A 144,179-nucleotide genomic window follows, 5' to 3' on the forward strand; every position below is an offset into this window, starting at 1 on the left:
TCTCTTTCATTTCTGCTTAAATAAGTAACAAAAGTTAAGTACAGTTTTAGAAATTCTTGTGGAAGTTTGAAATGTTTGCCATAGTCTCTGCAATGTTTTTTCTATAGCTGAAGTAGCAGAGAAATTACTTTTTAAAAAAAGAATACTTAAAAGAATCAATGCTTTATAACCAAGGGTGGGACAGAGCCCAGCACAGGGAGAGAAGATTCTCTCACAGGAACTACTTCTTGTTGTTTAGCAACCTGGAAAAGAATCTTGATCGTTTGTGGGTCTTTTGCACTCAGAGTTTGGAATTTGGATTTCTAAGTTGTTAATGATAATGCTAATTACCTGAAGAGGTGGAATTACATGTAACAGGTGGAATCATAGTTTTCAATGGGTTTTGTTATTACTTTTTCCATAAATTCTTAATGGCTGTGGTGTTATGTGCACCTGGCCTGTATCAGCCATGGTGTAGCAGCAGGACCAGGGCAGTGACTGTGCCCCTCTATTGCCACTGCTGAAGCCACACATCAAATCCTGCGTTCTTTGAGTTTTGGGCTCCTCACTACAAGAAGGACATTGAGGTGTTGCTTACAGGTCCTTGTAGGGAAGGTTTACATCAGGCCTGAGGAAACTTTTCTTCACAGAAACTGTTGTTAAGCATTAAAATAGGCTGCCCAGGGAAGTGTTGGAGTCACCATCCCTGGAGGTATTGAAAAGATGTGTAGATGTGGCACTGAGGGACATAGTTTAATGGCAGCCTTGGCAATGCTGGTTTAATGGCTGGGCTCAAGAATCTTAAAGGTCTTTTCCAACCTTAACAATACCATGATTGTATTTGGGGAAGAATTGACCAGATGGAAGTCAAGCTAGAACCTGTAATAATGCCAGCCACAGATTTATGTACAAAATCACAAGTGGGACTGGACTGCTGTGGAACATGTCTCGAGCTGTTTATTTTCCAGCATCAGTCTCATTACGTGGTTAGGACAATGGGAAGATGCCAGCAGCTCATGTCCTCAGCAGCAGCTGCAGAACTTGGTGTTACAACACACTTTGAAAGTTTTTTGACCAATCACAAGAAGCAGAAACATACTGACAGTAGTTTTATCCAAGTACATGTAATCTTCAGCTAAAACAATGTTTGCTTATTTTGAATACTTGTACTTACTGCTTGTAAGCCTTACCATACAATGTACACAGCTCCATTATTAATTTTAGAACTTCTTAATATCTTGCTAGATATACTTTTCTGCAGCTTAGGGAGTTATTTCTGCCAAGTGTTAATACACATCCCATTGTTTTATTTGTCCTTGTTTTCTACATCTCATATAGCTTTTCTGCCGACAAATCTTATGGCTACCACTTAGCTCTAATTAGTTCTGCTGTTTCTGAGACTGCTTTTTGCAGCTTTCTCAGAACCCTCTAATTTTGAGGATTCCCACACTGTAATATCATTTTTTATCCTGAAGTTATGTACTTACTCCAGACAATTTTAGACACCTGGTTTCAATGCTGAAAACTAGACTTCTAATCTCTCACATTTCCTAATAAAGAGCTCAGTGTTCTGGACTAAAAAGATTGGAGCTCCTGCAGGAGTCCTTCTGTTGTCACTCTGTTGCAGGATCTTCTCTGTCTAATCAGCAGGATCTAGCTGACTAGATACCATTTCTTGTTCACAAGTGATGTACAACCATCTTAAAAACCTTTAAATAACTCCACAATCAAAAACCCCAAGGAGAATGCATTTATAAAAACATCAAAAGTACTGCATTTGATGTATTTTATTCTACACTAAGCTGTATCTTTAAACAAAAAGGTTACAAAAGTAAACACTGTCTGTCTCAATTTTAAGACCATAGCTACAGAGAAACCAGTCAACTTTTGTTCTCTGCCCTCACCCTTTCTAATTTTACAAATGCCTTCATTTTGGAAGAGGGAGGGGACAGAGGCAATAATGAGAAGAGAGAGATGTATCTACAATGTCTGTCTGCTGGGAAATAAATATATCCCATTGATTTCTCCATATGCCATATTTCAGCTGCCTTCTTTCCTGTGTGTTAATTAAAAAGTTGTAGAGGCAGTGAAGGCCCCGCCTTGCTGTTGCCCTTGTGTCCCGGGGTTTATGCAGAGGGCAGCATCAGATGTCTCACATCTTGTCCTGCTCTGAGCTGGAACATCCTCACAACTGAGCACACAGTGGGACCTGTCATTGCCTGACTTGGTCCATGACAAACCTGGAAATATCAGCGTGTCCTGTTCATTCCTCCTTTTTTGGGCTTTCTCTGCAGTCTTCTGTCCCAGCCTTGAATGTTGCCATAGCATTTCAGAAAGCTGCTTCATGTGAAAATGGCCTGGCCTCTCCTAATTACAATAGCTCCTTGTTCTGCTGCCAAGAAAATAACATCATCAGCTACTTGGATTATACAGAATATTATGGAATAAAGACAACAACAGAAATACACTGTTATTTTTCCTTCTTTATATCCTGCCTTGTGACAGGAATCCCTCCCCCTGCTAAGTTCATTGGTTAACAATAAACAAAGATGCTTTTAACAGCTGTCTCACTATAGCCTCTGTCCTCTGTGGACAGTAATATACACTAGAGCCATGATAATATTTAAAACTGGCTTACCATCATAGTTTTGGTTTTTTTAGTAAACTTCATTTGACTTATAACCTCTCCTCAACAGAGATGATACTCTTCTTGCATCTACAGATAATGGAGCATCTACAGCTCAAATATTAAAGAATATCTTAAATAAATTTTTTCAACCGTTTTTTTAACATCAGCAAAAAAATAATTGTTCACTGAAGAGATACAGTGTCACCACAAAACTCCAGAAGTTGTAGTTTAACTTCAGAGTTTGGGCTTTCTTCTGCCTTTCATTCCTATTAATAGAAGGTATTGCTTCTCAATGTTTTTGGAAATTATGTAAATGTATTTGGCTGAATACTGATTTATTAGAAACCTTTTTTAAAAAAAAAAAAAACTTAGAAAATTGTCTGCTTTGCCCATGGGAAATGCTTTGAGGGAAGGACAAGGACTTCACTTTTCCTAGCTGTAGGTCACTAATTTTGATCAACAAATTTAAGATTTTAATTTCCAAGGACTCCTGTAGTCCTCAGAGAGGAAATGTATCTCACGGGGAATTCCTGTGATCAGAGCTCTATCTCAGATATTCTGTGCCACCTTTCAGGGGAATCTTGTGGAGGAGAGGGGAGATAAAATTGTGTCAGACACCCTCAGCAGTGTGTGAGGGGTGGATGTGCCTTGGTGGTCCCAGTTTTTCAGCGCTGGAAGCTGGCTGGGGGCTCTCCTGACAGGCTGCCAGATGCACAGATGGAGAGGGAGATGCCAGTTTCCACCTGCTGCTGTGCCCTGTCTCCTCCAGAGCTGATGCAGAAAGGATGGTGAGTTGGAACATCTTGCAAGCCCAACACCTGAATTGTGGGCCACAAGTTGACAGCCACCTTTTCTTTGGAGTATCAGTCCATCCTTTCTCTTCTGTAACAGTTTGTCTGTTAACACCTGTCTTTTGTTTTTCAAAAATATTGTAGATGAAGTGTCTGCCATTTTGGGGCAAGATCTTCTTGCTCATGCTTAAAGCAAGCAAGTTACAGGGCATACATGACATTAAGATCTGACTAATGCTTTGTTCCAATTATGGTTGTCAGCTGTGGGTGATCACGTCTGCATTCAGCAAGCACTGACTCTGCCTTTGCACATGAAGAATGATCTCAGGAACATGCTCCAGCACTGCAGCCCTGCTGGCCTGCCACCTGCTGTCCCCACAGCTGTGTCAGCTGTGCCCATGAGGAGCCTGGTCACTCGGATCTGTGAGAATGGAGCTGCTCAGCTCTTTGAAGTCGTGGGTGCATATTCACCCCTATCCAGGATTCATTCAAAACATCACAGTTTTAGATCTACTCAAAACTGGACTTCAGGGGAGTGAGTCACCAAGAGATTTTGAGGTGCACTGACAGATTTGAACAATTCTCTAGGTGGGCACTGACCTCCTGCATTGTTGTGATGAAAGCAGTGGAACTTGATCTTTTGCACTGCACTGCTCCATCTTAGTTTTTATTAAACTTTTATTCAAACAGAATGCTTTAAGTATGTGGATCTTGAAATTCATTGTCAGAATCTTTAGTATTCATCATCCTCCTCTGATAAAATTGCTCAGCTCTTCTACAGCAATTGAGACATATAAAACTTCCTTGATTCTGAAACTTGGGTGAGTTCAGAAGTCAGGAGGATGCTGTCTCTTCTGACCATAATGACTGCACTGTTGCTTTTGCTGTCAGCAGTGTTTATTTTTATTAATAGATACTACTTTGTTTTGTTCTCATGTAGCCTAATGTCTAAAGTAGCTGAGAATCAGATTTTACCTAAAGAACATTTCATTTATTGAAGGCTATTTGAAATTACTGGTTTAATGAATGTATTGCAACTTCACCAATAACCAATAACATCACCTTGTTTCTCTGCAACTCCAGTTCTGCATAATAAAGAAAGGGCCATATGTATCCAGGGGAAACTGAATCACTTAAGCAGAAAATAAAGTCTGTCAAAACACTACATAAGTGCTGTAGATGCATCTTTTTTAATTGAGTTGAGTCAGTTGAGAGATTTCCAGAGTATTCTGAATGTCTAATCCCTGGACCAAGTAGAAAAATGATCTGACACTTCTCAAGCTAAAATACAAGTCATGAGTCAAACAATTAGTCCTTTAAAGGAAGAGTGAATATGTGTAAATTGCTGATGGTTTTAGAGCTCCTTGATTCATCTCATTAATTTAGTTTATTGATTAAGAAATGCTGTGTCAGGAGTTTCAGTGCCACCCTCCCCACAAAGATGGAACCTAATGTGCTAAAGTACAGGCTGACATGAAAAGGTTTTGAAGTCTACAGAGCTAAGCAGAGATGTGCCTGTATCTAAGAGTAGCCCTTATGATACATTTGGCTTAGCCCATGCAAAAGATCTCTAATATTTCTGTCTTGTAATGAGAGCTTTAAAAATCTTCTCTCATAAAGAAGATATTTGAAGTGAGGGGAAGAAGCTTCTTAATGATTCCTTTCAGTGGGTCACTGCTCTGCAGTGGCTCTGCAGTAGCTCTCTAACTGCTATGGATTTTAACATTTTCTTGAGCACAGCTGGGCTTTCTTTTTTCCCTGGCATTTTTCATTCAGATATAAATAGCTACTAGAGCAATATTACCAAGAATATCTTTAAAGAAGTGACTGATGAAGCCATAAAAAAAAATCTTGAACTAAAGCTTTCCAGAATGAGTGCTATCATTTTCATGCCTCTGTTCTGAGTGCTTATAAGTCTATCTAGGAACTGTAAATTTAGAGAAAAAAATAGAAAGGTGTATGATGAGTACAGCAGATGGGATATTTAGTGTGTCTTTTTAGAAATCCCTTTTCTTAATGCAGCATTATTTCTGTCAAAATTGAAATGCTTTGAAAAATATGATAAGTTGATGTAAGTATGCTCAAAGGAGAACTGATAAAGCATTAAAAAGTCTAGGAAAGAATTTTTTTAAAATGTGAAATGTGTTATTTAAAAGAATAAAATAAATCTAAATTCTAGGAAATGTATTGCAGCAACAGAACAATAAAAAATATTGGATTTAAATGGGAAAGAATTGAAAATGGAAAAAAAAATCTGTGAAACAGAAAATCCAGCTCGTGGCCAGGTCTGTTTAGTGAAAATTTCCTAAATCTGCAAATACTTTTGATTCATAGAATAATGAGTCATGATTCTGTAAATACTTTTGATTGAAGGTTTTAAAGGGAGAGAAGATTCTTAAATGTCAGCTCTCAAATGCAAGTGGATTAAGATCCCCTGAGCCACCTGCTCGTTCTAATGGGGACGGTTTGATCACTGTGTGGAAACCCTGTTCCACATGTTCCTCAGAATGGTGCCTCAGCACTGAAGCTTAGTTGTGCCCTTCTCTGAAAGCTGGGTGAAGATATTTTCCCAAGCTGTAAATATCAATAGTCTCAGAGGAATTATTCTTTTGCAAAGTATAAGGCTCTCAATTGCCTGAAGTGTAGGTTGCTGTTGTGCAGGAGGAAGAGGGAATGTTCAAAGTGAAGGTGTTTGTCTTCCCAAGTTATGTGTGATGAAGCCCAGCACTCCTGGGGATGGCTAGACACCTGCCCATGGGCAGTGGGGAATTAATTTCTTGTTTTGCTCTGCTTGTGCATATGGCTTTTGCTTTCCCCATTAAACTTTTATCTCAACCCACAAGTGTTCTCACTTTACCCCTCTGATTCTCTCCCCCATTCCACTGAGGGGGAGTGAGCGTGTGCCTGTGAAGTGCTTAGGTGCTGGCTGGGATTAAAATTCTGTATATTTTAAATCAGGTATTACCTTTGAAGCCTAAAGAACATGTCAGATAAGCTCTTACCATCTCACATGTCACCATGGAGCACTGCATGATAGGTCTCACTGGGAGCTGGCCAGCGTTGGCAGCAGAAAGCTGGGAAACTGTTATTGTAAAGATCATCTTCATAACTGGAAGAGGTGTTGGCAGAGGCAGAGGCTTTTAGTGTGAAGGAAGCAGAGTCCATTCATTAGCTCTCCTTGCTATGTGGAAATTCAAACATGAAATAAAAAGGACTAGTTGTACTGTGCAACTCATCGCTGTGCAATGAGCATTGCACCATGCTTTGACTATAACACCCACCAAATGTAATAATCATCTATGGGCCAGATTATCTTTTCCCTCTGAGGATTTTGAACTATTTCCTGTTGAAACAGATTTTTCTTCTGTCACATCCATACATTTCCCATCACTCTGTAAGCTGAAGAAGAAATGTAGTCTGACAAATTAATTAACTGGAGTTCTCCTATGTAGGAGACCATGTAGGAGTGTGTAGACCTTAGAGGGGTATTTGTCACCAAATGAACATGTCTGTGCTAGTTCAAAATGCCCTTCAAGCTATGTGTGAATTATTTCTCTGTTCAAATGAGTTACTCCTTCTTGTGGGTGGACTCAAGAATCTTGTCCTTCATCTTAATTTGTATACAGCAGATTCATGGCAGAGTAACTTAGTCATAGGGTGGAATGCAGATAACACCTCCCTTGTACACCATGCAGAGCTGTTGTAAGCCAAGGAGTTGTACAGGTAACAGACTAGTAAAACCAGGCCTGGGATGTCTACCAAAACAATTGGGTTGAAAACTCTGCATAGTCAAGTTAATCTAATTTAGCTATTTGTATGGGTTCTTAATCATACATGTAATGTGTACAAGTTCACATTAAAGTTAGAATTAATTACATCTTTCAACTCATCCATCTAAATGAACAATGCTTTGTTTAATGCAGCTTTGTTTTTTTTAAATATCCTCCCATTATGCAGCAACTGAATATTCCTGTTTTACCTTGGCTTTTGTGTGTGGGAGAGGCACTCTGGAAACTAAATATATCCAGTATTAATTAAACTATGTATCTCGGAAGGACAGCAGGATAATTCTTCTCTATAGTTTGTCACACCAACACATAGTTTTATAATTAAATTTGTCTGAACATGAAAAAAAGCTCAGCCAATTCAAAATTTTAAGTTCAATTTTAGATCTATCTTTACATCAGTGAGAATGAGCAACAACTGGCTCCTGTATTTTACAATCTAGTACTTAGGAAAAAAAGACCATTTTTGAAACTGAGTTTTGCAAATACTCAGAAAACGGGAAGAAACAATGCACAGGGAAAGGAGAAATGGAGAACAAAGCATGGAGGAAATAACAAACATTTTTGGCATCTAAAGAAATGGGAGGGAGAGAAATACCCATTAAATATGAATGTGAACATGAAAGTCTTGCTGAATTCTAAAAATGACTTGCAGTGTTAGATCTTAATTTTCCTTTTATGTTTCTTGCCCTGTTAATGCCCCACATATCCCACATTTGATGGCCTTTGTGGTTACCTCCTTTCCTCATGTCCCACATGAGCCAGCAAACTTACCCTGGCTCCCCTTGAAGCCCACGAAGCTGGCATATCCCATGTTTTGTGCCATGAGCAGTTTGCAGAGGGTTTCCATCATCCAGGATACAGCTGGTGGCACTGAGTAAGAAATGCTGAACACAAGGGCCAGTTTTTGCTCTCAGCTATCTGCAGTAACCATGGAAAGGTTTCACTTCTACCTTGGATTCAACAGAATCCAAACCTGGAGGTACTGTGAACTGGATGATCTGAACTCAAGGGACTAGAATTTTCCCACTGAATTACTCTACTTACAAATGGGAGAAGTCCCCAGTTTACTTCACCTGTCACACAGGTACCCTGCTATTCAAAACTTGTGTCTATTCCTTGAACAAAGCAGTTTAGCCACTCCTGCAGCCCAGGGACAAGGAGGGGGACAACCTTGCCAATTGTGCTGAGGTTGTTAAGAGGCAGAACCCCTCCAGCTGTTTTGTGTGCCCTGGCCTGCAGGGATGGAGCACCTGCACGTGTCTCAGCACAAAGTCTTCTTTCTTGGGCCAGACCAGCTTTTGTCAGCACTTTACAGAAAATTGCTGGACTTTGCATCTGAGTCATGCACACACAGCCCCAGCAGCTGCTTTTCTGCAGGGATGGTTTTCCCTGGCAAACGTGATAGCAAATTGTGGAGGGCCTAGAAACAGCAGAAGGAAATAATTCATGAGTTTGCAAAGACTTCCAGACTTTTTTCTATGATATTTCAAAAGTCAATTCTTAGCCCCATATAACAGACAACAGATATCTATTACAAACTTTCTCAACCAAATGAAAAAAAAATGTGGCAAGCAAACACCAAAGATTACAAATATCTATTTTCCAAAACTGCCTGTAATTATGCAAAGTAAATTTTATGCAAAAAGTGGCGCCACCTAAATGGCAACATAGCATATGCACACATTCAAAAAAGACAGTCTTTCCAAACAAACTATTGCCACAGTCATGCAATAGCTTGAGTCTTCAATTACAAGTTAATCTATCCTAGTGAAATGAATTCTTTAATGTGGGGATTGGGGTTTTTATGTTTTTCACTACTAAGAGTTTCTACTCTTCCAAGTTGAAACAGTAAAGAGACATTCTAGGAGAAGGCAGAGGTACCTCCATGTGTGGCAACATTGCAGTAGTTTTGCTGCAGCTTTCCAGTTGGCAAGGTAAGAAATCCAGTTTTAGATGGCTCAGAAGTTACCAAAGCAGGCCTATAGCTAAAATCTTTTAATTTCTCACCCTAAACTCAGACACAAACAGTAACTTTTATACTAGCAACAGCCCTGATAGTTATGGTTTTCTCCAAATTACCCTCTTTTCTGTGTTTCCTGGCAAGTAGAGCTGGTCTTGTGGCACTGGGCTGCAGTGCTTTGCTGCATACCCAGAGAAAGCAGGACTGCTCCAGCCATGGCAGTTCATATGTGCTGCCTGCTCTTGTACCATCTTGTACTTGATGCTTTTTCTTCATGCAGCCTCCCCAGGGAGCTGGGCTGAAGTTACAACACTGTGGTTCAGAATGAAGACTGTGGTTCAGTGCCTTAAAGAAGAGGAAGATACAAGTTTTTATAGGTTGCAAACCCAGATATTCATTATCTATTTGGTGCAATCTAGTTGGTGCTTTGTACTGCTTGTGTTTTTAAAGGTTCCAGAAGAGTCCATGGAAGGGGTTTTAGATGTGTTGGTGCAGGTACAATGATAGCTGTGTCAGAACCAGAAGGTGTTGCAACTTCCTAAGTAGTAATAATAGATGGGTTGATGCTATCCACTTCCCTAGTTTGTCTTTTCCTGCTTTGTCATGAGGGTGTCTGTCTGGAAGGGCTAGAAAGCGGAAGACTCCTCTGTTTTGAAATATTTGCAGTGGTAAGCAGCCAAGAAGGAAATGAGTGCCTTGTCAGAGGCAGAGTGCTTCCCTGCAGTCTGAGTGACAAGCTGGGGTCCAAGCTCTACTACACAGAAGGGGGAGTAGTGGTTTTGAAAGTTAAAAGTCTCATTTGGCCTTTATAAATTTTCCTGGTCATCTGTGGCAGTCTTAAGGATGTGACTGTCAATAAAGACACAGCATTAATGAACCTGAGTTTAGGTTACTTTAAAAAGTATAGCAGGCATGAAGAATAGATGAAAATTGAATACATGAGAAGTGACATTGATTCTAAAAAAATAGATTCATTAATCTGGGGCCTTTCAACACTGATTCTGAGGAAATAGATGCCTTCTTCTAGGGTCTTTCTAGATGAGTCCTAAATTCATGACCACTTGAGCCAAACTGACCCTACAGTCCATAACACTTGGTCTTAAAGTAAAGATCCCAGAGCCAAAGTTTTCCTTGCACTGAATTCACCTAGGGAAGATCCAAACTCATGTCATTGTGTGAATTAGTAAATACACCCTTTGAATCACAGAACCTTACACAAAGATGTTGAATTTGTCTATTACCTTGGTCCACGTGTCTCCTCTGTGGTGATCAGAGTTCACTAAAGAAAATTTTGATTTTTTTTTAATAATATAGCTGAAAGAAAACAAACAACAACAAAAAAACCCCCTCCCATATCATAAAGATGTGTTTACCTGAACTTTTCACCTTACTATAGATGTACACTTGGTGGGATGGGTAGTCCTGAGTCGCCTGTCCTGTTTCTCTTGCTCTGTCTTCATGTGTGTAGAACTTGTATTTCCTGTGCAGCATTGTGACTTTTTGACAGGCCATGAAGGTGTGTTTGCAAGGGCTCCCAGTATGGTGGAACACTGTACCCTGACCACTTCCCAAGCTGCATTCTGCACAGCTTCCACACCAGTCACCTGCCTACCTTGGTGCAGAGAGCTGCTTGCCTTCATATTGTGGGGTTTTCCCACAGTTCTCCTTGTGATTGTGTCATTCTACAGTTAATGCTTTGCCATGCCTGAGCTCAGTTTAGCCATTCCATCTCCCAGCCTTCAGAATGAACAGCTTTGCCCACATTTCTATGTGGACAACTAATCTAAGTGTATGAGACATGACCCCCTTGTAATGCTGACCAGCTACTGATGATAAACCTTCTCTGTCTCTGCCTTCACACTTAGCTAATCAGTCTCCATCTTTTCCATGTGATTAAGTATTTTACTGTCTCAATTTTGTCCATTTTTATAACAAACACTTCCCTTTGGTTTTTTGCCTCTGGAGATTTTCTTGTTTCATTGACTCTCTGGAATACTACATTGAGCTTGTTTTAAATTGCAAAGTGTGCCCATGTGTAGAGTGCCTCAATGAAACATGCATGAACTGCTGTTCCGAGCAGCTCCCGCTGTCATCTGTACAGAATGTTTCTGAGGAGGCTGCTGCTCCCAAGTTCCCCAAGAGCTCTGCCTAATGCCACCACTTCAGTTCCTGTCTCCATTTTAAGCCATGGGTTCTCCCTCTCCAAAGTTAACCCTTGCTGTAGCTGTTCAGCACGAAGTCCTAGCTAGTGTAGCACTCCCCCCCTTCTGCATGTTCAGTTCCATGGCAGTAGAGCTGCCCCTGAGGATGATTTTCTTTGGAAACCTGTACCAAATGTGCAATAGTGTAAGAAGCTGAATAGAGTTTTACTAGTGAATACTAAAGATCATCAATGAAAGTCCCCACTGAGAAGCAAGTGCCACTGGAGATCATTTCTCAAACAGTCTGACTAATGCAATTTATGACCCTGTCTCATCTCCTCAGGCTCCTGTTTAGCTAATGTGTCATCCTTTCAATCTTATGTTTCACCCCAGCTGTCCATGTTTTTACATTTAAAGGCTTTGCATGAGCTGTGCCTGATACTGTAGTAGTAAAGGTCACTAAGCTGACTTTACTATTAGGTGGGTTTCATTTTTATATACTAAACGTGATGAGGAAGAGTCAAAGTGAAATCTGTTGACAAGATCAGCTTTAAATGTTGAACATATTAAATGACTTTGCTTTCAGTTGATCTTCTCAGTCAAGGGGGGACTGGAAATCTCATTAGACTATATAAAGTGATGGATTTTGCAGCACCAAGTGTAGTCTTGGAGCTCAATATTGTCCCTCATGTGAATACACAAAGAGTAAAGTTGCATATTTATTTGGAGGTTGGCCTACAGCTGTGTCTATAGCAGCCACAGACAACAGCCACAACCACCCTCAAAGCATCTCTAAGAGGGTTAATAGCCAAAAAGGGGTCTTAAAGTGCTATTATATATTGATACAAAATTAATTTTTTCTTTCCTTCTGGTAGGTAACTTCCCCAGAATTAATTATTAAAATGATAACTTTTAAATCACCCAAATAAACACTGTGCTTTGATAAAACAAGCCATATATGTCAGGTGAAATAGTCTGCAGCTGTCAGCATTCTTCTGTACCATTTAGGCAAAGTAGACTTGCTGGTTAAAACCATGACAAGGAAACAAAACACTTTTTTGTTTTCTCTTATGCCTGACTTACAAAACTGCTATTGTTGCAGTCAGTAAATGTGGTCAGACACCATGGATCGTTGAAGTAACATGGAGAATACACTATTTTCTGCCAAAATATGTTTTAGAAAGCATTTAGTTTCTATATGCAGGTAAAAAAATACAAGATAGTGTGAGCTTGACTATACACATGTCAGTAATATTTTGTATCTACTTCATTTTTACATAGAATCTTACAGTCAGTAATAAGACCAAAATAAACGAAACAGACACTTATTTAAGAAAATGAAGGACATATTGTCCCATAACTGGATATAAAAGAGAGGAAACTACTGAGGGAATGTAAAAATGTAAACATGCAGTTTCTTTTGAGGAAACTTCTACACCTTTTACTCAGTATATTCATGTGATCCAGACTGAGAGCTATTAAGTTTAAAAATATATATTTAAATAGGCTGAGGGCATGTAAAGTTTTTCAGTTATAAAAATCCTACAAGATTCTATTAAAATTCTTTCTTGGGAGAAAAAAAAGAGCTACAGTTAAATCCTACTATGGAAGTCAAAGACGTTTGTGAAGGGCTGCCTGATCTTTCATTACATTTTTTTACAGGATGGATACAATGAAACTTGTGCTAATGCCCACCATGGCCTATAGAAAACTGCCTGTCTACAGCTGAGTCAACTGAAAATCAAGATTTATAAGGGAAAAGAACACACCAAAAAGAGCAAATTCCCAACTAAATTTTTAGACAAACAAATAGTTATTAGAAAAATTTCCTAAGTTCTGAGGAAGCTCTTTCTGTTTGTGAGCTTCAACTCTGCCAGGGCTGAATACCTAAGAACATTCCCTAAATGGGAAGCAGTGGTATTCCCCAGTTCATCTTCCCAGAGAGCACTTGATAGCTGAGCTCTGAGAATGCTGATGGGGTGAATCAATGTGGCATGCAGAGCCTTGAGTTCTGCATTTAAAAATACAGCCACTGAGGGAGGCAGTAATGATCTTTGTTCCTTATTTAAGGTCCTCACATTTAGAGCACTGTCCCAGGAGATGGAAGATTTGAGTGCTGCTCCCTCCTACACTGTCAGGGGTTTGGTGTCCACATTCCCCTCATTCCAGAGCAGTGGCCAAACAAGGAGGCTGCAGACCAAAGCTGTGATAAGGATGTGGGCTGCTTGGACCTGAGCAAGGATCATTAAGCTTTAGTTGTGAAACATGAATCCATATGTAAAGCATCTCCCCACCCATTCAGAAGTATCTTCCCTGTCAGTAGCAGGGGTAGGATATTAGGCACGTGCCTTCCTCAGCAATTTAGAAGGCTGTAGGTTGCTGGATGTTGTACATGCCAGCTTGAAGCATCCAAGGCCATACCTAGGACAGGGAACTTGGGTTACTAGCTGAGGTATTTTAATATCACCCTAAGAACTCAATACCTGAAACCTATGTGAAATCATGCACTACAGTCTGGGGCCTTTAATTTCTTTATCTTTCATTGTGGGTGACTAGAAAGAAGGGCATACAAAATGACAAAAACAAACCATGGGAATTTTGTGCTAGTTCCATCAGCTTTGAATCCTACTTTTATGTATGGATTACAGGATCCTGATGGAGAGCAACCCTGTTTATCCACATAGAACATCAAATGTGAGGTCATTGTCTAAGAAAACAATTGTCTGCCATTATTAATTTAAGGAAGAGTGCAGCATGCATTTACATGACTGCATGTATGAGAATATTGTCCAGGAGTTGTGATAGGCTGTCATCATGGTCAGTGAGCATTTGCTTCAACAAAAAGCAAGAAATGACTGAGAAGTTGAATGGCAGAGAAGAACAGGGTGGTGTTTGCCACTTGGAAAATTATTTGAAAAGTAAGAGTGGGAAAAAAAAAAAAAAAAGTAGAGCTGGTTTGATTACTTTGTAATCCAAAATAAGTTGTTTAGACCTTGAAATGTGAGTGCTATACACTTATGGTGCTAAAAGTTATAAATTTTAAATAGTTTCAAAATAAATGTTATGTAATCATTAGGTAAAGTCTAAACTGGGGGAATGTTGGTTATTATTTTGCTTAAAATGAATTCAGTGGAAATAGTGATTTGTTGAGAAACATGCTCATTTAAATGAGTTACCTTTTCAATGACAGAAAAAAGCATTTTGGAAACAGTTCTGTAACCTTCTACTCGTTGAAAACCACTGGGTAATGCCTATTGCAAGGACTAGTAGTCATTGTTAAGCTCTAAATTACCTTCAGCCACATACAAAGAAATGTTATGGCCTCTCAGGAAAGTTGTGTGACATGATCAATGTGCAAGGGTGGTCAAGAAAGCAAATAAAACATGAAGATGGTTAGGGTAAAAAGAACACTTTAACCAGGTTCTTGTAAAATCCATAATTTCTGTGGAATTCAGCTGCAATTACATGAACTCAGGAGTCTAAATCTGAGATTTTTTATTTTTTTTTAATGTAGCACCTGACTTTAAGAAGGCATGTGACAAAGCATCTACTGTCAGGAAGCAATTAGAAGGTCATGGACCTTCAATTTAAAGTTAATAAATAATGGAATATGAAGTTGTGTTTTGCAGAGCAACAGAACCTTTGTTCACTGCATTCTAGTTTTACTTTTAGATTTTTAAAAGGCTTTCAAAAGATGATTTCTCTCTTTCCTGAGTTACAACTTTGGTTATTTTTTGTTGTGGTTCCCTTGGGTGATAACCACCAGGAGATTTTGCAGGTGTCAAAGTAATGCTTGAATGGTTAGTAGTGACAGTAATTGCCAAGTGATGATTTCAAAAGTGTCATGCTATGAAAGCTGCTTGAATGGCCGTGGTTTTGTCACTTGGCTGCTGAACTATTTACTGCAGAGCCAAAAGGCCTAAGTGAAAGTGCTCCAAGATGGAGTTTATAAATGTGAATGCAGGGCAGCACTTGTCCAGGTTAACTACAGAACCTCTGTTTGTAATGTTCACTCTGATTTTTAAAGCAGTGCTTTCTCATCCTAATATAGCAGGTTACACATTTGGGAAAAGAAAACCAAGAAGTCCTGACTTCCCCAGCTGTAACTTATGCAGCCACAGTCTAATTAAAGCCCTAAATAAATGTTGCACTTAATTAAAGACAAACCCAAGTCTATTGAAAATGGAGGGAAATAATGAGCTATTTCTTGTTGTACATGATCTTTGTATACAATAAAACACATGCTAAAGTGTTTTGTGGTTGGCTGATGTTTTGGCTGCTCTTTGCAAAAATGGGAAAACAAGGATTCCTGTGAGCAGGCACAGGCTTTCCCTCCAACTGGCAGTGTGCAGTTCAGGAAAACACGATCACTTACTGACTTGAGAAATTGGTGAAATGAAACTACCATCGCTGAGCCTGGGTCACCCTCTGTTCTGGGCCAGCACAGCTGTTCCTGCAGCCACTCAGTGAACCATTTTGGGGAAGTGATCTAGCAGAGGAAAACAACCAGTTTAGGGGGGAGGGGAGTCTGTGCTTGTATTTCAGGTGAATCACTTCTCCAGCACTGCTGGTGAGGAGCTGCAGACGAGGGGGAGCCTTGCACAGGGGACCAAGCAGCTGGAGGCAGAGGTTGTGCAACCTGTCACCAATTGTTTAACAACCAAACCATGTTTGGTGTCAGCCAAACCCTGTAATATTGTTAAAAGGTGAGGAGCATCTAAGGGGAAACTCGACAAACTTCTGTCAAAATATGCACACACACACACACACACACACACATGCACACATATCATATACTTCCTAAGCTGGCCCTGACAAAACCATTAGTGCTTTCTGATGAGATACAAATTCCAGTCTTGTGCTCAATGTACTTCATAGAGAGCTTAAGCTGCAAATGGAACAGGGAACTCTGCTCCTCCCTGGTTTCCAGCAGCACCACAAGTACCCAAGTACACAGTCCTCATTTGCATGGTTGTGGTTCAGATTATGTATTTCAATGGCAGATCCCTGTTTTGAGACTGATTGCTCAGGCTTTTTTTATTTTAAAGAAAATTAGGAAGCCAGAGCCCTTAAAAGTGATAATTTTATTGGGGTAGGGAAGTGTAATGGAAGGTGATACTTTGTCATCCTATTCTGATTTAAAGAGAATTGAACAAAACGCAGAATTTCTTCTTTCTTTTTGGACACTTTTTTTTTTTTATTTTTTTTTTATTTTTTTGACACTGGAAAGCTATTAAATGAAACAGTGAAAACACTTGAAAAAGATATTGCAAGACAAATGTATTTCATTTAAATGCTAATTTGTTTATAATATTTTCAAATAATGTAAATAATGAATAGTTTTGATGAGAGTTATCTGAACAGAGCACATGTCAAAAAACACAGTGCAGAAGTTGTAAAAATGTATACAAAAAAGCGTGATTATATATTAGAAGAGGGTAGAGGAAATGGACTAGCACTCCTGTACAACTGCTACAGAAAAGTTTTTTAAGAAAAGCCCCTAGCTGCTACTGTTGTCTTTCCTACATGTAGCCATCAGTCTGAGCAGAGACAATTTCTGCTCCTATCTCCAGAAAAGTAATTTACAAGTAATTTCTGATCCCGTTATACTATCTGCATATTCTTGTCTTTTGCACAATAAATTCTTTGGGAACATTAATTTTAAAAATTGCCTTGCATATTGCAGCACAAAAGGAAAAAAACATTAAAACTGATACAATCTATGGGCAACAAACCTGAGAAGTGCAACTATTGATTACATTGTAACATCTCCTACACAGAGGCTACAGTGAAATAAAGCAGTGGCTGCAGGTTGTCATGGGCTGTGCTTGTGTTTTATTTAAAGTCCAGGATCTTCCAGCGATGTTATTACCTGATAACCCCAGTTTTAAAAAGATCCATACTCTTCTGTAGGGAGAGGAGGGCTTTGAATTACAGAGTCATAAAGACACTGTGTGACAGACAAGCAGTAGCCATAATTCATTTTGTTGCATTAGGCTCCCAGCTCGTGTTTTTAAGGTACTTGGGGCTCTCAGAAGCCTGCTGCTCTCTGCAGCTTTTCCTACTGACTGAGCTTCACCAGCCTTGGAAATAGAACTGGGACACAGGTACCATGCACTGGGCAGGCATTCAAAATGTGGAGTGGGCTTCAGTGCTGCCCTTCACCTGCTTCTGGGCACATGTGTTTTGGCCAGCTGAGTCTTTTTACCCTGCTTGTGCTGATGCCCAAAGCAGAAGAATCCTCACCCTTTCCTTGACACCCCAGAGCAGGGTGACAGAGGCACAATCTCTTCCCTAATACTGTTTATCTGTGGTGCTAAAATTCAAAAGCCATGCCCAGCTACCCCCCGCCCGCCTCCCTTAATGACATTCCTGTACAATTTGAATTCCGAACACCACCGTCTCACGGCTCCCCCGGTCAAACCCAGCCAAAGCTCAGGGAAAGGGAGACCTGCAACTTTAGGATGCACCATTACTGTGTCTAGTTCTGGGCTTCTCTAGGAGCTCCTGGAGAGGCTACGAAGGTGATAAGGGTCTGGAGCATCTCTCCTACGAGGAGAGCTGGGCCTCTGCTGGGTTAGTCTGGAGAAGACTGAGAGGGGACCCATTAATGCACACAAAGATCTCCAGAGTGGGTGCCAAGAGGATGGTGGGGCTCAGCAACAGGACAAGGAGCAGTGGCCATAAACACAAGCAGTTCTACATCAACACCAGCAAGAACTTTTTTGTGTTGAGGGTGGCAGAGCACTGGAGCAGCTGCCCGGGGAAGGTGTAGAGTCTCCTTCCCTGGAGACATTCCAAACCCACTTGGACACGTTCCTGTGTCACCCGCTCCTGGTGACCCTGTCTCGGCCATCTCCAATGGACCCTTTCAACCCGAAGGATCCTGTGATTCCGCGATTCATTCGGTGACACGGTTTGCTGTCGCTACGAGCAGCTCAGAAATTCCCCGGCGATGCTCCGGAAAGCGGCGCCGGTCCGAGCTGCTCTCGGCTCCCCCGCAGCGGGGCAAACCTCGCCTTCCCGGGGGCTCCCGCAGCGGGGAAGGACGCGGAGCCCTGCCCGGGGAGGCGCGGGGCGGCCGCCAGCGCCGGGCGCTCGCAAGATGGAGGCGGGCGGTGTGACAGGGCGGGGAAGGGGCCGGGCGGGGGCTGCGCCCGGGGCAGGTGCGCGGGGCGGCGCCGCCGGGAGCCGCAGCCGGGCCGAGGGCGGCGCTCGGCGCTCCGGGAGCGGCAGCGGGGCCGGAGCGGGGCTGCGCCGCTCCCCCCGCCGGGCGGTGACTCGGGCTCCCCCTCCCGCTCCGCCTCCCGCCCCGCTCGCCCAGCCCGGGCCCGGCCCAGCCGCCGCCGCTGCTCGGCGCCGCCGCCACCCGCCGAGCCCGGGGCGCCGCCGGGAGCCGCGCGGGGGCCATGACGGTGGAGCAGAACGTGCTGCAGCCCGGCGGCGCGGCCAAGGTGAGTCTCCGCCGGGGCCCGGCCTGCAGCGGCTCCGCGTCCTCCCCGCCGCGCCCGGGCCTGGCCGCGCCCGCTCCGGCCCCCGCCGCTTCCCCCCCCCGCGCCCGTGCCCGTGCCCGGCTTCTCCCGGGCCTTCCCCGTGCCGCGGCCTCGCCTGGGCCCCGCCGCTCCCGCGGCCGCGGAGCCGCAGCGGGGGCCGCTGCCGGCCCGGCCGCGGGTCATCCCGGCCCCGGGCTCGGCGCTGCCCTCGGGGGAGCCCCGGGCGGGCCTGTTGCGCTCGCAGGCCGCCGGGCAGAGCGGCGGCTCCGGGGCTGGGCGGGAGGAGCGCGGGGTCCCGGCCGAGCGCCCCGCGGGCCCGGGGAGATGCTGCCCATGCCCGGCGTGACCCTGCAGCGCCGGCACCCGCGCCTGCCAAAGGTGAACGCTATTTCCAGCGAGTGACGCGCTCCTGCTGGAGTGAAAAAGTGCCGGGTTTGGAGACTTGTGTTAACGTGCATCATGGAACGGGGTTAAGGAATGACGGCGCTTACCAGGCTCTTACTGTGCGCCAGGACTCTCTGTCAAAAGAAGAAAAAAAAGGGATACCTTCTAAAGCTTTCCTTCGCTTGAGCTGAACTGTCAAGAGAAATGTCTAAAACTAAATTGCAGTGCTTTTAAAATGATGTGTTTTAAAGGTAATTTGTAGGTTAACGCCACTCTCAGAGGTATGACTGTTGCCTCTTCCCTGATTTTTCTTAATGTTTTAATGGCATGTGCTGCCTGCATAAGAGGATAAAGGTGTATGTGCTTTGGTGTAGTCGGTGTGGAAGTTAAATGGCTGCAGCCGAAGGGTGGACAGTGGGAATGTGCTGATCAGGGTGCAATAGACTAAAGCGGTACCACTCGCATTTATGAAGATTTTTGGAGGAAGGGCGTGTCAGGCCGAGGACTGCTCTGGTAGTTGGAAGTTGTTAGCAGTGATTTTGGCCGCTGCAGCAGGAAGGCGAGGGCTGAAGGGGCTGATTTTGTTCCTCTCTCGGTGTTTTCAGTTGGGGTGTGCTCGCAGGTGAATGTAGCACATTCGCTGCTACTTGTGCCTGCCGTGTTTGGAAACGGGTGTTGCTGCTGTGCATGTGACAACTTTAGTGAACAAGTTTATCTTTTACAAAACCTCTTGTCAGTGGTTTACTTAATATATTGTAATTATCACATCAGATACATGGTGCCTTTTGGCCCTGATCAGTGCTGCCTATTTGTGCTTTCTGACAATAATCCTGAAGGAGAAATGTTATTTTTCAGCTAAACTAGAAGGATCCTTAGTTTTCTGCTAAACTAGTGCTTGTGGGTCAGTAGTTCAGATTCACTTGGGCTTCAAATCGAGGATAAGCCCAAAAGGAGGTTGAAGATTGATTGTGGTATATACCAGGTAATCCATGCTGCAGTAAAAAATAAAGCCAGCAATAATTCTGAAGTTGTAATCAGCATCTCTGGGTGATGGTCACTTTCTTAAATGTCTAGAGAAACTGAATAAAACATCAAGGTTTTTTCATGGCAGGGATTTTTAAAAAATAATTATTTCTGCTGAGTCGTCTGCAGATTATTTTATTATCTGCAATTGCTTGTTGCCTGTTTTATCCTGAATTGCATGCATTTAGGGAATGGGGAGAAGGCAAATCTTAAAAGTACTTGGTAAAAAAGCTTTATTTGACTCCAAAGTGAGTGTCCCATTGCTTAGTGAGATTAATGGTGAGCTAATTGGGTGACAAACTTTAACATTGATCAGGTATTTGCATATAAGAAGGCAAATGGTGAAGGTGCAGTGGGCTGATGGATAGGTGGAAGGTGGAGACACTACCATAGCACTAACTTATTGTTTTCCCTTGAAAGAGGAAAAACCTGATCTCTGCAAATAAGGGAGTTTGTTCTGGACACTTTGAAGTTTGTTACAATTATTATCTGTTAGCATGAAGAAGCCACATACAAAAATAAATATATTTGGTTTACAAGAGATGCCTAAGTCATCAGCATACCTTATTCAGAGCCATGGTTCCCAACATTGTTCATTAGATGTTTTCTTACTGTCATGCAGGAAGTGTGTGTCAAACTAAAGCAGCACTTGGAGATGTAGGTTTGTATTAATAAATGCTCTAACTACAAACAGCCCATTTCCCACTGAAGCTATCTTTAGCTTATTGTGTAGTTAAAGCAGCTGCATCAGGTCAAAAGAAGTTTTTTCTTTCATCTCTACTGGTCATCTTGACCCATAGTTAAAACTTGTAATTTATGTCCTGAAGCAAATAATTATATTATTCTTGTTGCTCATGGCCCTTGTGTGTTTATCTGACATTGTTCAGTGTCTGAAGGTTATAGGTAATGTTCACAGTAAAACTAAAATAAAGCATGTGAATAAAGGTAAACAAAATGTCAAGTTTTAAAAAAAAGTGTCCAATCTTTTTTTTTTTTCTTTTTTGTCGGGCAATTTGCTGCTGAGGAACTAAGGCACGTGTGTTGCAGGATTTCCCAAACTACATGGCTGGTGCCTGCATGCATCAATTTTTCCTCCTGGAGGGAAATTTCCCCAGGCTGCCCCTCGTGCTGTGCAGACCCTTCCCTCATCCAGTGTCCCCTTCACAGGGAGTTCAGGGGCTGGGTGAATGGTGGTTTTTCTGGGAACTGGAGTTACATTATGGGGAGGTCAAACATGTTTCAGCATTGCCTCAGCTCTGGTAATTACTGTGATGGTCATCTCGGAACAGCAGATTGAAGAAGCTGGGTTTTAATTGGTGGCACTTAGCTGGCCTCTCAGCAATGTGTGTTATCAAGTTCTGCTGCTTCTGGAGAGAGCCTGACATTTGGTTGATACACGGATTTAAAGGCTGTTTTATCTGTCCTTTGGTTTCCCACACCCACTGTTATTTCAGACTTGTGATTGAACAGTGCATTGCCAGTGTAATCTCAGGAATAGTAGAATAGAGCTGTGTCAGCTCAGCTCATTTTTCTTTGTCATAAAGAAGCACAAATTTATAAGGATATTTACCACTTGAAATAATGCCTGGCTTAAAGCAAGGTGTGGTACTAAATTCTTCTCTTGCTTTTTTTGGGGATAAAAAGGAAAAATTGTGCTAGCTCATTCATGCTTCTGCTGTGCTTGTCCCCTGGTTTTGATGTAGTTATTATTTGAAGATTTAGCTAATAATACAACACTGAGTATTTTTTTTTTCCTAAAAGCAATAGCTGCTTCATGCAGAGGATGACAGTCATCTGGCTTCACCAATTGGCACGGTGCAGTCCTGAATGGCAGGAAGTGATTGCAAAGTATCTACTTTGAGCACCTGGTACGAAAAGAAGGTATCTTGGGAGCTGTGTACTCTTTTTTTCCCCCCTTCATCTTAATAGGTGGCAACCTTCCAAGGATTTAAAATCCAAACTTTTAAAATCTCAGTATTTTGAAAGTTGAGTTCAGGGTTGTGTGGTAGATTTGAGAGGCTGCAGGCTCCCTCTCTCATTACAAGGCCAGAGCCACTCTTGCCTGTGACCAACATGCAGATGCCCCTTTGCACCTGAGAAATGGCCCCTGGTCATGGAATGAGGATGGTTTCTGCATGTCCCCATGAATAGGGAGCTGTCTGTGTTTGGACTGTGTGACAGGCAGGCTTGAAGGGCTTGAATATGGAGGGTACAGCTGCCAGTGCTGGTACCCAGAGCTTTACTACCTCTTTGTCCAGGAGGAGCAGAATAACAACACTGGTTTCCTGAAAGTGTTTGCACCAACTACTAAGTCATTTGCAAACATTACTTAAAGTACTGTGGAGTTAGGCATCTTGTTCTGTATTTAGGAAGTTCATATCAAAAGACTTTATAATATTTGTAGTTACACCTTTGACTCAGATTCCTGTTGTTATATCTGAAAGCAGAGCAAGGTGCAAAGGGCAGTGATTCAAAGTAATTTTGAAAGCTCTTGTCAAACTGGTCTGCTGAATGTCTTCTGGTTTTGTGACTGTTCTGATGGATTTTGGTGGGAGTGGGTGGAGGTGAGGTTAGTTTTGTTCTTTTTTCTTTTTTTCAACCTTGCTGAATCTTGGAGCTTGCTTGAATCTTGGTATAGTATGATATGAATCAGCACCTTCATGAAACCTTTAACAGCAGTTTAAAATTTTCTGCTTTCAGAAACCTTTCACAGAAATTCAGTAATCATTTTGATTGTGTTTGCAGGAGTTTACAAGTATAGTGCTATCATTAGAATTTTTCTGAAATAATGTTTTTAAATATGTTCAGTCTGCACCTTGAAAGAAAGATACTGCTTCAGAAATATGAAAGTGTAAAGTTTATAGATTTTCCTGGAAACCTTTTGTAGTGTTATTTTAAAATATCTGTAATAAATCCTTAACACACATTCCCTCCTCCCCCCCTCGCCCCCACCTAATTTTTAGGATAACCCTATATTCATAGCTACTATGAGCAGCAACTACAAAAGATGGTAATGCCCATCAACTTCTATGAAAAGGTCAAAAATCAAATTACCCATATCTTAAAATAGAAAAATATTTCACATTTTAAAAAGTGCTTCATAAAGATAAGTGGAAGGATAATTGAACAATTGCCTTTCTTACACTTTTGTGCCTAAGAAGATATGTTGTGGCCAGCATTTCCTTAATTCTGTGGGGATACAGCTGGTGTCCATGGACTTGGCAACTAAAGGGGAATGAAAGGTAGAACAGAAGATGAAATTTTTTGTTCTTCTCTTCTTCCCTGCTGAAGGACCCATCCAAGAGTTGAGAGCCCAGTTTTTCAGTCCCTGAGCAGCTGCCTCTATAGCTGCAGTGATGTGAATGGTGATGTTCAGGGGTGGCCTGGGTGCTGGGGACAACATGGCTGGTTTGGTAAATCAGCCTGGGGCCCCAGGGCACTTGGAGGATGCCTTTTCAGGCTGGGCCCACATCTTTGCAGAACCAGAAGGGAGGTCCCTGACACTCACCTGTGCCTGGAGTTGTCTGAGGAACTGCATCAGTCACCCCCATACAGCCATTGCTGGCAGTGCCAGTGACAGGGGGATTATTGAGGTGCCCAGAGCTGCCTAAAGAAATATTAAAATAATATTGCTCTTTGCTTTCTCTAGTGAAGATACTGATTTTTGACTCCCAGCTGGTCAAGAGTCAAATGTGACATTCCTGGTATTCCTTAGTATAAAAAGTAAACAGAAAGCTTAAGAGCTGTGTCTTCACTTACATGTTTTTCATGTAGGAACAAATTCTTTTAAAGGCCTGAATTTTTGCTTTTGTTTTTTTGGTTGTGTTTTTGGTTTTTTAAAAATTGGTTTTCTATTCTTGTTAGGGAACAGAACTCTTAAAAATCTGAGGGGGATGTGTGTGTATGTGTGAGTTGCTGGGACATGACTGAGAGAGAAAAGTCTTTTCTACTTTCTCTGAGTAGAAAAGCCACAGGTCTGGGAGCAGATTTTCTTGGAAATGAAAGTAACTTGATGGTTTTCAGTTTCTAGTTCTCTTGTGATAACCACTGTGATTATTTTAAAGTGCGTGAAGTTGCCTTGAGTGACAGTGAAGGGTGGTGTGTGTATATTTCTTTTTTTGTTTGGTTTTTGGTTTTTGTTAGGGTTTTTTGTTTATTTCTTTGTTTGCTTGGGATGGTTTTACCTGGCTTTGTTATTAAACTTCCCTGAAAAACCCTGGTGACCAGTGTGATGGTCTTCAGTCAGCAAATGGGCACCTCCAAATTGGAAGAATTCAGATTCTCAGCAGGGGCCTGTTGACAAGTTAGAGTATTAGGTGAGTAATGTAGGTGAGGCTGTTATGACAATGTCTTTCAAAAGGATTTTTTGAATTCAGGGTAGATCAGTCTTTATTTCACTTATTTCATTTATTTCATAATGAGAGAGATGGCTTTTGTTTGCTGATGATTCCACTTTTCAGTTGGGGTGCTGTTAAAGAAGTCAGCATCTGCCTAGAGTGGAAAATATTAGCTTGGAGTGAAAATGGGTTCAGTTTCAGTAGTCAAGTGAATCTAATGTCACTCATGTGTGACTTCTGCCAGGGAGCTGAGTGTGTGATAGATGGGATGAAAACTCTTTGGGACTGTGATATGTCCAGTGTTCTGGTTAATGGGTGGTCAAGAATAATTAATAGGGAAAAGCTGATACTGTGAATCACAGGAGTTTATTGTATGCAAAACCATGCAAGTTGAAAGCTTTCTATAAGCTCAGCTTTTTTATTATTTAAAAAAGGGAGAGAATACTAAAGCTGTGAGGCTGAAGGAAAGGTGAGGTGGTGAGATGCCTTCCTGCAGAGCATACCTTGCATGATAGTACAAACTCAGGCTTTGTGCCAAGTAAAGGTACAAACTCAGGCTTGATGCCAAGCAAAAGGAAATACTTTTGGCTGTTTCCTCAAGCTGATGAATGCCATCTCTTGCTGTTTCTTGTGAACACTTCTAGTTCTTATTTTGGCAACACAGTGTGTTCTGAGCAGCACATGTCAGATTTTTCCATATTACTTTACATTAATACCATGCTGAATATATATGCTGTCATAACCTGTATTGTGTCTGCACACCTCAGCCAAGCTTGCAGGTAAAATCAGGAGCAGCTGTAGTGTGTGCTGTGGTGACCATGTTAAATCTTGCTTTCTTCCAGCATTGCAGTTTGTTCTCTCTTTATATTGCAGGATTTACATTTTTTTATTGCTAGATTTCTGTAGGACTTCAAAACTTGCAATTCATAAGAGCTCTACAGACCACTAGTGGAAAATTTTCATGAAACTTCTTTTTGAATGATCCTTCATGCTCTGTTTCCACCCCATTTTTCAGAAGTGGATAAAGTGTCTCTTGGCTGCAGAGGGTTTCACCTCCCTGCCTCAGTATTTGAGGCGAGTACACCAGTCTGTGTTCTGGAGTGGCTGTGGGGGTGTGCTGACTCCTGCTGACACTCACAGGGCTCTATCTTCTGGTAGAAGGTGGCTTTAGCATATTGAACTACACAGGAGCCTTCCTGTGGGAGTTGTGCACAATCTGTGGGTTTGGGCTTTCAAGTGAATGAAATGTTAAGCAACATTGTCTCAAAATGTTGAGGTTACTGTGAAGTGCTGTGAAGAAGAACTGTGTCGTAAGATGGTGTAGAGGACAGATTGACACAAAATGTCATGAGCTAGACACTGTGATGACTTCAGATGTTGGTGGCAGGCTTTGTGAGTTCTCTTCTGTTGAATTGTAGTGTGGTTTTCCCATGTATTTAGTAACATCATTCATCCTAAGCATTTGAAAATCATAATGAAAATAATCTATTCAGACTAGACTCTTGCAATTTAAGAAGGCACTAATTTTTTTTCTAGTTGAGTTGCATGGTTTTCACTGTTTTGTAAATGTCATTATCTTTTCTTTGCTACAAGGGACAAAATTCAGAAGCATGTTGAAAGCTATCAGAATGAGAGTTTCCCTGAAATATGGTATTACCTGCTGATGGGTCTTCAACAGGAGCAGCATTGTTGTGAGCAGTAGCACCACTGAATCCACATTTTTAAGGTATCTCTCCTCCTAACGGAGTTGGAGAAGTGGAATCCAAAGCACATGTGATGTGGAACAGCTTGAAGGCTGGACTGCAACTAGGTTAACTTTAAAAACATCACCTGACACAGATTTGTGTATGTAAAACACTTTTTTTAAAGGGCATCAGAAATATTGGTATGTGAATTTTAACAAGTTTTATTCTGAGATGCATAGCTTTGACTTGATGCTTTTGCTTATAGCTGGTTTCTGAATTATTTTACCTGGTGAAAATAAAATTATACTCTGCACAGTATTTCTTTTAAAATGTTTCTGTTATCAACTAATTGGCAAAAGTCAAGCTTATCAAAGTTTAGGTGCCAAGAAAATGCAGATTGTGTTTAAAATATCCTTAACTAATGCTTTTTAGACATAAGGTGAAAGCATATTTTCAGCTTTACAGTAAGCCGAGGTAGACAGAACAATATATTTAATAAAAGCTTGTCAGAGAGACATTAGTGTTTTCAAGGCATGTTTTCAAGGAGCTATTTAAATCTATTTGGCCCTTGTATTTTACCATGCACAGAATTTGTGGAAGTGAATGCTCATGATGCAATGGCATTCTATCTCCCTGTGGCTTCGTCCTGCCAATTGTCATCATTTCACTGGTGGTGTACCCAAAATCCAGAGGGCTCCCTTTAGAAGAGGGAAATGTTCACTTCACATTAGGGCTTGAGTATGAAGTGTAAAACTTTTGGATCATGATTTATGCAGCTGTATTTCATGCCAGTTTTTACTTTTGTTGAATAATAAATGGCAGGCTTGAAGTCACATGTGGTTTATGTCATAACTGTCCTCCTCACAGCTGTGTGACTCCAAGGAAAGTCAGATATCTGTGCTTGAAATTCCTATTCCTGTTCTCAAACCCAAAATGACACTTTCTGATTTTCAATCAAATTTCCATTAAAACATAAAGCCACTTAAAAACGTTGAATTAGCTGTGTTTTTACTGGGATTAAGCTGGGGAAAAAAAGGAGAGTGTCACACTGAAGTTGAAAATAGTATTCATTTACATTCAGGTGTGTGCTGTGAGAGTGCTTTAAAGTAATCATCAGGGAAAGGTTGACTGTACACTGACACATGACTTTTCTTCATTCTTTTCAGAAGAGGAGATGGCAGGAACAGACTCTTCTTTTTGGTTTCCTTTTATTCTTCTGAAAGTTAGTTACTTTGAAACAGTTGTTGGAAGAGTACTTTTCTTTTTTCCCCCCTAACACTTTACAATGTATAGGCATAAATAGTCTGCTTAGAGGACTGAATGCTATATTGTATCCCAGAAATCTTAGGTTATGACTGAGAAAGCATTCCTGTACTTTGCAGATATTAACTTTTGCTTTGTTTGGATATAGAACCATGGGAAAATATATGTGAACATTTAAAAGTTTGTAAATATGATTTTTTTTTTTTTTACAGCTAAGTAGCTTTATAAACAGCTTGCACCCTTCTTGGTGTTAGCTGTTTTCCCATCTGTCAGCTGCTTTTCTTCAAATTCTGCTTGTATCTCTTATGCAATTTCCTGCCTTTTGAGGACTTTTGTTTGTTTGTTTGTTTAGAGGCTTTCCCACTACCATGTAGTTTTCTCACTTGAGAATGTTTTAATTATTTGGTGGTAGCAATTGACAAGTTTTATTTAATTCTGGCATCTAAACTTACAACTATTTTTTTTATGGGGTACTAGAATTAGTCTTCTCTGTCTGTACCCCATTACTTTTTTGGAAATTAAAAAATAGCCAACAGCTTACTGGCAACTTGTAGAAGTTCTCTCTGGTCTTGAATGTGTTTTCTGGGACTTGGTGCTGAAAGCCACAGAAGGTCTCTTGTGACAGACCTGTCTGAACCACAGTTGTCCCCTCACCTGCCTGAGCTGCCTTTTTGGGTACAGTCTGCTGGTCTATGGGGTAAGCTCTGGATTTATTAATGGTGAAGATAGATAGATTTCCCCATCATCACCAGTTCCATCTCTTTCTGAGTTACTGTGTTGCCTTGAAGCTTTTTCTGGGGCTGATTTTAAGGTGACTGGTAAATGTGCTAGTGCTGAGTGGAGGGTGTGTGCAGTGCACAGGCTCTGCAGAGTTCTTAGAGGCCAGGGAAGGTCCTGAGTGCTTTGTGACCTAACTGATTAGAAAAGGATTGAAAATTTTGCTATCAGAGTTTATCATCTATTGTTTGATGGAGAATGTGTTGGCATAATACTGCTGCTAAGAAGGCTGCACAGAGTTTAAATTTTTGTTTCAAATAATTTTCCAAAAATGTGAACTTGTTAGATGAGTATTTCATACTGCTTTTATTCAATTTAGTTTCTGAGCTTTCCGGTAGATGTGTGGTGATGGCAGAAAATAATTCTTGCTGATATTGTTATGACACCACTGACACAAGGCAAGCTGGCAGGGCTGAATTACAGCAAATAGGGCTTACAAACCAAAGTTGTCATAGATTTCTTGAGACCATGTCTGAATGTATTAGAATGTAGCAGCTTCAGCTTTCTGTGGGAGGTGAGGCAAATGTGTGTTTCAATATAAGGTAATTCGAAGTCCATTAAAAAGGTCCCCCACCCAGAACTTTAAACAATTATTTTTTTCTTCTTTCTTCATGAAAGAAAACGGTCTATAAAATTCCAGTTGCTCTCTGTGTGGAGTGCAATGCTGAATTTACTTTTTCTTTACTTGTGATGTAGTAAAATTACATGCTGATCCTTGGTACAGATCTCACCATGTCTTTGAATACTGTGGTATTTCTGTGTTTGAGGTTCATTTCACCATCACCTGCATCTGTGGAGTTATTGCCCAATGTGAATGAAAGCTGCTGGCTGCCCTTCCCAGGCTGTGGTGTGGCAGTGGCCTTTCTGCAAGGACACAGCACATGCCAGCACCTCCCTGGTGCTTGACCCAGCAAAGGCTGGCTCTCCCCAGAAGCTGGAACTGTTGTCAGAAGCCTGTCACCTTCCAGTTCAGCACTGCCCCAGATTTCACATGGCTTAATGCTCTCTGTAGGCTCCTTGTTGTGCCTTGTGTGAGCCCCTCCCCAGGCTAAAAACATTTCTCTTCACACAATTTCTATTTAGATGATTAGTGGAGGGCAGGATAAGCTATCAAGTAATTTTACTGAATGCTGCAAACAGTGGTGTGTGACTTTCCTGATGTAATTTTGTTTTATAGTGCACCAGTAGTTGGGGAGGGGGGTGACCAATTAAGCTGTGGGATGAGTTCGCCTCTGGCAGACCTCACTGCTGTGGAGTAGAGGTGCCCCCACTCAGTTCTTCTTCCCAAACCCTCTGTGTTGTCTCCTCTAACTTCTTGTGGCCCAAGATGTGGGCAGGAGCAGGCAGTGTGATAGGAGCTGCACGCTGGCTGACCAAAGTGCTGGGAAGCCTGGGGATGCTGCTGAGGCTTTTGGGAATCTCTGGGGCCAGGCAAGGCTGCTGGAGGTGGCCTTGAGCTGTTTCTTTCAAGGGGCAGGAGGGCAGACTTGCCTGGGTACGTGCTCACTCTGTGATTACAAGGCATGTTTTTGTAGGATATCATGTTGCAATTTTTTTTTTAATTGGACTGAAAGGAAGAGCCTTTATTGAAAGGCTTTCTGTTAAGTTCAGTTGTTTGGTTTTTCCTATTCAAAACAGACAGCTGAGCTCTTTCCCTAAATGTGTCCCTTCTGTTGAATACAGTGGACTCATTGTAATACAGACCTTTCTGTGAAAAAGTGCAATTTAAATTTTATTTACAATTTCTTTGCTGTACTGTGCTGAATTTTGTGTGGAAAAATTGTGAAATCTTCCTGGTATCACTTACCTAGGGCATGTAGCAGAATTGTTTGAGGTGAAGTGGAAGCTTTGATCTTGGTGCCATTAACAGCTACAGTCAATGAAATCCTGCTGGATGTGTACACCTAAAGCAGGGAGTGGAGAACAGTGTATGGCATTTCAGCCCATGCAGGGGTGGGTCTGATTGTGCATGCTCATCTGAGAGAAATGTACACCAGGAGCACCACATCTGTCACTGAGGGATTTTTAATTCATCTCCCACTGGTGTAAGTTTTCTGCAGTAGTGCTTAAGTAGGATGGGGACTGCAGGAGACTTTCCCCCCCCCATCAGTTTCTCTCATTAGATAAAAGAAGAATTAAAGTAATGGCAGTGAAAAAACTCATTCTTGTAAAGCTACTGCTCCACAACAGTTGAACCCAGTGGAAATTGATGCAGTCTTTGTCTCATCCCCTCAGTTGTCTCACCCCTGGTTCTCACTAAGTTGTCAGGAAATTAATGAATGCAGAGAGTGACTCTCTGGTGGTTTATTGAGAGCCTGGCCTGGCTTGCCAGAGATTTGGGTGAGTGGTGGTGCTGGCTCCCAGGGACCAGTGGCATCTGGCAGCACCAGCCTGGGCTGGCCAGCACTGGCAGGAGCTACAGCCTGGGAAGAACAGCTGACTCTGAAGCAGCTTGTGGTGTGACAGCTCCTGTGAGTGTTATTGTTTGTAAGTGTTGCAGAGCCTGGAATCCCACTGATCTGAGGACACTTGGAATTTCCAGAGTTGGTTTGTTTGCTCCTAGAATAGTTGCCCTTGTTATCATAATGACAGAGTCAGGAGGATGAATGGGGCTAGCTTGGCGTTTCCTTGGGAGCTTTTCTGTATTATGCAGAGCAGGGTGAGGCTATCATCATGTCTGTTTGGAGAAGAACAGTCCTATAAATATGCTGAATCTTTGAATGGGCTAGTGGGACTGCCTTTTCCATTTGGGGACTGTCAAGAGCATCCATGAGCCAGAATAGCTTGTATTTGATGTGATGGGTTAAACTGTGATTGGGATGCAAAGGAAAGTATCTCAAAGTGTAAGAATGTGGATCTCACGGCAGTGTTGTTTCAGACCAGAAAGACAAGAGTGAACATTGAATAGTGGCTACAGTAGAATTATACCCTAGACAATAGTCACTCCAGTGAGGAGAAAGCTTAAGTCTTGGTGGTGCTATCTGGTCAGACCCTGTAAAATGGGATGTTTATATATGATGGTAAATATCTGTGAATGGAAGTGAAAAATAAGGAAATAAACTTTTATAACAGAAAGTAGCCAGGAGGGATTGGAAAAATATCATAGAATCATAGAATTATCTAGATTGGAATGGATCTCAAAGCTCATTTTGTTCCAACACCCTGTGCCATGGGCAGGGACACCTTCCACCAGACCAGGTTTCTCAGAGCCCCATCCAGCCTGGCCTTGAAAAGTCCCAGGGATGGGGCATCCACAGCTTCTCTGGGTAGCTGTGCCAGTGCCTCACTGCCCTGACAGTCAAGAATTTCTTCCAAATATTAATCTAAACTTACTCTCAGTTTAACACCATTCTGTCTTGCCCTGTCACTCCAGACCATTGTAAATAGTCTCTCTCACCTTTCCTGTAGGCTCCCTTCAGGTACAGGTACAATTAGGTCATCTTGAAGTCTTCCCTTTTTCAGTCTGAATAGCCCCATTTCTCTCAGCCTTTTCTCATATGTGTGTATGTGTATCCTGCTTTAGCAGGGTGTTGCTGATGTCCAGAAGCCTCTTCCAACCCCTACCCCTGTGGCTCTGTGTATGTGTCTTTATGTACACACAGTTTACAGTGTATCTGTCTTCCTCCACCCTCCTTTCTATCTGTATAACATTGCTTCTGTCTGACCCCTCTGGTTTTAGTCTGCCATGGCTTGTGCATGTTTTTGGCAGGTCACTTGGTGTTGGGAGGTGGGATGGGCTGTGAGCCACTGGTACCATGGCACAGCTGTGTTCCGTAGTGGGCTCTTGGAGGAATCCCCCTGAATTTTGTGTAGTTTACAGATAATATGTGCTGGTGCTTTGAAAGGCCCCTCCTGCTGCCACCACTGACTAATCACCCAACAGACCTGAATTAGAGCAGAGAGATTTTTTTGCTAATTACTGTCACAGTTACTGGAGTATGAAAGAATCAAAAGCAATTTTTGTGAAGCAGATTTTTCTGTGGCAGTTCCAGTGAATGCAACCTGAAGTTTAAGTTATGTCTAGTTAAGTGAAACTGAAGATCTCATTGGTTTTAGTGTACTTAATTAATTTCAGAGCTGCTGTCATTACTATTGGGAAGCTCACTGTTATGCTGAGCAGGGTATGGAGAAATCATGATGGTTTAAAACACACACAGACCTCAAAATTCTCAGTAACTTTACATCTCTGACACCCTTTTATTTTCAGTAAGTACTGAGATTGCTATCTTTTCTTGATTATTATCCTGTCACTGAGGCTCATTTGGGACTAGCTATCAGTAACAACTAGAAACACAGACTCAAGAAGCAGTATTCATAAATCAGTTCGTAGACTAATTTTAAAACTTCCCCCTGTGAACTGAGCAGGTGGTTTTCCTGCTGGTTGCAAGAGTATTCCCCATGCAGGTGGTGGTTTGGCTCATAACTTCTGGGTGGTTATCTCATGTTGTGTAGAAACCTTAATATCAGACATTGAAATTCATTAAAAATTTGTTTCCATGCTTGTTAAAGCATGGAAATCTTATGAGGGTATTCAGTGCGTTGTCTAGGATCAATATAGGTTACATAAAACTATGATTAAGTAGAATCCTTAATTTAATTACACACTTAAGTAGTGCCCTCAAACCTTTTTCCCCCTTTAAGTTTTATTTGGGCTAGGCTGTGGTTGGCTAAAAGTTCCTGCCATACACTGTGTCCTTTTGCTCCTTGAAATAAGTTTTTGCTCTTAGTCCAGTTGCACTTTGTACAAGCTGCTGCTGTAATTGTCAGATTTTGGCAGCCTGTGCAGAGCTGTCCCAGACTGAAAATCTGCTGTCTTTGTGCATGTCCTTTGCTCTCCACAGGTGATTTTTGTCTGAACCAAAGCTGAGGTGCATTTTGCATTAGAGTGTGTGTAAAAATATATCTCTACCTACTTTCTTTGAGGATACAATGTCATATAAGAGGTTTCTCTTTTCATACCTGAACAAAAGGAAGCCCAGTTAGATGCTGGGCAAGGGAGCCTAATTCTGTTGTGCTTTAAGGAACACCTTAGAGCAGTTGCAGAGATTTCACTTGGTCTTTGCAGCTGCAAATTAGTGCTTTAAAACATACATGTGTACATATAGCCACTTTCTAATTTATATATTTTTATAAATACATTTATTCTGCTCATACATGGAGAAAAATCTTGAGGACAGAGCTGGGAAAAACAAAGCTTTCTAGAACTGACTGCATGTTTTCCCTGTGTTTCAACTCCATATTTTCATGGAAGGAGTCAGTTTTTGTTTGCCTATTTGGAACTTGACCAACAACATATTTAGAAAATGTTAATGTATCTGTTGCTGGAAGCTGTAATGTACAGCAGTGTCTGTGGGCCTTTCAGCTATTCCTGGGAGATATGATTAATGTGGCAGAAAATTATATTCACAGTAGTAATTGAGGGTCTTTAGTATGCTTGTCCTTTGTATGTTAAACTATTTCTGTTTGTTTGTTTGTTTGTAGCAGAAACTTAAAGCCTGTTTATAGAGGATTACATTCATATAAGCTCTCAGTGTTCTTCTCTTTACAGCAGTATCATATGAGAAAACCAGATTATTAGCTACTTGTCTGCAAGCAATGACATTAGGAGGTCCTCTGCAGCTCAGGCTTCATTTGAATTGTCTTTAATGTAAAATACTTGTGCAATGTCATTTAATATTTCCTGCAATAAATAGGTCTTATAAATCAGTGTTGCACTAGAAAGTGAAGAAAGTGGGATTTGTGTGGAGTGCCTGGGTAAAGATGCCTTTCTCAGCATTTCCATTTTCTTGTTTGTTTCTGTCTCCAAATAAAAAGTATTCATCCCTCAAGAATCAGAATCATGGCCTGGATTGGAAGGCACCTTAAAGATCATCTCATTCCAACCTCCCTGCCATGGGCAGCAGCACCTTACACTAGACCAGGGTGTGCAGAGCCCCATCCAGTAGCCTGGCCTTGAACCCTTCTGGGGTTGGGGCACCCACAACCTCCCAGGGCAACCTGTTCTAGTGCCTCACCACCCTCACAGAAAAGAATTTTTTCTTGATACACAATCTAAACCTGCTCTCTGTCAGTTTGAAACCATTGCCCCTTGTCCTGTCGCTCCAGACCCTTGTAAATAATCTCTCTCCATTTTTCTTGTAGGCTCCTCTCATGTGGTGGAAAGCTGCAAGTCACCCCTAAGCCATCTCTGTTCAAGGCTGAACAATCCAAATTCTCTCTGCTTTTCCCCACAGGAGAAGCATTCCATATTTCTAATCAGCTTGGTGCCCCTAGAGCACTTTCATTATGTACTATTGAAATTGAGCTATGTTGTGAAGCCATAGATCCTGTTTTCTCCTGCTAATGGTTGGATCATCTCATTCATTCCTGAACATACAACTTTATCTGTGCTTGGGAATGGAAGAGGGTTGTTTTATCTTCTGAGTTTTTAAGTGTTTGTCTTGCAAATGCAAATATTTGGATGCTGCCATGAATAAAGCCAAAGTGTACATTTGCTTCTTCAGAAGCTACAGAGAGGACAAAATAAACAGATTAAAAGGTGGCTAATTTTTCCCCAAATTTTATCTTCACTGTAATTCAATATTAGTCAGTTTATGAGATTTGCCTTGTTCAAAAAAAGCATTTGTGTAATTTAGCTTTGATTGTAGGAAGTTATCAGAGTTTACAGTACTGTTGTGGAACTAATTTGGGCACAGTATCTCCCTAAGCTGATAGTAGTGCAGATCCTTTTCTGCTTCACTGGTGCTGGCACAGCTACTGAATATGCTATTGTGTGAGGTTATAAACCAGATAATCTTAATTGGGCATTTCCTGAGAACAAGGGAGGGATGGCTGAAAAAGGAGAGACTTAGAAATAAGGGCATGCATTCCTAATACACAAATTCGGCTTCCATCCAGGAAAATGGGAGAATTTCCTGTTAGTTAAAATCTTCCAAGAGCTGAAAGCCTGAAGATACATAGTGCATACCTCAGGGAGCCAGAGGAAAGGGAAAGGCTGGGAATAGCTTGTGCATGAAAGCCCCAGGGACTTTGTGGGGGGACTGAAGAGTGTGAACAGCTGGATCCCCAGGCAGCCACAGCATCAGTGGAACATCTCCTGTGTGGCCAAGGACTTGGGGCACCCTGCACAGTCTGGTGCCCAAGATCAGGTCCTGGGGGCTTTTTAGAGCTGAGTCAAATGCTGATCAGGCTCCATGGAGAATGGGTGTGTGTGTGACATATGTGCACATATGTCCTAATACTGCAGATACTCCTGGAGTCTTGACTCACTAAACTGGAGGATCTCTGTTGGAGAAAAGGTACAGAATGAGTCATGTAAATTTGAGGATAGGATGGCAAACAGAAGTAGGTACAGGCAGATAGAAAAGAATGGAGGATCTGGGTTTTGTCTCCATTTGAAAGGAGAGGCTGCTTAATAAACTGAATTAAAGTGCAGTGAATTATAATTCAAAATTTGCTGAGGCAAGGTTGGAAGAAATAAAGAATCAGGAAAAAGCTGTATTGAAAAAATATGGCAGCTTTTTTTATGTTAGAGCTGGTAGTTGTGATCTGAAACTTCCCTCACTGACCTGATTTCATGAACCTGCATTGGTACTTCATTTTTTATCTTTGTTTTAGCATAGGGTGAACTCTTTTTGGCATTTTTGGTTTTAGCCTGAGAGTGAATTATTATTATAATTGTTTAATGTATCTATGTGGTTTTGGAATTTGATGGTCTATATGCTACAGTCACTTCAACTTGTTAGCCCAAGATTCTTGAGCTTTTAGGATAAATGTAATCAGAATGAACATTAATTAGGAGTAAGGAGGGTGGCTTGCTTTATATGTGGAAGTCTCTGTTGTATTGTATTTATTATTCTACTTCTTATCATACAGAAGAGACTTAACTGTTTGGCAGTTGCACTAGAAATTGATCTCCAAGCTTCAGTCATTGGTAGTAGCAGCACAAGTTTCCTGTATGCCACAATAACCAGAGCTAAAGGAATATTATTCAAAATAAATTAAATTTAGCCATTTTGACTTTGTAAAATAGTACAGATGCACTAAAGTCACATCAAGAATTAAGTAATACAAGCACTCTGAATATGGTTGCAATTGTTTCATAAGTGTCTTAAGTGAAAAAAAAAACCAAAAAGAAAATTGAATCTCATCTGCTGATGGTGAATGAAGAAGGGGTTTGATAGGTGCCTGCTCTGTCACTTGTAATGAAAAGAAATCAAATTACTTGTGTTAATACAGTTTCATGACTTTCATGGGTGATAACATACTGTCATTATAATAGTGAAGGAGAATAATGAAAAGTTGAACATCCAGTTTCAGGAAAGGTCAGTGCACAGTAAAGAGGATGGATGTAGTTACATCAGATTTGTGAGGATGAGGGAAGATGGTGAATTTGTGGAAGAGAAGGCTACCAGTCAGAGTTTTTAGCTGCCTTATGCAGTTTTACAATTGTTTCTGAACATCTGGTAGTCTATTAGCAAGTATTAAAATAACATGTTGATTAGCTGGAAATAATTTCAATTACACTCCTTCTAGAAAGGGAATGTGTCCATTCTTGAACTTACACGTTTTGAAATAAAGAAATTAAAAATTAGTGGCAACTTGTCCACATTTAGCTGAAGCAACAGTAACATCTAAACCAGACAAGTGCCCCAAAGTTCCATTTAAGGTATTCAGGAAAACTGTTGATTTTCCTCTTAATTCCTGTCACTTCTAACACTTCTAACAATGATGCTTATGTTCTTCATTAATTACCAGTCAGAAATTCTGGATCTGAGTACCTTAATCTCTTGGCCCTAAAATCAAGTATACTTAGATACTTAAATCATTTCTTGATGAGAAAGGAGCATCTCTGGGTGCAGTTGTGCTCTGTTAAATGTGTATGTCCATGGGAAGGAGGCCTTGAAACACAGCTTTTACACTGGAATACTGAAATGTGGATAGAAACTACAGATGTCTAAGTTTATAAGTCACAGCTGTGCTCATAAATTAACAGCCAATATTTTGAGCTGCTAAGAGATTGTTTGTTGGTAAACTGTCTCTTCTGTCTTTTTCCAGTCTCTGTGAACGATAAATATCCTCCAATCACCCTTTTCAAGTGTTGTATATATTGTGGAAGATACAGAAATCTGTTATAACTTGTTATAATAATTCATAGTGAAACTATTTTCTGTTTTGTTCACCATGATGTTGATGGCAAATAAAATAAGAAATCCACTTTATTTCCATGATCTTGAATTGCTGCTGCTAGTTTTAATGCTGCTGTAATTATTTTTCCTGAATACTCTATTTCAATTCTTTGATTCTTACCAGACTTAGGGGGAGGAAAGAAACTTTATCGGGGAAACAAGTTGTGGCTTTTTGCTATGAAATGCACAGAGTAAACAAATGAGAGGATGAGAGATTGGGATAGAGTGGGAGTTTGTTTTCCTGCTTCCCTTCACTTTTCTTGTGCCAACAGAAGGGTTTTTAAAAGGAACAGAAAAACGAAAGAGGCAAATTGGATTGTTAACAGTGTCTCTTAGGATCATAAATGAAGGGAAGATTGTGTATGTAATTCATAAACATCCTGAACTATACGCCTTCTATTTCAATTTATTAGGGCATGAAGTAGTGCCTGCCAGGTTAATTTCTCACTGGGGAATTCAGCATTCATGCAGATCTTAATTTCCTCCTCTATACAAGGGAGTGATAAGGGAAGAATAAGGGTATTTGAATATTTGATTCCAGATAATTCAGTTTAAAGATAGGTGTTTTAGAAGAAGCTGCAAGACAATTATAGCTGCTATTTTAAACTGAATTTGGAGAGTAGCAGGAGAGTGTTTATTTGTTCCCAATAGAAAGTATGCTTCTTTCATGCAAACAAAACCTTGTACTTTACAAAAATTTTCTTTCATGGATGAAATTACTGTTTTGAGTTCAGGATGTGGTAGGCAAAGAATAAAAAAGAAAAACCATTTGCAAATGTTTTTTCTCCATTTCCCGTCTGCCAAAGGAACAATTGAATTTGTTATTATGGAACAATGGTCAGTGCTCTGTGTTTTTATGGTTTTAATGGTTAAGAGGCTTTTAATGGTTAACAGGAGTTCAAGGATTGTTCCAGCTTAGTGTCTGATTTTTGCTTTTGTGATGGGATAGCTGAGCCTGAGCAGAGTGAATCATCTGTTGGCTTTAAACAGGGGTGGGACCAGATTTTTATTTAAATAAAACAAAACCAAACCTCAACATTCTTATGGAGTGAATATTTAAGAGACCCAGAACCTCTTCTTTTTCTAATTCCAAATGTTGCTTTAAACTCAGTCTTGGGTGCTGACTTAAGTGATTTGGGAGGGTTGGATTCAACTGGTCTAGGAAGGCAATTTGGATGGATTCCTAAAGTTCTGTTTCGGTATCAAGAAACTTGTTTTGTTTGAAATTTTTATAGTATTTCTCTTTAAGCACCTCACTGATCAGCAAAGTTGAATTTCCTGGTTTTGTGGTTGGAATGCCTAGGATTTATTTATATTAAGGAAATAATGTGGTTGTGAATAGCTGAGAGCTAAAGAAGTTGGTTTTGGTGGGAGTTCAGTCAGCTATTTCCACTACTGCCTTTGGAGACCAAAGCTCTGTTGTTTTATTTGTTTAGAAGGGTCAATTGTGGCTTTATATAGGCTTCCTAAACTCGTATTGCATAAACTTACGCTTTTTTTTTTTTTTTTTTTGTTTAAAAAAATCCAAAACCAAGCAAACCCACCACAATGCAGAATCATTACATTAAAAGTGCCCAAATTGCAGAAACTAAGACAAACTTGAGGTTTCTACCCTTTTCTGGTGTGTAAACCTCATATGGAGATGCCTTTAATGTTTGTGAAGGAGTGTACTCTGTTAAGAATTGGTTTTGCTGTTATTTGGCTCTAATCTTATTTGGATGATCTGTTTTTATTTTTAGCACCAGCAAACGTTTTTAAATCAGCTGCGGGAGATCACCGGCATCAATGACATCCAGGTACTACAGCAGGCACTGAAGGTAAGATTACTGACTTGTAGCTGAATGCACCTGAATGCACCTTAACTGCCTGTGAGAGCTGTAAATCCCACCCTTTCTTGCTCCTGTCCTTCTCTTCCTTCCCTTCTTAGCCTCCCTTCCCTTTTCACTTCCCTGCTTGAATTCATTTCGGGGAGAAAGAAAAGCTAATAATGATGGCTTGTTCACTTTACAAGGAATCTTGTTCTCTTTTGGTGCTGATGTAAAAATGAATCAAGTGTTCAAAAGTGAAAAGACAGGAATGTTATGACTTGCCTTTAACCTTTGTATGATTTGTTTTGGGATACATTGGTGCTACTACAGATGGCCAGCTCCTGAGGAATGGAGTGGTGTTTTCTTGTCAAGGTGTGGCTGTTTTCTATCATGCACAGGCCTTGCTCACTGTGTAGAATGAACAACTCTGCTTGAACTTGCCAGCCATTGCTAACTTGGTATTGTTTCAGTGTTTTTTCAACCATTGCAATTTATTTCACAGCACAGAAGAGTTCTTTGATGCAAGGAGAAAATGGCAGATCTCTCTGTATTCTGTTTTCATGTACATAAATATATATGAAAATTTTAAACATTCTTTGTCTCCCTCAAGCAGATTTTTTTGCCATTATGAATGTGGATTTAGTAATACAAATCAAAAATATGTAGCTGCACAAAAAAAGGTAGTTGTTGTTAGCATAAGGCATGTGCATGACTGCTTTTCAAAAGGCAGTATTTCTGGCTTTAAAAATGAAACTATATTCAGGAGAATTCATCTGACTCCTGTTGAAGTCTGACTCCAGTGAATGTGCTGGTTTGTTTATGGTTATGTTGAGAGGTGGACAAGATTTTTTTTTTCTTTCCTGAAATAAATGAAACTTCACCAAAACAAGTTTTTCTAAGATGTTTTATATTTTTATATTTATATTTTTATATTTTTATATTTATATTTTGTTTTGGTTAAAAATAGTGAAATATGCAGAATATGTCAAGTTTGCAAACTTTCTTTGAGTCAGTATTTTACCTGACAGAGTAATGGTTATTGATTTAAAGTTGCTAATCATGTCTTTGCTTTTAAGAAAAAGTAAAGAAAGGGTGAGGGGACTCTCACTTCTTGGATTTTTTTTTTTCTTTTTTTTTTCTTAAAGGACAGCAATGGTAATCTGGAGTTGGCTGTGGCTTTTCTCACTGCAAAGAATGCCAAGGTTCCCCAGCTAGAGGAGGCAACTTACTACCAAACAGCTCTTCCTGGGAATGACAGATACATCAGCGTGGGCAGCCAGGCAGACACCAGTAGGTATTTTTTCTTTTCATAAGTTTAGTTTGAAGGCATGGGAAATAAAAACTTGCCTGTGACATAATTGTTAATCTGCAAATAATTCTTATTTATCAATTCTTAGATTATTATGTATTCTCTCTTTTCTTATTTCAGTGGGGATTTTGTTGGGTGGTTTTTTTTTTTTTTTTTTTTGGTTTTTTTTTTTTTTTTTTGCTTTTTTTTGGGTTTTTTTGGGTTTTTTTGGGTTTTTTTGTTAGGTTTTTTTTTTTTTTTTTTTTTTAATTTGAGTCACTTTTAGGCATTACCTGTATGTATGGTACTGATCAAAAGGTGAATAACTGGGCTTTCTATGTTTTATTTTCCTTTTATTTCCCCCCCATATTACAGACTTTATTTTGGGGTATGCAGTGAATAATTTAAGGCAAAAGCTGGGTACTCCTCTGTCAAAACAAAATTGGAGAAGAGTCTGTCATTGTATGTCTTAATATGTTAAAGCTTAATCTTAAGAGTAGCTTCTCCCTGACAGGAATGGCTTTCCCAAAGGGAGAAATGGGAGGTTAAGTGTGAATTTTGTACTAAAGGAGTAGGTATTTTATATATTAAATTAGCATGAAATATACTTGATTTTAAATAATTTCATTTAGTTGATACAGGAGGTCCCACAACCTGCATTTCTCTAAGTCTTGCAGGTTCCTCTGCTTCCATGTATAGTTATTTTTATGGGGAGAAAAAGTAAATGTGTTCTGCAAAGAAATATATGAAATAACATAGAAGTAAAAGTCAAAGAAAGTTTTGTAGTGAGACTGACAGCTGTAAAATCAGAGTTTCTTGATGCTGTAGTTATTTTACATCTTTTGCAATGCAAATGGAGAATATTTTAATTATTTATCAGTTCTTTGACTATATGTCTAGTACATTTATGTAGACTTTATTAAACAAGTATAATTATTTAGTGCCTTCTGCAGTAGGTTTTTTCCCCTTTGTTTTGCTCATGATGGCTTCAATGTAAAGAAGTTTAGTTAGATCTCCCTATCAATTGTACAATTATTTTTTGTCTGTAGAACCTTCACAGGAACTTTTTAAACTTTTTTTTTTAATTAGAGATGCGTTTATTCTCAGCATGTCTGATCTGAAAACTGCATTTAAATCATTGGTATTATTAGCAGCCCTGTATAAAGTGTCCTGAGTGCATCATAGGTAGTTGTATTATCCATTTACTAAGTTGTGGTGGGTTGCTTAGGGTTTTTTGTGTGTTTTTTCTTTTAACTCCTTTGGAAAGAAAACACACACAACCTTCCCCATACATTTAATTTTCAGTGTCAGAAAATTGCCTTTGAGGAAATGAAGGTTAAGAGCAAACTCACCTCTGTGTCATAGTTTCTAGTACTGACAACTTACTATGGCAGTGGAATAGTAAGCTGGGTTCTCTTGTGTTTAATTAGATTTAATAGCAATCCCATTAATAGAAGTATTTAGTTTTGCTGTCACTTCCTGTGCTGTACAACCTTACTGAAAAAATAAGGTGACGTGGGATATGAATCAAACTTGCAAGAGCCCACATTGCCCATGGCAGATGCTCAAACTGAGAAGACTAGGTCTTGAGCTGTACATTCCAAGGTGAATTTCAGGATTCTCTTCTCTTTTCTGGAGGGCTGAAGGCAGATTCTTTACAGTTATACAGCATGACAAGTCAGTGATCAAGAAACACCAACTGCTGTGGAAAAAGTAGGTTTTTAGTTTATGATTTTTTAACATTGTTAGCATCTGGTCAGGTCCTCACTGGCAGCAAAGATGAGAGCCCTTGGCCAGTCTTTGCTGTTTTAGTTAGACTGAAAACACATTATGAGATAATGGCATTTTTGTGAACTTTTCATCATATTGGAGGACTTACAAGGCAAGAACTGAACACCTACAGCTGAACAAAAGCCTAAACCAGTGTGATCATGAAGCTCCCCCCCAGGCTCCTGTAGAGATCTAGTGAATGCTTCTGGAAGAAACCTACACTTTCCTTGTAATGTGCTTGCCTGTAATTATTTGGATTCTAGATTTAAAAAATGCAGTGCACCAAAAAGGCCAAGTCTTAGGGCCCTCTGTTAGTAAACACTGTCATGCAAGGGAATGTGAAAGAGTGACTTGTGAGGAGAGAAGGGAAGGGATGGAAAACCTTCAGCAGATGGATTTGACCATCAGCACTCCCTTCTGCAAAAGAGCTTATTAGCAGTTCTCAGTGGCTGTGCTGAGCTGCTGACAGGATCTTGTCTCTCAAATTTGACTCCCTTTATTATCCCACATAGGTAAAATTACATTAATTAATTATTACTCAGTATTCCTCGCTGCTTAACTACCTCTGTGTATTTGGAACTTTGGATGCCAAGAGTCACCAAGCTTTGGGGTCCCACCAAGTATCCAAACTGGGAATGAGAGTCACAGACGAATACCAGAGCTGTCTTATATGCCACAGAAAACCTCCAGCCATTTGCAAAGTCCACTGAATGTATTCCTTGCATAAAGATATGTCAGATGTGTGTTCTGTGAGCTTGACTGACTACATTTCTTTGACATGGTTATTTAGTTAAGGGGTAAAATGAAAATACTGATGTGTGCCTTAACAGCCAGGATTGTGCACTGGCTCTTCCAAAAGTGACAGTGGTTGTAATTGGTTTGAGAGTTGCATCTTGGATGGTAGGAGGCATAAGGAAACCTGGTTTGTCTTGTTACCAAATGTAACATTCCAGCAGCTGCAACAAAAGAATAGGTTTTTATTAGATCTAACTCCATCTGCTAAACAAAGACTGACTTGCACAGTCAGTGTTACTCATGCTGATTGCCTTTTTGTCTGTTCAAAATGGCATGTGCAAGCACCTGCAAATGTAGTATTTTCACATCAACAGTGATGCAAGCTCAATCTGATCCCTTGGAAAGGTGGTTTTAGAATTTTGGCTTTTTTTCTTTTTTGCACTGTGAGGAGAAGTTGCTTAAGCATTAGGCCTGCAATGTATAGATGCACACTTTTTAATCTAAGTAATTTTAACATTCCACTTTGTAGAAGAAATCCTATGCATTGTACTTAGAAATAAACAAGAAAAGTTTCGTAGTACTTCCAAAAATTTGCACTTTATTTAATTCTCTAGGAATGTTTTTATTCCCATTTGAAGTGATTTTGTGTATTTTCATCTATGGCTGCACAACAAAACTGTTGGATTACTAAGAATATATCCATTTTCTTATTATTATTGAAGGAACTTGAAGAACCGAGGGTTAAAGGAAGGAACAGAATGAAGAGATATATTTTGGAAGTTGCGTTCCAATGAAACAGCTGTCAGGACAAATTCTCTCCTTCCCTTCTTTTGAAAACTCAGTTTTTTTTCATTAGAACTGAATTATTAGTCTTTGCAATTGCACATTCCATAGCCAAAACAAAAGATTTCAAGCCCTTTTATAAGGGCATAATACAGTGTAGCTATGAAATGCCACACACAGCAACTTGAGGATTGTAGACTTCATGGCTTCTGCCTTTTTATCTTCCTGTTCTTACTTTGAGCCTTTGCATATGTTTCAAAAGTCATTCAGCCCTTTGCTGTGAGGTAGAGTTTAGACTCAATGGTACCTAAATCCTCCTGAGGTGATGTTTATAAAACATTTCTTACTATTCCATTTTAGAGACTCTGGAAAGCTTATAGGGTAATTTCTTCTGAAACTTCACTGTCCCTGCTTTTAGATTCCTAGTGTCTTGCTTAAATCCTTTTACTCCTTGTATGCCCCTTGTGGAAATTATAGTACACTTCATTCCTTTTATCTCAGATGGAGTGTTGGTGCTTGAAGACATTGTTCAGGACTTCTCTCAGATCTAAACAAAGCAGCCTAAATTCCTTTCAAGTATTTGGATGCATTTCTTATACCTATTGTTTGTTTTTTTTCTTCCCATCTAGGCCTTCTTTAGTATGTTTTTATTTTTCTGAGCTATGGCACTCAAAACAATAATGAAGACATCAGCTTAGATCTTAAGAAAAATAGGTGAATCTATAAATACCCACGTAGTACTCTGACAGAAGTGTAACACTTCCTATTTTCCTCAGTGCTGGGATGATGTGAATTGCAGATTGAACACGAGTCAGCTGTAGCTCCTGGATCCTTCTTGGCACAAGTCCTAGTCAGTCCTTCTCTCTAGCTGTTCATTTATTGTTTCTGTGAGTTGAGTTTGACAGTGGCTTCTTCTGTCACCTTGCCTAACTCAGCCATTGCTATGTGTCTTCATCACATTTCCTTCTCTTTCAAGGATTATTTGTGTCATGTCCATCCAGGTTCCTGGGAGTTTTGCAGCTTGGTATGTCAAAATCCCTGCTTCAGTATGTCAAGAGTCTTGTACCTTGAGATCCTCTTTTTATCTTAGAGATTCACATGTTGCTTTGTGCCATGATTACCTCTATCCTTCCCCATCAGTGTGAGACTCGTTGGTTTAAGGTGTTATAATTGTAGGATGTTGTAAATACAGCTGAGATGAGAAGCTGTGGGATAGTGGTGACCAATATTTACAAGTTCCTGCACTAGTGCAGCAGTTTGAGTTGGCTGAATTGCTGCAGAGCTGCTGGGTGTGCTACCCCCATCCAGTTTTATCCAAAATTTGCATAGACAGCCACCTAAATTCCTTTCAATCTTCCAGTTAGGAGGCTGAGACCACTGTGAATTTAACATCACAGAATAGGTGGCAGTTTGTAGGATATTGCTTAGCTCTGCTTGTAATAAATTAACCAGATTTAGTCTCAACTCCATTTTAAATTTTTTTGCATTGTTGATGTGTTAAACTTGGAGTGTAGCTGCTGGATTTTTGTACTTTGCACTACTCCATTAAACCCATCAAGGCTTCTCCTTCATTTTATCTCTCCTTCTTCCAGTTGTTGCATCACTGTGGATGTTTATTGCATGTCCCTGAGTTCAATTGCTACTTCTGATCTGTCCCTCATGCTGAGTTTCCCAGCCTACTTGAGTCTGAAGTTCTACTCTCTGCCTCCTCCTTGTATAAGTACCAAGTCAACAACTCAGTAATTATTTTAATGATCTAGGCAATAACCAAGTAAGAACCATTTATTTGAATGATGATAGAAACTTCCTAAGTAAACAGATTAATAGTTTTTTTTTTTTTTAAGGGAAGATTTATGGGGATGGATAGATAGATAGAGTGTGCATTTCTTCTACATGCACTAGTATATTTGTCCCAGATTCCAATATACAACTTAAAATTGTTTTGTAGAATTACAATGTCAAACTCTCTGAACCTTTTGTATCAGAAGGGTGCATTATTATATAATAATAATGTTGTAAACCAAGAATACATTTCTTAGTAGAGCAGATGGTTAATTATGAATGATAATTTTTGTTGAATAAAAACACATACACTCAGCCAGACTGTGTTGATGAGAAGTTTCTTTGCTTATGGAGAATTTTTGCATAAGCAAACTTTATTTACTAGTCATAGCCTGGTTAAGAATGTTTGCATTTTCTAAGGCAATTTGACATTAAAATAATAAGTACCTTTATGAGGATGAGTCAGTGAGAGCTGAAGTGTTCTGTGGGCTAAATGAGAAGAGTATTACAAAACTGGGATGTGTAAATTAAAGTCAGGTAACTAAATTTTGACAAGTGGCATTATTCTTACACCTTTATGAAATGTATCCTTCAGCCTATCACAGAAAAAACTTGTGCATCTTATAAAAACTTTGAGTAAAAGTCATCTTTTTTATTTTTCTTCAAACTCATACTTAAAACAGAAATCTGTTGATTAGACTGGAAACTTCAGCAGCTCAATTTAATATTTTGCTACTACTTTAATAGCTGTAAAATTAACATGCCCAGACAAGAATTTAGAAAACGTGAAGATATTTTAAAACAAAAACCAAGAAAAAAACCCCCACTAATTTCATGTATTATATGCACACTTGTGTAATGTATAGCCATTTGACAGGAATGTAGAATGTGGAGACAAGGTAATATATAAAAAATATAAATATTTATTTTTGGCTTTTTAGGACAAAGAGTTTAGTCTCAGACTTACCCTTCTTTTATTACTTCCATTGAAGTCCTCTTTACCATCTTATTTAGGATTCAAGCTGTATGTGAGGTGTTGCAGCTTAATGAATTACTGTGTCACCTATAAATACATTAGCTTAAATGTCAAAACCATTTTTATTTTACATTTGCTACGAGCTGAAAGCTTGTGTGAACTAGGTTGCCATGGGTAAGCTGATATTTATAAATGTATTTTTGTGACATAAATTATGCTAGGTAAACCTTCTGTGACATGAATCGATGGCCCCACTCACATGTACTGGTGATACCTGGCAGAGTGTCTTCACTTCTATTGGCTGTTTTTCATATAGAGGAGGATCAATGTATGAGTAGAACACTTCTGAAGAGTGTAGGGTCTGCTCCAAAACTCTTGCATGACAAAATAAACTCTTTTGGCTCATCATTAATTTTAATATTAAAATCCCAAATCTTTTACTTTTGCTTGCTTTTGGAAAGCAAGCGGAAGTAAAAGATTTGAGATTTTAATGTTAAAAGTATGTAATTGCTGGTAATATGAATGGTAATGGACTTCTAAACACATAAGATGGTGGTATAGATTAATAAAAATTAGAGAGTTAGGGAGTCACAAAGAAATTGAATATTTTAATGGAAGTGTGAGTTGGAGTTGATCCAGATAGATTTTTTTTTGTATACTGGGGGAGTTTTTTTTAAATGCATCATTTTTCACCTACTTTAAGAATTCTTTTCTAGAAAATAGTCCCCATAGCGAAGCTGAACTTCTTAGCTAGCATTCTTTATTGTCATATAAAAATGTCATCACTCTTTCCTGACTAGAGTCTTGCTGAAGAAACATTCCTCTCTGTAAGGAAGTGACCAGAGCAATCCCATCATGTCCATCAGCATGTGCAGCTGTTGGGTTGTGACCACTATTCCTACTTTGATAAATACAGCTTGGCTCCAGGGAAGATGAGGTGCTGTGTGTGGCTTCTTGTGAATGTGCAGAAAATACAACACAAGCATCACATTTTAGAGCATAATAGGTAGTGTGTGTGTGTGGTGAGGGGATCCTCTCACTTCTGTCAACCTCTCCAGTCTCCTTCTGCTCTCAGGCTGCAGGACAGAGCCAGGTTTGTGTGTCACCCAGGCTGAAATAGTTTTTTTTTTTTTTTTTTTTCTCCCAATTTATGTTCTCAGCATGGCAGCATATTTATCAAAACTTCTCAACTTCTGCAGGTGGTGGTTGTAATTGCTTTAGTACATCTGAAGGAGAATTTCAGGCATCTGAGTTGAAGTACCCTTCTGTTTACGCTGGAAGATCTGAGCTGACTGTAGAACGCCTAAGAATAAAATTAGGAAGTGCTGCTTTTATAGCAATAGTGTTTTTCCTTACTTCTAGATCATGAGAGATTGCCCAGTGTACTCTGCAGGTAAGAGTGCTCCCTTTAAAGGCCCACTAAATAAAATAGAAGTTCAACCATTATTTGGAGAAAACATAGCTGAGTTTAAAACTAGGTTTTCAAGTTGCTGATGTTAACAGAAAAGTTTCTTTACAAGTTCTTTCTGGTTTCAGCTTTCTGTAAGGACAGGTCATCCCATTTTCTGTTCATGCATGACTATGGCAGTGATTTTTGTATACAAAGTTTAGTGTTTTGTTCTGATCCAATGAAAAATGTCCCAAAAAAGAAAGCTCAGGGGAATAGGGGAAACTAAAATCTCTACAGCAGGCCAGCCCATGCAGGAGAAAAGAAAAATGTCAGAATGTAGACAGACAAGCTCTTTGGAGTAATTGGGTTGGCCTGTGGAAGAAGAAATGCTGACAAGACTCTTACCTCTCTTTTTGAGCAATTGCCAGTTTCAAATATGTATCTCTTTCTCCCAGAGCCTTTCAGCTTCTAGTGGCCAAACCCCAGGCTGGAGTCAAGTCCCTTTTGCAACTTTTTGGGTAAACTTTGCCTTGGAAGTGGAAGACTCAAACTAGCCAATGCTCCATGTGCATGTCTGTCTGATATTGCACACAAAAGCCCCTTTTGCACATTTACTTTCTTTCTGTCCTTCTGACTTGGAAAATGAGACTTGTGACCCTTGAAATGGTGATAACTGGTGACCTTGGCATTTTTGAAGGTCTCGTGCAGCTGGTGGACATTCCTGTAGGCTCTAGCTGCTCTAAAAGTTTGGCTATGCCTGATGAGGACATTATTTGTGTTGTGATATGTACTGGGTTCCCATCTGAATTGGGAGCAGAGGTGTTGTTGCAGCCCTCAGGAAATAAGGAGGTTTATGGGGATGTGAGTCTTTGATCCTTTGTATAATAAGAGTTGGTGACGAAGGCAGAAGTTGACCTGTTATTAGTCAGTAGTCCCTGCAGTATTCCTCATGTATCCAAGTATGGATCCTCATTTTGTCTCTGGTATTTGTTTTTTTTTCATGTTGAGATGGGTTACTTTCAGTACATGAAATCAAATTTAAATATGTTCAAAAAGGAATGCACAAACAGGATAGAAAATAATTAGGTTGAGTAAGGAACTCTCCCACTTGTTATGAAACTGTGCGAAAGTATTTGGCTCACCAGGGTACAGAAATACTTGCAGAATTTGGGGCTGTGTTGGGAAAACTTCATTGCATGTTCCTTCATGAGGAGGAAAAATCAGCTATGCTCAATTAAGGTATTCTTTTTAACTAAGGTCCTCCTCATCATGTGTTTGTTCCCTGAAGCTACTGATCTCAGTAGCTGAAGTAATGCATTTAAGTGTATTGCTTTAAGAAGGCTTTCAGAAAACATGTATTCCTAAATTTGTCCCATAGCTTTGTGAAACTTAAGAACATTAGGAGCAACAACTACAGCCCATCATACCAAGAGTGAGCTGCTGAGGTTTTTATCTGGCTTGGAAGCAGAAGGGAGCTGTTAGCAGGGTTAGTGGTTGGAAGAGTCTAGGGCACAGGAGGGATGGACTGGAATGGTGCTCAGCAATCCACGTGGGCTCTCTCCTCTACAGTAAGACTTACCTTTCATTCTGTTTCACTTTTAATTTTGAGAAAGATAGTTTTGCTTTTCAGATGTGATTGATCTCACTGGAGATGATAAAGATGATCTTCAGAGGGCAATTGCCTTGAGTTTGGAGGAATCAAACAGGGCATTCAGGGAGACTGGAATAACAGATGAGGAACAAGCCATTAGCAGGTAAACAACCAACTTACATAAAGCAGAAATTAAATTAAAGAGTTGGAGATTGGCCTGTATTGCTTTTTTAAACTTTTAACAAATAATAACTTGTTTGCTTTTACTTGTGCTACTGATATGCTTGGCTTCAGGATGCTGCTTTAACGTTTGTATGTTCTACACTGGAATATAGTCTATTATGTGTGGACTAGGATTTAATAGTATGTTTCATATTTATGTATTTCTTTAAATATGGAGGAAGTGGCTGGAGATAGAGAATGTGTGGTCATATTTAAATAGGAGCTAAACCCAGAAGTTTCTCTTGTGTACCAGGTAAAAAGCAACAAAACCAAAATATAATTAAGAAGCTAATAAATACTTTGTCCTGTTTTTTGCAGTGCTCAATTTACAATAACATTTTCTTCTCTCTATGCTAAGGCTGAGATTGGGGTAGTGGGTATTAATATTATAACTTGAGGATACTGAGAGCAGCTGCTGCATTTTAGCAGATGAAGAATGTTATTAACCTATTTAACAAATAAGATTTATAGGCTTTGGATGAAGTTCTGGATTTAAAGTTTTATAAACTTAACTCTCTCAATTTGGGTGTGATAAGAGTCTTTGAGCTAACTTTTGATAAGATTTTATGATAACTTTTTGTACAGTGTATGTTTTTTTGGTACTGTTGATGCAATTATGAAATATTTGGGGCTAAGCCCAAGTGTAGGGTTCTGTGGGAGGGATGTTGTTGCGTTTTTTCAATGTGTAACTGGCCTTGGGAGAAATGTTGAGTTTTTCATTTGTGGCTGACCTTGTTCTAGGGGAAACAGGCAATGATTTGATCCATGATAGGCAGTAAAATACTGCCTCCTTGCAAGAGACCAGTTTTATAAAAAAATAATTTAGATGGGGGAGATTAACCACAATAATTCTTTTTCTCAGTTCATTGTGTTTGACAGGCTAAATGACTTATTAGAAAATTGCATTTCTGAGAATATGCATATTTTATTGCTTTATTTGTATTACTTTATCAACAGTAATTTTCTTTCCCCCTTTGAAAAATAAATATACTAATTGTGAGAATAAACATGCAGTTCTGCCCTCCCCCCAGCATTCATGAAAAAGTCATCTTGTTACATGAATTTAGGATGACATTTTAGGAGGGAAGAGTCAGATGAAAGGGATTTATATTCTTATTAACAACTGGAAGAAGCATTTAAGGGGTTGTTTTTTCTAAAACCTCAGTATGTGCATATATACAAGATGATGGTGGAAGTTCTGTCCAGTTTTTTTTCAGAAGGTCAGCTCTTGCATGTTTCTTTTTGAAAAGCAGAATTGTAATTGTGATTTAGGCATTAAGATGGACCTATTTCTGGAGATGGAAAATTATCTCCCTCTTTTTCTTTACCCGAGCCTTGACTGCTTCTGCTGTGCTCAGTTCTTGGGAGCCATGAAGATTTAGGATTTTTTGCTGTAGACTTTGTTTTCCACTTTTGAAACCGAAAACCCCTCTTTGGTCCTATCTGCTTAGCCCATAACATAATATTATAAACGCTTTCACCTTAAATTACAGTGTATATTTTTCTGGCTGCAGAAAATAAAAAAGGATGCCTTTTCTGTATGTACAAAGGCATCTAGACAGTCTGGTTATTTGTAGAGAAAGTGTTGATCTTATGAAATAGGGACTTGCATCTAATGGCAAAATTGCACACAGGGACATGTGCAATGTCAAATGAAGAGCTTGTTTCAGGTCATGTGCCCCTTGGTGCACTGCACCATGTTTTCTATGCTTGCTGGAGGGTTCATTGGACCATTTGTTGCACAATTTCATTTCAGAAAGCCATAAAAAAATTCACTGAAGGATCCATAGTATTTCATGACACAAGGGAATGGGACTTTGCTTGTGAATGGGGGCAGAGAAGAATGAGGATCTTGAAGGTTTTGGCATCACTGGGACATTAGATCAACTCACTAACATAGCAAGAAGCACCCTGAGCTGATGGCAAATTGTGTCAGCATTGAACAAATACAGGAAGTTCAGAATTCTTGAATTCTTGATTCAAACTGTTCAGTCAGTTTCCCTAAGGACAGAACTTCAGACTGGTTTTATTACAAAAAAGCAAACAAAAAAAGCCACCTCTCTTCATAGTTAACACCCCACTGAAGAATGTTGGCACTCCAATAGAAAGCACAGGATCCGTGCAGAACTTCTCAAAACCAAATGTAGAACACTGTGGTTGTAAACAAGTCAAGCTACAGCCATGTACTTTTGATTTTCTAGATAAAACAAGAAGCAGAAATCAAATAGGAGGTCAATAATAAGCAAATTTAAACTGTGGAAATGTTTAATTTTTAAAAATGTAGGGCGTGTGAATATTTAAATAGTTTTTGCTGTGGTGAGTATTTTTTTCAAAGGTATTTGTAGTGGTTGGAACCTAATTGGTGCAGATTTTGTTAGGGTTTCCAAGGGAGAATTAATGGAATTTTTTTACTTGTGTAATTAATGTTGTAATGCATGTAGAATTTGTCTTTCTGAATGTAATTGCTTTAAAATACCTAATGAGGGCTGATCTGATTACTGTGTTGGTGTTGAGAGGAGTGAGATGTCCAGGTGTCTGAGCTGAATAGCTTGTACGTGGCACGTTTAATGTCTTTTTCCTGTTTCCTCTTTAAATCTCCCAGAAAAATGTTAATGATCAGTGTATTTCCTATTGTGAAGAAGTTTCTCCTGCCTATATTACTTTTCCTGGATTGAAGGAGTCTGAAGCTGGCCAAATAGGGCTTCACTAGGAAAGCCAGTGAGATATTAGTGGAAGGAGAAATCAGCTGGCCCGTGTTGTGCCTGTGGTACTGCCCATATAAAAATCAGTCCATGCTGTCAGTGCATAAAAGATGTGCACAGCCACTGGGCTTTTTAAAAATCAGGGTCATTGAAACTGCTGGGGACTCTGCACTGTGGTTAAGCATTGTGTCTGTAGATCCAAGGTGGGTTTGTGGAATGCTGTAGAGTCAGGGATATATTCCTGGATATCCAGCTGTAAGACCAACACAGTAGAAATCCCTTCCTATGCTCTTCTGGCTGAGTAACCTGGCAGAGTGAGCTTTCCTGCAGCATGTTGTGTGGGCTTCCTTGGAGTGGTTTGACTGAGTCTTTGTGCTGTGGGCTTGCCTTGCCCTGGCCTTTCTGCTTTGTCTGGTGGGCACCCTGCAGTTCTGCAGAGCTGCTTTGCTGTGCCCAGCTTGTTTCAGAGAAATAAAACACTGCCTTCAAGTCTCATGCCAAGCCTGGCACTAACTCACTCGTGCTGCAGCAATTCCCTCCAAACAGATCCCAGCCCTTGGAGGTGGGGGAGCTGTAGGTCCTGTGAATCTGGGGGTTTGCCAAACCCTGCATGTAGCTAGCTGATGGCTCTGTGCTGCTGTCCCCAAGGGTCACCAAGTGGGGCTTCAGCTCTGTCATCAAAATTGCTAAATCCTTGTAATAACTCTCTGGAAGGATGCTTGTTTTGTCAAGCAGTGTAAGATTCTTGATCCAGGTGATATCCCAGATTTGTGACTCTATAAATATAAGACAGTGAGCATTTTATGAGATCCTCACTGTGCTAATAAATACATTTATTTATGTAGCTTTTGAGCTGATCGTTAGGATCCTATTTACTGTGCTTACTACGCTTTATTTCACTTATCATTTTTGATATAATTGCATCACAGCTATCATTAGGTCTGAAAATAAATTCAGCACATAGAATGTGCAGTTATTGCATGTGCTCTCTGAGGACATGTAAGTAGAATTAAGGGAAAAATACCATGTTGCCTTGAGAAGCAGATACTTTCTATGGAAACACGTTTCAGGTCAAGCTAGAGATGAGTAAATCCCTTTCCTGCTAAAGAAACAAATTCAAATACAAGAAAAATTTTAGTAGGTAATTAAGCTGATGAATGGTAATACCCATGGGGTCAGGAAACCATTTCAGTTGGAGAGTATTTATTTTTTTGAACTTGAATCTTGAAATACCTTGAAATATTCTTGAATTTCTGGGGGGAACAAAAAAGAGAAGTTTGCTTGTTTACCTGAAACACAAGTGGTATGAAGTAAGTATTGTAGTCCTGTTAGATTAAGGTTCCTTCAATTTAGTTTAAACAAAATTTTAAGCAATTCTACCTGCATGACAAATTACTTGAATTATGTATAACATTTTAAAATTCATTTTTAATGTCCCCATTGATCAACTTTTGCCCACAAAGCAGAGATACACAGGTCATCTAACACTTTTGAAAGACTTTATTGGTGAAAAAGCAAATTAATTTGACTGCTTCTTTATATTTTGAGGTTTTCTTAGTAGAAAAAAAACTGTCTGAAAAGACTCTTAGAATAGTCAGGGTCAAGTTCCATCCCTGGGCAGTGTTTGAAGAAATGTCAGAACAGAAACTCTTAGTGGATTATTTGCCTGTCCTTTCAGTGCTGTTTATAAGGTGATGTAAAAAACTAAATTAATTAATCCTTAAAAAATTACCAGATTTAGGTTCTTCCTGGGACAGATACAAAAGTGATATTTGTATCAAATGCTCTCTCAAATTTAGAATGCCCCTCTTTTACTGTATTCTTTCTGAAATAAGTTTCCATGACAAATTAGTGTGTTCCTCAGAGCAGTTATCTGCAGTAAATTCATACAATGCTTCATAGTTCTTGGTAAGCTTTTCTTTCTTCGGCAGGAACATAGCTTGAGTTAAAGATGTAATTGAGAAATTGAGAGATTATGGGGAGAGGGGCTGTTTGTATATTTTTCCTAAGATGTTCCTTTATCCTTTAAGAGCCCCCTTTACAGACCAACCTAAACCTGCCTTTCTTTGGTGATTAGTGAGTCTAGAACTGAGAGGGGGCAACTCTTTGTGCTGCTCAGACTGCTTAGATGCTTGTGATGCAGCTTGTGAAATCTTGTGCTTGGTGTTGGAGAGCAGCTCAGCCTTTTGTGTGGGAGTTGGATTGGATGGCTGGGGACAATCACTACTGTGTCAGTAGTGGACATGCCAGACTCATGGCTTATGAGTTAGAGCCACTGTTACATGACCTCAATGCATCCATATTCATCTTTCTATTGAGAATACACCTACCACAAATTACTTAAAAGGTGTATTTTGTCACCAGGCTGAGTGCTGATACAGAAATAATGTATCAAGTGAAGTTTGTGTTGGAGAGCTTCACAACCATCAGATCTTAATGTCATGTGAATATGGATATTCAGCATAAATCACATAGGAACAGTTTCCAGCAAAGAAAGTGGTCATTGAATCATAGAGTGTTGGGGAGCATTTGATAAATTGCAGGGAGATGTCTTTCCATGGCTCAAAATAATTACTTGCCATGTAAAGTGATTAACACAGTTGCATAAGTTGCAAAAATGGAAACTAAGAAAATTGCCTTTGTTTTTGAAAGCTGCCTACCTAGCTTTGGCTTCCTGTCAGTAAATGAAGGATTAGTGACTTTGTGCTTCACTTAGCAATAAAAGCATTTGAGGATGAAAGCAATGTAGTATTAGTGCTGCCTAAAATTTGTCCATCCTGTTTGAATCTAGTTCTTAAATAATTGATGACTTGTAGACATGGCTCTTGTATCTCGAGCTCTTACAGGAGGTTCATGCACTCACCAATACCATTTTCCAAAGGGTAATGGAATTGCTGTAGCATAGCTAGAAGTTTAGTAGCATTTTTGAAGACATGTTATTGCATATATTGCTTGTTAACAATAAGTGAATGATGTCATTATGATGTCTGTATTGCTACCTGAATGTAATTTACTATTTGGTGGGGGTTTTTTTGTTTGTTTTGTTTTTTTGGGGTTTTTGGTTTTTTCCTCACATTTTTCTCTCCCTTCTGTTCCCCAAGAGTTCTAGAAGCCAGTATTGCAGAAAATAAAGCAAGTTTAAAGAGGACACATCCAGAGGTGTGGAGTGACTCTCCAAACCCTTATGATCGAAAGCGACAAGACAACTGCCCAGTGGGGTTAAAGAATGTTGGCAACACGTGCTGGTTTAGTGCTGTCATACAGGTAAGCACTCTTCAATCAGCTGTGTGCATTCTTCTTTGTATCTATTGGGAGGTGAGTCAGCTCATTTTAAATGCATAATTTAAAATAATCTCTTTTGCTGGGAAGTTTAGGCCACTGCATGATATGATTTTGCACATATTGCATCTCTTAATGTGTCTATCCATAAGTCAGATTGAAGTGTAGAAAGGACTGGTAGCATATCTAAGTGAAGCTTCAAAATGTTTCTTATTAAGAAGTTCATGAAGACAAGGAGTTGACTCTCTGAAGATCCTGGACTTATGCAGCTCATGCTGACATTAGTGACAATTGTGGATGCCTAAAAAGATGGGAAAACTGAGTTACAGATGAGGAACCGTTTTGTTTTTTTTTGTTTGTTTGTTTTTTGCTTTTTTTGGAGTGCTTGTTCAAATGGTTACAGCTCAGTAGGGTAAAAGGAGGGATAATTGACAAAGAAGGAAACTTCAGAAGTTTGAAGGGGAAGGTCTGGTATGGATGCAATTGCAACTGGTTTTAGTTTTGTGCAATACAATCAATGTGTGTGTTTTTTGGTTTGTTTTTTTTTTAAGATAGGATGAGTAGGGAAATGAGTACAGATATGGCAACTTGCCTAGTGAAAACTAATGTTCTAATATCAATAATTGATATACATAAACTTTATGAATCCATCTTTTAGGAGATATATGTTTCTGTAAATAATCTGTAGATCTACTGAAAAGCATCTTAACCTACAGAAAACTGAAGGTGAAATTGGAATACAGCAGTGGGAAATTTATTTTTAGTCTACTAGAAACAAATCTTGTAGTCTACAAGAAAGAAATATATTGTAACTTTTCGTAGTCTGAGGTTTTGAGAGAAAGAAAATAAAATATTTAATACCCATTTTTAACAAATTATTCAGGTTGAAGCACTTCACATAAACTAATTCTGTTACTTTTGTACTGACTGTTGAGAGATGTCTGTTGTACTTCAGGCTGAGTCCATTTAGATCAATGTTCTGCCCAGCCATTTCCACAAATGGATGCTTTCAGGAGAGTACAAACAGCATGCATGATATTGCTCTGGTAAAACACTTCTGAGCCTATATCTTGGAAGGTATTTTTAATCTTCTGCAATTTATGTAGTGGGAAACCCCAGGGGACCTTCCTTGTATGTTTTCTTCCTTGATCTTTGCAAACTTCTTGCACCCATGGGGGTCCTTTGGGTGTGCTTCTTATTGCATAAAGAACTGCCATGGCTTTGTGTGGTTTTTTGAACCTGGCTCCCACTATGTTTGTCCAGTAGCCTCCATGTCTCCTGGTGGAGCAGACAGAAGTTGATTGCCATTATGGTTCTGTGGGCTGCTCTCCTACTCTGTTTCAACACCTCAGTGGTCTCTTTTTTTTCTAGGCTGTATTCTCAATTACCGCCTGTAGAATGTGTTCTAAGCTCTGATCCACTTTGTTGCTGTACTCCAGATCCTTTCTAGTTCTAGTAGCACTTTAATTGGGGATGAAGAAAGCTCCTAAGATGTGAGTGTGGTGTGAACTGGGGGTGGTATCAGGGAGGGATACAGCCTCCTCAGGAAAGACAAGGAATGACAAGGAGAGGCACTGCCTTTCACCTGAATGAGTAGCTCAAATGTGTGTGGTGCTTGCATGGGACAAAGTGGCAGTTTAAGGTGAGAGTCTGTGGATCAGGATCAGAGGAGGGGCTGGTAGAAGTGCCACCATGATTAGTCTGCTACAGACTACCCTCCTCAGGATGGGGATGTGCACACAGCCTTCTTGAAAGGCAAAGAAATCTCTGGATTACAGTCAGTGGTTCCCATGGGAAACTTTAATATTAAAAATCCTGACCCTTGCTGGGTCCAACACAGCAGGACACAAGCAAACAAGATTTCTGGAGGGTATGAGGAACAGCTTCTTGGTATGAGTAGTTGGATGGGGCAAGTAGGGGTGATGCCTAGCTGAATCTGCTGTTCCCCAAAAATGGGAAAACTGAAGGTGAAGTAATGTGGGTACTCTTGACTGCAGCAACCATGAAATAGTATACTTCAAGATGCTAATGGGAGCAAGAAAGGAATAACAGGAGCCAGACTCAGTGTTCAGGAGAGCAGACTTTGTCTTCTAGAAGTATCTGGGGTTCCATAGGTGGCAGCTTGGAAGGGCAGAGATGCTTAGGAAGGCTAACAGCAAGGTTGCCAGAAGGGTCCAGTCTGCTCTCAGGGAGCTCATAGCCAAGCTTCAGGCAGGCAGTGTGCAGGATCTGCAGGCAGAGATGGGCTACTGAGGAGACAGGAAATGTCCAGGCATAAAGGAATGGTGTTAGTAAAGGGAAAGCTGACCTAAGTTGATGTCTCAAAAAGTTGTCTAGGGTAAAAAGAACAGGTTTTGTTGTTATACTGGTCGTAAAGAGCTGACAGAGGAGAGTGTTGCTGAGTAGAGCAGGTGAGGCACTCAGTGCCTTGCTTTGCCTCAGACTTCACCAGTGACATCTCAAAGACCACTGCTCATAGTTGAGGGAATTCTGAACAGGAGTTAAGGATTTGAGTGAGAGATTACTTGAGGAAACTTGACCCATACAAGTCACTGAGTTGCGTCCAGTGGTGGTGAGAGACAGTGGCAAGAGGTCTTAGCAAGGCAACTCTCTCATTTTTGCAAAGTTGTGGAGAATAAAAGAGGCTTCTGATGTACTTGAGCCAGGTTTTTTAGAGCAGTGCATATTGGGAGGATGAGAGGCAATAGGAGTCACTAAGATAAGGAAGATAAAGCCTGGATATAAAGAAGCATTTTTTTCCCACAAAGACAGGCAGGCAGTGGAGGATGCCCACAGAGGCTGTGCAGGGTTTGTCAAACCTTGGAAAGTTTTAAGATGCCTGAAAAAAAGCCCTGAATAGCCTGGTCTGATCTCATAGGTCAATAATGTGAATAATGCTAGTTAGTTTGGTACCCATCATCTTCTATAAATTCCAGTTTTGCTTTCCACCATGTACCTCACTGTACACAGTTTTGAATTTAGCTTTCTTCTTACTCTGTTTCATATGATGTTTTTGTCAGTTCATGCTTTCCAACTCCTGTTTCTACTACACTGCAAATCTCTTTACTAAGCAAATATAGTCAAAACTTGCTGTCCTTTTCAGATCACTTCTGAATTTTACTTACCAGTGCAGAGTTGGTGAATTTGCAGTAATCTCCCTTCAGGCTGGAACAGATGGTTATTTATTCCTCTCTTAATTTTTGTTTGTACCTGGACCTTCTGTCTCACCTCATTGGTGCTTAGTTAAAAGCTTATTTTGAATGAATTCTTCCAAATTTGCCCTAAACTCCCAATAGACTGCATAAATTGGATTACTGTTATGCATGTTCTGCTTGACTTGGAGGTTTTTGGTGTTTTTTGAGGTGTGTCATTTTGTTTGTTGGTTTGATTTTGTATTTTTAATAGGAAGGATTTACTTACCTGCAGATTGTGTGTAGGTAATGCTGTAGATAATGAAATTGAAAGATTTCTTTATTTGTTTTAATATCTCCCCCTTTCCCACCCATTGAAGTTTTTTTTTTTTTTTTCTTCTTAGGCCTCTTTTCTTTCAGCATTTAGTAATCTTATAATTGTTTGTTTGAATTTTCCTACAGATCTTTTGATATTTCCCTTGTTCATCTCTCCTCCTTTCCATATTCCATTGGATGTATAACTCTTTTTGCAATAGCAGAAACATTGTCTTTGTCCTAAGAGAAGCAAAGATTTTATTTCCATGAAGATCTTTATGGAACCAATGTGACTTGGTGTTTTACTTTCTTTGTTGTGTAATCAGATTTTACATTCCTAGCAGTTCCAAATCTAAAGGACTGATTTTATGTACATATGCATTTCTGTTACAGACTTTATGTAGGAAACTGAAAATCTTTAAGGAAATGTTTTTATGGAAACTTGAATTTTTAATTTGTTAACCACAGAGATAAGAGCTGAGGTCAGAGCATGTAAATGCCTATGCTAGACCTATGATCTCATGTTATTTATACCCAGTGTGCAACTTTATACCTTGAAAACAGATTAGAAAGAGACCTAGCTAGTTCTTATGGTCACCAGCCATACCATGTGAAAGTTTTTGGTGTCTGGAATTATAATGGCTTGATCCTAAAAGATAGTGAAACTTCTGGAGTTAGGTCTATAGAATGCAATTCAAGCAAACCATTGAAAGATTTATAACTTCACTTGGTTGAAAATTTAGGTTATTAATATTATCTGTCAGCCAGGAAGATTTATGTTTCAAGCAACCATCCCAGGAAATTTAATGCATGTTAATTTAGAACATTAGCTAATACCATATTTATTTATCCACAGGGCAGATTGACTACTTGGGTTGCATTGACTATGTAGAAGTATTTTCTTGATTTCTTTGGGAGGCTTTTGTAACCTGACACATCACATAGGTCAACAATATCTAAATGTTAACTACTGTCAGTCACAATGATATATTGTGTAATATAATCTAAAACTAAATTGCAAAGAAAGAAAAGCCTTCTATTTAAGGAGTGCTTGTTAAGGAAAAAAAGATTTTGACATTTTGATGCTTTTCTTTTGCAATGTATGTTTTTTATAGGTACCAATTAACCAACTTAGTGAAATGCAGCCATAAATGGTTTGTGTATTTGCATTGAGTATGAAATTCCTGAAGACACGTTTGTATAGAGTGACAGGAAACTCTGACAAGATTCAAACATCACTGGAAATGTTGCTTTTACTCTGTATTTATTTGTGTCTTAGAGAAATAGGCACATGTGGAAGTCATCCTCCTGCAGGGGAAGAAGGGAGTCTCTCTTCAGAGGGCTCTGAAACAAAGTTTTGCTTTCAACAGTTGCATTCAGCAGGGTTAGAATGAACAGTGGTATTTTTCCTACAGTGTAACTTCTAAAAGTCTTGCTCTTGAGGAACTTCTGACTTGATAATAACCTGAATTTAAATCTGAGTCCCCTCAAGAGTATGTCAAAACAAAACTGTATTAAATCACGTTCATTTCTTCCTCACCTTCCAAGAAATGAATCAAGTTCCTCAATGTTTTTTCTACCTCTTCTTAAACTTGTAATAAACCTACATTTGGGACAGGAGTTCACCCATGCATGATTTTGCTATTGTTTAGTTAGATGAACATCTATAAAAGGATCCATAAATCTTGAGGTTTTAGAATATTTCTTTGTTGATTGTGTGTTTTTTTTATTTATTAATTTTTTAAAATTCTCATTATTGTAACTACATATGTCTGCTCTGAAATAGAAATTAAGGCATCAAGTTCTTTAAAGAAACAAAACACAAATATACCACTGTATGTTTTTACTTCCCTGCAGTAGATTTTAGTGGCCCCCTTGTGAAAAGGTAACGTCACAGTTTTTCTTGGCTGTAAGAGTTTACAGCCTGAAAATGACTTAGAAATAATAAATTAATGGAGCCTGTGGAGTGGTTCCTTCATCCCATGCTGAGCACAACTTAAGAGTTTTCAGGACATGAGATGTAGAAGGCAAGTAACTCACAGGACATGGATATGTTGCTGGGAATCATGTCTTAGGCTTGCTGCCTGTTCAAATTCTCCCCCAGATGTTTTAGTTTAAAACACTGCACCAGAGTTTAACTTTATCTTTTGAAGTTCCAAGTGGGGTTCTGGTCATGTGCAAGAAGTAATGTCCTGGCAGGTACTGCCCTGTGGAAAAGGTGCCATGGGAGATGCCCAGATCATTCTGAGAGTGTCACTGAGTCAGTGTGCCAAGGTGGATGGTTGTGGGAAAAGGAAAGTGTGTGGGGAGTCAGTGAAAATTGTACTGTGAGTGCTGCTGTTTCCCCTTTCTCCAGTCCCATTCCTCATGTACCATGTGCAGTCTCTCCCCAGTCTCATGACTTGCAGAGGGCTGGGTTGCAGCTCCTCCCTTTACCAAATGAGGTATCCCAACAGGACAGCTGGGGCTTGGCATCACCTCACTCCTTTCTCCATGAGTCTGTCACAGTCTGATAAGATTTTTTTTTCCCCAAAAGTGCATAGCTTGCTGAATGAAGTTAACAAGCATAAATCTCCAAGGTGCTCTTTAACTTCTATTTTAAGGGTCCCTAACACCAATTCTGACATTTTACTCTCTTGCATTGTGTTTGGGAGCAGCCTTCTTGTTTTCCTGATGTCAGTATATTTGGGGTCAGGATCTCCTTTGATCCTAAACTTCAAATTCTGTAAAGAAGTGAACCAGCTTGATGAGTGAGAATCAAACAAGTATTTTCTTCCTAATTGATAGCTCAGCTACTTACTTGAAAGCAGCCTACCACAAGTATCTAGCTTTTACATTATTTTATGTTTCTTATTTGTCATGATGAATGCAAAGGATTGTGATGATGTGGTAGTGCATTAATACCAAAAAACCTAGGATTCTATTATTATTACATTACTACATTGTACATGAGTCCCTTGCTTCCCTGGGCATGCAGTGCAAGGTTGTAGGCTGAAGAACATTCAGTGCTCAATCCCCATATGGATTAAAATGGTCATTGATGGAGTATTTTATTTCCACAGTGGAACAGCCTGAGGCACGGGTTGGTGGGGGATATGATATAAACTGTTCTGTAGAGTTTCATGGGCAGAGGAATAATGGTGTTGGAAATCTAGTTTCTTGCTTGCCATTTCTCTGTCACTTCCTCTGTTTCTCTGTAAAGTGAACCTGTCCCTTCCAAATTCAGTCATCCTATGATATTTGCTGACAGGGTATTCCTTTTCCTGCTTTTTGTGCTTCTGTAGTCTCAGGTTCCCTCAGGTTGCTTGTGTGATATTTCAAACTCTTACCTTAAATTTTGGCTATTGGTAATATTGTAAAATTTGTCACAAAGACATAGGGAGCTTTAATGGATCATGGCGTTCACTTTGACTCATAAATATTTGCACATGTAATTACAATAAAGGATACAGCATACATTGTTTAGGTGTGTTATTTAAATTTACATCACTAAATTTGGGCAAGAAGTTGAAAACTGTAACCATGTAAGGAAATGCTGGCTGTGATTTTTTTGTCCAAACACTTTTTATTTTTTTTTCTTGACCATGTAATAGAGGAGTGGTTGGATGGCATTTCTTAGTATGTGCCAAGACACAAGCATAAAGTGAATTCTTCTGGACACATATCATACTTAGCTGTCTTCTGAATTGCAGTAATGTTCTGAGTTTGTTGCTATAAACAAGTAAATGTTCTCTAAATGCAGTCTGGTAATTCCATGGTGAGCTGTTTGTTTAAAATGTTGACTTAACCCAAGCCTGCTAGAGGTCTTAGTTTGGCTTTGTAGCTCAAGCAGTATGCAAGCTGTTTTCCATCTTCTTCCATGTTGCACCTCAGCCTTCTGGAGATGCAAGACATGATAGCTTAAAACTGCAATTTATACCTAGGTTTTCAGCAGTTTGGAATGCTAATTGATTGTTTGTTTATAGATAAAAATGTCCTTTTAGAGGTGCTTTTCAAAGCTTTTGAGACCTGGGATTGAATCTGTGTTTCTCAAATTGCTAAATGTTTTCCTCATCACTACTACTGTACATGTTGGGTGGTTGTCCTGAAGTTCAGCCTTCAGGCAGTGTCATACCTGTCTATAGGAGCTTTTGTTTCAGAGGGGAAGAGAAGTAGAAAACTCCTTTCTATACTTTCACAGTGAAGTTTGAACAGGAACCTGCTCAAGTCCCAGCTTTGAAGCTGCTTTGCTCACTTCCCTTCTGTCTTCCTTATGTGAAATTGTCTAAAGAATGCAAGAGAAGCTTTGGACTGTGCCAAATCGTCAGTGTATATAAAGAGGCACAAAACTATGTTTTGAGTGGGTTCTTGATTTTCTTACTGCCCTGTTATTAGTCTTTATTCTGGAAACAGGATTTAACACTTAAGAGGAATAAGACACAAACAGGTGGAGTGGGAGACAACCCCAGAGGAAGTTATAATGAGGAGCAGAGTGGAAGGGAATGTTGTGCCCAGCAGAACAGCTGGTGCAGTAGCAACAAGCAGCCACTTTATGGACTTTGTTGTGGGAAAGTACTTTCATGAATATGAACCAAAAAGGAAAAAAACAATTGGTAAATAGAAAAAGTCTGGAAAGTCTTAAAGAGGAAAGGGAAGTGATTCTTCCAATTTAGAACCAAAGAATGGCCTGGGTTGGAGGAGATCTTAAAGATTATCTGTTTCCATCCCCCTGCCAAGGGCAGGGACACCTTCCACTAGACCAGGTTGCTCAGAGCTCCATCCATCCAGGCCCTGAACACTTGTAGGGATGGGACTTATGCCAGTGCATTGTCATCTTCCCAGTAAAGAATGTCTTCCTAATATCAGATCTAAGCCTGTTCTGTGAGTGTGAATCCATTCCCTCTTGTCCTGTCACTCCAGGATAGTCTCTCTCCACTTCCCTGCTGGCTCACTTAAGGTGTTGGAAGACCACAGTTAGGTCACCCTGAAGCCTTCTCTTCTTCAGGCTAAACTGTCCCAGTTCTTTCAAGATACAGGGATATAGAGTCCAAAAGGCTTGCAAGTTAATGAGAACTGGACTCAGCTATCAGTGAAGTTGCTAATGTTTTTGCAATATGGAGCTTTGGACACTAATATTCGATCAGAGGCATGCAGGAGTATTAAATCACTAATTTGTGCAATATTTAGGAGTACTTTTACATTGAACCTTAGCATTTCAAATATTGATAACTAGTAAATTTTGGAGGAGACATGGCAATGTATGCAGGTAGGACCATATATTCCACATTTTTGTGTTTTTCTTTGATTTATTAAGTTGAATTAAATGTTAAGCCTAACAATACTCAATCTACCTCACTAAAACTGGCTCTGTATATCTTAAACCACCAAAATTGTTTATAAAGTGAAGTAAGAACATAAATCTAATTTGTCATGTTGATGCAAAATATTTCAAATGATATGCTTTAAGACATAGGGCTCTATTTTTGCTTTTTATTATTAGAACAGTAATGATTCTTGTTACACAAAGTGAAGGTAGATATGGTATTGGCTTTGTGGCTTTAAATAAAAAAAATAATTAAATAAATAAATGTCAAATTGGAATTGCATAGAAGGCCCCAGATGACTACTGAGGAAAATAGGTGTTGTGATGTACTAACACATGCAAGTTTTCAATTTTTACAGTATCATGTTTTAGCTAAATGCCAATACCTAAAGGAATTTGTTTAGGAGCTCTATATGAGTGCATGCCTTTCTTTTTTCCTTCCCAGAGTTGCTTTTCAAGCTCTGCTACTATGATATATTTAGTTTTTGAATTTCTTCCTTTTGTCCTGTCTCCCTTTGTCTTTCCAAGTTCAACCTTTACAGATTCAATGGGAAGCTGTTCTGTGTACATAGTATTATGAACTTCAGGTTTTCAAGCAACCTTGTATAAAGCTGACGCATATTAAAAATGCACAGTTCTTGTGCACATTTTTTTTCTTTTTCTTGTTTTTTGTTCTCAGTGCTGGAAACAAATGCAGAATTGGTAGTCCAAGTCAAACCAAATATTTTCATCAATTTGTTAGTGAAATAGCTGTTTTTAGTGGCCAATGCTTACAAACTTGCAAGAATCCACCAGAGAGCTTTCTGCAGCAGCTTGTTGTGTGGTCTTATATCTAGACTCAGAAGCAGTATTTTCCTACTAAGTGTTATTGGTGTTAGTAACTTTATTAATTTAGGTCTGCTGGTGGCTTTCAATGACCTGTGTTGCATGCTAGGCATTTATAGATTTAATATACTCACTAATTTATATTCTTGCAGCATTAATGCAGCACCACAGTTCTTGAATGTTAAGAATTTTTCCTTTACTCAGTCAACCTAAATTTTTGCAAGGTCCTTATATTTGATAAGCCTAGACATTAAGGGAGGAAAAAGGAATAAGCAGAGTGTTTTAAGGGAAACCAAGGCAACTTGCATTTAGAAATTATGCTTGAGCTCAGTGTAAGTAAACATTACTCAAAAAAGAGAATGGTTTAGTGTCTTACAGTATAGAAATTACAACTCTTCCTAGTTCTCTCTGGTATGACTGAAAATACATAATAACCACTTGGAGCAGAGGAAAGCCCTGATGTTTTGTTGCTGTTCAGTATTGTTGGTGAGAATGCCTTAAACTGAGACTGGATTGCTGTTCTTGTTTATTCTGATTTACTTTTACAGTCTTGTTCACCCCCCAAAATTGACAGAATACAAGGCAGTATTCTAAAAATGTTCATGACCATTTGAATTGGTATAACTTAGCCAAGTTTCCAGATGACAGCTTTTAAATGGTTTAAATGCACTGGGGGAAAAAACCTACAAACCCACCTTGTAGTGAGTTTTTCTTTCATGCTTATGTTTTCCATACTTTAGTCTGTTGTAAAGGTATTTGATCAAGGACAGTAGATGTAAAGCATCCCCCTTTCAGATGCAGCCTTTTTTCTTGCACTGGGACTCCTGACACCTTTGTGCAGCTGAAGCCAAGTGGGTAAGAGGTGAGGTGCTGTTCCATGCACTGTGTTTGGAAAGCAAATGTGTTTGGAGCTTTAGGCTGGGGTCAGTGCATGGCACTTGGGCCAGGGACAGTCTCTTTGTCTCTTGGTGGCTGCAGAAGAGCAGCTTCTGCCTCATGGGCCACTTACCCTGGATGCAGGCAGCCAGGACAGAAGTTGGCTCAGCAAACTGCAAAGTGTTTTGCCTCACCCCTTTCTGGGGTGGTTGGCCTTGGGAGGGTTTAGGTGAGCAGGTCCCTCACTGAGATACTTCAGGCACAAAAATAGTTGTATTCAGGCACTTGTTTACACTAACACTGAGAAATGATCTTTTTAAAATGAAGGTAGAAGTTTCCTTAAGTTGGTTTAGCTCAGTACAGGAGAGCTACAGCATGACACTGTCCTGTGTGCATTAGTGGTGCTGGCAGCAGATAAACTGTGAGGGTTCTGCTGCATCTCAAAACAGCCATGCATAGTGTAACCTTTTCTGGCAAGAAGTTTAATGACTAAACATCTTGCATAAGAAATTTTGAATAGTACAAGGCTGAAAGAGAAAAGAGCAAATTGGACAATCCTCTTAATTGCTCTCAGCAGATTGCACGGATAGGTTTGTTCAGGTCAGTTGGAAAGCATGGGATTATATTCAGTAGAGTTCTGAATTAAAGAAACTGAATTTTTGGGAAAAAATTGTTGGATTGAATGCCAGGCAAAAATGCTAAACTTGAGTACAGTTTTCTGTACATCATTTGTGTGTTTGTGTTATGAAATTGACCTGCTCAGCTGCTTGGCACTTTGATGGCACTTGGATTAGTTATGGAGAGAATTCACCCTTTGGACATTATATTTCAGCAGCTGGTTTATTTTGTACATAAAACATTGCTATGATTTGCTTGATGAAGAGCCCACCAGTGGAATGCTATTACATCATGAGACATAACTTCAATTAGTATCAGCTTCTAGACTGACACTTGAATTAAATATTAACATTTTCTTTGCTTTGAGTAAGTAAACAAAGGACTCTGTTTTAATCTCCCGTCTCTGCAAGGATGGATAAAAGGAGAACATGTATTTTGAACAGCAAAACAGGAAAAAAGTTTGACTACTCAGTTGCCTACCTTGATTCAGCAAGATCAGAAAGGTCTTTTTTTGGCTGATGTTTTTGATACTTGTTACATCTAAAAAGATGCATGACAATGGTACTTCTTTGTTTTGTTGGGCATGCTGTATACTGTAGGATATGGAAAAAGGCTCTGGAGAGGCTCTTTCACAAGGAGAATCAGGAACATTACAATTTAGCACAACTTTTTTTCCCTACCAGTATGTTCTAAATTACTGGAACAACTGCATAACCTCTTCACAATTTGTGTTTCACTTATTTGGCACTGTGGTGTTGAAAACCTGTTAAACTGATGTGATCTGTGATTTAAGTCTTTACATGGGTAGGACAAGTTCTGGGATCAAAGTCTATTGCTGGGGTAAGCAAACTCTGCCTTTGCAAAACAAATAGCTAAGATATGTGATAGAGTGGGAGGAGAGTTAATTATAGATTGTAAACCCAAGAAAGTAAGGAAGGCAGATCTTTCCTGTGCTTCTCTGATTAGCTTGTTTAAGGTATTTCAGACCTTTCCTCCTACCCTATCTTCATCAAAATGCTCTTCTGTAATGAAGTGATTTTTAGTTAAGATGGTTTTTATCTGTACAGGAAAGCAGTGATGCAGTTCCACAGGTTTTGAGGCATCCAGTTTTCAGGCCAGTGTGTTGGACTTCTATTGTTTGCAACCCAGAATCATCTTGCTCTTGCACTCTCTTGGCTCCAGGCTCTGTGTTACACTCAGGAGTTCTTTGTGGGTGTGCTTGCAGACACCTGTTTTCATGTCCTAGATAGACAGATACCTGTCTATTCATGTGTCCATAAAATGGGAATGTTATCAGTCTCTTACCTGAAAAGTTGTATAACCCAATTTCCTTACTCTAATGTGCATCCCTCAGATCATACAGGAATGGGATGACAGAATGCAAACTGTTCAGCTAATGCAAGTGGAATTAAGCTGCACCTGCAGAGATGTACTCTGTGCACTGAGGAGTAGATGCTAGAGGGCCTACAAGATAAATTTTAGATGACTAAACAGTGTTTCACGTCAGTTTGAAAACTGACAGTTATACAATTCATAAAATTCCTGTTGTAAAATGTAATTTGCCTATCATGTAAAATTATTGTTCCTTTTATGTGATTAAGTGAAGAGATTTTTTTTTATTATGCTGTTTTCTTGGCAAGAGTGATTGTCTTCTGGTGAAAATATGTTTAGCAATACGCTGCCTTCTGAAATAAAACTTAATATTGCATATGTTTAACACTTCATTTGTTTTGTTAAGGCTTGTTTGGAAGAGTTTTGTACTGTTTGTAGAAGTGCTTAAGGATTTTCTTAATTTTTTCTTTTCAGTCATTATTTAACCTACTGGAGTTTCGAAGACTAGTTTTGAATTTCAATCCTCCTGCAAATGCTCAAGATTTGCCCCGAAACCAAAAGGTAAAATGAGAAGCTGACTTCCTCTCGTGGCTGATGAGGGCATTTCTGTTTTGTACTTGAATTTTGCACTGTTCTCTAGCTCATATCAGCGTGGGTTTTAGAGGTGCCAGTTAACAGTTCTCTGAGCTTCCTGTTGTGGATCTTATATAAATGGCATCAGCCTCACAGAGTATGGGGCAGGGTGCTGAGAGAGGCAGAGCATTTCTCATGTGAGTGTAACTTGTCTTAGCAAATGTATTTTATTTCAGTTCCCTTCCACTCATGATCTGACATTGAGCTTTCATTCATTAGCTTGTCTCTTGTGTTTTTTCAGGAGATGGTTGTAAGTATAAATTTTCTCCTGTTTATCCTGGTACTCATATAGGACTGGGGAGGGAAAGGCCTTGCCTTAGGTTTCTTGTGACTTCAGACTGGCAAGGGGGAATGGTCATAGAGTGAGGGACAAGACAGACCTGTTTTTCTTCCTTCATGAGCATCCTTTGAGGAGAGATACAATGGGAGCCCCTTGGTTTCTGTGTTATGAAATGGGAAGGAAGAAATTGAAAAGGAGGTGGCTGCATGAAATGTGAAGACACTTGATTGCCTGATTTTTAGCAGGGACTTACAGAGCAATGAATTTTTGCATATCCAGAAATTAGCCACAGAATGGTTTAGGGTGAGAAGAACCCTAAAGATGAATTAGTTCCAACTCCAGTGCCATGGACAGGTGCACCTTCCACTGGACCAGGTTTCTCAGACCTCCATCCAAGCTGGCCTTGAACACTCCCAAGGATGGGGCATCCACAGCTTCTCTGGGCAACCTGTGCCAGTGCCTCACCACCCTTACAGTAAATTAGACTGTTGCCCCTTTCTGTCAGATTTAAAGAAAGGGGGTGTGTTGTCAGCCTGTTCTTAGTTGTTTGTCCCTTCAGGCTTGTCTGGCATGTTCACTATCAAAAGAGCTGTAATTAGAGAAGCAAAAGAAAACAGACAAAGAGAAGACAGTGTTGTCCATTTCTAAACCTCTGGGTATGTTCATAAAAGGGATGTTGGGTGTTCAGTCAGGGCTGGATAATTTCTCCTCTGCCCCACCCCCTTCTTTCCTCACCACATTCAAAGTGCAAGAAGTGCATTAGGTCATGAGATGGTGTGAAAATAAAACACAGGTAGTGTTCCTAACACAAGGTAGGGATGGGGCAGTGCATTTTAATAAGAAAGATAAGTCATGCTTTACAAAGAGTTGTACTAAAATATTTTTATTTTTAGATTGACTTTCTGCCCAGTATTTAATTTTTCACCATATAATTTGTTTTAGTAATATCCTTCAGAAATTCTATGTTCATTTTTTCAGCATGTAAAAAGCAATTGGCATCTAAAAAGTGGTATGAAATAGCTGATAACAAGCTGTTGTCTTCATATACATCTTGCCCAAGCACTGACACTTGCAGCTAAATGCCTTTAGCCATTCCAAAGTGCTTTATTTTAGAAATTCTAACCATGACAGACAATAGGTTTGTGTGAAATGGTGTGACACCAGGCATGTGCATGGATTTGTGCAGAAACCTTGCATTCTGCAGGCCTGCTAGAAAGAATCTCTGGCAGTAGTTTGTGTCCTCTCCTTTCTTAACTAATATTCCAGAATGAAGTAACATTATTACTTGGTGAACTCATCTGTCTTATCTACAGCTGCAAAAGGATTGAGGAGAATTTAGGATAAGGGGTCACTTCACTTGTTTGAATTTAGACAGAAGACATAAGCAAGCATGTCCCCAAATGTGGTACCTTTATTTCTTTATAAGTGAGGGCAATTAGAGGCAAATTGATTTAGAGTCATAATATAAATTATCAATTGACAATAGGAAAAAAAAAAAAGGCCCTGGAACTTCCTTCCAACTTAGTTAAAACTATTTTGCCTCAGTTTTGGTTTTATTTTTGTTCTGATATTAACTACCATATGTGACTGACATTCTCCAGGGTCAAATTTCATTGCTAATAAAGGACATGTTGTAATAATCCCAGATTTTGAATACTTGGGTTTACATCCTGTTGTTCTTCCAGTTGGTGGGAATTAGAGTTTAATGCTAGGGTCGTGGCAACCTCTTGATTTAGAATTAAAGCATGTGGTTGTACTTCAGGGAATATTGCAGAGCAGAGTGTTTGTTCTTTCCCATTAATATATTGAATCCAAATGCTATGAATAATTTGGCATGTAAACTTTTTAATCCACAAGTCATTGATAGCAACTTTTACTTCAAAAAACCTCCAAAAAACCAACCACCCCACCCTATTTGTCTCAGCTAATTGGGCTTTGATTTTCTGGATTTGAGCATACACTTAAAATCTTCAATTTGATTTAATTAAAAAATAATTTGTCTTCCTTGTTTTTTTTATTGTTGAACAAATGCAGTTCTCTGTAGTTACTGCAGCTTCTTTGCTGTCCCAGTTCTCTTGGCTCTTGCAGTCACATGAACAGATCTTTTTGCTGTACACACTGAGACCAGCTAAATATTTGTCCTTGGTGATATCTCAGGAAACATTTTCTTATCAGAGGAAAGGGGTTACTGTGCTCCAGGTTAGCACATCCTTCCTCCTGTCCTGATATGATTGTATTATCATTATCTCACTCTCCTGGCAAACTGATTTGCCATAATGAATGTTTGCTATGTTTTAAATATGTAGGCTGCTTTAAAAACCTTTCTGATAATGAGTTATTCCTGCATGTGTTAAGAAATTATTTATGCAGGCAGGATAGGCAGTAAAATGTAGAATGTCTTAATTAGAAAATTTCCATACAATGCTTAGGTAAAAATTATTTTAATCTTTTTTTTGTGCTGGTGCATGTACAGGATGCTTTAGAGGTGAGAGCTATACAGTGTGCTGTGATCACTTCATCAGTTCTTTGTTTTGATGTGCAAGTCCTTTTAGAGAACTTTGTAGCTGTTGTAGATACTTGTTTTGAGTAATCCTACTGACATTGGTGGACAGTTGTTCAAGCTAAGGCTACAATTGCACCTAAAATTCAGCCAAAGTTGTAGTGTTAATTTGGGTAATGCATTAATGTGCTATGTACATTATGATAATGCCTATGTACTTCAGATTTAATGATAAGAAGGTAAGATCTGGAATATTCTATGGTTAATCATTTGTATTGTGCATATGAATTATCACTGGTATTGAAGCATCTTTATAAAATGTATCTAAAATTTGAAATCCCATTTGTTTTAATAGAACACTTTATGAAAACAGCAAGAAAAATACAAATTTTCAGTTTGTTTACTTCTTTTGCTGTTATATAGTGCTTTAGGTATCTAAATGGGAGACTGATTTTGTTCATAAGTTAAGATGATTTGATGCTGTATTAGGGTGACACTTGAAGTGCAGCCTTTTCTGTGAACAGCATTTATAACTAGCAGATGTTTTGCTAGGTGGACTAGAGGAACAAGTTAAATTCTGAGATTTACATGTTTAGAAGTATTTCCTAGGTATTATGTGGAACACATTGAATTCACTGTGCACTTTTAAAATCTGAAGTAAAGCAGATTTTACATACAAAAATCTTTTTTCCTCCTGGATTGACACAGGAGTGACTAAACAAGTCTGCTGTTTGATGAGTATGTGAACTAGTTTGTCATCAAGTAATTCCAGTTTGACCAGTATCAGACATCTGTGCTGCCTTTGAATGATGCTTTGTTCTAAATACAAGTGGATATTACATGGGGTTTAATCTCACAAGTATTTGCCAACTATCTACTCTAGAGTAGATATCCAATCTCCACAGCATTGGTAGCCTGTGATTTAATCTATGGTATTTGTGTTTCAGTTTATTTGTTTTTTCATTATGCAGGCAGAAAGTATTTCTTCTCTTCTGGAAACCAGCAAAAGAATGCCACAGTCACATGAACTGTACTTTAGAATTGGGAAGAAAGGAGAATAGCTATTTTACTTGTGTCAGGAGAAATAATAAAGGTTAATACAGACCTTAGAAATGTAGTCTTCAGTAAAAAATAAGCTTTAAAAATGTGCTAAATAATGTGTAGGCTCACAAGAAATTCTTCTAGAGGTATGGAGTAATGTTGCAGTGTGTTACTTAAAGCTTTGTAAGTCTGGAGAGAAATATTTTTCTCCTAAATGTAACTCTCCTTGTCCAGTTGTCAATTCAGGCCTACTTCAAGACAAACAGTATCATCTAGATATGATTTCAGGGAGCTTTTAGCTTCTGAAATGGAATTTTCTTCACATTATTTTTTAATACTGATAAATAAAAGGCATGCAGCATTACCTTGGTAGTAATACAAGTAACCTTATATATTACTGTGGCATTGCTCAGTTTATTGGGTGATGCTTCTATTCAGTAGATTTCTGTTATCACTTTGTTAAATATTTTGATTTTTCACATACAGGAACATAGGAATCTGCCTTTCATGCGTGAATTGAGGTACCTGTTTGCACTTCTAGTTGGTTCAAAGAGAAAATATGTTGATCCATCAAGAGCAGTTGAAATCCTTAAAGATGCTTTTAAATCAAATGATTCCCAGCAGGTAAATTCTGTGTATTTTCAGTCAAGTTTGTGCATGTTTTTATATGGTCATATTGTAATATGAAATACTTACCATGGACAACAGAATTTCAAAATGTCCACAGAAAAGCAACTTCTAATTAATTTGACCTTTTCCTGTAATGTTATATGATTTCTGGTTACATTTATTGGAAAGATTTCTTAAAAAATTCCAGACAAGAGGACTACTTTATTCGATACATTTTCTTCCTATCATTTTAGAAATTAACTAATAGTTCATCATTTTTGCTGTTAGGATTTAGTTTAGCTTCTAAGTCTTCTAAGTTCTGATCTAACAGTACATCCAGGACTGTACTGTCAATGTACAATCTCATTATACTGCTTGTTTAGATACTGGTTTGGAGGATCAAAATATTCATATTCAGGATTATTACCCAAATCTTTATGTGCATGTGCTGCTTTTTTTTGAGAAACATTCTGTTTCTTCAGATGCTTTGTTTTCCCACATGAGGTTATGTGACAGAGGTGTTTAATCACAACAGCACTCTGAACTTAGTGTTTGATGAAAGTAATATTAGTCACTGCTTGCTAGATACCAAAGGGTTTGAACAATGGGATTCATGAGATGCCTTTGGACTAGCATGGTGTGAAAGCTGAGCCCAAGTAACAAGGATCACAGGACAGTGTCACAGCTGAGGAACACCAGAGCCACTCATAAAAAAAAAAAAAAAAAAAAAAAATTAATCATGGCACAGTCTTAGACATTGTGTTGTTTTGGAACACTGGTGGAGGGGGAAAGAATTCTGCTAAACTGATCTTGTAAGGTGACACTTTGTTGTGTTCTGTTACATATGTGAACTGATCACTTTCTTTTTTAACAGCAAGATGTTAGTGAATTTACACACAAATTATTAGATTGGCTAGAAGATGCCTTCCAAATTAAAGCTGAAGAAGAGAGGTAAGATTTTGGTTTTTTTTTTTTTTTCCTAGCTCTGCATGTCAGACATTTGGATGAGAGAAAAGCAAATCAAATGACCAAAAAGCCAATTCTCTCCATGGATGAGAATAAATTTACTCTGTAACTTTAGTTCAGGTGTGTTTTTGCCATACTTGTCAATACTTTTGGATTTTTTCCACAAGTTGTCTTTTTTATTTCATGTTAGAAATCTAACTCCATTAAGTCCAGAATATTTAAAGAGTAGAGGTGTTTTGTAGATAATCAATTAGGCTTTTTTATTTTAATGCCATTTTGCTTTTCGATCCTGTAGTTAAAGTGCTTCAAAACCTCACTCCTCTATCTCATCTCATCTCAGAAGTAAATATTTATTGCATTACTGAACATCTGGAAACTCTTTTGAATACATGATTTTTTTTCTATCATGTTTCAAAAAGCAGTTTTTACAAGGGTTTTGTACAGTTTAACCACTTGTTAAATTTGAATTAAGTATTAATTCTGGTTTGCATAGATTGTCTTAGAATGAAACATTTCTGAAAATTAGTTTTTAGAATATACTTCTCCCTGCAAATGTCTGAATCCTTGTTATTGTCATTAGAGGAAAGTACAAAAATGAATTAACAGTAAAATGGGCATAGTTTCTATAATGAATTTAGAATAGTCTGTTCATAGCTTTATAAGTCAAAGGTTGTAGCTTTTACTTGGGTTGTTTTGCACTAACACAGGTCCTGGTTTTTTTAGGGATGGAGAGAAACCAAAGAACCCAATGGTGGAGTTGTTTTATGGACGATTTCTAGCAGTAGGTGTACTTGAAGGTATGCATCAGAATTTACCTGGGACTTCTCTGGTCATGTCTGTTCTGTGCTTGTCCAAGAACACAGGTGACTGATGCAGTTTTAGGATTTTAGCTACTTCTGCAGAAACAGATGTGGAGAACACATATATACATTGTCTGTGACAAATGGTTGGTCAGGTATGAGACTGAGGAGCAATGCAGTGAGCTGCAGGGATCCACAAAGACTGTTTTCATTACCTTCAGGAGCTGAGTGTATGTTCTCAGTGCAGCAGAAGTTGGGGTGAGATGCAGAGGGAAAATGCTTGGAAGAAATTATTGGGGTACTGTTACCACTTACTAACAGTGTACAGAAGACAAGGTACTGTATTTCACTGAGCTGTGCTCTCATGCTCCCTCTGATTCATTTAATCCAGTTTAAAACTTCAGTTATTGAATTTCCTTCTGCCCAATTTTTCATATGGAAAACTCACCCTCCTAAAAGTAGAGTTTGTTGGAAAAGAAGTCAGTGGAAACCTGCTCAAGGGCAGTGTTGGAGAGAGTGCTAAGGAGGTACAACAAGCTTCCTTTTGTATTATCTGCATGTAATTAGTAGATCTGCAGAATTGTACTGTTCTCTCTTTCCAAGAGCCTATGAAAGTATTTTTGAGTGATTTTAATCCAAATGAATGACTATTGCATTTAAATGAAGCAGGTATAGTCTTTAAAGTGGCTTCCAGGTTATTCCATGACCTTGAACATGTTTCTGAGTTGTTGTCAGTTCTGATTTCAGAACTATTCTGCAGATTTCTTGCTAGTAGCTAGCATTCTTCCTCCTTTATATTTAGCTACTTTTATCCCTTACATTTTCATTTTAGCAGAGGAGATAGGTAAAAATCAAATAAAAGAAACTAGGAGATGCAAGACTTGTTACTGACTTAGGTTGAAATAAATTGAAATTCTAGGTTGTTATCACTTGTCCCTCATATTTCTCCTCGTGCTTGCACTTATTTCTTTATACAGTGTTACTAAATTATAGTATTTTTTTCAGTACAGAAATGAATGTTCTCTTTTGTGGCTTTTCTTTGTAAAATGTACTTATACAAAGGGCTCTTTCAAATGAGCAGTTCCACTTACTTTGCTAATACAATATACATTTGTATTATGAAACTCTTATTTGCAGGGGAGGACTTTGATTTATGTATGTAAAACTTCCCATATGTCTGTGGTGCCAAGTAATTTTGACTTTTGCTTATTACCAAGATATGCTAAAACAATATAAACATGGTCTGAAGAGGAGAATATACTAATTTTCAATATTGTTTGAGCAACAGTTTTGAATATATTGTCTTTGGCCATATAATTAAATTTTTTTAAAAAGAAAATGTGGGTATTGTTCAGTAGACTAAATCAATTGACCTAGGATTGATTGGTTTTTTTTTCTTTTCAATGTAAATGTTTTTTCTAAAACATTAACTGTTCAATTTTTCATGTGAAGGTAAAAAATTTGAAAACACAGAAATGTTTGGCCAGTATCCACTACAGGTTAATGGCTTTAAAGATCTGCATGAGTGCCTAGAAGCTGCAATGATTGAAGGGGAAATTGAATCTCTCCATTCAGAAAACTCTGCAAAGTCTGGTCAGGAGGTGAGTTAAGTGTTTGTGTGTACTTCTCTTGGGATGTTGTTGTAGTGCCCTTTATTTTTCTTTGAGTTTCATGTCTGATTTTTATGGTTCATGGCACCTGCTGTATAGGTGGAAATCCCCATTGCCTGTAAATGCCGAATTAGTTTCTCTTAAAGCAGCTGTTCATGTTTCATCACAGTTATTTTAAAGATGTGAAATCTTAGGAGATTTTTTTTCCTACTTACATAGAAAGTTCAGGTGTAATTTGTTCCTTAAAGTCAGTCTTCTGCAGTAATGGAATTTTGCTTCCTTTAATCTTATCAAAAGTACACACGGGTTTAATTGTAAGGCCTAGTGGCACACACTAAAATCATCCTCCAGTCTGAAGTTCTGGTGCCAGTTCTGTTTTACAACAATTGTTTCATGGCATCTCTTTTACAATGAGCATATTTCCTGAAATATAATTTGAAGAAAACAGAATCTCATTAATTTCTTGGTACAATCCCAAGTTTAGTTTCTTTCTGCAAGGTGAAGAAACCTGGTATGTACCTACTACAAGAGTACAGTTGTTCATCTTATGAACATAAAGGTTATAAAGGTTGTCTTGCAGTTATAACCTGTGTGAATTCATGCATGCAATGTCAGTTCTGTTATAAATGCTTGACTAGAAATGTCAGACTTGGGTATTGTGGGTTTTTTTGTTTAGGTTTTGAGGCTTTTTTAACCTGTAATGTTGGGAAGCTGGGAAACAGCAGGATAGTTATATACAGGTCTATACTGTTACTCTTCTAGTTCTGTGAAATTCTCAACTTGTCTTCTTAGCATGTGGAAATAGAAGTGAAATAGTCATATGACACATTGACAGTGGTGGAAAAACTAAGAAAAGTAATGTGTTAAGTCCAATTCTAGAAAAAACATTGCTTAGTTATTACCAGGGCCAAGTAAATTGGTTATGTTTCCCAGAAATCATCCATAGTAATGTTGCTTCTTTTAGTAGCTGAGTTGAAGTGTAATGCCTGAAAGATGTTACACTGCATTGGAAGGTTTGGAAGTACTAAAGAGCTCTGCATTTCTTGTAGCTTTAACAAGGTCTGTCTCAACTGAACAAAGACTTAAAGTAGCTTTTCTCTGAGCTGATTGATATCAAAGCTTAAAGAGAGCAATAATGTGGTACTCACATGTGTTGAAAAGATCCTCAAAGTAAAATTCTGTTTTTTTTCCATATTCTTACCATTTACTCTAATGGGGTATTTAGCATGACTATTATTAGTAGTAGTATTGTTATGATACCTAAAAGCCTCAGCAGGATGTCAGCAAGTGAGCTAATGTAGGAACAGAAAAAGGAGACAATCTCTGTCCTGAGCAACTTACATCCTGTTTCAAGAGAATTTTAGCCATGAGGACAGGAAGAAAAGGCTGTTTTGCCAGGTGTTGTATGAAAAGACTGTTAAGACATTTGGCTGCATAGAAGAACTTGAAGTGAGCCCTGAGTCAAATGCCACATCTGGGCTATGACACTGATGACAAATGTATGTCAGTGGTGTCTGCAGCAATCAGAGAAACTTCAGGTGGTTAGACAACCAAAACTTCTTAAATGGGTAGACTGAGGTTGTTATGTTTGAGAATGGAGAGGAAAGAAAATATCCTCGGTGCTTAAACTGGAGCTGGATTTGTTTGCAGTTGAGAAACAATGTATGTAAAAAAAGAAATGAGGATTATGGATAGACCTCTGCTGAGTAGTCAAAGACAAATGGGGTAAGATGATGATAGCAGTGATTAGAGACTGAGTAGAATCTTTAAGCTGTTAGTATGGAGGAAATGTCAAACACTTGCTGATCCTGTTTCAGAGGGTGTCATTAGAAGCTTTGAATGGTATCAGGTGAATGAAAGGATCAGAAGTTGAGTCTGGGAGAACTATGGCAGGAAGAGCTGGTGTAAACAACTCTTTCAGTATCACTGAGAAGTTAAGGGAACTTACCTGCCAGTGAGCTCAGGCATGAGTTGACTTTTGTATAAGCAAAATAAATGTGACTGGAACAAGTATTTCTGCCTCCTCTGCTGGAACATGGCAAAGCTCTTAAGCAGCCTGGGCAACAAATGGTCTGTGTTTACACTGAAGGGAGAAGGTGGCAGCATTGGAAAACTTAAGCTGACCCATCCTCTAAAGCCAGTTTCTCGCACAGCTGTGTCAGTCTGTAGGTATTGTATCATTATGACTGAATTTCTGCTATTGGAAGGCATTAATTTTGGGAATTTCTGTTTCTTCATCCAGCACTGGTTCACAGAGCTTCCTCCTGTCTTAACTTTTGAGTTATCAAGATTTGAGTTTAATCAGGCTTTGGGGAGACCAGAGAAGATACACAACAAATTAGAATTTCCTCCAATTTTGTATCTAGACAGGTATGGTATAATATTATCAACAAAATTCTAATGTGAATATAAAATAAATCTTGTAAGTTTGTTAAAGTCTTATGCTCACTTGAATCATGGTAAATTTATGTCTTGTTTATACAAGTTAGTTTTCATGAGTTTCATCTGTTTCAGAAAATATACATAGATCATCATTGAAGACATAATGCTGCTTTGTATCAAAAACCTGCTTCCACTTTCATTTATTGCTAGGTACTTGTGTACACAGTCAAAATACTCTGAAAAAAATCACATAATTTATGGGTCCATTTTGGAAACAGGGTGACAAGTGGGATATTTCATGGTGTTTCACATACTCTTCAAACATGCAGTTGGTTCTCAGCATGAGTGCATGCAGTTTCTTTGTAGAGCAGAAATATCAGGATAACTTTCAGTTGCCACTAAAACTACTTAATTTGGAGTCTCTCTAATACGGCTTTCTAATACCTGTTTGTCATCCATGGTATTAACAGAGCTTTTGACACTGGGGAAAAAGCATCATCTGAAAGTTGTGGAAGGGAAGGTTTACTTTCTTTGCAGTTCTGTTTTAGTGCTGAATATATTGTAGGTTCTAGAGGGTGTGAATTTTTATTAGTACTAAGCTGTATGGCTGATGGAGACAGATCTCAATTTCACTATTGGGATACTATGGGCTGATTCTATTTTCTCATGTTTTACAGGTATATGCACAAAAACAGGGAAATAACAAGAATCAAACGAGATGAAATCAAGAGACTCAAAGAGTACCTCACAGTTTTACAGCAGAGATTAGAACGGTACTATAATAAACTGTGAAAATGCAAATAGTATTGTGGGCTACATAGAGTAACTCTTTGCAATTATACACTTTGTGCATAGTTATTTACCTGAGATCTCCTTTCTATATCTCTTTTCTTTTACCCTTTCTTTGGAAGCTGTGTATAAGTGTTGTAATTCTGATTGATGAAACATGCTAGGGAAGGTTTTCTTTAACTGCACTCAATCAGAAAAATATAAATTTTTGTTTTTCTTTTTTCTTTTTTTCTTTTTTTTTTTTTTTTTTGTTGTATGTGTGAGTCATGGCATTAATACGTTTTGTGGTTAACAGATATTTAAGCTATGGTTCTGGTCCTAAACGATTCCCCTTGGTAGATGTCCTGCAGTATGCCCTGGAGTTTGCCTCCAGCAAGCCGGTGTGCACGTCCCCCGTGGATGACCTGGGTGCCAGTGCCCCTGCCAGCAGCACACTGCCACCACAGATCCCCCCCAGGTAAGGGCTGCCTGCTGCTCCCCAGGCAGAGGCCACAGCAAACCAGCCTCTGGGAGACAGGCAGCACGTTCAGCTGCTCTGTTCACCAGACCAATAAAACCAGGCATCTCCTAAGGGGGGTAGTGTAAAGTTTCTGCTCTCTTCTTTCAGCACAGCAGGCTTAAATAAACAAAAATGTTAATGACCTGGGTTTGTCTCATGCACTCACAAAAATGCCTTCACAAGGAGATTACCATTTTCAAGCACAGCCCAATTCCATCTACAATTCTAAATAGACAGAAGATTCTGGTGAGGTCATTGATTCCCATGTGTATTGTTTAAGAATCTGAATTGAGCAGTGTGTATGTGCTGCATAGCATCAAGGTTTATGGTGTGCAATTTATCTGTTACTTTTTGCCTGGGAGCTAAGCTCCTTTTCTGCTGTACAGTTTGCATATCTTACCAAATTTGTCATGAACCAAGATAATCTGACTTCTTAAATGCACAGTAACTAAAGTACCAGAGGTAAATGTCCAATAGCGTTGTTTTTCTCCCTGTTTCAGATAGTAACTCAGTTTAAGGTACTGAGTGTATGCTCAGTCAGTTTGCAGATGATGCATACCAGAAAAGGACCTGGGGGTGCTGGTCAGCAGAGGCTGAATATGAGCCAGCAGTGGCCAGGAGGGCCAGTGGCACCTGGCCTTTATCAGCCATGGTGTGCAGCAGGACCAGGGCAGGGACTGTCCCTGTGCTGGGCACTGCTGAGGGCACACCTCAATCCTGTGTTCAGTTTTGGGCTCCTCTCTGCCAGAAAAACATTGAGATGCTGGAGCATGTCCAGAGAAGGGCAATGGAGCTGGGGAAGGGTCTGGAGCACAAGTCTGATGAGGAGCAGCTGAGGGAGCTGGAGAGACTCAACCTGGAGAAAAGGAGGCTTAAAGGAGAACTTACCACTCTCTACATCTCCTTGAAAGGAGGGTGTAGCCAGGTGGGAGCCAACCTCTTCTCCCAGGTACAAGTGACAGGACACAAGGAAAGGGCCTCAAATTGCACTAGAGGAGGTTTAGATTGAACACTAAGAAATACTTTTTCATGTAAGGGGTTGTCACATGTTGGAACAGGCTGCCCAGAGCAATGGTGGATTCATCTCTGGAGGTATTTAAATACCTCCAGGTATTAAATACCTCCAGTAATTTAAATACCTCCAATATTAAATACCTATGAAGGTATTTAAAATGTGTTTAGATGTGGCACTGAGGGTCATGGTTTAGTGGTGGACTTGGCAGTGCTGGGTTAATTGTTGGACTTGATCATCTTAGAAGTTTTGTCCAACCTAAATAATTCTATGGTAATAGAATGTAACTTTGGATAAGTAGACAGTAAGAGTTTATAACATAGCTTTGTATATTGTATTTGGACAGTAGGGTTCTGTCTTCTGGGTCAGTCAAGGTTGTTAAATTTGTCATTCAGAGAAGTGAAGTACATGAATCTAAAAAGGCTTTAAAAAGATTTGCCATGCCTGATTGATATAATGCCAGCAGAAATAATGATGATTGATAAGACAAACTTTTACAAGTTGCCATTGCTTGTGTGAAATGCAGTATCAAAAGTAATCAAGTGCTCAAACTCCTGTATAGGAAGTTTTTTCTGTAGAAATGAAAGCATTGTGGCTTTTTTGTCCATCTAAAACACTACAGCATGATATATGGAGTGACATTTTCAGCTTTTAATGTTCTCATAACTTTCTAAACTCCTGAAGAATCCGAGTTCCTCAGGTTGTATCATGGTGCTGTACACAAAGTAAAAATTCAGTGGCATGCAAGAAAGATATTCAGATTCCTCTTATGTAGTATAATCATATAGATGTGATCTTGTTGATAGGAAGAGAAAGACCTGTAACAAGTCTTAATTTTTATTACCCTGCTGCTCTTGCAGAATTCTCCTAAGATGGCTGCTTTGGAGTTCAAGTTAGTGTGGTTTGGAACAAATTTAGATTGGTTGGTAGCACATTTCCAGTGAGGCATAAATATCAGAGGTGCCTTCATTATTGCTGTTCAGCTAACAAGCTGTAGGTAGGACATTAGAAAAAGTATGTCTGCTAGGAGTAAGACACATGAAGGAAGTTACTAAACTGAAAATTTGTGCTGATTGGATTTTATGGTCATTGGCCATAATACAAATTGCTGTGATTTCTCTCTCTGCCATTTGGTTGTAAATGTTTCAAACCACAGTTATTTACACGTATAATATGATTTGAAATTGTTCAGTAGTGTTTCCAATAAAGTAAATTTTGTTGTTGTGCTAATATGTTATGCACCACAAAGCTTTCAGAATTTAAATACTAACTTCATGTTGCTGATGTAGTTAACCTGTTTTGGATTGCACTTTAGGAAATTGTTACCTTTAAAACGCCCATTTTCAGATGAAAAGTTTATTTTTATGGTGTAACTTTTAGTGTGTCTATGTGATGATTAAATTCTTATATTTCATGTTTTGAATGAATGCAGCACAATAGAGCAGCAAGGGCCTTCATCATCAGATGTCCCAAGCACATCCCCTGTACAAAGATCAGTAATTCATAAACCTTTCACACAATCACGGATCCCCCCTGACCTGCCGATGCATCCGGCCCCGAGGCACATCACGGAGGAGGAGCTGTCTGTCCTGGAGGGCTGCTTGCACCGCTGGAGGACTGAGGTGGAGAATGACACAAGAGGTAATGCACACCCTGGGCAATGCATTTGTGCAACTGGGGGAAATCTTCCATCCAAGAAGGTTTAGCTTTTGGCTTGTAGATAGATGTACCACCTGTGAAATGCACCCCTGCTTGGCTTTTCTTGAGATAAAGATACAGTCATGTGCAATTATACAGGCTTGGCTTTTCTTGAGATAAAGATACAGTCATGTGCAATTATACAGCCTTGTGGAAGAGAGGTTCTTTCTTCTCTTTGTCTTTCAGATTTGCAAGAAAGTATATCTAGAATACATCGGACAATTGAATTGATGTACTCTGACAAAACAATGGTCCAAGTAAGTACAGTTTTGGCATGAGATAATTGAAAATAGATCCTTTTTGGCACTTTTTAAAAGTTCTTAGATGCTTGAAAACAGAGCAAGAATACAATAATTATGTAGTGTTTTGAGAAATTTCATTGGAAAGTCATAATGGTTTTTTTATGCCCTTTAGTTGACCAGTCAGATGGAAGACAGTGTTGCAGTATTTTACAGGTGACATGCTTAAATTCAAGTAACCGTGATGAAAAGCCCAAATATGTTCTATCTCTGATACCTTCTTTTTACCTGAATGCAGATTCACACAACAAAACTTTCTTGTCCTGATTTGCCCATGTTGCTCAGTAACCTTATGGCTTTAAGGTGGTGAAGCATTAGACACAGGAATGTACTATTTTTACTTTGCTGCTTAGTGCCACTGTGTATTGCAACTTCCATGCTAATACCCAGAAATTCAAGGCTCCTGATTTTGATTTGTAGTTAATTCCAGTGAGTGGTTTTGTTGCTATTGTTTTTTTTTGTTTGTTGCTTTTTTTTTGTTTTTTTCAACTTTGTCTAGATATTGTATCAGTCACAACTTTGATTATTAGTCTAAGATGTCTTCTAGCAAATTCTCTTTCTGTGTAATCTGAACAGTGTTTTTAGAATGTTTTACTGTGGAGTTGTGGCTCCTCTGCTGTTTCTTATGTTCACATACTCATGTTCTCTCACTCTGACAGGTTTTAAGGTTAAGGATTACTTCCTCTGTTACTTTCTGTTAGTAAAAAGAACTATTTTCAGTCCAAGTAAGATCTGTTCAGCTTACAGTTTTCTGTGAGGTATGTTTTCATTTTGTACATGGATTCTAATAGTTACTGGCAGCTGAACTCTGATATTAAGGATTTCAGGCAGATTTAACTAGGTGACTTTCTTTAAGCTTGCTACTAGCAGGCACTTTTCTCCTTAGTACTTGTCTTATAACAAGAAGGCTACACGCTATATGTCATCTAACAGTAAAATTAATTTGGTAACTTGCATCTGAATAGTCCACCTGTGTTGGCTTAGGTGTTACAGGAGGAAATACCTGTAGATAGCAAAGATGCTAGTCAGATGTCATTATAAAAGAAAAAAGACATTGCTTAGTAAAACACAGAGTAGGTGCTGAGCCCGTCTGAAATCACAGGCTGGAAGTGAAGCTGCTCTTCTGCAGGTCAGCTGGTTTGTCCCTGGGACTGTTTTGGCACAATAGGAAGGAAGCAGGTACACAGAGCTTTTCCCTGCCTACCTCTGTCTCGGGGTGATTTGAGAGCTGGGTATTGCCCCATTTCCTGGGAGCAGTTTCACAGTTCCCTCTGCACAATATAATTGCAGGATTGCAGTCTTGAAGTCAAGTTCTAGGCACATAAAACTTGACACATTTTTAAGACAAACATATAATATTTGCAGGATGCTTCCTAGTGTATTTATGAACAATTTGAAAAGCTTTGTCTTCTCCTTTTGTCCTTATGGATTCTAAGAATATGCAGTAATCCATAAAACCTTTGTCAAATTGTCATATGAAATACATTCCCAAAATCTTTGTTTTATACTCCTGAAATAAATGTTTCATCAGCTGCTTATTTATTTCCTTCCTTCTGTGAGCTTACTATTGGGAAAGAGGCATAACTGTTTTTGTGGGTTTTTTTATTTTTTATGGGAGTTCATCTTGTATATAGCAGCTTTGACATACCTGTTCTGTAGCTACAGGTGATGGGGTTGGTGAAACTCCATTCTTGGTTCATGAGGAGTAAATGTAAACTGATAAGTTTAATGCCACTTATGTTTGTGTTGCCTTGTGCTATTAATTACTGTTGATATAATGGCTTATCACAAGAGATGCCCATTGGCACTGAATCCACCTGTCCCCTGGACACAGACCTCTGTAGGGACCCTTCCTGAAAGTTCAGTGTTGGTGACTGACAGCTGCTTTTCCTGACTTGGAGGAAAGGGTAGAGACCCTCAAGCTGACCAAGTTAGCAGGATTTTAAATAAAATTATTTAAATTCAATGGGGATATTTAGTTCCTGATTTCAGGGTAAGAAAATTTTATTTTGACAAACTTTAAAGATATACCTTTTTTTAAAATCAGGATCTGCATACATTTTTGTGCATGTGCACATGCTTCCAGTCATTTTAAGGAGGCTTTCACAGTGGTTTAATAACAGATGTTAAAAACCCTAGAGCATTCAAATTTAAGGACTTCCCAGGATTTCTTCTGTGTATGCTTCTTGTGTTTGGGAATTTAGAGTGCATTTTGGTCTCTGGAATGATGGGCTGTTTGATTCCAGCTGCTGTGCAGTCACCCTGCTTTACAATTCAAGGGGAATTGCAAAATCTCCAGCACATGCATATAGCCTGGAAGAGAATGGTCAGGTTAAAAATAACTTCAAGGAGTTTCTCCAGTCACAGTTGTGTATATTTACAATTGTTGCAGTACTCGAATGATATTTGGGGAAAATGCTGAGTGCACCTTTGAGTTGGAGACTGTTTATCTTCAGTCCAGATTGTGACATCAGTACAAGCTGGCTTTGGGGTTTTTGGTCCCAGCTGAGGTGATGTCATTAAGGCACACTGGGCATAGTGGGGAAACTCAGCTTTCCCTTTTATGTTGCATGTGCTATTCCAGCAGGTTAAAGTGAGTCAATCACTAAGATGCTTTCAAAAGACTTGTAAGTAAGAGTTCATTCATTGTGTTTCTCCTTCAGCTTCCCTATTACTTAGGTAGTACTAAGTTTCCCATTGTTCTTACTTCTTGGTTTACAGATGTAGCTTGGAATTAATTTTATGGTGATCCTAGAAAGTGCTATTGTCCTTTGCCTCAAGAGGAGGAGAGGACCTTTTCAGGTCTTCCATGCTTTATTTAGCTTTTCCTGATACAGTTAAAATACTGGAAAACAGTATTTTTAGGTAACTGAAGCAGCTATTAATGTAAATAAATTCTTTTACTGTCACACAGAAAACACTGAGTTTATTACCATGAATTTACATGTGCCTTTCCAGACTTTGACAGGTTTGCCAGGTTGGAACTGAAGGAAATCATAGACAGTTAAGGCTGACTTATTTGAGGGTTTTTTGGTAGATACAATGAAGGTAGGAATATTAAGGAGTTAAGAAAAGAGGATGTGTGGCAGTAAAGACAGCAGAGTAGACATTTATGTCATACACTAATATTTTTAAAATCTCCTGTAACTAGTAGTGGTAAGTAACATAGTTCCAAGTCCTTATGCTTAGTGGATTGCTAATTTTACTTGTTTTTCCTCGGAGATGTGTTTTGATCCTGATTGACTTTATTTCAGTTACTTTTATTTCATGTAGCAATTATTGCTGGCATACAATAGGAACTAAATGCTGTCAAGGATGTTTTATATTTTGTTTTCTTTTTTTTAAGGTTCCTTATAGGTTGCATGCTGTTCTAGTTCATGAGGGTCAAGCAAATGCAGGACACTACTGGGCATATATTTATGACCACCACCAGAATAGATGGATGAAATACAATGATATTTCTGTGACAAAGTCAACTTGGGAAGAGTTGGAACGGGACTCTTTTGGTGGTTACAGGAATGCCAGTGCATATTGTTTAATGTATATCAATGACAAGGAGCAATACTTGATACAAGGTAATGTTATCAACACAGATTTTGCATGATATAGAATAACTGAATACATTGGTAAAGCAAACTTCTTTCAGATGAAATTCCAGATTTTTGAAATGTTTTTAATAGTTATTGAAATTATTTAATAGTTATTGAAAGTTTTATTCCTGCTCCTAACTGTTAGATTGTTTTTGTGGGTTGAACAATTGCTGTTTAACTTATAGATCGACAAAGGTAATGCCAGTGTTTCAGCAATATTAAGATAAACTGTATGCTGATTTGTCCATATTTTAGAGAAGGGATTGCAGAATTTTGGAGGATTTATCTCAAGATTAGAAGAAAAGTATGGAAATAGAAAAATGAGCCTTTTGACATTAAAATCCTCATTTCACTGCTTTTTCCCCCCCTAAGCTTCAAAGCCCTGATACACTCTACTGGAGCATGGAAACTTGAAATCTTATACAGTAAATTTAAATGTGAATAATTTAGCCCTACCAACCACACATCAAACCTAAGTAATATATGGGTTGGGAAATTATTTTCAAGTCATGTAGGAGTATGCAGCTATAAGGCTTCATATGAAAGTGTTTTAAAGAGAGGACAGAGATCCCTTAGCAGGAAGTTTTTGATAATGGTAGGCAAAAGAGGTATCTGTGAAAAAGTGTCCAGAGATTCAGTAGAAGGTCATGGAAAATATTCAGGTTCCTGTTTTTTTCATAGGGCAGAAGGCTCAAGTGCTCATTTGTTCAGTTTTAAGTGAGAGCCAGTATTACCTTTGAGATTCCTGGGTTGCCAGGTTGGTGTTGCACTTGCAGCCATAGGGTGTTTGGGCTCTGTAGTCTGCCTGTGCCATTCCAGTTAAATCTGAGACCTGCTCATTGCAGGGCAGTTACTGCTGGTGGATCCCCTGGGATCTGGGATACCCCTGCAGAGACCATTCTCAAAGCAAAAGGAAGATCCCTCAATATAGCTGGTGTTCTTATCACCTGGCTTTCTGAATTCCTGTAGGTTCACTCTCCCACTCTCCTTCCCCTTTTCTCTTGGAAAGTTCAGTGTGTCCAGCTCTCTGTGGCAGTAATACAGTCAAGCAGTGATGGGGATTTTGTGAGTGTTTTCTGAATGTTCATTTAGAGTGCTCAACAGATAGTAAAACCAGTTAAAACTAATATAGTTTTGGAGGTTTGGTGTTACACTGTACATTTCTGGCAATTCAGTTGAGGATATCTGTTGAACATACTTTCTACTTTCTTTTGTCCTATTCTTTCTTTTTCTGAAACTTATATTTCATGTTACCACAGAGGAGTTTAACAAAGAAACGGGGCAGCTCCTTGTTGGAATGGACACGTTGCCTTCTGATCTAAGGGATTATGTCAAGGAAGACAATAAACGTTTTGAAAAAGAACTTGAAGAGTGGGATGCAGAACTTGCTCAGAAAGCACAGCAGGAGAAATTGTTATCTCAGATACCCAGGGCACCAGCACCCTCACCTGCTCCAGGTTAGCTGCTTCTACGTGTTTGGAAATGGAGTAGGACCAAAAATCACTGGGGCTTGCATGTATCATGATACAATATAACAAAAGAAGAAAAAGTTAATTTTTGTAATCTTGAATTACAGATATTTGCTTGGCTGGGGTAACTATACTTGAAGATTAGCCTGTTGGGGTGGGGTTTTGCATTTCTTTTTTATTTAAAGAACATAATTAATTTTTTTTTTATTTTTCTGCCTTTTCCCTCCCAGGTATTCTACTCCTTTTTTTTTTTTTTCTGCGTAGAAACTAAGACTTTTTAAGATAGGTCTCACCAGTCTGTTTTGAGTATTTGTTAGTCTGTAAATTATGTATTTGTTCTATTCAGGATGATTTAGTGTGAGACCTATATTCACATTTTAAATTAGAATATAATTTAGATCTGAAGAGCAGAATAATGTATTTGGTGTGGTCCATTGAATAGATTTAATTATAGTAGGGCCTGCTTAAGAAATTACTGTGTGGAAATGTGGGTGTTAAAATTGTGGAAAAGATTCTGACCAGCAGCTGTGAGGCTTGTAGGAACCCAGCTAATAAGGACCACTGGCAGTCTGATTATAAACCAGAGCTGCCAGGTTTTTGGTAATATCCACTTTTTGCTCCATTGCAGTAGGCTGTGTATTTTATGTGAAAGATGACATGATGAATTTTCTGTCCAGATGTTCTCATTGCTGTATTTAAGTCCTAAAGATTGAGCATGCATTTCTTATATCTATGACTGCAAAATAAGTGTAAGAAGTGCAGTGATTTAATGCCATTGTTTGCTTTGCAAACTCTACCAACAGTTGCTTCATCTTTTTTTGAGTACACAAACACTTTGAGATTTATGCTATTTCTCTTGTTGGTAATGGAAAGTACAAAATGAATTTTTAGTCTTCCAAAATTTGGTTTTGTCATGTAAGGAATATAAGACATTATTTATACTAATCAATTTATTGCTCTTGAGTGGAGGAGACGGAGATCTCCCTTAAGGCAGAAAAATAAAACTAGTTTATTATTTTACAAAGTAAAAATAAATCTTGCACTCAAGTGGCTGGAGGTCATTCCATATGTTGAGCCTGTATCCCACAGAAACTCCAGCTAGAACCTCACCTTTGTTCTCAGTCATCCCTGATGATTGATTGATGAACACCCTTCACTCAAGAGCCTTAATGGGTCTATAAACAGGACAGATCTATTGTTCCTAATATAAAATCAGGTGCATTTGTAGGGAAGTGTTTAAAAAGGCATGAGAGACAGACTGGTGTAAAGTTGTATTTGTGAATTGTGAGACCTACCCTGCATTTACTGTGTGCTTACCTTATGACACAATGATCCAAATAAAACTAATCGATTTAAAATTCATGCTTATGTTAACACACAAAATTGTTATCTTATTTCTGTCACTAAGTTCAAGCAGGAGAACCAGAATATTTAGAGCAGCCATCAAAAGCTGATATTTCCAAGCACTTAAAAGAAGATTCTGTTCAAGCAATCAATAAAGCTTTAGCTGAACAAGAAGATAGAGGTCCAGAAGCTATAATGGATACGGTGAGGATATTTTGAAGCTTGAAATACTTATTTTGGTTTTATTTTGCAAGTGGAAATGATATAAAAACTGATAAAAGGATGTGAGTCTGGAAACTTTGAAGTAAAAATTGCTTTTTTTTCAGGGACTGTCCAACACCAAAGGCCATCCAAATGCTTTGTACAACAGTAATGGCACTAGTGCAAAAAAAAAAAAAAACCCTAAGATTGGTGTTCTCTATGAGATTAAAGTGCTTGTAAGGACTACAGCATATTGTTCAAATTACAATCAGCTGTTTGTGCCTACCATCTTTTAAAAATGTTCAATGATCCCATGTATTTTTGAGGAGTAAACATTGGCAGTCCATGTCAAAGACTTGAAAAATATTGCCATAGACATTCAGGTTTTTATCTGGGAAATATAAGAATATAATTGAGTTTCTTTGACAGACCTGTGAAGGTTGATGTAGCTTTCAAAAATAAGGGTTTTCTCAACAATATTCTGTAGTTTTAATGAAGATTCACAACCTGACAAAAATAAATTTTTGTGATTCGTAGGATGTCTATATTAGCTTGAAATGTCTATAATAATCAGTGTTGGGTGTTTCTGTTTTCACTTCATACAAAGTATACTAAGAGGAATGGGACATTAGCTATTTTATATATTATTAATGGAAACTAATATTTCACATTTTTTTCTTTCAGCAGATATTTTTTTCCTTCCCTCTAAGTATGTAGATAAATGACAAATGTGTTTGCCACAAAACTTAAGTGCCATTAAAACAATATATTTGTTTATCTTGGAACTGTATCCATAAATGTACAGTATGGCATCCTTAGGCATCCCTAGTAACCACTAAGGATATGAACAGTTCAGTTCTGTGCAAAATGCTTCCTAAGATCAGATGTGAATTCTCATTAAACAGAAGCAGTCTGGCCCCAGATACCTTACAATCTTTGAAAATTGTGTGACAGCTTGTTGGCACCCTGTTGACTTGCTGTGATTTCCACCCCTCCTGTGGTGTCAGGAAGGCAGGGGAAGCACACTTCCTCTGCTCAACTGAAATCAAAGCTAACAGGGAAATTAATCTAACTCTGGATGAAAAGATGCTCTGCCACTAAGGCCTTAGACTGCTGCATATTGGCCTTTTTATGAGTTCTCAGAACAGCTTAGTGGGAGGCTGTTAAATATGTGCTACTCCAGCTGAAAAGGTGGCTATGGAGATACCAAAATTCATTATAAAATGTCATTCATAAGGCTGTCCTCCTTCCAGGGTTTGTGGGCACCATCCCAGTGGGATGTGAAAGTTTTAGACCTTTTTTCATGGATGAAGTGTTGTAGTTCAGGACAATGGCACTTGGCACAGTGGTCAGCCTTGGAACTTCACAAGACTGTGGTGGGGGAACACCATGGTCTGTTTAATGACACAAAAGAAAAAAAAAGCAAAAACCATGCAAACATTATTTAAAACAAATTACTTCAGCTGTTAAAATAAAATTTCTAGATAATCTGAAATCTAGTTAAACTCTGTTAGCATTTGAAAGCTCTTCTCTGTATCCCCAAATTTCACTTATGCAGAATTGTGCTTCCTTCTCAGTGTATCAGCATACTTTCTAATTGTTCTGCTTCCATAAGCATTCAGGCATATATTCATTACTTCATTTTCACTTTATCCATTTTTAAGAGAAGGAAAGCCAACATCTGCACATGTAACAGGCTTGTAGGTTATTTACCACATGTTCATTTTGTCCATTTTATGCCTTTTGTCCTTTTGTTCTGCCCTGATTGCAGGGCAATACTTCATTTGTATTAATACAGTGTTGGGTGTAAATAGATACTGAGTGTGTTTTTGGAAACTTTGTTAAAAGGTGAAGCTGCTGTTACAGTTGCAGTACAAGTAGCACTTTCCAATTGCTTGGATTAGAGTTAGGGTTTAAATTCTGCAAATGTTGCAAACTGCCTATTAGTCTGTGATAGACTGTAAGAGCAAACATTTGTCTCAATTTTTGTTTGAAACTTAATTTAACATACCAAGAATCTTAGTAACTAGGATAATCTCATTTTCTCTTTAATTACTCTTCTAAAAAATAAATCAGTTGAATGCTCCTTTAAATATTCTTCAAAACTTCCATCTTGATTGTTAGAGACTTTTTTTTTTTTTTTCTTTGTATTTTTTTTCTCCCAGAACATTGGGAAATCTTAGCTTTTAGTTTTATTTCTATCCTTTGGTGTGAGTTCATGAGATATTTCAGATATGAAGTATCTGACCTGGCCCTCTTTAAGACTAGACTGAATGGGTCCCTGAGCAACCTGATCTAGTGGGTGACATCTTTAGGACTAAATGGTCTTCTCTAGGTCCCTTCCTAAACTATTCTGATATTTTATTATATACTTAGTAGTTTTGGGGTGAAATGTACAAAAAATGGTGGTTCACATACTCATCCTTTGCCTGGTAACTTAAAATTATAATGAATTTTAGAGTTGTAATACTGTAAAGATATAATTAGTGAATAAAGAACAAATGAAATAATTGTAGTAATTATGGCTTAAATTTAAAATGTACCACTTAAAAATTATAAGTATCGCTTATATTCTCTAATTAGATACAGTTTCTGAATTCTTTCAGAATTTCAGCAGTGGACATCATTGTACTAGAGATCAGCCTGTCACTTTGCATCTCACCATAATTCTGCTGTATTTTCTGATGATGATTATGATTCTTTTTTTCCCCAAACACGTACTGATAATGGTTTTCTTCTGCAGAGCTCTGATAATGCCCCAGCCCAAGCAGCTCCTACCCAGCGAGTGGTAGAAGTGGCGATCCCTGATGTAGGGACTTTTGTGATTGAGTCAGAGGAGGGGGGTTATGACGATGAGGTACCTCTGATTGTGTGCACTGCTCCTCCTCAGTGCTTCCTTGTGCTGCCTGATGAGAGTTTTTGGCATGTTTGCACACTGTGACACCTAACAGACTCCTGCAAAATAAATGCTTAGCGGTTTTTGAATCTTTAACAATATCAGTTTGTCGTGAAATATGGAAGGAAAGCACTACAAACTCTAATTGGGCACGCTTTGCATGGTGTCAGTTACACTGGAGGTGTATTTGTCTCTTCAGCTGTGGAGGTTGAATGTTTGTGTTAGGCCAGGTAGCTTTCAAAATACTAGTGATAGACTGCACACTGCTGCATTATTTAAAAGGTGACAGGACACTGAGGGATGTTCTTCATGTTTCTTTATGCTTTCTTGTCAGTCCAGTAAAACTCATGTTCAAGTCTGATCTTTTACCTGCCAAGGCTAAGCTTCTCAGGCTTTGGGGATTAAATTAGCCATGGAAATTACCTAAAACTGAAATGTGGTAGAACTGAATTTTGCAGACCTTAAAAATAATTCAGACTCGGGGTGGTGCACATACCTGCTGCTACTTGAGAAATAATTGAGAGGCTCATGGTTTTTCTGAGAAACATTGTTATTTTGCTGTCCAGTTTTAGCAGCAACACTGCCAGTCATCAAACTGGCCTGCCTTGTCATTGCTTTCTCCACTTTTGTTTTGGGTGGGAATAGGATTGGTGCAGTCTGTATTCTCAGAGGTCTGAACATGGATTCTTAGGGGGCTTTAGCTTCCCTAGACAAATGGATATTTCAGGTCATTCTGCCCTGGAAGTGTGATCAGTTATAACTGGGAGGATGGGAATAAAATGGTTTGACATCATCACACTGAGTTTAGCTTTTCACAGATGTGTAGTTTCCACCTTGAAAGAAATGAGGATTTAACTTCATATAATGACCTGCCTGCTTGTTTGTTTGTTTTTACTTTTGTCTTCATGCCATTTTCTTTCTAGAGGATAACTTTCTTGACTATTTCCCTGGTTTTTTTGTGAGTGTATTCACCTTTTTTATGTTTTTATGCTGCACCAGTAATACCTTGGGCAGGGAGAGAGGGAGTGTTTTCCTTTGCTTGCAGATAAAAAAGGAAAAAGGTTTTTCTGAGTAGCTTGGATGTATCAAATTGTGTGTAACTGATGTGAATAACAGTGAGAGATGTCTTGTGTTTGGATTGGTGTTTGTTAATTATTTTGGGTTTGATGTTTAAGAAATTATCTACAGATGCATCAGGGATTGATTGCATTTGCAGCAGTGAGTTTTATTTTGACCTTGAAATATGCATAAAATACAGGTGGTATAGTTTAGTGCAGCATATTTGAAGTATGATTGGATGATTTTTCTACTTGGAACTTTTTTTTTTTGAATCCTTATAGGCCATGGGTAGCACTTATTCAGTGTGCAGTTTCTGCTTGGTACTAATGCTGAACTGTGCATGATCCTTTCTTGGAAAGTTTGGTCCGTGTAACTTTTTTGACACAGTTTTCTTCTTTTTTTTTTTTCCCCATTTTTTTGTAAGATGCCTTTAATGTTGTTGCAGTAAAACTATATATACACATGCCATGATTTGATTTGCAGAATACGCTCACCAGATCTGCATTGAAATGTGCCATATCAGTGTATGCATGCATTAAGTTGCTTTTTCATTTTGCATGAGACTAAAAGCATATTGAATTTAGTCATTAAAATATTAATCATTCAAAAATTTTACCTTAAATCCCTTGTGGCAGGTCATGCTGACCCCGAACATGCAAGGTATTATCATGGCTATAGGTAAAGCCAGGAATGTTTATGACAGGTGTGGGCCAGAAGCAGGGTTCTTTAAGGTACAACTAACATTTTCAACTTCTTCTACTCTGAATTTTCCTGTTAGATATGCTACTCCCTCTATCCCTTTCTGCATATAAAGTCTTTTCCAGCATTTATACATAATTTTCTATATCAGTCCCTCATTTAGATATTTCTTCCTTGAAAAATAGATATTTTTGCCCTTTTGATATCAGTAGCTCGTATCTATCTTCATTTTAGCTTTTTAATAATATTAGTGAGTAACACAATAGTAACATGAAACCCAGATGTGTAATCAATAAAAGTATATGGGTTTTTTTCCTGTTAGTAATAAAACCCATGCCTTTGCTAGACTGTGGGACATCAGGATTTTTTTATCCAGGACTCTTTTATTTCAAAGAGATGTTCTTGGTTTGTACTACTTGAAAGATTTTTAATAAATTTAAATTCCATGCTTTTGTGTAACCACATGGGTGTCAATAAAATTTTTTATTACTGGGTATTAGATGTTAATATTTTTATGGTGATTAGTGTTCACTGTGACACCAGATTTAAGAATGTGTTCATTTTCTTAAATACACAAACTTCTGAGCACCTTTAGCTTGTGGCCTTTTGAATTTTCAGGGTATTAGAAAGGGAATTGCTTTGACATGATGTAAAGTGTAAAATCCTCTCAAATGTGATTTGGAGAGGAGAAAGAAGTTTCTTGTTTGTCACTGAGTCACAGTCTGTTTTCTCCTTAATTGTTATGGTGCACGTTTACTGGAAGACATTCCAAAAAACAAACCAAAACAAGCAACAAACAAACAAACAACCCCATCACTACCAGCAAAAAGTGCTGCAACCCCTTGCTAAGAAAATTGAAACCTCATGGGTTGGTTGGTTTGTCTGTTTGTGTGGGTGTTTGAAGAGGATACTTAGAGAAAGGTTATAACCATAAAGTGTTTGCAGGGCTGTCTCTTAACTGTGCCTGATCTCAGGGAAGGGAGAGATACCTGCCACAGCCTCTGTCCAGTGAAACTGGGTTTGTTTGGGATTCAGTGCTGGTTGCTTTTTGTTTAGTTTTGGTGTTGTTTTTTTTTTTCAAAATTATTAATGAAAATATATAAATTATTTTTAAGTTTAAAAAATCCTCATTTGATCAAATCACTTATCAGAAAGTCCAATTCTATTTAATTCTTTAATATGAAGGGTGTTTTGATAATTTTAAAACAAGAAATTACTTTAAAATATATTTAATGCTTTAGACTTATCAAAACAATGCTCAGTTGAAATGATTTTCAGTCTTTAATTTCAAATCCTTAAACATTTAGGCTTCATGTAGGCAGAATGTCTTTTGAGTGTGAAAATGTTTTGACATAAAGTAGAAAACTTTCCTTACTCATTTTCTGCTGAATTGTGTTTGCAGTAGCTTAGAAGAGGTGAAACATGGTTCATTTTGAAGGAATTCGTTAGTGTGAATGGATGCAGATGAAGTGGGGTTGTTTTGGGAACAGAATCTTTGTTTTGGGATGCATCAGATGAAATCTCACATTTTCCAATAACTTACTATAAAAGTTTCTAAGATATCTTTTAATACTGTTACTGTATTATGTATACTATACACTAATTACTTTATGTGGTTTTTTTTTTAATGAAATTAGTGTTTTCAGGAAGCTGGGGGGTTCTACATCTTTGTTTTAATGTTACTCAGGTGAAACTCCTTTGGTGTGGGTCATTGTTACTGCCTAGGTTTAACTCTCCCTCTAGATCTTATGTTTAAGACATGACTAACATTCAGGTATTTCTTGGTCAGTGATGTCTTCAAATCATTGTTCTTTAACCTTTATAGACAATTTCTTGCAGAATGTTTCCTTTAAGATCTTTATATAATATCCTCATTGAGGAAATGAAAGCATAAAATTTTTCTACTGTCCCTTTTTCTGTTAGAGAAATGTTTTTCATTTTATTGAAGGTTTCTGAATTTGTAGAATACCACATTATTTTGAAAATTATAGAAGTAATATAATTTTTTCCTCCTTCTGAGTAATTATATGAAAAATAAATGTCTAATAGCAGTTTAATTTGCTTCCTCTATAAATAAGGTTTAATTATTAGCCATGTTGACTTTCTAATGGTAGAACTTCTGATATAAGACCATAGAAGCTCTGTGGCTTTTGGCATTTATAATGTTGTCCTAAGCATCTTTTTAATGGTAATGCAATTTGTGAATATTTAAAGATATTGATGCAGAACATTCTCCTAAGTTTTAGAAATATCTACATGCTCTATGTTTAAACCTGTATGATTATTACTCTACGTGTTTAATCCTGAAACAAAATATGTTATTAACAGAGGATGGGAGCCCAAATTTCTGACAGGTAAATGTCAGGTATTACAGCATAAAGGCATTTGAAATACTGAACAGGGGGTTTTTTTTATGACTGCTTTAGTACTTAATTTTGTGCATATGTTGTACTGAAACTTTGCTAATGTGTTAGGAAACCATCTGGTCACCTCCCTCTTTTCAGAGGGAATTTATGGAATGTGTGTTAACATTTGTCACCATTTTTCTAATTATTTTTCTTGTTGCTCCTGTTCATGCTGGATAGTTTCAGTGAATAAAATCTAATGAACATATCAAATTATGTTCATTAAAACCTAATGTGCTGGCAAAGCTAGAAAAATTAATGATTAATGATTTTGGTGACCTCTAAAATTTCTCTAAAATATTCAGTGAGGGCTGCATCCTGTCATATAGGGCAATATTGTTCATACTGAATTATTATTTTATTCAGAAATCCCATCATTTGTTTTTCATTGAAAGACATATTTCATTCCCACTCTAGTATTTTCCAAATCATAGAAATTCACTAAACTTTCTGTAGGGCATTTTTTATTTATGTCTTTGCATTTAACCATGTATTAGAGGTACTTTTTATACCTTATGAGACTTCAGAAAATTTCTTAAGGTCAAGTGTCTGGAATCTTCTACTTGTCTTGGGCTTAGAGAAACCTCTCTAAGGATTGTGATAAATCTCCTCTCAGGGAGGCATGGCACAGGATTGAAACTACTTTTGAAGGGAAGGTTTACTTGGGATTTTGTCAGGCTTAACTGGTGAGAGAAAGTATCAACTTGACAATTTATCTGTGGTTTTGTTTTCTTTTTAAAAACTTAGTTTAGACTTCTAAGGGTGGTCTGTGAAACTGTTAAGAAATTTTATAGGCAAAATGCTATGGCACATAATGTGTCTGTGTTGTTTGAGTTAAAAGCCAGAAGGAATAATGTATTTTTTTTTTAATTATGTAGGCAATTAAATTGGAATACACACGTCTGCTAAAATTAGCCCAGGAAGATCCACCACCTGAATGTGATTATCGTTTGCGTCATGCAATTGTGTACTTCATCCAAAACCAGGCACCAAAGAAGATAATTGAGAGAACATTGCTGGAGCAGTTTGGAGATCACAATCTCAGCTTTGATGAAAGGTAATAAGATCTGCACATCTCATTTCCTGTGTTCTTGAATGTTCTCTGATGTGTGGAAACACCCCTTCACATTTGGCTGGTGTGTTTGGCTTTATCTCCTAGTTAACAGTTTGCAAGTTTACTTTGCAGAACAGATCACCTTTATAAAAATATCTGTTAAAAGAGTAATCAAGAAGTTGAGTTTCTACTCATCTAAAATAAGTAGAAATGCTCAGTGTTGTTCATAATTTTGCATGTAGATTTCTCCACCTTCTTTTCACTGTGTTTCCTCACTATCAGCAGTAGAGGGTAAAGCCTTTCTAACTGGGTAAGTGATTGACTTGAGAGCAAGACAATGTCTCTCTTCCACTCAAAATTCCATCTACTTACTTATGTTAATAGGTAAATAAGAAGTTGGAAAATAGTCTGTCTTCTCTGTAGGGAATAATCTAAATTTCTGCAAAGTAAATGTCAGGGAATTTCAGACTATCTGAAATTTTAAATTAAAAGATTGAGCAATGTAACAATTTAGCAAAATAAAAGAAATAATCCTTTAAAAAGCACAGGCCTCCATCTCACACATACTTCAAAAGTATGCCCTCTTCTGCTGATTATACCATGCATAATAAAATGTACATTTTCCATGGCATTTTCACACTGGTTTGCATAAGGCTGTAGGTCATGCTGTTTAAGCCTCCTGTCTTTGGAGGGATAATATCCTCTCTGAATTTCCAGTAATATTTCATGGTTTTTAATTGCTTTTCATAAGGTGCCGTAACATAATGAAGGTTGCTCAAGCCAAACTTGAAATGATAAAGCCAGATGAAGTAAACATGGAAGAATATGAGGTCAGTACTTCTCATGCTTTAAATTAAGTTGTAATGTGAAATAATTATCAGTAAAGCTGAATTTTGTCTTCACAAATTTCTTCTTGTCTCAGACTGAGAAATTAAAACTGGCTATTTATTTAAAGACCCATTATTTGTCCAAAGGCTGCTCTTGAGCTGTTTTTTCCACATCTGTAATCCCAGTGCTTGAGCCATAAATAAATGTCAGGTTGGAATCTGTCCTTACTTCGTTAACGAGTCTTGACGTCACTAACAATATTTTGTAATTTATCACCACATGAGCTACGTGGCTTTTTGTAGGCAGACACAGCTGGCAGGGAAGGAGGAGAGTGGTCTGTGCCTAGCCTTGCTCATCTTGATAGCTGCACAGCAGGCACAGTCCCATTTGTGCTTTTCCTCCAGCTGTCTCTGCAGCCATTCTCATTTTCTTATGAGCAGCAGATTCTTTTCTTTGCTGAGACCATGCATGGCCAGCTTATGCATTTAATTTTTCCTTCTGTGTTGTTTAGAAAAACTTGGAGGGAAAGTGAGAGGTGAATCTTAGACATGAAATAATCGTGACTAATAGTTGCTAAAATAATTCATTTCACATTTAAAGCTAAGCCTGGAGCTGATTTTGCAGCATCAGTTTCAAGTCTGAGTAATACTATTCATTAAAACCTCTTAACAGTGGGTATTTATGTCCTGGGCAGATTCCAGTGCAGCACCTATAGCTCCTTATTCTGCTGGTAGGTCCAAACAACTTGATCAGGAGGATAATGGGAGTAATCTTTTCCTCACAATTCCAATAAAAAATATTTTAATTGCCTTCTCTCATTACCAGGTTTAGGGCCTGGTAGTAGATGCTGCTGCATTACAGCAGCCTCCCTGGTTGCTGATAGGGAAGGAGCCTCAGAGTAGCATTTTATTGCATTTTGATGGCTGTGCAGGGCTCAGCATTTTGCCATTTTTTGAATGATGCTGCACAGAGAGAAAAAAAAAAAAAATCTGGACTTAGCTGTAAGAGTGGAGATATCTTCTGTTCCTCTGCAGAAAATTGCCCCTGGTTTCTCTGATATAGTGAGTTGGCATTTTATGGATGCTTTCTCAAGCTCTTTCTGTTGAATCTGCTAGTAGTTTTGTCTTATGGTGTGTTGTCCCTTATTTTATCTTTATTGCACAGTTGAAAGTTAGCAGTTACCCCTCTGTAGAGAAGGTGCCTTTCTCACCTGGAGCATTTACCTGTAAAGTGAACCAGGAGTCACTTGGTATAAATGGTGATGCAGTAAAATAAATGTTCTGCTCTGACATCAACATCTCATCTGAGTTGCTTTTGGGTTTGTTTTTTTGGTTTTTTTTTTAGCACTTCCCATGTTCAGGCTTTTTCTATGTCATTCTTGTATTGAAAATTAAGCTTAATATCAGGCATATAAAAAGCTTTTCAACACTTTCTGAATAGGGAAGAAAAAACAAGATCTCATGTAATTTCACCTTTGGATCTCCTAGGATGCTTTGTGCTCCTTTCAAATGGTGATAGGTTCTGTGAGAATACTCTCATCTAGAAATGTTTAGACATTTAGGAATTTTCTTTTTATTGAGAGAGGGTGGATTTGTGTGGACTTTCCACATATGCAAGCCTACTGGTGTCCTTAGTATTTACTGTGACTATTGGATGCTAAATTTAAGTGGAGGGGAGTTATGTGTTTAAAAAAATAAATCATATTTAATTTTTGTTGATGAAGTTCTGTTTACCCTTTCTTACATGCAGAGATGGCATCAAGACTATAGACATTTCAGGGAAACAACCATGTTTCTCATGGTAGGATTGGAGTTTTTCCAAAAAAAGAGGTAAGTGGTAGTATAGAGCTCAAATGTAATAGAACAATGTGAAGGCAAAATCTAATATTGATAAGTAAAGGTATTTTTTAAATAAAGAAATGTTTAATGTATTATTCATCTCAGATAACCATTTATTCAGTCTACTCATATCTTCAGTCTTGCATCTTCCTATTCTTAATTTCCATTTCCAATCTCTTATCAAGCCATGGGTTCTTTTCAGAGCACCCTCTACATCCACCCTTATTCTTCCTTCTCTTTTATTCATGAGTGCTCTGGGTATCACACAGCCATGAATATCCTCCTTCTCTGGCACTACCTGTGCACATACATATATCTACTTTCATCAGTGCAGACAGTTAGTCAAGTCTGTGTCTTTCCTGTTTTTTGACTGGGTCTTTCCACTGAAATGGTTTTGCCTTGTGCATTAGTCTGGGCCAAAACTCCACCTATGGAGTGGGCTCTAGAGGTCAGGAAAAAAGAACATATTTGAGAAATACTACCATGCATAGCTGTCATAGTTGTAGCTGATTGTCCTTAACTCCATGGTGATTCATTCCCTTCTCTTTTTGAACCAAGTCAGAAATTGTGACTGTATAAAATGGGTGACATTTATGTACTTAATTCAAAACAGCTCAAATTTATTCTGACCTACACATTCATCCAAAATGATGATTATGGTATAAATGTAGTCAATCACTGATGATTCATGTATAAAACAATAGGTAGAGAAATCTAGAGCAGAGTCAAATTTATTTCTGTTCCTTTGTTGTGTAGTAAATTGCTCCATATTTCTCATCTTGTAACTTCTTAAAAAAGAAAGGCCTCAAACAATACAGGAAAATTGACTGCCAAAGACACAGCCTTGCCTTTGTGAATGATCTTTTTATACTGTTAACACAATGAGCCCAGAGTCTTGGGTTGCCTTTGAGTTACCATCATGTTATAAACAGTACATTTACTAGTAATCTAAACTGAAATATTCTACAATATTGGTCTTAAACATTTTGTGTACAAAGGTTAGTCAGAAGATTGCATGGCTTATTTGAAAAATAAACACCCTGGTGTTGCTTCATTCCTTAAAGAGGCAAAAATGTCACAAGCATTGGTATGGTTTATAGGAGCCTCTTCATGCAGTCTCTAAGATTGCAGGCAGGGGTGAAACATCTTCAGGTTCCTTGGCACTGGTACTCCAGAGTGGCACCTTCAATTGTAAAATACCAATGCCTTCTAGCAATAGCATATTGTGGCTATGTCATGGAGGAGAGGGGGAAGCACAGGTTTCTGCTATGTGCTAAACAAAGTTCTCCATTGTTTACAATAACTTGCAGAATTGGGGTGAGGTGTTTGTTAGAAAACATCTTCATAATTTAGAAAACAAGCCTATTATCACCAATCTTACACTCTAACATGGGTCAGAAATAAAAGGTACAATTTCAGAAGTGCTTCACAAAGTGTTTGATACAAAGACAGTAGGACTAAAGTATAGTTAGTGGATGAGTGAGATCTGGGTGTCCAGTGACCTGCTGCAAAGGCATCTTGTGCAAATACACCCCTGTATTTCAGGTTCCCAAAAGACTCAGATTTGCTGAGGTTCCCACCTTGCATACTTGAGAGAGCAATTGTACCATCCTTATGCTGGAAATGAGACTGATCCCTGTCAGTTCATTTAACACTAAAACCATAAAAACATAACTTTAAAAATATTAATGAAAGGATAGGCTTTCATAAAAGAAATACGATCTTCATTAGTGGGACTGTTTTAAGGTTTGGGTTTTTTTTTGCCTCACAGACCCACCTCTCTGTTGGCAAACTTTTCTTAGGTTCAATAACACTAAGTGATAACCTAGCAACACTCAATGTCTTGTCAAAAGTCAACCATTATTCAAGCAGTATTTATTTCTTTAATTGTAATGTGCTGAACAAACACAAAAATCAACATTCAAGTAGTTTGGTATATCTTTATCATGCCTGCTTTCAGTGGTCTCTCGTGATCCCTGATGGTGGGTGTCAAGGCCCACCCTTCTCTACAGGTGGAGAATTGAGTTTTTCAGGCATCTCTGACTGCTCTGGCTGAGATGAACCCAGCCAGCTAATGAGCCTTGGTAGGAGTTTTGCCTGCAGCTCACTCTTGTGGCAGCAGCTTAAAAGTGAACAAACTGTATGCTTTAGCAGTTGCCTTTTAAGTTTCTTGCTTCTCGGTTTTGACTGAAATGCCTTTTCCAAAGCAGTGCTAAAATGTTGCCTTTCTGTGTCTTTTTATGATTCTGTGGATCTGTTTGTTAATTTTACTGTGGTTCCATTCCTCAGACCCAAGATATGAGTCTGAGCTTAGATATACAGTCATGATAGTCTAAAATAATTTACCTTGGTGTTCAATGGCACCACAGTTGTTTCAGGAAAAGGTCACACACAAGTGAGGGAAGGAGCAAGAAGAGGATGACTGGAGATAAGGCCACTACCACCACTGAGTTTTAACTGGCATCAACAGAGCTGTTGAACTGTAGCTTCAACCTGCAGTTTCACAAATAACTGAACTAAGAACGGAAGAACATCCTCCTCCCCTGGCTTTATAACCAGCAGTTTCAGTTCTTGTTATCATCTTTTCTTCCCCTTTCCTCCTCCATTGAGTTTTCAGCTGTCTGGTCAGTTTTATTGGTGACCAGTCGTTTGAAGAGTTTCCATGACTAGGAAAAATGGATTTCAAGTAGCCCTTTCCCTTATTTTTATATTGTCTCATTGGGAGGTATTACCTTACATCTTAGTTTTTGACCGTGGAAAACTCTTGACTTGTATTCAGGTATGCTCTGTGTGTGCACATAATTTTTAGCATTTTTCAGCAGATTGGTTGTTTGATTTTGGTAGTTTCAACTTGACCCATGAGCTCATACTCTCATCAAGAGGGAGTGCACAATTTCATGTTACTATAACCACTCCCTTAGGAAATTTCTACCCCTAGTTTTTTGGGTTTTTGGGTTTTTTTTTTTAATTTTAATAAAAATAAGATCAAACTGCCTGGTTTTAGGGTAGCTACTGGCACTACTTTCAGTGCTTATGTGTCATAACTGTGTCTTTGTAAATCAGAGAATTCAGCATTTCAAGTGTTTGCAAGAGATGGTGTGCAGCAGTGTGAGGGGAGATTGTTCATCTGTGCATGAAGGGATCTCTGTCAATTATTAACTGATAGGTTCTTGGGTGCTTTCTTATTCCTTCTCTACCAATTAGTCTTGCATTTATCTTCTCCATTCAGATTAAAGACAGAAATATCAACAGTCTAACAGCACTTCTGCTTTTGAAATGCTGTGATTGCTTCTTCTATCACATTAGATTTCAAGTAACTTGGAAGAACTTATGGTTAGTGAAGCTTAAAAATTCGCAGTTTTTGTTTTAGAAATAAGGTGACAGTTTTAAATCTTATTTGCTGAGGTGTAGAATGCTATCAAGATATTCATGGCAATGGAAGCTCAAACACAATAATGACATAAATGCAGTCAGGAAAAATTAAGTTTTCATGGATACTCAAGGCCACTTTAAAGCTGGTTAAGTGAGTGAAATTATACCCATTGGTTTCAGTGAGCTTTAGATCAGATTTGGTGTGTAATGACCTAATCTAATAATAAAATAATATGTTCTGATGTGTGTAAAAGACAAAATTGTATGGCTTAAAAAACAATATCAAGAGATTGGTGGGGAGGGATGGATTTTCCATCTAGCAAATAGAGTTGCCTCTCCTTTGAGGAACACAGTATTTGCTTTAAAGCAGGTGGTATGTGGATGTTGCACCTAATACTTCTGTTTCTTCTCCTCAGTTACATGGAAGCCTTGCTCTACCTTATCTATGCTTACCAGAATAACAAAGAGCTCTTGTCCAAAGGCCCGTACAGAGGGCACGACGAAGAGCTGATATCTCACTACAGACGAGAGTGTTTGCTCGTAAGTGAAGGGGGAGCTCTGTGTCTCAAAATGTTGAGTTTGCTGCTTAGCTCTAATAAAATTAATTAGTAGAAAAGTCCTGCCATCATGTGCAACAAACCCAAAACCTCCCTGAATTGAGCAGTTCAATACTGAGGCTTGTAAGGGGAAAAAAAAGTAAAAGTAAAAAAGAAATCATTATTTCCCGAGCCCGCTGTTTTTGTTTAGTTTTTTTTGAATAGCCAATCTTTTTCTTTATGATTTAGTAGGCTCAGTGCCATCGTGTCTGGGCTAGGTGGGAGCAGTGGTTGACAGTGTTGGTGAGCAGACTCACCCTGCTGCCATGGTTTGACAGGGAGACAAATATTGGGAAAGGCATCAGCAATGATGCCTTGCCTGAAACAAGGTATTTTTATCTTGTTATGTCACTTTTAACAATAATGAAAAAAATAAAATCAGGTGATAAAATCTCAGTCTTAACAAAACAGCTGCAAAATTAAAGTTGGCAGGTATGAAATGAAGTGGCTTGAGGAACTGCAGAAGTTCAAGTGGATTAGTAGAGCATATGCATCATGGAGTAAATGTTAAAACACAACTGTGGTTAATTCAAATTGTCAGGTAATTCTGTAGGAAGACTGTGCTTTCAAACAAACTGATAATGATGCATGGTAGACTGAAATGCTGTGTACTTAAAAACTTTCTTTTTTTGTGGTTGTTTCTGAAGAAATTAAACGAACACGCTGCAGCACTGTTTGAATCAGGAGATGATCAGGAAGTAAATAATGGCCTGATTATAATGAACGAGCTCATTGTCCCGTGTTTGCCATTACTACTGGTGGATGAAATGGAAGAGAAGGATATTGTTGCTGTGGAAGATATGAGAAACCGTTGGTGCTCCTATCTCGGACAAGAAATGGAGCGTAAGTCATTTATTGTTGAGGGAAAAGGCCCTTTTGCAGCTTTTTTATAAGTATGATATTTTCAATGTCTGGAATTAAACCTGTGCCTTGGTAGTGTTTTTTTGGGATGCCCTGATTTTTGAATAATCCTTTACACATGTAAATAAAAAGTCATTCCTGGGGTATCAGGCTGTAAAGGAAACTTGCTTTTTGAGTGGAAAAAGATTTGTGGTATTAGACCACCTAAACGGGAATTTATATCAACATCTTAGTAGGAATTGATATATCCTTGCTATTGCTGGTATGTCTAAAGAATCTGAATTATTCCAAGTGAAACTCCTCCTCTTCTACCTACTAATTAAAAAAATAAGTCAACACTGGGCAGAAAAAGGACAATTCTACATATAGACATAAATGCTTATGTTTGTTTTTCTGCTTTGATTTGCAGCCAACTTACAAGAAAAACTGACAGATTTCCTGCCAAAATTGCTAGATTGTTCTACAGAGATCAAAGGTTTCAATGACCCGCCAAAGTTACCCTCCTACTCCACACATGAACTGTGTGAAAGATACGCCCGGATCATGTTGTCACTCAGTCGAACTCCAGCCGATGGAAGATAAATTCTGCAGACCTTCCTAAGCACATTGTATAAACTTTTTTAGTTCTTAAACCTTGCCTTCCTGTCACAGGGTTTGCTTGTTGCTGCTATAGTTTTTAACTTTTTTATTTTAATAACTGCAGAGGAGAAATGACTGTACAAACTTTAGCCAGACTGCAAATGATTAAAGCTGAGAATCGCATGGCACTCAGTCGTTTCAACCAGAATTGATGCAACATGCAAGTCTGATCATTATGGCAAAACTGCTTTTTTGCCATTTATCTGTTACAGTATTACTTTGCTTTTATCTTAAGATCCTTTACTTTATCAACAGCTGTCTGGATCATTTTGTGACTGCAACTACTTTAAGTGTCCAGTGCTGTGTAAATACATGGTACTTGGTAGCTTGTAAATGAAAAGAAAGAATAAAGTTTTATTTATGGCTACTTCTGTGTTTGCAAGCAGATACCTTGTATATTATTGTAAAATATGGGTATTTTTAGAAGAGATACAGTATATTGATGGGTTACTCAATTTTATAGATAAGGTTCTTCAGGATTTATGGCCGATTTCCTTTCAAGTACTCGGCGATTACTGTATGTGAATATATTGAAAAACTGTCACAGTATTATACACAATGGTGTTTTGTATATTCTTCAGTGGTCTGTATGATACTGCACCTGAGCACTTTAGTGTGCGTGTGAATGGCCATGCCAAGTCTTTTCTAATAACTATGGACTGGCTTCTGAAACGAAACAATAATGGCACCTTTCTTCTATTCTTAGAAAAAAAATTGAAGTTAAAAAATTAAAAGTATTTTCAGTATAAATATATTACACCCTCTAAGCAAAAGTTCTAAAAATTGAATTAAGTAGAGAAAATAAAGGTTTTAAAAATTTAATTTATGAAGATTAAGGATTAATCAATTTTTAATTGGTGTTTGAGTCATGTAAGTGACCAGAAATAAAATCTTAATTTTAATTCTTTACTTGAAATGGGTTGCTATTGTTGCAACAAAATATCTCAAGAATCTTTTATCTGTCCTAATTAAATTTCTATTGGAAGTAAACGAACATATCTATTGGATTTGTTTTATAGAACTGAAATACTGTCTGGTTTTAATGAAGAAACTTAATTATTTTGTGGAAAAAGACATTTAATGAATTCTTAGGTAATCCTGTTACCTGGCACTATTTTGATTCCTTCTCTTTTTAGAGAACGTTTTGTGTTAGATCAGTAAAATATGTGAATATTTATTTGTATGTTTTTATTGGAGCGACACAACTTTTCCTTACAGGCTTTCAAGTGGTGCTTGAATATCTGCTAATAAAAGGCCACAGAGGAAAGGGAAGGAGTGATGAAGTTCAGACCACCTAGAAATGCAGTGGGCAGAAATATGAGCATCTCATATGCAAGAGGTAGCAGAGTTCAGTCTTAGCACGTATCAGTCTGGGAATTTGTTCACTCTGGAGAGACACTGGATCACAATGTACAGGGAACAGAATGTGGCCTTCAATTCCAAATCTGTTCAGGGCTTTTTTCCACTCCTCTTTCCAGTATTGCAGTGCTTCACACTTTTTCAAACAAAAATTGACATTTTACAAGTGAAATACTGCATAGGAACATTATTTTAGGTCTGAGACTCTTGATGTGTGAAATATCCCTCTTGGAGAAAAAAGGTATGCTTACTATGAAATGGCAGAAGATACATTTTAAAAGCTTTTACATTTTGCACCTGTTCCACTTTGATTTGAAACTCAAGAATATACTTACTTAGCATTGTATTGTTAAACAAGGCTTTTAACAGATCAGACTTTCTACTTTTTTAATAATAGTAAAAAGAATTAATGTGAAAGAGCAACTTTATTTCATTATGGCTAACAGGTTTTGAGTTTAAATGTTTGTGGAAGCGTTTAAGGAAATATTCCCTCTTACCCTGAAGGAGCCTGTTACCCTCATCTGTTTAATCTTTCACAACAAACACATGGGGAAAGCCACTCTTTGTAAGATAAAGAGAAGTATATTATTTCATTTGGGAAGAATACCTAAGGTATTTAAATTAAAAGGAAGCAAGGAAGGATGAGACTTGGTTTTTGTTTTGGGGTTTTTTTGTATTCAGTTTCTGAAAGTAACAAAATAATCCATTGAAGTTCATAGAACTGAAAATAAATATGTATTCCTTTGCAATGACAAACGAGTTGAATTGACAAGGTAGAAGAGCAGAAAAAATATCTATGTATTTCGCTATTCTGATATATTTTAAATATCTGAGTTTAAACCTTCAGTGAAATTATTAATGATTACATTAATGTGAAAACATTAATAGTTACATGAATTTTGTCTTAAAAGCCTTGCTTTTCTCACTGAAGTAGTTGATAGTTGATATCCAAAGTAGTTGATAGCTTGGATTCACAATGCCCAGCACAAAACCTCTACAAGTAACTGTAAGGCAGTAAAGCACACAGTCCATTTAGCTACCTGATAATCTGTGACTGAATTATGTAAGGAGGTATGGTCTCTTCAGGTTGGGTATTATGGAAGTTTTTATTGGTTTTTTTTTCAGTTAATATAACACAAAAAGATTAAGGAAATTTAACCAAAATTCATTTACCAAGTCACCTGTACTATCAAGTGAAAGGTGGAGGTTTTTCCAGATGTTGCTTCATAGTGAAAATCAACTTGAATTTACCCTTTTTTTTTTTTTTTTAAATCTCTCCCAAACATGTGTCTTCATGTTAGCCCTACTGCTTTACTTGAAGTGATATTTTGGTAGTATCAAGAATCCTGTTGTTTCTAGTTCAAGCTACCATAGCAGGTCTGTCAGCCTCAGCCTAGCAGAAAACCATGAGCAGCAGCAGAATTGAGCTGAACAAATGAAGAGGATGGATGGAGGCAGTCTGTACTTAGATATGGGATATTTGGAATCACACCAGACACCAAGAATTTGACCTTCACTAGTGAGTCAGTGTTGCTTTGTGGACAGTCTGTGCTTTACTGCAGGGAGCAAGTTCACTCGAGAAAACCTGAAATATGAGCAGAACCAAAAGCACATACTTTGTGTTCTAGCATTAACATACTAAAATTTCATAATGTCTGCATTAAGTATCTTTCAGGTTATTTTTAGGCTACTCCTGTGAAGATTGCAGCTCCTGAAAGGAACTGAACACCACCAGTAGCACAGAAGATTGCTGGATACTGTCCAAGAAGTGTAAAGGTTCATACAGGGAGACAATAGTTGCTGCCTGTATTCTTCATTTTGTCATGTTTCCTTCTCTCAATCTCCAGTGAGTCCAGATGTCTGTGGGAGGCCTTATATAAGCACAAGGTAAAGAATTTTGATGGAACAATGTGCCACTCTAGGTCTGCAATGAGTCACCTGATCTGTAGAGCATTTTTCCACATAAATGTGTGTTTAAAAAAAAAAAGTCTACGTTTGAGTCTATAAGAATCCAAGAAAAGTGAGTGTCAGTCTTGGCAGCAAGAGAAAAGTGGTTGCATCTTTCCATTTCTCTTTTCTGGAGAGAATGCTAATACAGATATGCAGCTGCTCTTATCTAAAGAGGTCTTTTAGCAAAATGCAGTAGGTAGGATTCCAAAGGGGAGTGATTCAAGCAAAACCATTATTTTTCCTGTGCTTGAGATCCAGTTTTTATGTACTGTGTCATTGAAAGTCTTTTGAGGTCCTGATCTTGGTGGATAAGTCATTAACTGAAAACACTTTTAACTCCTAAAGATTATCATTCTTTATATGTAAGAACCAGCAAAACATTGTTGCCTGATTAAGCATTTCTAGTTCTCTTCTGACCCATTTGGGAGCAAAGCCTCTGAACTTTGGCAGACATGTCTGTCTCTGCCACACACACGTGTGCTCCAGCTTTATTGTCATGCCCTTAAAATCCTGGACTCAGCCATGGAATGTTCTCAGTTATGAATTTCAGATCTTTGCTGTAAGTAGCAGGAAAGGATTCATGCTTCTCAAAAACTGTTTATTGACATAGCACTTTGAAAGAACAGCTTGACTTGCACTCTGGTGGTTGGGATATCCTCCTCTCATATGCTGGGAAATTCATAGTGGGAAAGGCTTGTTATCAGGATGATGGTCACAGGTTGGATTCTTCATGAATGTTAGGATATGATCATTCTTTATTGCTTTCTTCATATCTAAGCTGAAGTACCTCTTAAATAAAGTTTAGGCTCCATGGTTCATTCTTCACTTTTCATTTCCCCCTCCCTGTTGTTCCCCAGTGAAGTCACTTGAATATTCACTTTTCAGGCTTTGTAGTTGGTTAAATCTTTGATTCAGCATCAACTTGAACTAACCACAGTACTTTTACCACCAGGATATAGAACCAAGATTCCTCTGCTTCCATCTCATTAGTGTGGGCTTCAGTTTCTGTCTGCTTTTTCCTGGAAATGCCTGTGCATGATCTGCAGGTCATATAGCACCATACACATACTGTCTGGCAGTTAAGCATTTGAGAGCCTGAAAGAGGGAAGTTATGGATAGTTATCCAAAGCTAACTAAACTGCAGAGTTTTTCTGTACCATGTCTTGGCATATCAAGAAAAAAAAATTTTAAAAAATTGTTGGAGCCTGACTTAACTGAGCACTTTAGGAGTGTGAGAGGTGTCTTGTGCACTGTATCTCAGCACTATCCTAGTTTATGAAAGTTGTAGATGCTGTTCCTCTTGTATAATAATTTTCAGTTTACCCTGATCTTTATACTTTGTCTTAAATTATTAAAACTGCATTCAAACTAACTTCTGGCAAAAAGCAGCTTTTCCTGCTGTGCTGATTTCCAGTCCTTACCCATGTCTATGTTCTGTGTCTGGGTGTTGCCTATCAGAGTTCAGGATTGTATCTGCTTTGTTATCTGTGTTAAAGTTCACTGGACCCATTTGTACTATGTGGTTATACAGACAGTAGGGGAAGGGCAGTAATTCCTGTAGATATTCAAGAAAAAAAATTTGCATTTTCTTCTGTGACCTTTAATCTGTAGCAGTAGAACTTCCAGTTAAATGTGGACTAAAGACTTGGGAAACCTGTGGTAGTTTGGGGAGGGATTGCTTTCTTTAAAAATTATCAATAATACAGGATCATGAGATGGAAGGAATTGCTGTGCAAACATAGTAAACTTTTATGTGGGTTAGAAAAAAGAATCATTATTGAAATAAGTTTCAAGAAAAGAAGTCAGTGTTACAATGCAATTTGAAGAAAACTTCCTGTATTCTTAGGGAAGAAGTTGGAGTGTTTGGCTTTTGTAAGGAATCTTGACCAGTGAAACTGAAAAGCTTGTAACTTCATCAATAGCTTAAGGTAATACATTCCTGTAGTCTGCTTATGAAGCTCTTTTGTTTAGAAAATAAAATCTATATCCACAAAATTGAATACACCCCCCCCCCATTCCTCCAGGAAGATACTGTTGTGCAAAGTTTAAGTTGAGTTTGGAAGTTCAAAAACCTTACTTCCTCCTTCCCTTGCACAGTCTGTTTGAACAAGTGCAATGTTTGGAAATGCCTATAATTTCTCTTTGAATTTCTGAAGGAAAATTTTTCATCTCTGATACTTCTTAATGTGAGATTAAGACCTGTCATTTCATTTGGCACTAGCACTTGTTCCACCCTCAGCTGATGGTGATTTTTAGTTATGTGGTTGTTGCAAGAAGCTTGAACAGATGATTTGTCACTTCAGCTTCCTTCTGTAGGATATAATCCTCAACATTCTTTGCATAAAAAGGTTTATACTGCCGTGTTTTAGGAATTTACTCTCCTTCTCCCTTATCTTTGTTCAGTTTAAAGCTGCTATTCAAATGCTTTGCATTGAGCAAGTGAAACAGCACTGATTCTGTCTGCCAATGTTCTATTCCACTGGAGACAGTCACATCGCTGGACTTGGACTTCATGAGAGATTTTATGGTGCTTTGTGCTCTGTGAATTTGTTTGAAATGGGAGGTGATGGAGTTAATTACCTGTTGTTTGCAGTTGACAGAGAAGAGCCATAATGTTGTTTTCTATTTAGTAACAAAGCAAAATGAAATAATTTCCTCCTTGACGCATATCCCCTCAAGATTAGGAAAGCTGTGTATCTTTTCTAGGAAAGTAGAAGTTTCTAGGCAAGATCTGGTAAGTGTTCAATCACAAGGGTCACAATCCCTTCAGGAGGGCACTTGCATATAGTGTGTTCGTCCTGTCTTTGTTCTAAACACACTGATTTAAAAATATTTATGGTGGATTTTTATTTGCTCTGTAGCAATTTTATATGTTTTCTTTGGATAGGCTTGTTTTGTAAATGCCTAATGTCAGTTCTTAGTGTTAAGCAAGAAAGCATGATGCATCCCACTAGTAATTTTCTGCCAGTTCAGTGAAGTTGTGAAACTTTGCAGTAATTATTCTTAGTTATGTCTGTGATATTACCTGGCTAACTCCCTACTGTCCCCAACCAAGGCACTTCTAAAACTAAGTAGTGGGCTCAGGGCAAACTATAATTTTGTTGATTGCTTGGGGGATTCTTCTTGCTTTGTTTTTTTCAAGAAAAAGACCACTTGTGTGGCAAAGAGAGCTACAAGAGATTTAAGATAGATACCAAATACTGGTAAGCTCTGGCTAAGAGAGGACAAGACAGGTAATACAGCCAAACTTGTGTGTCTCTCTGCTATTAAGACTGAATAATTTGGAGTGGTTTCAAATGCTGTTCACAAGCCATCTATAAAAGGATGCTGCGCCAAGAATGTCTACAGAGAAGTGCTGGATGATGAGTAAATGTTGAGGGCTTTTAAATACTGTAGTCTAACACATCTTTCCAGAGGGAGAATATTGTGAAGTTTGATTCCTGCAGAGTTCAGAAAATACAGGACAGGTGTCAACTACAGAGGTACTCAGAGGTGAGTGGACAGAGATATTCTGTCAGGATTTCTGCAGGTGGCTTCATTCCCTCTTCCTGTGTTTGATTAACCACAGGCTCTTTGCCCAGAGTAGACTCAGAGCTTCTCAATAATGTACACAGAACTGGGTTTGTCTATGAGAAATGATGGAGTAGGGCTCCCTACTGTAGAAGCAGGAAAACAGGTGTATTTCAGACAGTGATCTTAAGGGGACAGGCATGCCTTTTTTGGAATAGGAACAGCTGAAAATAGTTGGGCAGAACCCTGTCTTTTCCACTGGAGTCACTGTCTGTACACTGGCTGTTCCCCTCCTTGTCACCAGCCAGTCTCAGCTGTCTGCTTCCTCAGCTGAGCACCAGCTTTGCCACACTCCTGCGTAGTGTCACACCTGCGAGCTCATTTTTACTTCAAGTCTCTTCTGAGCCTCTCCTTTCTAGGCACAAGCCCTGTTGGATCAGGGAGGGATGGCCTTACTTTCTAAAGAGTGAATAGCATATCTTGTTTTAAACCTGCACTCAACTGAATTAAGCTCACTGAGTACTCAGCTACATTGTGATTGACTGACCTGACTCATGGCAAAATGTATTCTTCAGGTTTTTCAGATTTCTATAGTCATTGCTTATATTTCAGCTCTCTGATGAAGAAGTCTTTACAGGATGTGACTCCTTTCCTTCACTAGTAATGCTTCCTCTGGAAAGAAGTTCTCAGTAAGAAGAAACCCCTCCTGTCATGACATCATAAAAACGTTTATGGAATAAACAAAGTTGTGTGCCCTGTGGCCAAGGAGACCAGTGGGATCCAGGGATGGATTAGAAAGAGCATTGCCAGCAGGTCAGAGAGTGATCCTGCCCCTCTATTCTACCCTTTGAAGCACAGCTGGAGTGCTGTGTCTGTTCTGGGCTCCTCAGGACAGGAGGAACATGGAGCTTCTGGAGAGGGTCCAGTGGAGGGTGACAGGGATGATGAAGGGCTGGAGCATCTCTCTTAGGAGGAAAGGCTGAGGGAGCTGGGGCTGTGCAGCCTCAAGGAGAAATGAGTGAGAGGGAACCTCATCAGTGTGTGTCAGTGCCTGCAGGGAGGGGTCAGAGCATGGACCAGGCTCTGCTCAGTGGTGTCAGCAATGGGACAAGAGGAATGGGCAGGAACAGATGCACAGAAAGTTTCACCTGGACACGAGGAAGAACTTCTTCATTGAGTTGTGACCAAGCACTGGAACAGATCACCCAGAGAGGGTGTGGAGTCTCCCTCACTGCAGATATCCCAGAACCATCTGGATGCAATCCTGTGCCATGGACTTTAGGTTGATTGTGCTCAAGCAGGAAAGCTGGACCAGATGAGCCACTGTGGTCCCTTCCAACCTTACCCAGTCTGTGATTCTGCAATAAATCATAAATTTTGGTCTTGTGGCCACCTCAGACAGCATTAAAAGCCATAAGATGGTAATGGAAAAGCTCCTCTGGTGATTAGTGATGTGAAGGGAATGATGGAGCTCCATGTAGCACCTGCTAAAGCTGGACTTGGGACTAGGCTTCCTTTAAGACCAGCACAGTGTGCTTTCACAGAACACAGTGCACAGGTCTGCAGAGATAGCAAATGTTCCAACAGCACGTGCAGCAGGACTGCATGTGAGAATCTTTTACATGTTACAAACTTCAGCATCAGTCCTACTGATTCAGGCCTCCTACACTGGAGAAAGATAAAAAGGTTACAATTGCATCAAATATGCTGCAAACAAGCATAGATATCATGAAACAGAAATCTTTGCTGTCTGAAAATCTTATATGATGACAGCCTAATGATGAGGAATGCAGCTAAAATACTTGAAGTTCAGTTTTAACCTGAAGTTCAGTTCATATTACAATATTTTAAAAGTTTCTATTTCTTATATGGCCCATCTAGTTAAACTAATAATCTGGAAGTTTTCACTGGAGTGCTCAGAGGCAATGTACATACTTTTTGATCTATTTTTAAAACTTGTTGAGCTTTTCTTCTGAGCTGCATAGGAAACTGTTTAAAGGGAATGCATTAATTTGGACAGCTTTTCTTCTATAAATATATAGAATATGTGTGGTATTGACAATGCTTTCATATTGCAGATTTTTCAGAGCCTGGGAGTTTGTCTGGGCTGGGATTAGTTTGCTTTTAAGCCTTTTTATGTTTTTTGAGTAGCCTAATGCTGGCAGTGATCCCTTCAGAGCCTGTGATGCTGCAGTGTCCCAGGGAATAGGGGCTGCTGGGGGCTGGTGTATCTCTGCCTTGCTCTATGAAAAATGTGATTGCTGCCCTCTGCCATCTGGGAAGGCTGTAGCACCTCCAAGGTAAAAGGATTCTGGAATACTCTGCATTTATTCAGTCTAGAATTATTTACTGAGAGCATTGAAGTCCGGATTTGGGTGGTGAGAACTGTGGACTGCCCAGGCAGCTTGTGCCCTCCCCATGGCTGGCAGCACGCAGGGCCAGGCTGGATGGGGCTCTGGGCACCCTGGCGTGGTGGGAGTGTTCCTGCTCCTGCCCCTGGCAGGGTTGGAGCTGAGTGTTGTTCCCGTTCCCATTCTCTGTCCCTGTCAGGTTGGAGCTGGGTGCTGTTCCCGTTCCCTGTCCCTGTCAGGCTGGAGCTGGGTGCTGTTCCCGTTCCCTGTCCCTGTCAGGTTGGAGCTGGGTGCTGTTCCCGTTCCCTGTCCCTGTCAGGTTGGAGCTGGGTGCTGTTCCCGTTCCCGTTCCCTGTCAGGTTGGAGCTGGGTGCTGTTCCCGTTCCCTGTCCCTGTCAGGCTGGAGCTGGGTGCTGTTCCCGTTCCCTGTCCCTGTCAGGCTGGAGCTGGGTGCAGTTCCCGTTCCCTGTCCCTGTCAGGCTGGAGCTGGGTGCTGTTCCCGTTCCCTGTCAGGCTGGAGCTGGGTGCTGTTCCCGTTCCCTGTCCCTGTCAGGCTGGAGCTGGGTGCTGTTCCCGTTCCCTGTCAGGCTGGAGCTGGGTGCTGTTCCCGTTCCCGTTCCCTGTCAGGCTGGAGCTGGGTGCAGTTCCCGTTCCCTGTCCCTGTCAGGCTGGAGCTGGGTGCTGTTCCCGTTCCCTGTCCCTGTCAGGCTGGAGCTGGGTGCTGTTCCCGTTCCCTGTCAGGTTGGAGCTGGGTGCTGTTCCCGTTCCCTGTCAGGCTGGAGCTGGGTGTTGTTCCCGTTCCCTGTCAGGCTGGAGCTGGGTGCAGTTCCCGTTCCCTGTCCCTGTCAGGCTGGAGCTGGGTGCTGTTCCCGTTCCCGTTCCCTGTCAGGTTGGAGCTGGGTGCTGTTCCCGTTCCCTGTCAGGCTGGAGCTGGGTGTTGTTCCCGTTCCCTGTCAGGCTGGAGCTGGGTGCTGTTCCCGTTCCCTGTCCCTGTCAGGCTGGAGCTGGGTGCTGTTCCCGTTCCCGTTCCCTGTCAGGTTGGAGCTGGGTGCTGTTCCCGTTCCCTGTCCCTGTCAGGCTGGAGCTGGGTGTTGTTCCCGTTCCCTGTCAGGTTGGAGCCGGGCTCGGCTCCAGCCCCGGTCGCTCCCGCGGGCCCGCAGCGGCACCTGCCGGGCCGGGCTCGGCACTGCGGGCGGATCCTCCGCTCCCTGAGCTCCGGGGTGGCTCCTGCGGGGAACCGGAGCCCTGCGAGCCCGTCCGGACAAAGCTGGACACTTCCCGCAGAGCCAGCCCTGCTCGGGCTGAAGGGCTCCGGAGCGCCCTTCCTTGGGAGCTGGTTTGTCACAGCACTTGAGACAGCGAGGGAAAGTAACTTCACACTTTTAATGGAGTGTTCGCGTGAATCAGAATGATTTCTTTCTTCCCACGGGCTGCAAACAAGGTGTAGATTTTAACAGGAACTATTTTAGAACAGGCAGCTTCTTGCAGTAGTTTGTTCTAATGGCTGCAGTTCCTGTGGCTGATTCATACTGAACTGCTTTCTGAGTTTAAAACAATCTGGGGTGATGCTCTTAGCAACTCATCTTTTTCCCCTACAATTCACTTTGTCATTGGTACCGCTGCCATGGCTGTGGCAGCATCTACCAGCTCCCGGGAGGCATTCCTAAGAAAATCAGAGGGCTTTCTGAGACAGGTGTGCCTGTGAACAAGAGAATTTAGGAGAGTTTATCAGCAGATATTAAAAAAAAATCATATTGTGAATTTAGCCTTTCTGCCTTTAAGGTTGTGTGTAAATGGGAGATTTGGGATAGCCATACACTGGAAATTTTCAGGAACTTTTGTTATAGATATTTTTGATTTCATTTGGCTTAAATGTTTATGACAATAGTAATTTACATATTTGTATATTTATATATTCACTTTTTATGTTTGCTAATGATGTCTAGCAGAAAATAGAAAGAATAGCTTATAAAATGATCCAATAAGTTTTCATTCAGATGCCTAGAGCAGGTTAACTACTAATTAGTGGGTAACTAACTGATGGGTTTCTTGGGTTTGAAAGTGTGTGTATGGGAAGAAGCAGCAGTGCATGCAAGATGATCTGGCTTAGTTGAGGTTACAAGGGAAAAATTCCACAGACATACTTGAGTGAGGAATAAAATTGCTGATTTTTTTTTTTTTCCCTGCTACTCCTTATAGCAAATGAGATAATTTTGACCTCATGTGCCCAAGAATGGCAAATATAGCATGTATGGCAGTGTTTGTCATGATCAAAGTATCAGCATCATGATATCATGACAATGAAACGCAAAGTTTGTGGCTTGAGCTTTTCTGCTGGGTTTGAATTTGCTCTGAAGTTCAGATCTGAGCTTGCTCAGGTCATTCCAGTGCCCTCCTAAAAACTGAGGCATTCAGGGGCTCCAGCATCCTCTTTGCTGCCTGCAAAAGAACGAAGAACAGATTAATCTTTATTGTGCTCACCTATTTTGAGATTCAGTAGGCAGACCAAAGATTGCTTTAGCTAATTAGGCCCTCTAATTGGATTTTAAAAGTTATTAACCTTTCAAATAGGCTCTCCAGAGTGGCATGTCAGCATGTTCTGAGCTAATATGCAGCCAGCTATTGGTTCCACTTGCAGGGCTGACAAGCAGAGGGCAGGCAGGGTTGAGTTGCTCCTTGGGGAAGGGAGGGCAGGGATGACTCTGTATCCCTGCTCTGCAGTGGCAGGGGTGCAGGAGAGGAACGTGGTGCAGGTTCTCAGTGTGCCCAAGTAGCTGCTACCTTACATTCTCCATCACTCCCTGCTCATGGAACCAGTGCAGATCGAAAGGAGGCTGAAAGAAGAAAGAAAACTCTCACATAGAAAGTGCTTTATTTTTTCCTTTGGTGCTGTTTTGCCTTTGTGTTTGCCCCTCTTGTGGCATGTATTGCATTTGTTCAACCACAGACTGTAACGGGTTCTCCCTGAGATGCACATTACAGAGTACTGAGGCTTATTGGAAGGTGTGATTAGTCTTCTACAATTTTTGGACCAGATGTGTTGGTGACTTTTTAATTCTTGATGAGTTTAAGTGGTCTTCCATGTTTGTGCTTCTGTGCTGCTCAGTCCTCTGTGTGCAAGACCAAAATAGCCTACATGAACATGTCAGAGATAACCTGAGATGTTTAGATGTTGTGACTTTTGGTTAAAGTTATAGAGATGGATAAATTTGTTTTGCTGTAGCATGTCTACAAGAACTTTCCTGCAGGCATTTCTCCTTATCTAATGTGCTTTAGGACTTGTGAAATTTTCTTTTCATCCCAATGTGCAGTGTATGAGGTCATATGGGCAAGAAAGAAGATTGATGTGTGTTTACTCAAAGTTGCCCTATGAAATGGGAGCCAACATACAGGAGAAAGTCTCTCTGATATTCAGTTTTCATATAACAAGGAGTTTAAACCCCCCCAACTCTCAAGACCCATTGCATTTTTCTTTCTTGCCATCATAATTACTTTTTCATGGCTTGTAAGTTCCTCTGTGAGAGCTGGAGACATGAGGCCAGCCGTGAGCCATTTGTGTTCATGCTAAAGTGCTGCCATTTGATGGATTTAATTAACACAGCAGCTGCTCCATGCTTGCTGCTCCCTTTCCTGCTGTCTGGAGCAAAGCTGATGCTCTACTGGCTCCAGAGAGCTCAGCCTGTCCCAGCCATGTCACACCATGCCTTGCTGGCAGCATGTCACAGGGCTGCCAGCCTGGTGACAATGGACTTCTGTCAGTGCTCAATGCCCCAGACAGCAGCCCCCAGCTGCCAGCCTGCTCTCTAGCACAGAGCAGGAGGAAATATGTCATGCTTCTGGTGCTGAGCTTTTTCCATGATTCCACTTCTAAATGCTTTGCTGAGAAGCAGCAGGAACTTTCTTCAGCTGCACGTCATACTCACTGTGAAATATTCAGAGAGAAGACTGCCAAAAGTCAAGGATGGAGATAATGCATGCAGTAGTAGCACTCAGTGATAATGCTTGGTTTTTTATCTTTGTTCTTTTTATGCAAATTTGCCACCTTCCACCTCGAGTGAGAAACCTGTAGGTATTGCAGGAATTTCAGGCTGAGATATGGAATTTTTCTTAATGGAGTACCTACAGTGCTGTAGGAAGTAAAATAAAAAGGGCAGTTTTCTTAATATAAACTCAAAACCCCCAGTACTTTGCTTGCCCTTACTTTATTTCCAGCTATATTGGTGTCTTGTTGCACAACCAAAGCATGCAGTAAATTGTTGGGGTTTTTTTTGTTTTTTTTTTTTTCCATTATAATCCTTGTTTTTGCAGTTGCTTTTTTTAATAGAATATACTGGGAGATTTCTGAATTGATTAGTTGTATTATGTGTTAAAACTAACATAGTGCAGTGCTATCCCCCTCACATAACAAGGCTTGTAAGTCTTCTGTGTGGTTCATTCAGCAGGGTTTGTGCTGTAATGGAAACGTTCACTGGGAATATGTAGTTGTGACCTGTACAGTCTGAAATGACGCACACTTGGAAAAAATCTTAATGTGATATGTGTCATGAGGGGTTATAAAAGCATGAAAAATAGATTGCTCCCTATTCCTCCTCGGAAAGATTGATTATATGCTTCTTAGAAATGTGGTTTCAATTTTGGAAAGCCAAGTCGAGGTTTATGAGCAGGTACCCCAGAGCAAACCCAATCCTGCAGCAATTGGACCTGACACTCACTTGAGGCAGGGAGGGACACAAGACTTGGGGATGTGTAATCTCATCATCACCTCTGGTTTGTGTTAGAATATATTCTTGAAATCCCAGCTGAGAGAAAAGTTCTGCTGCTAGTGTAGTAAAATAGTGATGGTAAGAGTGAATAATGAATCTTGAACATCTTTAAATTTTAAAAGACAGAGTGGAGAAAGATGTGCCCTCCCCAGTGTAGGGAAAGGAAGTTGAGCAGAAATAAAAGAAGGGTAGGGTTGGGCCATGTATTTGAGGACTGTATTTCTGTTTGAGGTGGTGTCTCTCTTCTAGAACCACAAGCTTCTAGTGAAGCTGGTTGAATGTTCCTTCTTTCCCACTCAGGAAAACAGAAAATATGTTTAAAACCAAAAAGTCTTGAATATGTGCTGTCAATTCAGTGTTCATCTGCAGACAGAACAGTTGCTGTCTGTAATCTGGTATTGGCACAAGTAAGAGTGCATGAATAGACATAAATGTATGTATGCATGTGTTTGTGTGCTTATTGAGATTCTTTCTCCACAAAGGAGGAAATGGAATATGCTGTGTATTCAGAAAAAGGCAAAATCCTTCAGAATTGCATTTTAACAAGTCCTGGATGGCTGTAGGCTGCCACTCCAGCAAATTTGTTTGCAAGGGCTTGGTAGTTCCACCTGAAAAGCTGATAATCACTATGTTAGTTCAAAGCTACTCAAACCTCTGCAAGCACACAGCCTTAAAATAACCTTAAAGTTTTTTTTTTTTTTTTGACTTCTGAAAAATTAATACTTTAAAAAATCACTTTCAAAAGTAATGAACCATATAAAAAGCATAAAACAAACTGAAAAAAGATCTATAGAGATCATAGGTCAAATGCAAGTGTCCAAGTTTTAGAGTGCTGTGTAGAACCAACACTCTACAGAATCTTGGTTACCATGAGTATTTGATATGTTCCCATCACAAGTCTTGAATAATATTGTCACTTTATAAAGAAAATGTTACTTATGATTTAGTTGAAAGCAGAATAAGACTCATTATAGGGTAACTGTAACATCAAAGTCAATTAAAATTCAACTTTATTATGCTCATATAAAAACTATTGGAGTGAGTGCACCATAGGGAATTGTTCACCTATTAGCCAGTTCTGTGCTAAATGAAATTTCAAGAAAGCTATTTTTGGGGGGCCTAATGCTAAAGATAAAAGTGGACTTAAGCTGTCATTTTCAGCTTCTAATTTGTACCTTTGTTTCTCTCTGTTAAAGCCTTTGTGTTCCAAGTGAAGTAAGATTCTCTATTGCTGTTCTAAGAGACTGTAAGATTCCAGAGGTCAGAAGTGCTTTGTGTGTGGCTTTTTGCATGGCTACCATGGATCACAGTTTGTACAAACAGCAGCAGCCCCTTGGATACCAATGCAAAACACCCATGCTCAAATGACCATTTAGTGACAGCTCATCCTTGGATCCAGCTTTTACTCCTTATTTAGTTGTACTTCTCCTGAAGGAAGAAGAGGGGAAGAGGCTTTCTGTCATCACTCATTTCAGAATGAGCTGCTTTCCAATCCTTTCAGTCCCGTTTCAGATTGCACAGAATATTGTGAGTTGGAAGTGACCCACAATGATCAGTCAGCAAGTCCAGCTCTTACATGCATGGCCTGGGCTGGGATCAAAACTGCCAGCTTGGTGTTATTAACACAGTGCCCTGCCCAGCTGAGCTGACCTCAGGGTCACCCAGTAAATCAAACCACTCTGCTAGCTCCTCTTGGGAGCATGTGGAATAAGAAAATCCACAATAAACAACTCCCATCCCATGGTCCTTGGGAAGCTGAGAGGAAACAGAATTGAATGGAGAGTTTCTGGCACGGTACTGATGATGCTGCAGAAATCAGAGAGGCTCACAGGATATGCTTTCACACAGGGGATGCTTCCTTGTAAAAAATCTTCAGCACTGTGCTGCACAATTGCTGGCAGCAGTGATACAATCATAGTAATAGTAATTGCAATTAATAGTAAGGCCCATTGCCCCAGCAGAACTCCAGGGATTGATGAGTAAGGAGGATGGGCCTTAGCAGTCTGTAGCCCTGATAGTGCCAAGTGCTCCTTGTAAAGTAATAGTAGTAATATTGACAAAAGTTATTACAATTTTGCTTTACAAACCAGTGCTGAATGTACTCCTTTAAATCCCTCCTCCAGAATTCAAAGCTAATGCCCTGCTTGGTTTGGAAATGGAGGAAACAAGCAGGAATACTAGTTTTGGAAATCCTGTTCTTTCTATAATCAGGGAGGGAGAAGAGCATCATTAGACACACGTGCAAAACATGACTTTATTTTCCTTTCTCTGGTGCAGTCCCAACTCTTTTTCTAATCTCCTTTCAGCACTTTGAGGAAAACTTTTAAGTGCGAGAAAAATTCAAGCACAAGGTAAAAAGTATTTATAAAAGGAGTGCCAAAACTGGGAAAATGTGTAACAGCAGTGTTTTCTATACTTGGTAATCTGCTTAGTATTACTTATAACTTATACAAGATTACATTTCTAACTGTAAGAAAAGACCATTAGAAAATAAATGCTATTACTTGCTATTAGAAGTGAATGAAGCACTGAAGTTTTTAACTCTTATTTCTGCAAAATAGTTTTGATGTCCAGTCATACCCCACCTTTTCTGTTTGTTTGTTTGTTTTGTTTTGTTTGGGTGGGTTTTTGTTTGTTTTGGAGGTTATTTGTTTGTTTTGGTTTCGTTTTGATTTTTATAGGTGTCTGTCTCCTACATATAAATTTTTACATGATAAGGTTGCTTTTATTTGGCTTAGGCATTTAAATACTATGAAAAGGATGGAGAAGAATGGTGAAGAATGAGTACCAATGATTGCTACATCTATGTCTGTGCCTTTCATATTTTCTTTTTAATTTAAGGTGAGCTTTCAAAAGGGACACTTCTTCAGTAAACACCTTAGCATCATTGACATTAAGGAACAACACTAAATTTCCTTAAACCTTTGAAAATCCAAATGTTTTCTAGGAGATGAAGTATTTAAGCAGTAGGATACATGAAAACTATCTGCTCTTCTTTTAAAAACAAGAATGTGATCTATAATTGTTTCATAAATTTATTCCTCTTACATAGATATTCAAGTTTTGATGCCTAAACAATGTGGGTGTGTTGTTTCATGGTGTTCATGTGAATGTACCTATTTTCTAACAATAATGGAGTGCAGAGGAGCTGTGTCTGTGCTGCTTTTAATAATATTTTGGTTTTTTTAAACTGTTCAATTGGGCATCTCAAAGTCATACTTGAATTGTGCTTTTAAATATTGACTTCAGAACCTCAGTCAATTGTCTAAAGACATTGAAGAATTTTATGGCTTGGGAAACACTGTACTCTTAGTATGCCTCCAACATTGTGTTTTACTAATGGTTCAAAGACCTGATGCTCCTATTGCTGAAAAAAATAAAAAGGTTTGGGGTGTTTTGTTGTTTTTTTTTTTTCCCCTCAGAGGACTGATAAGACACTAGGAAAAAATTGAGCAGTTTTAATGAAGAAAAGCTTGCTCTTCTGATAAATATATTATCTTGCTCATCTGATATGAAGCAAGTGTTCATTAGTAGTATAAACAGTCAGGTTTTTTTGTTTTCATATGTTTCAGGTTAAATATCTTATGGACTTTTTTTTTTTTTTTTGCTAATAGAAGATGAAACTGGGCTTTCCTTTATCCTGCATTGCAAAACATTTGCCTGTTCAACAAACATACTTCAGAATATACCTGCATAATTTCACTGCAAGTGAATCAGTGAAACTGATCATGGTATTAAAATAACCCAACTTGGTTAAGTTTCTGCTGTAAGCAAACATTTTAAAATGTTTTTATTACATCATCTCAAGACTTAAGATTGTATAACATATGGCCCCAATTGTTTAATTGTTGGCCCCTCTCCATAAGGTGTCACATGCTTTGGTTCAGTTTCCAGAAAAAGACTCCTCTTCCTAAATGTGTTAGGTGGTGATGAGATCGTGATTTAATTTCTCCAGTTTTTCTCTCCAGCTGAATTCTTTGCTCTATGAGGAACGTTTCTGGTTGAGGTGGAGATAAATGAGCCCTGGAAATCCAGGAGAGCTTTAGCCCTGGAAAGAAATGCCTGTAAGTGCCAAGGCTGCAGGGTGCTAGGAGTAACAGTAGAGCAAAAATCATGGTGTGCTTGCCTGTGCAACCCCTAGGATGGCATTTGGGACAGGAGATGGGGCTGGAAGAGCTTTTGGCTCTGGCCAGTAGAGCCCTTTTAATGTTGTTTTTGAGGGGTCTGAGCTGCCTTACCCTGCAATGTGGATTTTTGTGGCAGGTCCTGTGACACACCTTGGAACCCCCCTGGAAGGGCTGGGTGGGAAATCTCCCTGCACCTTCTGTGGCTGTTCTCTGCCCATTTCTGCAAGAGCAGGTGCACCTGTGCTCAGCTTCCATGTCATTTGCTGACCCTCCATTAACAAGAGAAAACCAATCCCAGCAAGGTGCTTGGATAGGGGAAGAACAGAAAGTAATTAGATTGAGAAACTTCTGTACCAGCTGTGCTTTGCAGTGCCTCTCAGTAGAAAGTATTTTTGTCTTTTTCTTGTCTAAAGTAAGGCTGAAATTTAATTTGAATGTCTTCTAGTCATGCAATACCCTGGGAATGTAAAACAGCCTGTATCAGGCCTGTACAAATTATAGACCTGCTTAGTCTGAATGAGCTTTAACTTTGTTATGTTAGTGCAGAATAATTAGCAGAAAACTGAAATGCAATTTTGTCTAAAAGAATGGCAGTTCTGGGGCTTTACCTCACCTATAGCCTTGCAAGGCTTTTAGTGTCCTGTCAAGCAATATGTCATGGCAGGAATGTTGAGTGCACTCATTTTTTACTTCAATTCTTTTCTTACAGGAGCTCAAGTGACTCCACTGAAATTCTGGCATTTATCACAGACAAAATTAGGTCAGAAGAGAGCACAGAGGTACTGAACTGAAAAGAGAGAAATTAATCTTTAGAAGAAAACAGAAAGTCTCAGACTGCAAACTTGGCTTCTATTTGTCTCCTCCATGTAAGGTAAGATTTTCCCAAGGGATTTTCCAGACAAGCTAATGGTGTCTTTTTCATAAATGTATTATTAAGTTTTGTAGGAAGAATATTTATATTTTTTTTGTTGAGTTATATAACTTAAAGTAACTGAAGAACATTATTTTTCCTAAAAGTAAACAAAAGCAGCTTAGGGAAGACTCTGTCCCAGTTTGGTCTTGTGGTTAGTGTCCAGTCATGGAAGTTGCTGAGCATGTTTACGTAGCAGCAAGAGTGGTGGGATTTATTTCTCATCATGAATTGCAGGACCCCAGTTCTTGTATTCTGGTTACTGGTGATAAAGCTGATAGATAAAATCTGATTGCATGTGTGACTGACTGGTGGTGTGGCATTACCTGAAAAATTGCAGCTTTCCAATTTGCATTTAAGGAAACAAATATTAGCATCTTTTCTTTAGAACATGTTCCTCAATTGCATCGGCTGTTACAATGTAGATAAGGTTTGCATTTTTTGCTGGGCCTGTGGAATATGTAAATACAGAAATATCACACTCCCAGGAAATAGCCTCTTGAAGAACATGCCTCTAGTTTTACCCAAATATCTTTCAGAAGACATTGTTACATTTGCTACTTGCTCTTTTTATGTAAATCTGATTTTACTCAGATTTTTTTCTAGAGGAATTCTTCTCATTTAAGCAAAATAAAAAAAGAAAAAAATTGCTTTTGCAAGCAATTAATTCTCCTGTAAATTCACTATCTAAAGCTGTAACACATTGCCTCTATCAATAAACTGAGTGAGAATTGGTTAATCCAGATTTATCAGTTATTTATAATACAAATTCCCCAGTAATTATTTAAAACTTTTTTATAACTAGCCTACAACTCTCTGCAAGAGGGGAATTGTGGTTCACACCATGCAGCACTTCAGCTAACATTTAATAGTCCTGGTAAATCAGAGTCTTTTGCAGCAGAGGGGATGTGGGGAATAAGGAATAAGATCGGAAAATATAGGCAGGATACACAGGAGATGGTTTCTGACAATTTTTTGTAGTGGTTATAATGTGTTCCATCATGTACTGTGTACTAGTTAAAATAAAAAATATTTAAATCCAGCATGAAGAAAGTCAGGAAAACGTATGGGGTTCCAGATGTTCTATGGTTTGTATCAAATCAAGGTTATGAAGAGAGCCATATAGTCCAACAGAATAGAAAAAAAATTGTCATTTGGACCTTAACACTGATTCCTCATAGTTGGGGTTCAAGTATAGTGATATTTTGAAAACTACATAGACATATTTTGAATATAAAATAGATATTAGTTTAAAAGAAGTCTGTTTGAATGAAGATCTTGTTTTCCCTTATCTCTTAACAAAACTGTGTGGGAGTGTAGTGCTGCTATGCAAAATCTATTTGACAAAAGCAGTAGGTGTCTGTTTAAGATCTTCTCTTATTACCAAGTAATTACTAATAATAGCTTAACTTTCGATACTCCTGATATTACAAATATTTTATAACAAATTGTCAAAGCATTTACTGTTTTTGCAGCCATATCTTGGGGTGTGAGACATTAACTTATTTAGCTAATTTAAGAATTATTATTCTCATTTAGCACATCCTGTGGTAAAGTCAGATCCTGAAAGGTAAGGACAGACTTTTTATAAGGTTGGTAAATCAAAGTTAGTCTGTCAAGATCTTACTGTTATTGCTAGAACATTTAATTAACCAGCTTCTAAAGAATTACCACATCTGCATATGAGAAGAATAAATCACTGAGGTAGAAAGCACAAGACCTTCTTAATGTCCTTGTAAATAACATGGAAAATCTGAAGATTTGCCTGGAAGCTGTTGTAAAAGAAAAATCTAGTTTAATGTGCTGACCTGATTCTGTTCTTCCTGGTAACCTTGCTATAAGGTTTTAAGTCAGATGGAGCATATCTGAGGATGTAATAGAAAGCAGAATAGATAATGAACTGCTTTAAATGAAATGCAGAGAAATATTGGTAACTTTTGGTTTGAGGTTGGTATATTATTCTTGTTGGGTTTTTCGGGCTTTCAAGTATGGTAAATGATTTTAGAACATAAGTATGTACATCAAAGTGTGTTTGTTTTCATATGCTGTCACTTACATTTAAAAAATAAAAACTTGTGCTTTTGTGCATTGGCATACATATGTATGAGTGTACACTTGCATTATATTTCATTGAGATGGAAGATAATGATTGTTTTCTTAAGGATAAAAGATTGACTTTTAAAACAAGCTTTAAAAACTTAATATTTTTTATCTATTCCTACCCAAATGGATGCAGGTATTGTTTTCTTCAGATTTAATGAAAAGAAATAGATTAAATTACCTTTTCTTCATCTTAAGTATCAGTCTTGTTAGGTACCACAGCCTAAAATTAGGACTGAGAAAATTAAGCTGTCTCTCTAAGCAATAGTATATTTTTGAAAAATATGGTAATGGGGAATTACAGTAGCTCAAACTACATTCTCTGATACAAAATGCCAGAGCATTTCTCTTTGAAATGTTCCCAAAGCTCCAGTTGCTCAGGGGCTATGAGGGGCAATCATTTGAGACAAGGACAAGTCAAATGTCTCTTTTGAAGTGCCAAATTGTATTTTTTCAAGCAGTATTCTCAAAATGGAAGATAAAAGTTCAGAGTCTTTTGCAGGAGAGCTTCAGTGCAATGTGCACTTTGGAGGAAAGTCACTGTGGTTTAAGTGTGAGTGATAAGGACTTTTTGCTGTGCTAAATGAAAGAGCAGGACTTCAAAGTTCAGTGTTTGCCTTGCAACAATTGCCTTTTTCTGATGGCCAGACCCTGAAGTGAGGTTGATCTTTGCTCTCAAAATTACTCATTTTGTCTCAGGGGTTGAAATTGTCAGGGAGAAGCCAGACCCCCCCCTAAAACTGAATTCTGGCTTTCATTTCAGAAGTCTGCTTCCAGGTAGGAACTGTCAGCATGCCTGCACAGCTCTGCCTTGTACGAGTGGAGCCCATGGGAAATTTTCTGGTTTAAGAAACCCGATCTGATTCATAAGAAATGTTCCTTACCACCCTTTGGGTGAGTGAAAGAGGAGAAGAGAGAAAGGTTGGGCTGTCAAGTAGCAAGCAACACCATTGTGAAAGCTCCTGCCAGGAAGCTGAGGTTCATGTTGAGGTTTCTGCCTGCATGAGTGGAGGGGTCCCCAGCCACCAGCTGTCCAGGCAGCATCTTCTTGCACTGCTTATACAAAGTGGGATAGCTCCAACAGAGCCAGAGGTGCTTTCTCCAAAGTAACAGGTGATCAGGTTACAGCTTTGGGATCTTGGACATCAGAGTTCAAAAACTCCTCCTAAATCACTGAGAAGAATTCCCTTTTGGAACAGCTTGAACACAGTGTTTCTCTGTCAGGTAAAATCACACTCTGAGCAAATCAGATGTGTCTCTGTCTCAGAAGGCCAAACGAGCTCTGAGAGCCAGGGTGTGCTGAATCTGGGGCCATAATTGTGAATGAATAGCAAAACTGATTCCTGTTCTGAAGAGATTCTTGTTGTTTGACTGTCGACCTTCCACGGGATTTCTGTTAGTTTGTGGGGCAGTCTGTAATAACACCACATGGATATTGCTGACAGGGTGAAAGGGGCATGTGACCCCATCACCCTCTTACCTCCCTCCTGGCTCTTGCAGAATACTTGCTAAATGCCAGGATTGCTGCCATCACCTGCCAGGAGGCAGTCAGGATTGTGGAGGGGGTTAGACTGTCTGTGACATCCTGGCTTTGCCCTGAAAGGTGTGAAGGTAATGAGGGAACTGGAAAAGGAGGGAAGTGCAAAAAACAAAGCAAGAAGTACAGATAATTTAACTATTATGCCACATACAGTGAACTAAAAATTCCTACCTAAAATAAGGGTGGTGCCCACTAAGTGAGCCACAAATTGGCTGGCTAAATAGAGGATGTCTGCATGATAGTGGGCTCTGTGAACTGGTTCTTATTTCAATGAAAGGGACCCACTGTCCTCCTATAGATCAATCAGAGGGATGCAGCACCTCTCCTATGCAGAAATGCTGAGTGAATTGGGATTGTTCAGCCTGGGGACACTCTGAGGTGATCTAATTTCAGACTTTTGTTACCTGAAGGGAGCCTACAGAAAGGATGAGAACTATTTGCAAGAGTATATAGTGACTGCACAAGGGGGAATGGCTTCAAACTGACCCAAAGTAGGTTTAGATCAGATATTAGGAAATAATTCTTTGCTGTGTGAGGCACTGGAAGAGGCTTTCCAAGGGACTTATGGATGCCCTATCCCTGGAAGTGTTCAAGACCAGATTGGAAGAGTCTCTCAGCCTGGGGTTCTGCTCTAGTGACAGGTGTCCCTCTGCCTGGCAGGGGAAGGGTGTTGGAACAAAATGACCTGTAAAGTCCCTTCCCAGCCAAACTATGAAATCAGACTGAACAAGATTTGCCCATCCTGTACCCAGGTGTATGTTCAGGCACTCTTCAGTAATTGCAACAAAATTAAATTAAATGATTGCACTTTAAGTTTCAGAAAATTTATGGATCAGTTGAGCTTTCTGTCTTGCTAAGAAAGGACTATTTGGAAAATTACCTCTAAATATTTTTACATGTCAAAATATACACTTAGACGAAGATATTTCTTGCTCTCAGATAAGCATGTATTCCAGAACATATTGAAAAAAACCCCTAAACTCCTGGTGCAGTAAATGCAGTTTTCTGACATATGAGGATAAAGGCAGCAGTGTTAACTGCCTGTGCAGTGTGTGTGTGATTGCAGGACTGTAACCAGTCTAGGGTTACTGGGACTACAGAGCCCAGGGTTCCATCCCTGGAAGTTGCCAGTGCTGACTGCTGAAGGAACAAAGTGTAATTTATCAGCAAACAGTAAAACTTCCCAGGAACATTTTCCTAACTTTCAACCATTTGTAGCTCAGGAACTTCGTGAACCAAGGGTAGTGACTCTGCAGTGAAAAAACAAATATCTGCACATTGAGTATTTGTAGTGAGGGATTGAATACTCATTTAGCAAATGTTACATGAGCTCATAAAGAAAGTCTGTTCAGTCTGCATATATGAGTGAGATGAGAAATTAATTTCCCCATTTCCTGCCTTATGAATGTTTTACTTAAAAACATTTGTACTAATTTTAGTATGAGCTCTGAAAACAAGGGTGAAGTCCCATGGTAATGAGTGATTTGATAGGGGAAATCAAAGAGTCATATTTAAAAAAAAAAGTTAAGAAATGTTATGGATATTGTGAGCAGTCTTTTCTATTCCTGTTGCAACTCTTGTGTTTAAAAGTGAGCAAATTCTTTTAAATCTGGTCTGGTCATTCATTTATAGGTGAATTGGTTTAGCATTATTAGGACATTTAATCCATCATATAAGAGAATAATACAGAAGTGATGATGACCAATTATTTTATGTGATTTCATTTCAGGCACTGATACCCATCTTTGGAGAATACTTTCAGGCATCCTGAATAGCTGTTTCATGCAAATTTTCCTCATGTGTTGTCTCTAAGAATCTTCTGACAAAGAGGTGTCTATTTTTAGTTCACTACTGTTCAACCTTTCATGTAAAAATATTCAACACAGAATGATTTCTTTGCTGTTATTGCAGAGAAGCAATGAAAAGTAACAAGCAAAGATTAATTCTGGTTTTTTTTTTTTTTTTTTTTTTTTGCAGAGCAGGATGTAGAAAATGTGTTTTATTTAATTCCTAATGCAAATCTTTTTGTACCTTATGTATATATGATAATTTCAAATTGTATAATTGCAAATCTTTCTGTATATCTGTGCATGATCACTTTTGTGATCCAGTTTAAGACTGTGGTCCTTAAAATTCAACCATAAAAGATCATAGTAAAAATATTCTGGTAATCTGGTGCTTTCAGCTCTAAAGAAACACTTGGAAAGTCTGTTGAGAAAATCTTTTTTAGAGATGCCTGGAGATCTTTCCAACTTGTCTATCTGGAATCTGAATCTTATTTAGCAGGAAGGTGATTTGCTCCAGGCCTCACTTGAATGGTGGCTATTTATACATTTGTCTGTTGCCTAAAAAGTAGAAGTAATGTTGGAATTTAAATGAGTTTAAATTATCTTTCCTTCCTGCACAGGAATGGCAAAGGCCAGGTCCTCCTGCCAGCAATCCTTACAGATCCACCAGTTTTCATCTCCCAGCTGCACACTAGTGCAGGATGGAAAACACTCCTGGTGGGAGGGTATTCACTTGATTATAAGATGTGCATGTATCTGGAATTCAGTTGTTTCAGTGCCTAGGAAAATGTTCTAAATGTGATTCCCTTTCTACCAAAAAAAAAAAAAGGATCCTGTTGGCTTCCACTTCTTTGAGTGGCACACGTGTCTGTTCAGGTTTGTTCTGAATCAGCCTTTAGAACTCATGTGTGCCTCAATTCTAGTGATTTTTTTTTTTTCTCCCTTTAGGTACCTAAATGGTCAGTAGATTTGGCCTTCAGTCTATGTGATAACTCCTGTTCATGACAAAGTTCCTCTCCTCTCACTTCAGAGTCGTTTTGTGAACTCGTGTAGATGTGATTGATTGTTGTTAAATTTGTGTGGTTAATTTCCATATTGGCAAAACCTCTTGTGGCTGGTTTATTTGTGACTGTTAAGCTTCTGTCAATGAAGAATTTTAGACTAATACAGGAAAGCCATAACACTTAGAGACCTGTGAGGTGATGTGGATGGTCTGAGGCTGTAGCATTCCCATTGCCATGGTTGTTTGCCAATCTCCTATCTTCTCTAATTGGAGCATAACAGCCCTGGCCATTTATCATTAAGCATTGCAACATCAGTCTCTGGCCTTTTGCTGAACTCTCAAGAATTGTGACTTTTCTTTGAACTCTCAGCTTTTAGTTCCAGTGACCCTATGGCCCATTTATAACTGCTGTGTCATTTATCACTCTGGAGCTTAGAAATATAGTTGGGGGAAAAGACTCAAGTGCAATCATTCACACCTATGGTCTCTTTGTATTTGGACTTCACAGTTTCTGTGTAGTGTAACTGATAGGGAGAGATTAGTTACAAAACTGTAATTCCATTGAAGGATTGTGATAATACCCTACCATAAACTGTATATGATGCTCAAGAGGTTTGACATCATTGGGGTTCTGAGATTAAGTTACAGCATCTACTATTAGTCTCTGTCAGTATCTGTTTTAGGGTTTTTGCAACCCCAGTGTGAAATATATGGTATTTTCTGAGTTAGGAGACCTGCTGCTGCATTAATCGTCTCAGAGTCCTATTAATAGTTAAACTACAGCATGACATAAAACAGATTTGGTACAAAAAGAAATATTTATTTTTCCATGCTACAGAGGAATTCTCTGTACTGACTACTAAAAAGGTCTTGGGATATCAGTTTAAATCAGAACTCTTTGGCATTTTAACTGTTTTGTGTTCTGAGGAAAAAAAAAAAGCAAGTAACATGTAAAACTCAGAAAGAGTAACTAGTGAACCTGAAGTATCATTTCTGGAAAGATATCAGGGTGTATTTTACAAGCAAAACAAGCTGTCTCATTTTTATTCTTTACATTACTCTTTCCCTGTACAACTTCTGCTATTTATAGAGACACATACACATTCTTACTGTTCCTATGCCTTAGGAAACTGTGGCTTGCCCTTCCTTAAGCTTTTCTTTACATGTTATTTTATCTGATTTTATTTCATTTCTCCCTCCCTCTACCTTTTCTTGTAAATTTTTCTATCACTTATGAGAGAAACTACTGAGTGTGCTGTGCTTTAATGTGATTTTGGCCAAAGAATGCTTATTTTTAAAGTGTTTGGCCCTTGTGTAGAAGAAACAAGGAATTTAAAACTCCATAAAAGTATGAAGTTGTGCATATGGGTGAGAGATCTTTTCACAATTCATATGACAGAAACTAGATAAGGGAAGAGTTCAGGCAGATGAATAGCTCCAAAACTTTAGGAAGAATTTTATTCTTCTGAGAATAACTCTCCTGTTACGAGAAAAAGATCAAGATATTATATCAAGGTTTGGAATTTCATACCATGGGAAAAAAATGTTTTCTTTGAAATGAGAGAAATGTTTATTTATTTCTTCACTACAGTATGAACCACTCATAAGGAGAATGATTAGAATAAGTATTTCACTTGGCATTCTCTAACCAAAGACTCCCATTTTTATCAACGAGAATCAACAAGCTTATTCATTATTCTTCCTTATGCTTCTTTTTGTCTTCTGTGTCCAGACTTTCTGGTTGGGTGGTGTCTCCTGCCATTCCATCCCTTCATGAGCACAATATTACTGTGCCATGTTATGATGTAGGATGGAAGGAAGGCCTGAGCCCTTTTGCTAGTGCCTCCATTCTATGTACCTTTTTAGGATAGAGAAATGTTAAATTCTTACAAAGATTTCAATTTATGCCTAAAGAGTAATAAAATATTTTGAGATATATGTCAAATTTCACAGTGAAACTGGGCCAAGGCATCTGACAGCTTTCCTTGCATTTTCAAGTCCAACTTTCTCTTTACTATAGAACAGTACTCCCTCTCTGGTGCAACTTGATTTTAGCATAAATTTTATGGATATTTCCAAGTTTATAAGAATGAAAAAGTAAATGATAAAAAATGAACTATCAAAAGGACCAATTAGCCAGAGAGTCTCAAGTCGCAAGAAAAAACTCAGGAAAAATTGTGGACATAATTCTTTTTCATCTTTGGATCCCAGTGCATATAGATACTTTCTTGAAATTTTGATTAAAATATCCAATGTCCAGGTGAGGCATAAAGCTGGAGAAATGGTTTTTTTCTTCAGTCTCAGCACTTCCTGTTACTCAGCTGTAAGTAGTTACATGCCAATATTCAAGCTTTCCCTCCTCAGCTTTATATTAAGCTTTGCATTAATTACCATTTAGAATAAAGAAATGTTGTGGTATCCCAATGCAGCCATTGCTTAGGGTGCAATGCCACTTATGTTTAATTTTGCAGATAATTGGTCATTAGTAATTGTAAATGTTGTATGGACTGCAAGCCTTTGCTGTGTTGAAGGAGTTTCAATTTTCACCCATTCAGGACAAGGCACTTAAGCCACTTTGTCTCTGTATTCAAAGTTAGTATTCAAATGAACCCTGTAAATCTTTGCTCCCCTCAAAGGGGAAAATGTAAATGGCACAAACCAATCACCATGAGATGTTTTAGTGCTGGCCTGTTCAAGATGGTGTTGTTTATACAGTGTTTCATAAATCAGTTGGGTTTTAGTGCCATTTAAACTACTCCATGTAGTTTTAAAACTAAACTGAAGTGGAGACATAGAAGAAAGAGAAGTTTATTCTGATTTAAATGTAGAAAAAGTGGTCAATTGTTTGATTCTTGAATTATTCTTTGGAAGCTTCTCTTAAGTGGCTTCCTTAAGTGACTCTCTTAAGTATTGTTCAGCAGTATTTAGTTAATATTTTTTAAAATTTCTATTTCACAAAGATAGAGACAAACATTTTGGTTGAAGCTTCAATAGATTTGTTTTTGGAGCTTAAGTATTATGTGCAAAACAGAGTTAGTATTACTCCTCTTTTCCAAATGATAACTGTGTCCTGTCATAAAAACAAAACAGAATAAAATTATTAAATGAATGTTCTTCTTCTAGAGCTTGGAAAAGGGATCTTAATTTATTTTTATGGACGATTGATTGAGGATTTGATTTAGTTACATAAAAGATGTCTCTCCACAAGAGAGTTGATTGCATAACTCTGCCTCTGTAACAAAAAATTGTCTGTCTAAGAAGTAGGTTCATACATTTTAGAGCTGCCTGGGTGAAGTGAGTTTTAGTTTTTCCTAAACAGTTCAGAGACCATTGAATATTGATCTGTGTATCACAGTGATAAAACATCATACTTTTCAAACATCCTGCACACATGCTCTTCTGTTTTGGGAAGTAGCATTAACTTTTTTATTCCTGAGTCAGTAAACCCCAGGGAATTTCCCTCCCAAGTGTGCACAAAGAGAAATTGGGACAATTAATTTGCTTGTATTTTTAGTTAGTTTTTTTTTTCTCTGTGGTTTATGAAAAAATAAATAATTAAAATTGGGCTATAAATAATATACTGAGCTTGATCTGCTGAGAGGTGCAATGTTGTCCTTCTCAGTAGGAGGACAACTTAGACTGTAAATAAAATGAGTTTGCTTGGTTGTCCAGGGACTGAAGGGGCAGGTGGGAAAGGAAGGACCAGCACAAGCTGCACAATGGTAAGGCTCAACTTTTAATTCACCAAACCTACCCTTGCTTCTGCAGGTCCACACAACTTAAAGAGTTGGGATTTTGTTGTTCTTTGGGTTTTTTAAATAATTTTTTTTTTTGTGGCATTTTTTCATGTGGTTTATGTGATGGGTAATAGTTAGTGTTACCTCTCCTCCTCAGATTTGAAAAAAAATTGTAGTGGCTGCTGATTCAGTTTTGTAAAGTGTTTTTTTAACATCCTGTTCTTCAAATATGAAGTTCAGGAAAAAATCTTTTATTTTAGTGGCAGCAAAATGCCTGCAGCTTGGATTGCTTGAAAAAATGAAAATGCTTTGTGACTTGAATGCAATTTACCCTTAACATTCTCTGTCCACTACTCTCTGATCTGTTTGCTTCCCCTGCACTTTCAACCCCATTGAAAATGCCTTAAGGTTCCAGTTGATAACAGTCATGAGCCAAAGTGTGCTGGACTTCTGAAAGATTATCAGAATGGTCTGAAAAATAAACAAAACATGCGTCTGAGTGTTCAAAAAAGCTTGGGAGAGATTGCTTTCTTCCAGAGCTGGCTTATGGTTTCAGTTTGATGATGGTTTCCCTGCTTGGATTTATGTGTACATATTGAGGATTCATTTTTGGCAGGTCTCTACTTCTGAATATTACATTACATGCAAATTCAGACATGAAAACATATTTTGAAAAGTGGTATCTTGATTCATATTTCCTTGAGTTAAGCTATTGTAGGAGAGCAAAAGGAAGAAAAATAATGATGAAGCAAAAATGGTCTTTCAGCTTTTATGTGGGAAGTTGCGTGGAGGAGACACTGACTCAAGACAAAAAAAAAAAAAAAAAAAGGAAAAGAAAATCTAGTAATGATGCACCTGATTTTGAGTCCTTTTGTTGTGTGGTTTATTTTTGTTGTTGTTGTTGTTGTTTTGTTTTTCCAAAGTTGTGTAACTTGGTGTTATGTACAGGTACGATTTTGCATATGATATTTTGCATATGATATTTTTTTTTATGGAAAAACTAGAAAGGTTGGATGATTTTCCTTTAGTCAATTTCATTAGAAGCAACCTATCCTAATTCCTCCTGAGGAGGAAGCAGATGCTGTAAATGCAGTAGCATATGTTTATATATCCTATATCAGGGAAGAGTGGCTATTATGTGTGTAATAGCATTATGAAGAAATAATAGGCAAGACTTTCTACTTGAAACAATTTGAGCACTGACAGTGTTGTGTTGCCCACAGATTTGCTTTTAGGACCATTTTGTGCTTACCTTGAATGCTCTTGCAGCCTGTCATAGTCTGTGTCCTGTAATCTACACCCGAGTTCAGCTATATTTAGAAAGGCTTTTGTTCCCCTCTTCAAGGCAGTTACATGTATAGAAATATTGTCTAAAAAAATACATATTCTGTAACCAGCTACAAATTATTCATCTTTTGTGCTGAGACTGAAAGACTTTATCAATGACCACTGTCAAAACATTCTGGTTTACTATATGATTTCTGGTTTACTACTATTATTTCCTTCATACCTAGAGACCCTTAAGAAAAAGTAGTAAACAGGAAGGACTAGAGTGGGGGTTTTTTTAATTGTAGTTGTGCTTGAAACCTTTGTCTGTAATTGTGGTTCTGCTGTATCATTTTATGTGGAAAGAGGAAAAACTTGATTTTCTTATGGCCTCATTACTCAAGACTCTGAGATTAAAAAAATAATATTACTTATTTTGCAGAGAGATGAAACTCAGAAAAAGAAAACACATAGGGAGGAGACTTTCATGGCCTCAAAACAAGGAGTTTAAGTGATTAATATGTTGCAGTTTCAGATTCTGAACACTCATATTTAAGTATCCTCATGGCAGTAGATTCCTTATACATATCTTCTCTATGTTTCAATCACCAAATAATTACTGAAAAATTTTGAAGGTGCTGGGTGAGGATTTTGAGTTTTGGATATTGGGAAATCTGCTTGTTCTTGATTTTAAAAACATAACATAAAAAATCTTTGGCAGAGGTGGGGAAAAAAAGCTCACTCAGTTCCAGTGCATAGTTCAAGGCATCTCTTCTCAATGTTCCCTTTGTTTTCTATGCAGTTTAAATTTATGGCACGGTCAGTGGGTTGTTGGAAAACATTTGTCCAGTTTGGGAGTCCTACTGGTAGAGGACCACTCTAGGACATAATCCCATCTTATTTTAGCTGCTGGTACATAAGGAATTATGGCTTGGCTTTCAGCTTTGGATCTTACTGTTTTAACTTGAAAGAAACTTTTCACATTTAAATATGATATTCTGGTTTTTTCCAAAGTTGTTTGTTGCTTGTATTTCAAGTATAAATAGTGCTATTTCATTAAGCTATTCGGGTCTAGAAACTTTATTTGTACCTTGCCCCAATCTTACTGTTAAAATAATAAAAAGTCACTTAAATAACTCGAGCTTTGGAAATAAAATGACTTTGAAATATTTGTTAGTCCTCAAAAATCTTTGTATTATTTGCCATTAATTATACATTTTTGACACAGATGTGGGAATAACTTTCATGCCAATATCATAATTAGTAGCAGGAATTTTACTGTGTTCTCAATAGTCACAGAAAGCCATTACTTCCCAATAATCTTCTCCTCACTTGTATGTTTACTCTTTTGTTCTTTGCTCCTGCAGAGTGCCTATCCTTTACACTGTGTGAATATTTTCTCCACAATACCCATGTGCAGTGAGTTGGCTGCATCATGTTTATAAATAGTGTTTCAGCACTGTGATTCTCCTGAGCTTCTGTCTACTAATGTGAGCCTTGGCCATCACTTCCCTTCCTTCTCATCACTTTCTCCTTATGAAACACTTCCACTGGATTTGTAAATTTTCAGGGGAAAAACTGTTTCAATTCAAGAAATAGTACAACATTGGTCTGAGACTTGAATGTTTCGGTTTTTTTTCCTTTCTTCTCTTCTTTGCATGCAGTGAAATTTTACTGTGCATATTTTTGAAATTATTCAACTTGCAAAGTCTAAAAAAAGGCATGAATGCTTTGCTGTGAAAGATGGTCCCTCTATGAGTGTAAAGGAGAGGTGGTCCCTCTCCTTTTTGAGGATACCAGAGTGTCAGTCATGGGAGTGCTTGGATAGGCTTCAAGTAATAAAGTGTGAAAGGCACCACCACAAACATGTTTGTTATTAAAAACATGGATTTAGCACAAGGATTTCTCTGACTTTCCCTTATGGATATTTTTATATAACTCATCAGACCTAAAGATGTGTTGTTCTAATGTAAGAATTACTTTATTTTTCTGTTTCACACTTTCCCCCATGCTTTCTTTTCAATTAAATTTGAAAATTTCCAGATTTAGATGGCAAAAATTCTAATGAAGGAGCTTGTTGAATACAAAACAAAAGGACTATATATATATCTCATTTTGAGGCTGAGGTAACCAAATACTATAATCCCTATTTATGTGATGAAGAAATGGAGCCGCAGACTTGTTTAAAAGTGTAAAGGATTTGATATGCTACAGATTTGGAACACAGAATCTTTCTTGGCCCTATGCCCCAACCACCAATGAAGACTTCTCATTAGAGCTCAAATATAACTTGAGCTTTTGATTTAGTACTGAGGGAGAATCCTGCCCTTGATTTGGAGATGCATTTAGTAAGCTTGTGTTCTTCCATAACTTATTTGTGACAAGCAGATTTATCACCTTATGTTATGTAAGAAGAAAGCTGGCATGTGAGATGTTCCTTAAATTGTAAGGGTAGGAAGGAGATTCCCCCCACACTCCCAGTTCAGCCTCTGAAGCGCCAGATTTTTATGTGGGAAAATTTGCAACATTTGGATATGCACTGATGTGAGCTTGCACCATTTAAATATTAGGTTACATCCAGTCATTCCATTCTGTTAAAATAATGCTGGTTTCAATGCTGTTGTTGTCAAATGCCCATACCAGAAAGGTTTTTACTCTCTGCCAAGGCTTTAGTTTCTGCTGCAGCCCAAGCCCCAGTTTTTCTAACAGCCCTATTTGCTGTGCTATGTCCACACTTTGTTATTGCATGGTCCAGATGGCTTCAGGTGGCTTTGATTAAAAGTGTGCACAGTACACACTGCCCTACATGGCTGGGGACTGTTTCAGCTGCTCAGTGTGTGCTTTACTACAGGATCTTCCCTTTGCTGCTCCTCACAGTCACAGAATCACAGGATCAGTTATGTTGGAAAAGATCTCCAGGATGATTTGGTTTAACCTTTGATTGATCCCCACCTTGTAAGCCACAGCACTAAGTGCTATGTCCAGTCATTTCTTGAACACTTCCATTGAAGACAGACTCCTCCACCTGCCTGGGCAGCCCATTCCAATGTTTAGCAATCCCTTCTGTTGGAAGAAAGTCCTCCAACCTCACCTATAGCAATTTTAGCAAACACCAAAATAACTAAAAATACTTGAAAAGTTCTATGAACCTCTCACTGGTGTATTGCTTCTAAGTACTGAGAAAAGTAGTGAGCCTAAATGCAACCATTTCAGGAGGTGTGATGTCACTCCTAATGTTTTTAGCAAATTATGTGATTGCATTGAAATGCAGAACACATTTCAATTACAGTTTCCACTCTAAGTTTTCTAACATCTTCCAGGATTTTTCATATGGGAATTGTGCAGCATTTGTGATTTCTGCTATGCACCTGGAAGGGTTAATAATTCTTTTTTAGTTACCTGAGATTTTATCAGCTGATAAGTTTTTTACCTGCTTCTGAATGCCACTTTGAACTTCAGATTAATCTTCTAAACACTAAGGGAGGAGCTCATGATATAGTGGAAATGTTTCCACCTATTTTTGTGACTTTTTCATTATATTGCTAGAAATTCAAACACGAATACAGATAAATGATCAGATTAAAAGTGAGTGCAACAACTAAGCCCTATATATAGTTGGGGAAGATATAACCCAGCTGTAGAGCTCATGGGAACATTATAAAGTGGTGGGTTTTTTTGCATCCTCTTTCGTTGCTGGTACTATTGCACTCTCTTCTACTATTATCTGTGATGTCTCATAATTAATGTAGAAAAAATGCTGGGAAGTACTTGTTAATCTTTAAATTATTAGTTCTGGGTTTGCTGATGTTCCACAATTTCATCCTGCAAATGCTGAGGATTTCCAGTAGAGGTCAGGATGACATTGTCAGATATTTTTTAAGCATGTTGACCTGCATAGGAACCATCTAAGATTTTCCGTATTCTCACAGGCAAAACATTTGGGTGGGGTTTGTTTCTTTTACCATTTAATATGCAGATAAAGCACTGTATAATTATTTTGGTTTTCTCTCCAGATTTCATCAACAACATTGTAAAATTTGATGGCAAACAGACCAAGTTTCTTCAGGAAATATGATGGTTTGGATAAGGAAAAACAGAGAGAAGGGGATGACCCTGAAGAGCTAATGCTGCTATTGAGGTAAAGGTCTGTTACAGTGCAAATGTTAAGACTAGGGGGCCTGAGAAATTTGTTTAGAATAGTTTTAATTTTTTTATACTCTGTGTAAATTTGTACATACATGTATATACACACTCACACACACATATATATATATATATGCATATCACACATACCTACACAGACATATTTTTATATATCAGCATACATATATTTTTATCTAAGACTGTGCTACACACACACACGGCAGCAACACTTGAGTGGCCTTTGCTTTGGCAACTTGTCTCTGCTTTTCCATTGTAGCTGCTGTCTCCTGGCTTTGGTAAAAGAGCAGATCTCCCTAAAAAAGTAACCCTATGGAGCAGGGGAAAAGGGATATTTTTGGATTTTTTTTTTTTCAGCCACACCAATTACTTGATTGGTTTTGCAGCATAGCCATGCAAATAAACATATCCAGTTAGTGGACTGAGCTACTAGTGGAATAAGAGCTGCCTAAGCTCTGCCTGATGACTGGAAAGAGCTAGGGAACATAGTTTGTATTTTAAAATATTCAATCTTCTTCTAGACTCTGGAATATGGTTTCCTGAATGGGGTAGATTTTGTGGCAGGTTCCATAATGCAGAACCATGAAATCTGTGTAGCTTTGTATGCTGGTGCTCTCACCTAACACTGTGCATGTGCTTGTGCACAGGCACATCACAGAGCTGCTTCACTTCACTTATTTTGTACAGTCACTGCTGGCTGGCATTGCAATGTATGTTTTTGTTTTCAGATTTGTGTTACATTAAGATTTCAAATATATCTACACATGTGCTTGTGCACACACTCCACACAAGAAGTTACCTGTGTTGCATTTAATGCCTTCTTGTGCTTACAGAACTGTGGCTGTCAGACTCCATGTACTCACTGGCACACTGGTTAGTGCCACATCAGCAAGTTGCAGTTTACACACACAAATCCTTCTGTAAAATGTGTGTTCTTTTTTTCTGGATGTGTATAGGGATCAACTCTTGCAATCCAGCCTTCACTGGACACCCACTGCAGGTGCACTGATGTCACCACTGTTCAAAGACACTTCAGCATCTGTGTTCCAGAACAGCTGGAGCAGCCTGTTGTGTACTGCCCCTTAGACAAAATGGCTTTCTCCACTTCTAGCAGAAACCAACTGCAAAACACATGAAAATCCAGGCCCCAAAATGCAGTTTGGTTACCTAAACAGGGCAAGATGATGTTCACCATCTTGGAATATAGAAAGTTTTATAGAAGAATAGAAATAGCTGAAGGTGAGGTGCAATAAGATGACTATGAAATGAAATCTACTTTTCCTGGTGTCTGTTGTAAATTATCTTGACATTAAAAGTTTTATCAGACCATGACATACTTTCCAAGGGAAGTGGTGAAAGTTCATATTGCTGGTGACATTAATAGTTAGACTAGAAAAATCACTTTGAAAGCTTATAGGGAATGAACCAAAAAGTTCTGTGATATATATGAGGTAGCTCAGTTGGTCTTTTTTGATCTATTTATTGTGACAAAATAAAATCAAATATCATGCTTTATCACTCCTGTTTTAGGAATTATTTTGTATCCACATAGATGTTTCATCTTTGAATTGGAAACAAGGTTATTTTGAAATCCAGCATTACTGGACCAAGATGGCAGGAAATTAAATGAAGCAATGCTGTCTCATGTTATCTGTTAATCTGTAATTTATCATAGTAGGCAAGCACAGTATACAAATTAAAAGGTCACTTTATATTTTAGGGGTTTTAAGTTTTCTTACCATAAAGGAGTCTATTTCCTCCTGGTGATTCTTACCATTTAAGAAGTCTGCCTAACTGGGTAAATAAGAACAAACTTATATTCACATAAATTCTGAGAGAAGTTCATTGCTATACTGGGCATTAAGTACTGTTGTTGGGTAAAGAAGAGCAGTATCTCTCCTGGACTCATTCAGCCCATTGAGACCAAACTCCTTCTTCTGAGGTTAAAACTGTCTGGGTGGTTGAAGTTCAGGTTTATCTTGACTAATCAACTGTTAAAAAAAGTAATTCTGTAGCAGTACATGGCAGGTTTTATTTACTGATTTTGCTTAAGTGCATTTTTAAGAGAAGAGGTGTTTTTGGTAGATATCACAGTGGCCCTTGGGCTGCTTGGGCTTTATGAAGAGTTCTACCTGAGACACCTTTAGGGTGTTTAGCCCAGTTGCTTTTGGTTCTTGTCTGTCTCTTCCTGGTATTTACCCTCAGTATAGGAATACAAAAAGCACACTCAGGTACTGCCAGTTTTTATTCTGTTTGGGTTTAACCAAGCTGTGTTCCTGCAGAGGCCTCCCAGAAGGGTCCCACAACTCCCCTGCTTCTCCCGAATTGTTTTCTGTCACCAGCCCAGCTTTAACCCACCTCCCCCATAAAAGGCTCCCTTTTAGATGGCTTTGCACAGTGGCATTTGTCCTGTCCTGCTGCAGGTCCAGCTGGCTCTGAGTGAGGCAGTGCTGATGGTTACAGTACTCTGTCACATGGGGTACCAACACTCCAGTCCTCCTTGCCTTTAATTTCCTAACCAGCTGCCTTCTGCTAGGCCAGAGTACATGGCATTTTGTCTGAATATAAAGACATCATCCATTTCACCATTTGGAGACCTTGATCTCTTGTAATACTTGATGAAACGTTTTCCATGGTCACTGGTATCATGCACATCTTGGCAGCACCTAGCAGATAAGAAAAGAAGGAAGGATCTCTGCTTCAACTCTGCCAGCTTCTGATCCTGCTGGCCAAGTTCTGCTCTCTTCTTGACTCTTGGGTAAGGGACTTTTTGTGGTTGGTTGTCTGATTTTTTTGCTCATTTTATGCCAGTAGCTAGAAAACAGCTCACTCTAGCTTGTTGTTTGGAATGTATAAAGAGAATAAATAAAGAATCAGCATGCATTCTTCCTGGTCAAAGCACAGAGTTAACACTATTAATGAAGAAGATATGAAAGAAATAAAGCAAAAAATATTTGTAAAAGTGCTACTTCATACTGGAAAAAATACCCAGTTATTTCTGCAATATGCAGAATACCTGTTTTCCTAGGTAGTGTTTTAGTAATGTTCTCAGCTGGAGAAACACCTACCATAATTATAGTTATTGTGGTTATTGCTGAGTAGTAACTCAGCACTATTTGTCTTCCGATTCAAACTCAAAGATCTGATTTATATTTGATTTTTATTACATATACATTGCAGTCTTATTTCATTTTTCTGAATTCTTTTGCAGAGAAGCAACATTTGCATTCTTATTATTTTTAGTTTGTTTTTGAAATATAGATTGAATATGACACAGAGCATCAAGGGAACAGATTCAGATCCTATCCTGTTTTTTTGTGCCCAGATCCCTTATCTGTAATTTTGAATATGGCCTCTTAGATTTCAGACCCATAAAGTACTCACAGTTTTTACCTCTGATGTCCTAATAGCTGAAGTATTTCCAAAGACAGTTTCTGCTGTTTCTGAGCTAATGTAGTCTTTCACACATGAAAGAGTAGTCTC

At 38.7% G+C, this 144,179-nt stretch overlaps 1 protein-coding gene across 3 annotated transcripts; it reads left to right on the top strand.

The window, feature by feature from the left end:
* The first annotated feature begins 18,496 nt into the window (after positions 1-18,496).
* Positions 18,497-106,499, top strand: USP25 (ubiquitin specific peptidase 25). Of its 3 annotated transcripts, XM_079322741.1 has the most exons (26): positions 18,497-18,742; positions 39,178-39,255; positions 40,392-40,536; positions 49,601-49,724; positions 55,587-55,749; positions 68,638-68,724; positions 73,104-73,241; positions 74,101-74,177; positions 74,916-74,989; positions 76,445-76,593; positions 78,845-78,972; positions 79,662-79,757; positions 80,069-80,230; positions 82,717-82,925; positions 83,169-83,239; positions 86,628-86,856; positions 88,131-88,328; positions 89,749-89,888; positions 92,629-92,742; positions 94,476-94,571; positions 97,823-98,001; positions 98,750-98,828; positions 100,576-100,655; positions 104,453-104,576; positions 105,280-105,475; positions 105,903-106,499. In XM_079322741.1, the coding sequence occupies exons 1-26, from the start codon at positions 18,698-18,700 to the stop codon at positions 106,073-106,075; spliced, it is 3,354 nt and encodes a 1,117-aa protein (XP_079178867.1). In that variant the 5' UTR covers positions 18,497-18,697; the 3' UTR covers positions 106,076-106,499. The 3 variants fall into 3 exon arrangements, with proteins under 3 accessions (XP_079178867.1, XP_079178868.1, XP_079178869.1); XM_079322742.1 differs by lacking the exons at positions 92,629-92,742; positions 94,476-94,571; XM_079322743.1 differs by lacking the exons at positions 49,601-49,724; positions 92,629-92,742; positions 94,476-94,571 and having other exon boundaries at positions 18,499-18,742.
* The last annotated feature ends 37,680 nt before the right edge of the window (positions 106,500-144,179 follow it).

The sequence above is a fragment of the Erithacus rubecula genome (assembly GCF_903797595.1).
Source record: "Erithacus rubecula genome assembly, chromosome: 1".
Classification (NCBI taxonomy): domain Eukaryota; kingdom Metazoa; phylum Chordata; class Aves; order Passeriformes; family Muscicapidae; genus Erithacus; species Erithacus rubecula.

Bases quoted from the DNA above. Each gene is read 5' to 3' on its own strand.
- USP25 (XM_079322741.1), top strand. From the start codon at position 18,698: ATGACGGTGGAGCAGAACGTGCTGCAGCCCGGCGGCGCGGCCAAG. The intron at 40,537-49,600 runs GTAGGTATTTTT...TTTGCTTTTCAG, and splicing joins GGGCAGCCAGGCAGACACCA to ATGTGATTGATCTCACTGGA. The intron at 105,476-105,902 runs GTAAGTCATTTA...TTTGATTTGCAG, and splicing joins TCTCGGACAAGAAATGGAGC to CCAACTTACAAGAAAAACTG.